The 126,807-nt window shown below is 37.7% G+C and overlaps 1 protein-coding gene across 5 annotated transcripts; it reads left to right on the forward strand.

Annotated features, from left to right (window-relative positions):
* Nucleotides 1-1,859: 1,859 nt before the first annotated feature.
* CEP162 (centrosomal protein 162) lies at nucleotides 1,860-119,556 on the forward strand. 5 transcript variants are annotated; one of them, XM_077750295.1, is made up of 28 exons: nucleotides 1,868-2,045; nucleotides 3,093-3,205; nucleotides 24,706-24,820; nucleotides 27,736-27,882; nucleotides 28,224-28,407; nucleotides 30,612-30,676; nucleotides 37,375-37,493; nucleotides 39,245-39,275; nucleotides 51,749-51,862; nucleotides 56,097-56,291; nucleotides 56,875-56,947; nucleotides 61,435-61,717; nucleotides 62,602-62,863; nucleotides 69,629-69,762; nucleotides 70,021-70,248; nucleotides 70,915-71,055; nucleotides 73,056-73,168; nucleotides 74,797-74,902; nucleotides 81,814-81,940; nucleotides 83,151-83,314; nucleotides 84,419-84,523; nucleotides 88,630-88,842; nucleotides 92,641-93,091; nucleotides 93,176-93,293; nucleotides 96,701-96,842; nucleotides 98,582-98,680; nucleotides 105,193-105,327; nucleotides 118,570-119,556. In XM_077750295.1, exons 2-28 carry the CDS (start codon nucleotides 3,149-3,151, stop codon nucleotides 118,777-118,779), a joined length of 4,131 nt encoding a protein of 1,376 aa, XP_077606421.1. In that variant the 5' UTR covers nucleotides 1,868-2,045; nucleotides 3,093-3,148; the 3' UTR covers nucleotides 118,780-119,556. The 5 variants fall into 5 exon arrangements, with proteins under 5 accessions (XP_077606425.1, XP_077606421.1, XP_077606423.1 ...); XM_077750297.1 differs by having other exon boundaries at nucleotides 92,641-93,040; XM_077750294.1 differs by having other exon boundaries at nucleotides 1,869-2,045; nucleotides 92,641-93,293.
* The last annotated feature ends 7,251 nt before the right edge of the window (nucleotides 119,557-126,807 follow it).

Genomic DNA, 126,807 nt, shown 5'->3' on the forward strand with positions numbered 1-126,807 from the left:
GCTCCCCTATACCTCTACTCTAACTGGAAGACCATTACACATTTCACGTTCCCTGGCACCAGTGTCAGTTCATACTCCTTACCCAATAGTCCTTGAAAAGCTTAAGAATCCTTCTTTCACAATTTGTGTAAAAAGAGGATCCTGCCCTCTATCTATTCCAACCCTCTCCAAATACAGAGACAACTATGAATTAGTTAAGAGATTTCAGTTTGAAACTATATTGACTAGTTTTAATATCTAGAAATTGTTATAAAGTTATGGAATCTAAAATTTGTCTAAGTCAGTAAGAAAAGGGATAGGGATTGAGGTATCAGCACAACACTATTAAAAAAAAAGCGATCAGTAATAATAAAATAACTTCATGTTTATACTCCAAAAAGTTGAGTTGTCTCAGAGAACGGGTTATAGTCAAACCTGTTGGGTGATTTTCTTGAGCTATATTCAATGGTTCCAGAGCAGGTGTTTCAATGGATAGGCATGCTGTAAGGGCTCTGGGGCAAAAAAGTTGAAAGTATTTGCAAAAGGCCTTTGGAAGGATGATAGAATGGAAGCTGTATAAAAAAGGAAGTGAAAACAAATCTTGAATTCTGGTTAGGCATTAATACTTTGAGCGAGTCTTTTAACCTCTCTGCTTCAATTTTCTCATCTATTAAACGAGGACAACAACTTCATAGTGCCCTTGTGCATGTTTTTAAGTGGATTCCTTCACACCGAATACCACCTCTCTTCTTTTCATCAGCCCCTGCTACCTTCTACTTACCCCTTTGGTGTTCTAGGTTTCAATTTAAACTCAATTTCCTCTAGAAAGCCTTCTCTAACCCCCCAGGGGGTGAGGGGACCTTTAATATCTTCCAACCACACCCTACTTCTATCATTGTTGTTGCCATACAGAATTGCATTGATTGATGCATCGCTTGTCTATCAGCTCCATTAGACCAAAGACTCTGTTAAGGCAGGGACTATGACCATTTGTTCATTTAGTACATATTACAAACAAAAATATAAGCTAAATTGAATTGACTTGGAGAGTATAAGGATTAAATGAAATAATGCCTGTTAAACTCCTTTCAACCTACATGTTCAATAAATAGTAGCTTTAAAAAATATTATTATTCAAATCCTTATCTGAGGGCACAGCTTCCAGCATGTATACATTGTATCACAATAAACACCTGCTGAATGAAAAGTTTAGACTGGCGATAATGATATCCTTAACCTATGTCTGCTGGTGGTAATCCTTTCAACTGTTGATTTAACTTTCACCGTCCCAAATGCTGTCCTCTGAAACTCCAACTTGTTTGTGTACGTGTGTGTGTTTTAGAGTAAGCACTAGGGAAAAAAATTAAAAATCCAAGAAAGTAATTGTAAGATGGCACTACAGAGTGGGACTAAGGGAGGGGCAGAGGGACACCACAGAGATGCTCTGAGACCGATAGCGGGTTGGGACGTGTATGTGTATTTTCAATTTCTTGCCCACTAGATGGTGGAACAGAGCCCCTAACCTGATAACACAATGCTTTCTTCCAGACCTGACCTGAGCTTCTCTCACAATGCCCACTCATTAGTTTGCACGCGGAGGAATCCAATAAATTATTATTTTTTTCAAAATTTCCGCTTGGAAAGTAGAGACGAATCCACAAAGACGGGAAGGCTGGGAAGAAAAGAGTCGAGACGCGGAAATGCAAGGACTAGAAAGTTGAACTACACTTCCCAGGAAGCCACGGGCTGAGCCTACAACACCCAGCGTGCCCATGTTCCGGATCACGTGACCCGCTCGTGCAATCCACTTTTCCAAGGAGCGCAGCAAAGCTGTGGAGTCTGTGTTGGTGCGGCAGCGACGGCTCTAACCCTCCGGATTACTTTGAGCCGCAGCAGTTCCTACCTTCGCTTGTAGAGCAAAAAAGACACCACTATCCCTTGGGGCACACAAGCCACGTGACCAGCTCGGGTCATGTGACTCCAGAGCCAGGCGGCTGATGTGTGTTACCCTGGTAACTGTTGGGCCCTGCAGACCTTCCCGGAAAGCGCGGAATTCAGACTCAGAGGTAGGTGAGGCCTAGACACTTGTTTCCCACTCGGTTGACACTGACCGAGACTGTCTTCAGACCCTCCCCCCAGGGCTTTAGTTTCCCGGGTCACTCCCCTCCTCCGCCCACACTCTACTTCAAGTGCGGCTTCGTCTTCTCGCCACTCTGGAACCCGTGCTTCCTGGAGCCAGGGCACCATTGACCTGAGCCCTTTTGGTGGGACCCTCCTCCGACCTAGATCTTGGTTGGGGCTAAGACCTTAACCGCATCCTCAGCTGATCAGAAATGCTAATGAGGCAGGGAGGTGTTATTCCGCAGACTGGGCAAAATATTGTCCAGGGTGTTCACACACAGAGCTCCCCTCCACCGCTTCTGGAAAATGAAGCTGCGGTTTGAGCACCCTCAAGGAGATACAGCCCTGAAACTGGGACAGATCTGAAAGTTGTTTGGGTTCAGTAGAGGGACGGAGAGAGCTTTGCGGTGCAAGTCACTCTTGCATAGTTTTGTTGGCTCTCCCTCGCTCCAAAAAAACAGAATCCGTTCTGATTTGTATACTTCAGTAACTTTATTTTAGTAGATTTAAATCTTAATGAATTGCATTTTGTCTGTAGCTGGATACAGTCTATCTTGCGAAACTATTAACATGGACTGATAATTAGCTGAATGACAAGGCAGCACATACTGCCCTGTGCTTTGCAAAAAAGAAGCTGTATTTTGAATTTGTTCATTTATACTAAATTTTTGAAAGATTCTTTGAGAGGACGTGCTTTGTTTCCGGAATGTTGTATAACACACACACCATAGAGTTAGGAAATATTGTGGCCACCCTTTAACAATTGGATGTTAACAATGAAAATGTTAATTCTGGATCCTGAATATAAAGCACACTGTGAAAGCTGCTTTTCCAAAGCAGATTTATTCATGAATTTGGAATCTCTTGTCCAGGTTATTGGTCAGTAACTGCATATATGCTAAGTTGTAAGAGGAATGTCTGAGGTTTAAGTCTGGTTCTTCTTATGATGTGGTGTGAATTTCCTCAAAGGATCTTTATCTCTTGGTATTTAGTGTTTCCAGTGTAAATACTTGGGAATGTTTACTGAGAGAAGTGAAAATTCTTGATTATGGCTCACTATTCCAGAGCAGAGCTGGATGAAGAGTTTGAGCAGTTCATGAAAGAGGTAAGTTTATTATTTTAAAAGCTGTACTATAAATATGTGTCACAAGAAATCCATCCTTCAATTCTTTCTCCTCTACTATGCAGTAAGTTTGACAGCCTTGAAAATAAAACGGCCAAGTTATTTTACCAGCAAAATGGGTTTATTTTTTAATGGCAGAAAAATTGCATTTTAGACCGTGCAGGCTATGGCATAACTTATAGGCAAGTCCTGTGATGGAAGGAGAGGAATAATTACTTTATGGAGAAAAGGAGGAGAAAGGGTGGGAGGGGCTGCTTTGAATGAAAGTCCATTGGAGGAAAGAGGTGGTCACAGTATTTTCTTATTGGCTGAACTAATTGCTAGGCCTAGAAAAATTCATTCTTCCCTCTGTGGGAAAAAGACAAGGTACCTTTCTTCCTGTTGGGGTCTGAAATTGATGAGTAAATAGGCCATAGGAGCTCCCCCTTCTGGCTTCCTGACTTTTTAAAATGTAGTTTCCTTTATTTAGTTTCATATTTCTCCCATTTGATCCAGATCTTTCCTCAAAAGCATCACTGACCAAGAAATAGGTCATCTCTGGCTCTCTGTGCCAGGAACGACCTTTCCTGAGTGTCATGTCCCGTGTCAGAGAGAAAGTGTATGGCAGTTAGAATCCATTTAAGACCATATTTGAGTAACCAGCTTAGGAAGGAAAATTCTCAGGCATTTCCCATCCAAAGTCTATATCTTGTTGAGGTCATACATGTTGGAGATCATCTTGAATTGTTGATTTAGCATCACCTTATTGGGTACATGGTTTCTACAAAAGTTTGACGAGCAACAGGTGCAGAACTTAAAAATTATTATACAAAGCATAACTAAAAGCAACATGACAATTCCAAATTGTACGATGGTTCTGAATGATGACCCTAGGCCTGAAGGTAGCCAACTGAATGAAAGATCTTTGAAAATCATGTGAAATTTGTTGTAGTTATGTGCTTATTCCCTAATTTTGTGCAGTTGGGTTTCTACTTTTCCAGAGGAGTTTATCCATGTGCCCTAAGTGGTGTCTTTCACACAGAAACATCCTTACTCAGCAGGTAGGTAATGCAGAGCTATGCGATTCTCTAAAACTACTGTAGCCAATGAGTCAAATGATCATTGTTGGGCTGCTTCTGCTTTGGCTATAGAACTGACCAGCTCTCGGGGCACCTGGATGGCTCAGTTGGCTAAGTGTCTGACTTGGGCTCAGGTCATGATCTCATGGTTCTTGGGTTCAAGCCCTGCGTTGGGCTCTGTGCTGACAGCTAGCTCAGAGCCTGGAGCCTGCTTCTGAATTCTGTGTCTCCCTCTGTCTCTGACCCTCCCCTGATCATGCTGCCTCTCTCTCTCTCTCTCTCTCTCTGTTTCTTTCAGAAATAAATAAAACATTTAAAAAAAAGAAAAGAACTGACCAGCTCTCCTAATTTTAGGGAGAGATTTCTAATTGTGTCTGTAAGTACTTAGTCTACTGAAGGGAGAAAGAAAGACTCTCTCTATGGAGGCATACCTGAAGTTGTGTATGCCTCTTGGAAGTTCTCATTTAAGGTAGCCATGAAGGTTTAGTGAGGTGTACCAGTGGGAAGCTGCTAGTTTGTTATGAAGCAAAATCAGAACAGTGAATACAGCAAGAGCACGTTGTCTTTTTATCCTCCAGCTGTCAAGGTGATGAATTGCTCAAGCATTCGGGCCATTACCAAAACCTCCATATATGGAAGAGTAGCCAGGAGCTGCACATGAGGCTCCCTCATAAGAATTAGCATTTGTGGACCCGTTTGTGAGTATGGAGGCATTATCATTATTCAGCCAAGATTCAATGTTATCACAGACTGAAGGTCTTCCTAACTATATGGGTATGACAGCCAGCTTACATATGGTCCAACTTATAGTGGCTATTCCCAAATGTGTTTTCTATATGTATTCAAGAGATTTCGTTTCCCCTACCCAGGGTTGGATTAAATTGAGGCAGGGAACAAGTATGTGCACATTTAACATTCTAACCTATAAAAGGGACCTGGGAAACAGTTGAGGCATGAATGGCAATTAGGATTCCAGTGAAATTACTTGTAAGGTGAACTAAGGTGTCCCTGTTCCTGTGGACAGGTCGAGGTTTCTGGTGATAAATCCAACAACCAGTAGTAGGAAAATATGAATAAGAGCATTATCTGTCCATGGAAGAGGGAAAAGAAGTAACAGTGAGAAAAGGTATGTGAGCCTGCTTCAGTCATCTGGGGAAAGCTGTGTTGATCAGATGTGTGATTTAATTCCTGGAACTTTACTTGCAAGTCACCAGTGGGTATGTAGGTCCAGCCTGGGTTTAGTGTTTTCTTTGGATGTGACATGTGAATCAGGAGTCTATTTCTTGAAATTTGGTGGCACAGGGTTGGTTAACAGTACCTGGTAGGGCCCCTCCAGTGAGGTTGAAGAGAGAACTGTTTTTAAAAACATTTATTTATTTTTGAGAGACAGAGAGAGACAGAGCATGTGCAGGGGAGGGGCAGAGAGAGGAGACACGGAATCCGAAGCAGGCTCCAGGCTCTGAGCTGTCAGCACAGAGCCCAATGCAGGGCCCAAACCCATGGACCGTGAGATCATGACCTGAGCCGAAGTCGGACGCTTAACCACTGAGCCACCCAAGCGCCCCGAAGAGAGAACTTTTTGAGGTGTCTTGGAGTAGACAAAATCTCTGGGTTGCGAGTTGTGCTTAAGGCTTTTTCTTTGGTGAGCATGCCATGAGGATAGTTTTACTAAAGCGTGATTATTCTCAACAGAAGGAATCAGGCCTTTTCAATATAGGAGTGTATCTCCTTTTATCAGCTGTGGATCAGACGAGGCAGGAGCCAAGTGCATCAGGTGCCCTGTGACTGTCTTAAACGGTGAGAGTTAATGAGTTACAAAGGGGATGGATCTCAGATTTAGAAGGACCCAATCACAGTGCTTTTGGCCAAGTTAGTTGAAGGGTCTCTACACATTTTGCCAGTTGAGTCTTAATGGTTCTGTTAGTGCATTGCACTAGCCTGAAGGACTGAAGGTTGTAAGCACAGTGATAGTGCTCTAGAACCGGCCAAACAGCATAGACCTATTGACAGACTTGACCAGTGAAGTAAGGTCCTTGGTCACTTTGAAGCCTGAGAAGGCCTCCTTAGGTAGGAATAATCTTTTCTAATAGGATTTTAGCTATAGAAGAGGCCATACCCTATCTGCAAGGGAAAGCTTCAGTTCAGTGAGAAAACAAACCGTGATCAAAACATTTATATCCACAAGACAGGGGGAGCTGAACTTCTAATGGTCTATTGGGCAATTTAAAATGCCAGTGGGTGGTGTGGATGGGTTTCCCAAAGTTGTGTTTTGGACAGATAGGCCAAGCAAAGTGGGCACTTCTGTGGGCTTGTTAAATATCTGTACCAGAATTGGATTCATAAAGCCTATCATCTTATTGGGAAAGCAATAATTAATGCTTCTACAGTGGTTAGTAATGAGATTTTAGAGTCTCTGGCAGGACTGGGTTGTTATTTGGCTCAAGCTAGAGTTCTCTCTTTATATCAAAACGACAATTATTAGATTTTCAATCTAATTGTTTTTCAAATTGTTTTTCCCTCTCTGGGGCCAACTGTTGGTTATATCTTATCAGTTTTTCTAGATTATCATTTGAGGCAGCATCCCTTAGGACCATGACAGAGGATTGGTTATTGGTTCCTTTAAGAGCAGCGTCTTTAATGGAAACATAAGCAAGGCAGTTTCCTTTGGCCTCTAGGGAGTCAAGTGTGGAATGCACAAGGGCCTTAATAGTAGCCAGGGCAATTGGCAAAGTTTGACATCTAGTAAATTTAGGATGTAAGAGCCATTTTTAATTTTATTCCCATTAGAAGTAAGGAAACTTTGCTGTTTCCATAATATCCGAAAGTCATGGGCTGCCTGAAGGACATACTGTCAATTTAGGTATTTGTAGTTTTACCCTTGGCTAAGGTACAAGTCTGAGTAAGAGCAAATAATTCAGCCTGTGGTGTCAAAGTAGCCAAAGGTAAAGGTGCTTCCTTGATGATTTCAAAAGATGTTAGAATTGCATACCCAGGAAAATACCATCTTTGTTCTTTAAATAAGACCCATCAGTAAACCATGAAAAATCTGCATTGGTTAGAGTTACCTATAAGTTGTCATGGACAGTCAAAAGGTAATCTGTCAGCATCAAGTGGTGGTAAGGGGTTTTATCAGAAGGGTAAAGAGGGTAGAATAGCAGGGTCAAGGTTATTACAGTGAGGAAGAGTTTTTGAGGAGTACTGAGAAGTTCATAGGAGGTGAGGTGAGATGGCTGGCCAAAAGGTGTTGAGTGTGGTGAGAATTCAGAGGGGCTTCTGCATGGGGCACAAGGATGGTTAAAGGGGTTCCCGTGATTATTTCTTCAGTGGTCTTATCCAGAAGGGCAGTGGCAGGAATGACTGAGGCAAGGGGGTCCAGTCATTGGCTATAACATCCTGTGGGTCGATGATAGCTTCCTTATTTTTGGGTGAGTACTTCAAGGGCATTCTCTTCTCAAATGCAAAAAGGAAAAAGAGGAGCTGATAATTAGGATGTCCGAGGGCAGAAGGCTTTATTAAGATTTTCTTTAAGGCCCCAAAGACTATGTCATTCTGATCTTACCAAATAATAAGGTCAGGTTTGTTGTTTTTAAGTAAGACATACAGGGGTTGGGACATAAAAGTTTGGACTCCAGTTGTTGACAGAGTCACCTGGCTGGAGAAAACCACATAATTGGCTCTTAGTTTTAGGTTTTAGGATACCACAAAGCCTGTCTTGATCTAAATGAACCCCTGTTCCGAGATCAGGTGCCTTAAATATCAAAGCCGAGTTTGAGCAGACTGCAGTTTTTCCTTGGAAACTTTATGTCCCTTTAAGGCTAAAAGTTTTAACAGCTACATTCAATCCTCCTGTGAAGAGGCTTGGGAAAGGGAGCAGAGAAGCAACTCATCTACATATTGTAACAAGGTAGGTTCTCCAGCAAACTTTATATCATCTAAGTCAGCTTTTAAGGTTTGCAAGAAGTAAGACTTTCTATAAAACCCTGGGGCATTACTATCCAAATGTATTGTCTTCTTTCCGAAATTAAGGCAGAAAGGTCAACTGGAATACTAAGGAATGCACTGCAGAGATCAATTACAGTGAAAAATTTGCTTTCAATAGGACTAGATGCTAGCATAATGGATTAGGAACATCAGGGTGCTGGGGGATAATATTTATTGCTGGGAGCTCCTGGACAGACCTCCATCCTCAGCCACTGAGGTTTCTTACAGGTAAAATATGGGGTTTACAAGGACTAGTGCAGGTGATAATGAGTCCCTGGGCCTTATAATCTTCTATTTTGGGGTTGATGCCTTGAAGGGCTTCTTTCTTTATAGGGTATTGATTAATTTGAGGGAGATCTTTGGTGGGGTGTATTGGAATCTTAGTAGGAGGGTGCTTTTGTTATGCCCGATTCACGAGTCCCCTGAGACCCCCAAGGAGCCAACACCGATGCAAGTACAAAAGGGTCTTTATTACAAGCTTGAGCAGGAACTCCAACGCACCCTGACGCAGCGGTGATGGTATGGAGCCCCGAACTCGTGATCGCAGGGCTTTTCATAGTGATTACAGTGGACTTTGGGGCGTTCCAGCTTGGCAGCCTCCTGGAAGCCCCCGATAGGTACAGGCTGTCTTGTCAGCACCCGATTGGTTTGGCCCATCTGGCCTGACTGCAAACTGCCAACTGCAACGTCTTGGGATATAGGCACCTGTTTTAAACTGATTGGCTGTTGCCGTTGCTAGGGAAGTAACTAAGGGCAGAACCTGGGACTGGGACTGGGTTTGGGCCGAGTTCACTCTCAAGATGGAGATTTATTCTAAAATGGAATCAGTTAGATTTAGATATTACATTCCTCCCTCTTCTTGAGACTTCTGTGGACCCAATCATAGGTCCTCTAGGAGCTCGAGCTCTACCGAGTTATCTGTGTTTTGGGGATGTTGGTATTGTGACCGGAGGACCATTAATTGGATGGCCCCCAAGCGTTCTTTCATAAATGTAACTATTTATGTGTCTATTAAGAATGCAAGGTCCAAAGGTTAGTAACAGCAGTAAAATCAATAGGGGGCCTAATAAAGTAGAAATCAGGGTAGTTAGCCAAAGGGGAGTTGTTCCATTTCTCGAACCAACTCTGGCTCAGTTCATACTCTTGTTTTCTTCTAGCCAGGCCTTCTCTTACCTTAGCTAGAGATTCTTTGACTATTCCTGAATGATCAGCATAAAAACAGCATTCTTCCCTAAGGGCAGCACATAATCCACCTTGTTGGAGGAATAAAAGGTCTGAGCCCCTCCTGTTCTGCAATACTACTTCCGCTAGTGAGGTCAAGGATTCTTGTAAATGGGCAATAGAGTTTTCTAGGTTCTGGATGTCAGCATCTGTGACCATTCTTAAGTCCTGATAGTTTTTACTTTGGGTTGCGAAGGCTGAAATACCATTCCCTGCTCCTGTCACTCCCAGGCCCAGAAGGACGGTTGGGGTGAGAGCAGTGATAGGCTCTCTCCTGACCCGCATCAGGTAGCTTGATCCAGTCAGGGATGTTATAATTTCTTCATTGGCATGGTAGAGGAGTCGGGGCACTAGCTGGACCAGGACACAGAAGTCTTTGTTGTGGTTTAGGACCGCACTATGTACATAAGGGGTGAGCACCGTAGAGCAGGCCCACCATCCTTGGTCTGGTGGGATTATGTATCCATTGTCCCTAATCTGTTTAGTTTGACTGCAAAGGTGTGAATGTGAAGCCGGGACCTGTCCCATGCATAGGCCCTATCCCGTTATAGACTGCAGGGTTAGCCTACTGGTGTTTGCCTGCTGCCACCGGCACTCAGAGGATGTATGAGAAGTGCGATATTGGTCCAGGATGGCTATTCCTTCATAATAGTGGGTTTGGGATTATAGCATAACCAACAAGACTCGGTTAAATCAGGCCTGGTAGAATTGAGAACTTTAAAAGTGTGGACCATCAGGTCCCATAAGGGCTCTGGCTCCTTGAGGATGGTGGTTACCACGGACTTAGTAGTAATGGGAGTAGTGTTGGGTTGCCTGTGGGTCAGGCGGATTGGAATTAGGGCCTTATCAGGGCCTATGGTATCTCTTGATTCTGATTGAAAGGGGGCAAGGACCCGCTTGACCATAAACAGTACTCCTGTATTATACCCAGATTTATATAGTCTTATTCCCCAGGTTAGACCTTTGTCCCAGTCCTTAGTTTTTTTACCCTTGTCAGTGAATATTAATTGTAAAGGATTACATTTAGAGCCAGGCTTACAGGGGGTGGTTGAGTGTTTGTGTCGGAGGGAAATGAGAGATTGAGAGTCCTGGATTCAACTGCAAGATCCCGTGGTCTCATAGCCCCATCCCCGACAGTAATAATCTTGACTGGTCCCCACATTGAGCCACCTGGTCATTAGAAACTGGGACCGGACATCCATAAAAACAGGTTCTGCATAACTCCTGCAGGGCGGTATGGGCGAAGGAGTTTTGAGTTCAAGTACATCCAGGGACTTCTGGCCATCCTCTCCCTGGTTTAGGTAATGGGGCTTGTTCAAATAAGCTGCAAAGGTCAAATTCAAATGTAGGCCACCATGTATCGGGCGGATGGGGCTCAACCTTAGTTAACTATGGCTTGATTTGAACTAGGCGTAATGACCTGCCATGTTACTTGGAGGGGTTGGTGAGGATTTTGGTTTTGGTTGGCCTGACAAGGTAGAGTACATATGGTTAGTAGTCCTAAGATTAAAGGCCAGTTCATGCTTTCCGCTGTAGTTTGAGCTTTAGTGGATTGTTTGGGTCCTTGACAGCCCTCCAATCTGGATTTGGAGTCAGGTAGTTGTCCTTGTCGGCAAACGGGTCAGCTGGTTTGGCGTGGGTGTAATGAACCCAGGCAGCAATGCCGTCTACTTTTGGTCAGTAGCACAACATAAGGTCTTTCCAGCATGATTCCAAGTTGCCCTGGTGGTGTCTCTTCACGTAGACCCAGTCACCAGGGCAGTATCTGTGTGGCTCCGGAGGTGGACCTGTTTCATAGAGGGCACACAGTTTAGGCCAAACACATTTATGAACCCACTGGAGGCCTCTAAGGTCTTGGAGGAGATGGGCTTCTTCAGACTCCTCAATGGCCTCATGCTGTAGGCAGGGTATGATAGAGGGTGCTTTACCGAACATGATTTCAAACGGAGTCAATCCATTTCATATGGGGGGTTACGCACCCTATATAGGGCAAAAGGGAGGAGGACCACCCAGTCACCTCCAGTCTCAAGGGCCAATTTGGTAAGGGTCTCTTTTAAGGTTTTATTCATCCTTTCTACCTGTCCTGAGCTCTGGGGTCTATAAGCACAGTGTAATTCCCAGTCAATCCCCAGGGTTGTGGCTAGGCTCTGACTTACTTGGACACAAAAGCCGGTCCATGATCTGACCCTATCATCTGAGGAAATCCATACCTTGGTAGGATGTCTTCCAGCAGCTTCTTTGCCACTACCTGTGCAGTCTCGTATTTGGTGGGATATGCCTCAGTCTATCCTGAAAAAGTGTCTACAAAGACCAGTAAGTACCTGTAGCCATACCTGCCAGGTCGTACCTCAGTGAAGTCAGTTTCCCAGTAGGTCCCTGGGCGTCTTCCTCTTAGACGTGTTCCAAGATTATAGGGATTCCAGGTAGCGTTGGTCAGTTGACACGCTCTGCATTTGCTGACAATTTGTTCAGTTTTGGAGTTGGCATCTTTAATTTTAATGTGTGACTGTCTCACCAGGTCTTGTAGTTTTCTCTGTCCCATGTGGGATGCTCAGTGTATTTTTGACAGAGCCCTTATTCCCATTTCCTCGGGCAGAATGATTTTGTTATCTGAGGACCTCCACCAGCTCTTAAGGTATTGGGTCATAGGCAGTCCTTTAATCCATTGTAGGTCCTCGAGTGAATAACAAGGACTTTCTGGTAGGTTGGGGTCTCCCGGATCTATGAGCTTGACTGTCAGGGCTGGGGTGCCTTTGAGGGCTGCTTCTTTAGCAGCCCGGTCGGCCATATTGTTGCCTCTGGCCATCTCAGTTATGTCCTTTTGATGGCCTGGACAATGGGTGATAGCTAGTTTTTTCGGGAGCCATAAAGCTTTGAGGAGAGCTAGGATCTCCTTTTTATTTTTAATAGTCTTTCCCTCGGCCGTGAGGAGCCCCCTTTCTTTATAAATTGCCCCGTGGATTTGAGTGGTGGCGAAGGCATATCGACTATCTGTGTAGACATTTTAGTTTTTTTCCTTGGCCCAGAGTTAAAGCTTTAGTGAGCGCAATTAGCTCAGCTTTCTGTGCTGAGGTCCTGGGTGGCAGGGGCTCCACCCAAATGACCTTTTCAGTGGATACTATTGCGGCCCCGGCATACCTCAGTCCTTGCTGTATGAAGCTACTGCCGTCTGTGTACCAGGTGACTTCTGCATCTGGCAACAGGGCATCCTGCAAGTCAGGATGGGTGGCATGAATATGAGCCAGGATCTCGGCACAGTCATGGAGGGGAGCCTCCAAGTCCGGGTCAGGCAGCAATGTAGCTGGGTTTAGGGCGGTCGGGGCCTGGAAAATAATTCTGGGAGGGTTGAGTAGCAGAGTCTGATAATGAGTCATGCGGGCATTACTGAGCCATCGATCTGGTGGTTGCTTTAGAACTCCCTCTATTGCATGAGGGGTGGTGATGGCCAGCTCTTGCCCCGTAGACAATTTATCTGCATCCTTAACCAGCAGGGTCACAGCCACAATCGTGCGGAGGCATGGTGGCCAACTGGATGCCACTGGGTCCACTTTCTTGGAGAGGTAGGTCACAGGCCGGCCCCAGGGGCACAGAGTTTGGGTGACGATCCCTTTGGCAATACCTTTATGTTCATCAACAAATAAATGGAAGGGCTTGGTGATGTCTGGTAGCCCTAAAGCGGGGGCCGACAGTAAAGCCAATTTTAAGGCATCAAATGCCTGTTGGTGTTCTTCGGCCCATGTCCAAATGGCACCGGGCTTTTCCTTGGTTGCCTCATAGAGTGGACGGGCCCTTTCAGCAAACCCAGGGATCCAAAGCTGACAAAACCCAACCCATCCCAGGAATTCCCTTACCTGACGAGCATTGGTGGGGGTAGGGATCCTCAAGACCGTTTGTTTTCTTGCAGGGGATAGCCAACGCTTGCCTTTTTTTAGGATATATCCTAAATATTGGACTTCTTTTTTTTACAAATTTGGGCCTTCTTGGCTGAAGCCCGATATCCCAGTTCTCCCAGAGTTTGGAGTAAATGTGCAGCGCCAGTCAGGCAGGTATCTCGGTCTTGAGCGGCTATGAAGAGATCATCTACATATTGTAAAAGAGTTAGCTGGGGGTGTTGGGAGTGAAACTCACCCAGGTCTTTGTGTAAGGCCTTATCGAAGATGGGGGGATAGTTTTTGAACCCCTGGGGCAGCCGAATCCAAGTCAGTTGTCATTAGTGCCATGCTCAGGATCGGCCCATTCGAAGGCAAAGTATTCCTGGCTGTTTGGGGCGAAGGGGAAACTAAAAAAAGCATCTTTTAGATCCAGGATGGTGTACCAGATACAAGTCGGTGGAAGGGTACTTAATAGGGTGTATGGATTGGGCACTGTGGGATGAAACAGGGGTGTGTTCCAGGCCGATTGGCAAGGCCGTAATGCCCCTAAATCTAGTAATCACCTGATGTGGGGAGTTATCCCTCTTTTGGCTTCTAGGGTCATGGGGCATTGTCGGACTCTAACTGGTTCGGTTCCTGGTTTGAGTTCTACAAGGATTGGGGCCCGATGCTTGGCCAATCCCATGCCACCTGTTTCAGCCCATGCTGTTGGGAACCTCTGTAGCCAGGACTGCATGTCTGGCTCCGTTGGTCGAGGTTCCTCATGCAGGCGATCGTCTGCCAGCCCTACAGTAAGGACATGTATGGGTTGTCCTGTCTGGTCTAACGCTTTTGTCCCTTCAGAGGAGAAATGGATTTGTGCCCCCAGCTTTGTCAATAAATCACGGCCCAGAAGGGGGTAGGGGCATTCTGGGATGACCATAAATGAGTGGGATACCCGACCCATGCCCAAATCCACAGTTCTTCGGGTAGTCCATGGGTATTGCTTGACTCCTGTCGCTCCTTGGACCCATGACTTTTTGGTTGACAGTGGGCCCCCTGGCTGTAGGAGTACAGAATGTTGGGCTCCTGTATCGACCAGAAAGTCTGTAAATTTCCCCTCCACTTGTAAGGTTACCCTGGGCTTGGGGAGGGGCACCGAACCCCATCCTCTCTAGTCACTATCTTCTCCCATAACTAGGATGGGGGCCTTAGGTTTCTTGTTGGGACAATCCTTGACCAAGTGCCCCTCTTCTCTGCAATAGGCACATTGATTGCGGCCCACGTGGGGTTTTCTCCCCTCTTTTTTTAGTTTCCTCCTTAACATGTTCTAGGGAGGCAGTTGCTTGAGACGGTGTCTTTGGTCGTCTGGATCTGCTGTGGCAGCCAGTAGTATCTTTGCCAGGTCCCGGCTCTGTCTCTTTTCAGCCCTAATTTGTTTATTTTCTGCACTTTCCCTATTATTATATACCCTCTCTGCCACAACTACTAAATCTTGGAGACTTTTTTTCTCCGAGTCTTTCTAACTTTTGAAGCTTGCGGCAGATATCGGGAGCCACTTGGTTAATGAAAGCCATGGCCACTGCCGATTTACTGGATTCAGTTTCCGGATCCATGGGAGTGTACTGGCGAAAGGCTTCCATTATTCTTTCAAGGAAGGCTGCGGGGCTTTCCTCAGAACCCTAATATTATAAACTTTGGCCATATTAGTGGGCTTGCGAGCTGCAGCCCTGAAACCTGCCAGTAGAGTCTGGCGGTATCCTAGGAGGTGCTCCTTACCTTCTGCCGTGTTGTAGTCCCAATCTGGGCGGATGAGGGGAAGGCGCGCGTCAGTACGCACCTGATCCGTTGTGGGGACCCCAGTGGGGCTGGGAACTAATTTCCTGGCCTCATTCTGGATGCATTCTCATTCCTTAGTGGTGAAGAGAACCTGCAACAATTGCTGACAATCGTCCCAGGTGGGCTGATGAGTAAAAAGGACAGTTTCCAACAAATTAATAAGGGATCTAGGATTCTCAGAAAAGGGAGCATTCTGAGATCTCCAATTATATAAAGATCACTAGTGGCAAATGGCCAATAGTGGTGTGGCTGATTGCCTTGGGCATCAGGGGGGCCCATGGCCCTCAGGGGGAGGACAGTGGAGTCAGGTCCTTCCGGGGTCGCGCCACGGCGGCTCCTTGTCCTCTGGGCGGGGCCTCCATTTGGTCCCGTGGCTGGGGCCAAGGGACCAGCTGGTGGCTCCGGTGGTAGCTGTGGCAGGGCTGCTGCTGCTGCTGCTGCTTCATTGACAGGGGGCTCTAAAGGGTATTGATATGGGGGTGGAAAAATCAACTCTTCCTCCGTCTCTCCCTGCAAAACGGGGTAAAGAGAAGCCAAGGGTTTAGACTCAGTTTGTTTGTTAGCCTTTTGGGGCGGCACCCGTTTCTCAGAAGTAACTAAAATAGGAGCCGATGCAGAGGCGGGCAGCACCTGGGGAGGTAAAAAATGTTTAAGCCATGGAGGGGGATCATCCATCAAGTCGGCCCAGATTACAATGTATGGAACCTGGTTAGGGTGGCCCGTGTGGGGCCGAGAGACCTGTTGTTCTACTTGGCGGATGGTATCCCGGTTAAAAGTTCCTTCTGGAGGCCAACCGACGTTTAGGCTTGGCCATTCCGAGGTGCAAAGAGTCTGAAACTTTTCCTTTTTAACTACTACAGAGATTATGTGCTCAAGCTCTAACTTCCTTGAAATGAGCAAGCAACAGGTCTAGGGGTGTGGAGGGTGTCTGTCCCATCTCATCAGTCTCAGTCGCCCAATAATAGAAGTCTAACAGACACAACCAACAGCCACAGACACACACATAGAGATGGACAACAAAGTTCACCGCCCACACAAACACAGAGAGACAGATAACAAAATTTACTGCACACAGTTTGCTGCTCAGAAACACTCACACAGAGAAACAGATAACAAAATTTACTGCGCACAGCTCGCTGCGCAGAAACACTCACATAGAGAAACAGATAACAAAGTTTGCTGCACACGGTTTGCTGCGCAGAAACATTTATACAGAGAAACAGATAACAAAGTTCACTGCGCACACCATGGCAAAGAAACTGAAACTGGAACTGGGATGAAGGCTTTCAGTTGGATCGTGGGCATAACCTGCCTTGTCCCACTGAGCCAATACAGAATACAGGTTAGGGGCAGTCCACTAGACACTTCATCCTCTCCGATACAGGAGGAGCCTGGAACGTCTTCCAGGTCTCCCGCGACCGTGGCCCCCAGCGCATCCGCCTTGACCACCTTTGGTCGCCTAATACAGATTTGTCTCGAGACCAGAGTTACACAGATGAACACAACAGAAAGAGATTCTTACCAGCTGGTTGGCCCTCCGGTTTGGGGGTCCTGGGGGTCTTGGGAAATCCTGGATGAGCCCCCAATGTTATGCCCGATTTGAGAGTCCCCTGAGACCCCCCAAGGAGCCGACACCGACGCAAGTACAAAAGGGTCTTTATTACAAGCTCGAGCAGGGACTCCAACGCACTCCGACATAGCAGTGATGGTATGGAGCCCCGAACTCATGGTTGCAGGGCTTTTTATTGTGGTTACAGTGGAATTTGGGGCGTTCCAGCTTGGCAGCCTCCTGGAAGCCTCCGATAGGTACAGGCTGTCTTGTCAGCACCCGATTGGTTTGGCCCATCTGGCCTGACTGCAAACTGCCAACTGCAACGTCTTGGGATATAGGCACCTGTTTTAAACTGATTGGCTGTTGCCGTTGCTAGGGAAGTAACTAAGGGCAGAACCTGGGACTGGGTTTGGGCCGAGTTCACTCTCAAGATGGAGATTTATTCTAAAATGGAATCAGTTAGATTTAGGTATTACACTTTGAGGATTTTGCCCATAAGAAGGGCGGTAGCTGATCCAATTGGGACAAATGGTTAGTGCTCTTAGAATTAGTTCCAGTGCTAATTCAGAGGTGAAGCAAGTCAAAGATGTTGAAGGGTCACTTAATTCACCTACCTGGCAATCTTGGTTGCTTCTGTCAAGTTCTAGAATTGCTTACCCCTTTTTGGAAAAAGGAATTCCAGCAAGATATTTTTCTAAGAAATCTCAGCCCAGTAAGTGAATTGGGTGAGAGAATTAAGTGAAAAAGGGTGGGTATCTCTTAAAGGACCTACACCAAAGGGAATAGATTTAGAGATAGGAACCTCACTGTTTGAATGGTTTTGCTGCTCTGAGGCAGGGGCTGCTTTATGGTGGTGGGTTGAGCACTGGGAGCGTAGCTCCAGTGGCAGTGAGTACAGATAGAAATTCATTCCCAGTCGGGGAATTGTTTCTCTAAGCCAGCTGAGAGAGAGAGAATTGGGACAAGCCCCTTTCGTTCCTCGGAGCCCAGTGTTTGGGGATTCGGAGAACACTGCAAAGATTGGTTAGAGGGCTGACAGCATCTGAAGCACTTGAGTTGGTAGCAGTCTTTTTTCCAGTGTCCTGGTTTTTTAAAATAATGGCAGACATCAGGAAGGTTTTGGTTTTGTTTAAAGGTCTACATTTGTTGGAGATGAAGGTTAAGGATTTTAGTGATCTTTTAGTTGAATCATCTAGGGTACGGGTGAACTGCTAAATTAACCAAATCTAGGGCAGATGTAGTTTCCCATTCCATTCTATTCATTTTAACTAGGAGGAAAAGATCTGATTTAGTCAGTTAATGAACAGAATTAAAGGCTACCTGAATGGACTCATCATCTAATTTCTTTTTTAATGTTTATTTTTGAGAGAGAGAGAGAGCGAGAGAGAGCGAGCACACAAGAGCCAGTAGAGGAGGGGCAGAGAGAGGGAGACAGAAACCGAAGCAGGCTCCAGGCTCTGAGCTGTCAGCACAGAGCCCGATGCAGGGCTTGAACCCACAAACCGTGAGATCACGACCTGAGCCGAAGTTAATGCTTAACCGACTGAGCCACCCAAGCACCCCATGAGTGAACTCAACATCTAAAGAAAGACCGAAGTTTTCATAAAAATAATCTGAAGTCATTTGCAGTAATCATAACAGATTTATCAAATTTTGCATGTAAGCCTGAATGATGTTCCAATCAACAAGCTTAGGAAAAGCTTTTGTTTTGTGAAGACCTCTAGTGAGTGTTCAGCCTCCTGCCAAAAGTCAGAGATCTGTTTTTCTAAATCTCTTTCAGGATTTTTCTATCAGGCCAGTTTCATCCAATGTGAGGCCTGGCCCTCGCCAACAAGCATGTGAACTAATTGATATAAGTCTGAGAAACTCAGTTGATAAGTTTGAATAACTATGTTAAATTCCTTAGCTAATCTGTGACGATCCTCAGTAACTTTGGGAAAGTCTTTGACTCTAGCTTGTAGCTCAGCTTTAGTCCAGAGAACATAAGAAACTAGGAATTTAGCAGTTGGATTCTTAAGGGACATAACTTTAAAGGAGTAGTTTCTGATAAGTTCAGAGGGAGAGAGCAGGGAGAGCTTCAGAGAAAAAGGGAAATTAAGAGAGAAGAGTAGAATGAGGAAGGAAAGGGTATGGAGGGGCTGGGATGCTGCAGGGAGGTAGGAAGATGGCACCAGAGGAGCAGCCAGGGCACAGATGACTGCTGTGTGTCCGGAGATGAAGAAAACAGGGAGGGGAAAGCACTCAAAAGCTCTTTTGACTTCTTCCAATTGTTTTGTAACCTGTTAATTTAGAAATGGTATTTTGCAAAGAGGTAATTTTAGAGTCAGTATGTATGCAAGCCTTCAGGTACTAATTAAAATAGGCATTCCATTCAATTTGTTTAATTTTAGAGCCATGGTCTTCTAATTTGGTTTTGAGAAAAGTAAGTTTGAGGAGATCAAACTTTCCCCCATAAATTTAGCTAAGTCAATCTGTTTTGTTAGCTGTGTGCCTACAGGGGGATCATAGTTTTTAAACCTAAAGCCAGCCAGAATCCCTGGAGGAGGGCTGTCCTGAGAGAGTCCAGAAGGTCATCATCTCATCAGTCAATACCAGAAAGTTCAGAAAAACATGAGTACTCACCAGATAGGACAAAGCCTTCATAAAAATAGAAAGAATAAAGCTTTTATTTTTATTTTTTTTCTTTTATGCTTTATTGTCAGGTTGGTTTCCATATAACACCCAGTGCTCATCCCAACAAGTGCCCTCCTTCAGGAATAAAGCTTTTAAACAGATCCTGAATAAAGCCAGAGAGCTCAAAACCCAAAGAGAGCAGAGCTTGGAACCAGCAGAGAGACACTCTCAGACTCCAGGGTCGGGGAGAAAGGAATGAGCTCATTTGGCTCAGTGGGTACAGGCACCTGTTTGCCCACCAGCCTCTGAGTTGTTGAGAGATTTCTCTGGATCCCACCTCAGATCACCAAGGAATGTCGACCTCAAGATTAAAACAGCCAGTTATTTTATCATTTATTTGGGAATGGCAAAGGAATTGCAATTTGGGACATGCAAATGATGGCAAAGCCATAAGCAAGACCTAAGATCAAAGGAGAGGAATATTATTTTATAGAGAAAAGGAGGAACTTGGGAGGGGCTGCTTTGAACAAAAGTCCATTGGAGGAAAGCAAGAGTTCAGCATAGTGATGGCTTCTCTTTGGCAGGGCTGTTGCTGGACATGAAGAAAAACCTTCCTTCCTCCCACTGGGGTAGTAGAGTGGGCTTCTTCCTGTTGGGAAATGCAAGATATACTTTGTTGGAGTCTGCAGTTGATGACAAATTGATGGAGTGTGAGAGCTCCCCCTTCTGACCTCCCAATTGTATTCTCAATGAGGTGTCTTGTATTCAGTTTCACAAGTCTGTCACCACCCTCTGTCAATTCTTCCTCCAGAATATATCTGTCTCCTTCCTTGTTCTCTCTCCTTTGAACTGCCATCATCTCAGTCCAGGGTGACATCCTCTCACGTGAGGTACTATGACGGTTCCTTCACCACATTGCAGCCAGCACCATCTTTTACATAAATCAGACTCTTCCTCTTTGTAAAACACTTTATTGGCTTTCCATCACGAATGGAATAAAATCCAAACTCCTTCCTGTGGTTTACAGAGCCCTGGATGATTTAGCTCATGTCTTCCTCACTCACTTTATACCACTCTTCTTCCTTCTTCATTTATGCTACAGTGGACTTTTTCTCTCTCAGGCATTCCAAGCTCATTTCACATTAGGAGCTTTGCACTAGCTCTTTTCCTCTGCCCATAAGTCTGTTCTATTCTTCAACTGGTTGTTAAAGATCTCATCTTAAATATCACTACCAAGAGAGGTTTTTTTCTGTTTATTCACTAAAAAAGTAACCAGCAAGTGACTTGTTTGTCATATATTTCTCTATGTAGAACTTAGCACCATTCATTATTTTACTTGTGCAGTTCTGTTTTCTGCCTTCCACCGTAAGAACATATGATTTGTGATGTGACAGCTACGTGTACACTGCTATACCTGCAGTACCTAATAGATGCTTAATAAGTATTTGCTGAATGCATAAGTTAGAGGATTGCATTATATCCTATGTATTTATATAACTGGGGGAGAGGCCTTACAGAGCATTCAGGAGAGTCACATTTAAAAGGTTTTTTTTTTTAATGTTTACTTATTTTTGAGAGAGGGAGAGAGAGAGACAGTGAGAATGGGGGCGGGGCAGAGAGAGAGGAAGACACAGATTCTAAAGCAGGCTCCAGACTCTGAGCTGTCAGCACAGAGCCTGACATGGGGCTTGAACTCACGAGCTGTGACATGACGAGCTAAAGTCAGATGCTTAACCGACTGAGCCACCCAGGTGCCCTCAGGAGAGTCACATTTTAAATGCTTATACTAAAATTCTTGTTCATAAAGGGAGTTTGATATATGATATAGTAGAAAACCTCAGTTTAATTAACAGGAAAAATAATGTCTACTTTGTAGGATTGTTGTAAGGTTTAAAAGCCACATTTAACAATTATCTGAATGTAGACACTCAGGGTAAGAATCTCACTTCTCATTTGGAAACTGCTTAATTTCAAATATGGGCACATTTTGAGAATTAAGCTTATAGAAAGTGTTTTCATTGTAAGAGATAAAAGCAATGTAGACCGTTTTTTCTTCTGTACCCTATTTCCCATCTCTTCAACACTCTCTCCATCTCTTTCTCTCATATTCATCCTCAACCCATAAAAGCTTTTATCTCATGTTAGATATTTGAGTAAGGCAGTGTTTCCTTTTTTTTTAATAATAAAAACCATAATTTTAGAGTGATGATAACTTCTTTAGTCATTTTGCTAAATTGTTCAAATAGATTGTTCAATGATATGCTTACATATCTTTATAAGGAGATTTGTGGGACCAGCTTTTTTTTTTTTTTAACAGATTTAATGAGTTGTCATATACCATACAATCCACCCATTTAAAGTGTACAATTTAGTGGTTTTTAGCCTATGCAGCTATGCAGCCATCACCACAGTCACTTTAAGAACATTTTCATCATCCTCAAAAGAAACCCTGTACCCATTTTCAGTTACCCCTTCTCCAGCCTTAGGGACCATATTCTGCTTTCTGTCTCTGAATATATGCTTATTATAGACATTTCACAGAAATGGAATCCTATAATATGTGGTCTTTTTTGACTGGCTTCTTCCACTCAGTATAATGTTTTAAAGATTCATTCATGTTGTACATCTTTCAGTACTTCATTCTTTTTTATAGCTTAACGGCATTTCCATTTTATGGGCTTACCACATTTTTGTTTCTCCATATATCAGTTGATGAACATTTGAGTTCTTTCCACTTTTTGGCATTTATAAATAATGCTACTATGAACAATCATGTACAAGTTTTTGTTTGGGTGTGTGTTTTCATTTCTGTTGTGTGTAGACCTAATAGTGGAAATGGTAAGTCATATAGTAACTTTGTGTTAAACCTTTTGAGGAATGGCCAGACTGTTTTCTAAACTAGCTGTGCCACTTTCATTCCCACCTGCTATGTATGAGTATATTAGGGTTCCAATTTCTCCATATGCTCACCGGCAAAGTTACTCTCTGGGGACCAGCTTTTGTTATTGTTTTGTTTTTGATGGCAGTAACCTGGAAAGCAGTGTGGAATATTGTCAAAAATGAGACTACCTAGCATGCATTAGACAGTAGGGTGAGCATTTTCCCTTTTGTTTTCTGCTCTTTGTCACAAGCCTGCAAGGTCAGTGGTATTATGACTGTTTTTCAACACGTGAATAAACTGAAAAGAGAGGATAATTTTTTCTAAGCAACAGCTAGTATATTTTGAAGTTAAAATTTGAACTAGATCTGTCTGGCCCCCAAAACCTGTTCCTTTCACACTCTAGATGGCTATGGGGCTTAAGAAGAATAGACCACGTCTGTTTCAGATTGTCATAATTTGGTAAACAGCGAGATATGGGGAGGAGAGAGAAAAGGAACATTTCTACGTGATGACCAAGTTTAGAGACTGAGTAGAAAGTGATGAAACTAAAATTCAGATAAAGACTACTTTTCCTTCTCTTTTCCCTTCTTCCTGCCTGGTTGTCAGGTTGTGAGGGAAGACAGTGAATTCTTTTAGAACCCTTTCAAATTGACATTATTTTAAGTCATTGAGATAGAATTGTTTGGTTGACAGCTGGAAATTTGTGTAATATCATCTTGGAAGTTTAAAAGGGCACCCTGGTGCCAGTTGGGGAATTACATAGTATAATGGAAAGTTGACACACGTGTTATCAGACCTCAGTTTGAATCACAGGTCTGTAACATTTTGGAGTAAGTTGCTTAATCTCTGTAAGCTTGATTCCCCATCAATAAATCTTGACTGGATTGCTTAAAGATTGAGATAACCTGGGGATAGATCCTGATATAGAGCAGGTATGGAATAAACGTTGGTTTCTTCTCTAGGAAAATTGTGTAGGATGAAGATAAAGGACCAAGAACAGAGTGCTGGGGAAGTCTAGTGTAAAGAAATGGGCAAAAGAGGGGTGCCTGGGTGGCTTAGTCGGTTAAGCGTCCGACTTTCGCTTGGGTCACGATCTCGCGGTTCGTGGGTTCGAGCCCCGCGTCGGGCTCTGTGCTGACTGCCAGCTCAGAGCCTGGAGCCTGTTTCTGAGTCTGTATCTCCCTCTCTCTCTGACCCTCCCCTGCTCATGCTGTCTCTCTCTCTCTCCTAGAAATAAATAAAAATATTAAAAAAAAAAAAAAAGAAATGGGCAAAAGAGCCAAGACCTATTAAATAGACAGATGGGAGGGGTCACAGAGCTGAAGTATAACTTGGAGGTAGTGATGCAGTGAAATGAAAGGTAAAAGAGATTCAGGAAGAGTTGGTCACCAGTATCAGGTTCCATCGTGTGATCAGGGAAGATGACTTTCAGTGGTCCTTTATATGTGACATTTAGGAGGCCTTTGGAACCTGGAGGAGAGCTGTTTTGGAGGGAACCAGATTTTAAAGGGTTGAGCAGTGAACTAAGGAAGCTAGTATGTAAAGAAAGGAAAAGTGATAAAGAGGAGGTAAGAATAAGGATCTTAATCTTGTTTGTTTTGTTGTGCTTTGCTTAAAAAAAAGTGGACTAGACTTGAATGTTCATTCTTTCATTCCACAGTTGTGCTAGATGCTGTGCTAGGCCCTGGTGAGGCAGAGACAGGCAAGTTTATAACCTGAGAGAGGAAGAGGAGGGGATGCAGATACAGAGATAACATGGGATGACCAAAGAAGTAAGGACCTAGAACGGCAGGAAGTGACCTCTATGCAGGTTCTCCTTGGAGTGGAGGGAAGAATTTCTTTTCTGAAAGAGGAAAGCAGTGTCTAACAGATGAGTGTGATGGTGGAGTGAGGGAAAAGAGGGTGGTTTCTGAGTGAAGGTCTTTATTTTCTCAGTGAAGAGAGAGGGCAGATTACTGCTAGGTGGCGGAGGCGGCGGGTTGATTAGGGTTATAGTATGGGATTTAGGATTGTAGTAGAAAAGGACAAATAAAAGTTGATTGAAGTTGATTAATCATTGTGACAAAATGCTGATTTCTCTGGGAAATATCTGAAACTCAATTCTTCTGGTTTTAGAATTCTGTGTTCTTCTAGAGTGATACCAGATAATTTTGCTCAATCATTATTTATTCTTAGGCCCTAGAGAATGTCTAGAAGGGGATAGTATCCTTCTCTCTTTCCTTTCTGATCAAGTTTCTTGATAAGTTTTCTTTTATCTCTTTATTGTTATTGTGGATTTTTTTCTGCCTGGTTAGTTTACTTGTTTAACTCTGGATATGAAGTTGGTGTTCAGTGATGTATGCTTGATTTTTAAGTTATTTTAGCCACATATTTAAAATATGACTGTATACATTGTTGCTAAGAAAATTGTTTATGTACAATGAGGAGAAACATTTTTAGTGATGAATCTGGGATTCTTTAAATTCAAATACTTGTATCTGATTTAGCTTTCAGATGATTCTTTTGAGAATTCAAACAAAACACCTAGACAACCTGAAAGAAAAGTGAAGAAGAAAGATGCATTGCCATGGTGGATAACTGAAGATGATTCTGAAGATGGTGGTAAATATTGCTGGGTTTTTTATTTCAAATTTTTTGACCACAAGGGGTCAGTCAAGACTTTTAATTCTGGGATTTTGTTGTACTATATGTATATAAAGAAAATAATACTAGTATTGTGATGTTGTAAAGTTTGAATTTTCATATTACTTCATATTATATATTTTGCAGTTGAAAATCTATGATGATTCTGCATTGTCAGGTTACACTATTATATTGGGATAATTTATATTCAGTCACACTGAGATGATGAATAACACAGGCATACTTTTATATTGTCACGTTTAATGGTAAATTGATTTAAGGTGCTTTAATAAAATGTTCTGACTGTGTATTAATGTCATTGCATTGGGAAGATTTTAACAAATGTATAGACTTTGGTATCACAGTATGTTAAGAACAGTAGCAAAAACGTAATTTATTGCCTTGATGGTAAAGAACTTATTGTTGATCCTGTCTGATGTACATGTATAGCTTTCCCAGAACTAGTCCTAGTCACATCTTTACACATGGAAAACTACTCTCTGGAGCCTGTGCTTTGGTATACCTGCTGTATAAGACACTGCCACGTCCATAAGGAACGCCAGAACACTTCTATTAACCTATGTTCAAACTAGTTGTGGATCTTTAAGCACCATTTTATAAACTTACAGAATTTCTGTATCTCTGGAGGAAAATTGGCCCTATAGCTTTTGTCTTTTCCCATGAAATTAAGCCCAGATTCCTTAATGTGACAGCTAAGGCTCTGTATCATCTGACTAGGAACCTCCATTCTAGATTTCTGTACTCCAGCGACACTTATTCCCTATCTCCTGGAGACCTCATTGACTATGCCTCTGTGCATTAGCTCATGCTTTCTCACCACAAGACTGCCTTTGCTCTCATCTTTCTTGTCCGGTAAAGCTTGACATTACCTCCTTCCAGTCCTTTCCTAACTCTTCTAGATCCCTTTTCAACATAATTATTTTCTCCTTTGTTTTTATTTCAAAACCCCATCATAGCACTGATAGGGCTACTCCTGAGGTTGGGAGCTTTGTGAGGGCAGGAAATACTTCCTTTTGTTTGTATCCCCTGACCCTCAGCAGTAAATAATAAATCTGTTTAATAAATGAATGTTAGAGTTATTTTGATAATCATTTCTTTGTTCTTAAAACTATAAATAAGGAATACCTTACTGAAAAATACAGTGCATATTTTCACAAGTCCCCCAACCATGTAACAATGCTAAAGTTTCCATGCAAATAATTCTTTTTTAGAGTCTTTCCCCCATTGGTCCTTGGAAAGGATATTATATGATGAAGTACTATTGGAATTGTTTACAAAGATTTGGGACTTAATTAGCATGAAAGTCTCTTTTCTAGAAAGCAATGAATCAGAGATAGAATGTGCATATTCATCCCAAAGGAAAAGAATACATCCTGGACCAACACTGGAATGCAACCTGACAAAGTTATTAATTTTTAAAAAAGAATTTATCAATTGCAAGTGAATGCGATTAGTAAAAAATGCAAAGAAGGATAGTTATGCAAACTTTGACAATATCCATTTAAACAAAGACTAGAGGGTTTCTCTACCCAAGGACATACCTGGTCCTTGGTTCAATCAAAAACATTTATTGAGTTCATAGTATGTTGTGCATACTAGACACTAGTATATAGATGGGATAAGAAGAGTGTAGAAGCCTCACAGCAGGGAGGTAAACACCCTCATGAGGGGAAGAATGGATTCCCATTCTTAGATAGGCATCAATAAACATCAACATTGTGTTACTTCAACCTTACAATTTTCTTCCAACTGCCATAAGGATAAAATGTTCTGCCTAGGGGATGAAACAGTCTAATCCTTATACAGGTTATACTCTGCATTATGAATAACTGAATGGATCTTGGTTTGGGTTATTAGTTTCTTGTAATCTCCGTTAGTGTGGTCACATGCCTGAGTCTAGCTTCAGAGCCAGGGTGAGACTGCACAGGTACCAAAGCAGCACTCCAGCCACGGCATGCGCTCTTCCATTGGAAGTGTCTATAGATATGTGTTTTGATTTTCTGCAACTGTTGAAGTTATTATTTGATGTATAAAACCATTATTCACACAAACCCATGACAAATAGATGCTGACTCCTTTCCAAGAGGACACTAGTTAAGAAACTGAAGGCAAAATTTGTGATTTCTTACTAAGACTTTCTTCTAAGCAAAAGTGGTATTCTTCTAAATATTTATATCACACAACATAATTATTTAACTTTTCCATATTTCACTTTCTTTTTTTTTTTAAATGTATGCTGTTATAATAAAGAAATTTTGATATTGCATAATTTTGTCAGTGTTTTCTAGTGTTTTTGGAATAAAGAACAAAACCCTCTTTTGGGCCATGAGGAGTTCCTGACCCATTGATTCTGCTCCGGGCTTATTTCCACCTGGACTCACGCTCACTCTCTAGATCCAACCTCACTGGCCTTTATGTGTCCTCCAGTGTGGCCTGCCCCTCCTGTTGCTGACCCTTTCTTTGTACCTTCCCTTCTACCTGCTCAGAATGGTCTCCCCTTTCTAGTTCACCTAGTTGTTTCCTACCCTTCCTTCATAGAAGGCAGAACATATTCCTTGCGGTGGCATGGTATACTGTATTAAATAATTGTGCTTCAAAGTAATTTTTAAAATTTTGTCTCATTATGTAAACTTTTGAAGTTATTTCGTAAGATGCATTGCAAATAAATAGTATTATAATTTTTCTTTTGAGACTTTTATGTCTGATGGATTTTTATTAAATGGACCAGATTTATTTTGTAGCTACTACCGTCCACAATATTAATATAACAGAAAAAAAAAAAGTTAGTGTAACAGTACTACTGGGTAATACATTGTGATCAGAATAATTTTCTGGATATAAGTAGCCAACTATATCTTAAATCCCACCCATAGGACTGCTTAGAACAAATGTAAGCTATTTGAAAGCGAAGAAGACTTCTCAGCCTATTATGGAAATAGAAGAGGAGTCTCCTGAAAGGATTCAGTTTCTTCAGAGCAGTGGAACCTCTGTCTTAAGTATTGACAGCTTAGAAACAAATGGTAAGAAATGTGAAGGATATGAATTGACAGGTTAATTACCATGATTATAATTAAAATTTTTACAAAAATTAAGTTGTGTCTTTGAGCCCCCTTTACTGAACCATGTAGACATACATAATACCTTCCTAGAAGGTTTAGAATGATATCTCGAGAGAAGCCTTATAATGTTACATACTGATTATGAATGTAAATCTATATTTGGTGGGTGAGAGATAAAGTATGTTTTAAATTTTTAAAATTGTATTAATGTCAATAACTGCATCATTAAAAGCATTTAAATTAAAATTAATTTTATCAAAATTTTGCATGTTAGTAAAAATATATTCATGCTTTCCATTTAGAGATCATAGTTTCTGAACTCAATCATAGTGTTCTTGGATTGGGATTGGACACATTAGAGGAACAAGAGGAAAAGGAGCAATTTTTTGCCAGGCTCGAGGAAGGCTTAACATCTTCCATTGATTATTCAAGATTAAATAAGGAATTGGATTCCAATGACTCCACACAGTTTAAAACTTTACATAGGTAATGTATACACAATATCAACTATCATTAAATGATTCCTATGTTTTTCTATACTTTTGGAAGGCTAGTGTATGCATGGACTTAAATGGGTAAACATTGTAAGAGGTACATGTTAAATCTTATTTTATCTCTTACTGCTTTTCTCTGTTCATTATTTTGGTCATGATTTCTCATATATGAACGGAATATGTTAATTTGTGTTTGAGAGCCCACTTTGTATCCGGATATCTGAAATGTCATGGCTGAGATGCTATTGCGACTAATTGCACACTGCAAAAAGAAAAAAGGAAAGTAGTTTATTTTTTTTTTTTAAGTTTATTTATTTTGAGAGCAAGAGAGAGAGCACAAGCACAAGCAGGGGAGGAGCAGAGAGAGAGAGAGGGGATCCCAAGCAGGCCCCACAGCATCAGTGTGGAGCCTGATGAGGGACTCAAACCCACTAACTGTGAAATCATGACCTGAGCCAAGATCAAGAGTCAGATGCTTAAACCAACTGAATCACCCAGGTGCCCCACAAAAGTAATTTATTAAGCAATGTTCCACAGATAAGGTAAATAAGAGAGTTCAAGTAGCTGTCATAAACTCATAGAAAATAGGGACAGAAGGAAAGGAGGAATAGGGAATAAAGACAGCTTTTGTCTCTGTCCTGCCTTTGTGTATGATTGACCCTGATAATTATCAGGAAATTTCATTCTTTCTGGAAATCCTGTTAGTTGACTGAGCTGGTCATCTGTAAGTATAGCAGACCTTTGACTTTTTAAAATTATGAATGGAAGTCAGATTACATCTTTAAGATTTTAAGAGCACCAAACTATAATTAAGGCTGAGGAGAATCATGACCTTTGCTTATTTGAGTACCTGGCCTCCTTGCGATGCTTAGTTCTCACAGGCCAGGGGTAAAGCAGTATAGTGACTGTCACGAACTGTGTAGAGTTTGAGATTTTGCCCCTACTTATAAGCTAACAAATCTGTTGGCCAGTTTCATGGATGCTGACAATAGACACAGTTTCCTGGGTCAGAAACAAAGGACTTTTTTTCTCACAACAAAAGTCTACACCTCATGTTAATTTGCCTCAGTTCCCCCATGCTCCATAAGGCCTGCAGAGACAATACGAAGGGTCCATAATGGCTCTCTGCATGGATGGTGGGTTGCTTTACAGAAGACGATCCCCGAGATTGGGGAATCTATTGCTTTTATAGTAAGAGGAAACGAGTCTGCTCCTTTTCTGGGAGGACATGCTGCCTCATCTCTCAAGGTTGCCCATAGCAAACACAAGCCTGGGAAATGACCTAGGAATGAGGGGTCTGTGCCTTGCTTTCTAGGTGTACCCCAGGAGAACATGTAGGGATGCTCAGAGTCCGTGGGGATCGCCTCTCCCAACAGTGACAACACAGATTAAACATACACAGGATTGTTGGCCACAAGTTTTTGTCTCTTTGCAGTATTTCTTACCTTTTTCTTATTTCTTAACAATATTCCTAACTACTGATACTTCTGTTGTAGAATAGTCTAGTTAGTGTGCTAAAATGCATTGAGTACACGGTAGTGTTTGCTATGAATATTATTATTACTATAGTTTTATAGCTTCCTGGATTTGCTGATCTCTCTAATAACAGGGTTGATGGACTGAAAAAAATACAATGGATTTCTTAGCTTGAAATAAAGCAGTATATGAACTAATAATATACCCAATGTATTTAAAACTTGCTCAAGCTCCTTTGTCACCTTGCTGAGTTTTTATATTTAGGCCTCGTATTTAACCTCCATTTCATGATTAAATTGGTTCTTAACATGTAAATGCTGAACCTGGCATTCTCTCCTGGCCTCTAGGTAGACTTCACTGGTTCTCATAACTTGTGGTCAATTTCTGATCTTTAGTGTAAAAGAATTTCTGAGCCCTGAGACATGTAAAGAAAGGTACACATTTATGTATAAAATCGTGTGTCTTTGTGTATAAAGTTAAAAAATATGGCATTTTTTCACTTTGTATTAATTGATAGCTATGGTTAGTCTTAGGCGTGAGGATTCTTTATTTTCAGAACATTTTCTTTATAGCTCCCAAATTTTTAGTTTTTGATGGAATAATAGTACTAGAGAAGAAAATATGATGTTGGAAGTTTTTAAAAAATATACATGAAAGATTGCATGGGAACCTATTATTAACATGTAATACTAAATTATGTACTTTTTATTTTTTTGGTAGTCAAGCTAATGTAGAACTGACTGAAGATAAACATGATGATGAATCAAAACATGAAGAACTGGCAGGTAATTGGTTTTAAAATTTACAACATTTGTAAAGGTAATATAACTTAATAAAGACATTCATAGGAGAAAATAATTAAAAGGAAAATCTAATCTTCAAAACAGCTTTGAATGGGTAGAGTGAACTGCCTAGGTTATAATCTGAGCTACTAAGAAGTTGCTGAAAGTGCACTACTGCCTCATTTGTTGGGAGTGGGCAGTGGACCAGTTAGGAAGACAGAAAAAGGACCATGGGGATCTGTGAAGCCAGGACCAGGATCTTTAAAGCATGGCTCCGAAGGTATTTCTTTTTCTGTCCTTTGACTTTTAATGTCTTTGTCTTTGTTTTTATATTTAAAATGAGTTTCTCATAGATGGTATATAGCTGGGTTTTACTTTTTAAAACAAAATTTTTTTTTAATGTTTATTTGTTTTTGAGAGAGAGAGGGAGACAGAGCATGAGAGGAGGGGAGAGGAAGAGAGAAAGGGAGAATCTCAAGCAGGCTCCAGGCTCTGAGCTGTCAGCACAGAGCCCGACGCGGGGCCCGAACCCACGAACCGCGAGATCATGACCCAAGCGAAAGTCGGACGCTTAACCGACTAAGCCACCCAGGCGCCCCTAAAACAAAATTTTTTTTTAATGTTTATTTCTTTTTGAGAGAGAGAGGGAGACAGAGCATGAGAGGAGGGGAGAGGAAGAGAGAAAGGGAGAATCTCAAGCAGGCTCCAGGCTCTGAGCTGTCAGCACAGAGCCCGATGCGGGGGTCGAACTCATGAGCCGTGAGGTCATGACCTGAGCTGAAGTTGGACACTTAACAGACTGAGCCACCCAGGTGCCCCTGGGTTTTACTTTTTTATCTAATAATCTGACAGTCTCTGACTTCTGAATGAAATTTTTCTACCCTTTATAAAAATGAATTCACTGGTATAGTTGTTTAGTGTTCTGCCATTTGTTTGCTTTTGTCCTGTAGCCTACTGGATTGAGTACTGTTAGCATTCCATTTTATCCCTTCTTTTGGCTTGTTAGTTATACTTCTTTGCTGTATTCTTAGTTTTTCTGTGATTCACAATGTGCAGCTTTATCTTATTAAATAAAGTCTGCATTCAGATAACACTATACCACTTTATATGAGTCTTAAAAACAATAAAGCCTCCCACAACCTTTTTCTATTTTTACCATACATTTTTCTTCTATATATTTTGAAACCCCGTGATGCATTATTATTATTATTATTGCTTTTAAGAGTCTATTTAAAAAATTTTTGAGGAAGATAAAAAATTTATGTACATGTGAAAACATATTTATCCACATATTTATCATCCCAGCTTTTTTTGCTATTCTTTTGCATAGATTTGAGGATTTTTAAAAATTTCTTACTTGAAATGAATTTTTTAAAATTAATTTTAAATTGAAGTATAATTGATATATTATTTTCAGCCATACAACATAATGATTTGATACATTGTGAAATGACCACCATAATAAGTCGTTAATATCTGTCACCAGCAAAAATTTTCTTGAGATAAGAACTTCTAAGATTGCTTGTCTTAGCAACTTTCAAATGTAGTTGACCCTTGCACAACATAGGGGTTAGGGATGCTGACCTCCTGCACAGTCAGAAATCTGTGTGTAACTTTTGGCTTCCTAGAAACTTAACTACTCTTAGCCTCCTGTTAATTGAGATCTTTAGTGATAACAAAAACAGTTGATTAACATATTTTGTATGCTATGTATATTATATACTGTATTTAAAAAAATNCTACATACTGTAAAGTCAGCTGGAGGAAAGAAAATGTTATTAAGAAAGTTATAAGGAAGAGAAAATACAGTTACAGTACTATAGCATATTGGAAAAAAATTCTCCTGTAAGTGGAGCCATTGTAGTTCAAACCTATGTTGATCAAGAGTCAGCTGTGATAAGCTATCTAGTATTTTGAGTTTTTATCTAGTAATTTTCTTCAGCATGAAGAAGAACCTCCTCTGATATTCCTTGTAGTGCATGTCTACTAGGAAAATCTTCTAAAGTTTTGTTTTCTTTGAGCACTTTAGCAATTTCATTTTGTCTTATGGCGTTTTTTCTCCTGAGAAATCAGTGATAATTCCTATTATGATTATTTAATGTATATTGGGTGTGTGTGTGTGTGTGTGTGTGTGTGTATGTGTGTTTTCAAGATTTTCTCTTCAGTCTGGTTTTGTGGCAATTTGATAATGTATCTTGGTGTGCTGTTTTTGTATTTATCCTGTTTGGAGGTAGTTGAGCATCATTGATCTATGGATTTATACTTTCCATCATAATTAAAAAATGTTTTGTCCATGGGGTACCTAGATGGCTCAGTTGGTCAAGCATCTGACTCTTGATTTCAGCTTAAATCATGATCCTAGGGTTGTGGAATCAAGCCTCATGTCCAGCTCTGTGCTGAGCATGGAGCATGTTTGAGAATCTCTCTCTTTGGCTTTCTCTCTGTCTCTCTCTGTCTCTTCCTTCCCTCTTTCTCTCTTAAAGTAAATACAACAAAAAATTTTTAAAAATGTTTTATTCATTAATTCTTCAAATATCATTTCTTTTGCCCCCTGACTTTAATTATAATTATATTAAATGGTTAAATTTCGTCCTGCAGGTCACTAAGACTTTCATTTTTTTAAAGCTTTTTCCTCTCTGTGCTTCAGTTTTTATTTCTATGTCTTCAGATACACTGATTTTTTTTTCTTCTTTCTTTGCTCTTTTGTTAATTCATTGAATCTTTTATTTTTTTCTTTCAATCTAGAAGTTCCTTTTGGGTCTTTATTTTTAAAAAGTCTATTTAGTATCTTTTCTCATGTTCATTTTTTCAAGTTATTAACAGAAAGTGTATGCTGCTCATCCCAGTGTTTGTGCATTTCTCGGTCTCTTTCAATTGATTGCTGCTTTTCCTAGTTAGGGTCACATTTTCCTCCTTGTAAGTCTAATGATTTCTTATTGGGCATTGGATATTGTAGATTTTTACATTGTTGAGTGTCTCTATTTTGTTTTTTTCTTATAAAGAGTATTGAGCTTTGTCCTGGCAGATAACTGATTTTGCTAGCTTGATGCTTTTGAAGCTTTTCTTATGCTTTATTAGAGGAAGTCTCCAGTAGCCTTCTATAGTACACTTTGACCCTAGGAGTAAGGTACAGCCTTTCTGAGGTTTCTACTGAATGACCCTATTAAACAGTGAGGACTTTTTCCAGTTCATCTGGTTAGAGCTCCACAGTCTCACTACCCTTTGGGAGCTCTGTGAATTTTCCAGCCTATAGCTTTTCAGTTGCTCAAACTATACAAATATGGCTTAATATTTATCAAAGACTCAAGGAGACCCCATGCAGGTCTTTCCAGCTCTATTTCTACATAGGTACCTTCCTCTGTTACTGCCCTGCAACTTCCGATTGCCCAGCTTTTCTGCTCTTAACCTCTGTCACCCGATCTTCCCCTCTCTGCTTAACGTTCCTGAATGTATGTACCTGCAAGAAACCATAGGACTCACTTCACTTGTTTTTCTTTTCTTAGGAATCATATTTTTGTGCTGCCACTTGTCCAATGTCTGTAAACAGTTTCATATATTTAGTCCAATGTACTCATTGTTTACAAAGTCCTTGAAATCCAGCGTAGTAGAGGAGACAGTCCTCTAGGTTGCATCATATTGAAATTAAAATTTGCAGGGAAATTTTCCAACAAAGAATGAAAACTGTCTCCAAAATCTATCATTCAGGTCTTTTATGTTGACTATTATTTACTTTATCTGAATTTTAAAAACTTCTTTTATTTATGAAAATATTGTCAAAGTTATAAAGTTAGGGAATATAATGATAGAAATAGCACCTTGAATGTATAACATCTTTGTCTCAAAAAGGTTAAAACACTAGAAATGAATATTCTCATTGTTTTCCAGATAATATGGACGAGCCTGCATTATTACCATCTCTGGGATTTCTCATATAAGAACCACCTCCTCAGTGTGGTTTTATTCTTTCATTTTTATATAAACTTAATTTGCCTTAATGTTTCTGAAATCTCTGATATGCTGTTTTCCTTCCATTTATTTCTCATCTGTTGTAATTTCTGTATCTACCAATGACTTTTCCTTCTTACTTCAAACCTAGTTTATTCATGAAAAATTCCTGGAAAAGATATTGGTTATTTATATGTTATAGTATTTGCCTGTAGACTATTCAGTTACAAAATGTAATTTTGAAAAATGCACATTTGCACTTTTCCCAATCCAAACTAATATTTGGCCTTAATATCTTTTGATTCAGGTTAAATGCAGTACTAGCTATAACAATACTAAGAAAGATAATTATTACTAAATATAATAGCTAACTCTTATAAATATGGCATATTATACACCAGCCACTGTTCTAAACACTTTAACTCTTAATCTTCTCAGCAACCCTTTGAGATAAGTACTATTATCATTCTCACTTTACAGATGGGGAAAATGAGGCAAACAGGGTTTCTTACCTGCCAATGATTTTATACTATAAGTAGCAGAACCAGGAATTAAATCCAAGCTTTCTGGCACCTAGGCATGCTCCTTTTTCTTTTTTTAAAGACTTTATTTTTAAGTTATTTCTACACATAATGTGGGGCTTGAATTTACAACCCTGAGATTAAAATTTGCATGCCCTACTGACTGGAGCCAGCCAGGTGCCCCTCCTGGTTATGCTCTTATGTGCTGTGGTATACTGTCTAAACTATTTCTCAAACTGCCTCTTTGTAGTCAAACACACACTATTTTCCTTCCATTGATTTCAGGTAGTTCTCAAATCCCACATAGTTGTCTAAGTTCATTGTCAAACCCTCCCAATATTTCCTTTCTCCTTGTTCATTATCTGTATTTAAATGAGTCTGATCTCTGAGGCTACTTAAAATTCAGTGATTCTCATGTAGAATATTAGAATTTTAATCATGTTTTATTGGTTCTAGAACCTAGAAGTGTGTCTAATACAAAGTAATTTCTTGATAACTACTTTGTGAATTATGTCTACTAATATTTAGAAAAATAACTTGTGAATTTAACTATGTCTGCTAATATTTAGAAAATCTCAAGCAATGTTCTTTCTTATATAGGAGAGAAACAAAGGGGAGCTTCTCAGTCTCAGAATAAAGATAATTGATGTAGTTAACCAACTAAGCTAGTTTATTTACCTAAGGTACTATACCCACTTTGTATTCTTATGAATTAAAACAGAGGTGTTTCTGAAAGTAGATGTCACTGGAAACATCTCTGTTTAACTTCTAAGCCCTCCCAAATTAATTCCCAGACTTTCAGTATTAATTAAACTCAGGGTTTCTTCTCCATTCTAAGGAAAGACAGCCATTCCAGAAGCAAACTCTCTAGGACCTTATACAGTCTTTCATTCATCAGGCCATCTTGTTTGTGAATGTCATCTAATTTTTGAAATACAGATAAGATCATGTTTATTTCTGGAATGATGGTTTCCACTCTGAGAAGCTCACAGGTATCAGTCATTCCTTAATGGCTATAAACAAATTAAAATTTGGTGAAGAGGGGCACAGGGGTGGCTTAGTTGGTTAAACATCTAGTTTCAGCTCAGGTCATGATTTCACAGTTCGTGGATTCAAGCCCCATGTCGGGCTCTGTGCTAACAGCTCAGAGCCTAGAGCCAGCTTCGGATTCTGTATCTCCCTTTCTCTGTCCCTCCTCCCTCTCAAAAATAAATAAACATTTAAAAAAAGATGTTTTTTAATTGGTGAAGAAATCATGGTCAGATAGTCCCTACTGCACCTTCCCCAGAATTAGTCTTACGGCATCATGTTAACATGGACATACCTTTCCCTTCTGGTGTGATGTAATTGAGATACAATTTGGGATTACAGNTCTCAGGTCATGATTTCACAGTTCGTGGATTCGAGCCCCATGTCGGGCTCTGTGCTAACAGCTCAGAGCCTAGAGCCAGCTTCGGATTCTGTATCTCCCTTTCTCTGTCCCTCCTCCCTCTCAAAAATAAATAAACATTTAAAAAAAGATGTTTTTTAATTGGTGAAGAAATCATGGTCAGATAGTCCCTACTGCACCTTCCCCAGAATTAGTCTTACGGCATCATGTTAACATGGACATACCTTTCCCTTCTGGTGTAATGTAATTGAGATACAATTTGGGATTACAGCTGAGAAGTGTCCAGGATTGGGAAATATTAGGTCATGTAGAGCCAGTATTTACCTGAGGGAAGGGTTAGAGATAGACCTTTCATAAGTACTGTTTCAGGCTTACATTGGAGATACCTACATAGACAAAAAACAAAAAACTTTAAAAAAATAAGCAAATTTAACCATTTTGTTTAAGAACATCAAGATTTCACAAAAGGACTGCCTTTTATAAGTAAGCTATTTGAGATTTCATTTTAAAAAAATAACATTAAAGTTTGTTTTAAAGATAAAAAAATTTTTTGGACATCTCTAGAAATTTTTAGTCTGTTAATAATTTAAAAGATTGAATTATAGAACTCTTAAAACTATTTGAAAGTACAAGATGACAAAGTAAGCCTAAGTCTTACGAATTGAATTCTGATTAAATCTTTGCAAAATTAAAAAAAAAATGTGTTTTCTAAAGATATCTTTATATAGATATTTCAGTAAATTATTCTTATTCAGACTCCTTCATTTGGAAATCAGCAGTCTTTTATTGGCATATGACTTTTTTGACAGTATGATCTTTGTATTCTTTTTAATTATTTACTTCAGAAAATTACAGCGATGATTTTGAAGATGCTGCAGAGGATATTGATGCACCTTTGATGACTAAAGAAGAGACTAATTCCAAAGAAAATGCCAAATCTGAAAAAACACATGTACCCAAACAGGTGATACATCAATTATATATTTGACAGTTTTGGAATTTCTTTCATCACCTTAGCTGACTGTCACTATATGGAGAGCTCGAAATACAGAGTTTTTCATTATCTTGATCATTGTTGTAAAGCTATAGGTTTCTTAACTCTCAGACATTTTCTTAATTCAGGATCTCAATTTTAAATCTTAATAAAATATGGCAATTGATTTTCTAAAGGATCTCTTTTGGCAAGTAATTTCCTTAAACTTTAGAAATTGAAATTTTAATTGAAATCTCAAATCTAATTTTAAAATAGGTATATTAAGCTACACTTTCTTTGGTAAATCTTGTCCTTGTGAAGTACAATAAATATCCCTCCTCAGTATTTATGCTAACAGTGACATTACTGACAAGATATGAAACTTACTTGACAAGATCATGAATTAATTCACTATTCCATTCATATTCAGTGTTGCTGTACTTGAGATCTCTTGTTTCTTAGTTCTTACCAAGACTGGCTAAGATTTACTACATACTGCCTGCCGTATAGAACTCTTTGAAGCTACCTATGTTAACTAGTAGGATAATTACTATTTGGTATGTTAGTCTCGATCTGTATAGTCAGGTGTCTTTGTGGACTGCACATTAGGATTAGATGTTTTAAACATGTATGAAACCATAGACTTATCTAAACAGAAGGAAGAAATACTTCCCAGGTATTAATAGATACTCTCCTTTTAAGTATACCTGGTGCTTTGTCACTGATTGTCTCTGTATCATTCAATTTAGTGGGAAAAATAAGAAGACCTTTAGAAATACATGAAGATTAATGTGAACTGCTAGCTTTCCTTAGAAGCTTACTGGAATTTATATTTGGTAATTTAAATATTTTATGATATAGATCAGTAGAAGACAGTAGTTTGATACATTAAGAAAATATAGGGGCATGTGGGTGGCTCATTCAGGTGAGCATCCAACTCTTGGTTTCAGCTCAGGTCATGATCTCACGGTTGTGTGATCGAGCCCCATGTCAGGCTCCACACTGAGTGTGAAGCAGGCTTGAGATTCCCTCTCTCTCTGTCTGCCACTCTCTTCTGCTCATGCATGCACTCTCTCTCTCCAAAGAAGAAAAGAGAGAAAGAAAGAAAGAAAAGAAAATATAGGCCTGTGTAAAAATGTGTCAGTGTAGAGGGAAGTAAAGCTCTGTTATTATGGAACAATTCTGCATGTTGCCTATCCAAGTGGAGAACATAGGTGACACTAATTATAGAGCTTACTCTAAGGGAACTTATAATTTTGATAAATTCAACTGTCTTGTCATTTGGTGGCTTGCCTCTCTGAAAATTTTGTCTCTCAAAATGTAGCTGAAACAGACTACAAATTATAGTTAATCATTAATTTTGAAAAGAAAAAAATGATGATGTTATAATAGCAAGAATCTTCTATAAACTATCCATGTTATCTTGGAGTTCAAAAAACAGAACTTACAAGCAAGGTGGATGAGCAGATGACTTCAAGATTCTTTAAGCAAGGCTTATGAAGACCTAAATTAATTGATAATTGCTACAGTTCTGAAGAGACTTCTAGAAGTTCTCTCACAGCTATGTTCTCTAGTCTTGTACAATTATTAGTGAATGGGAGTAATGAAAAAAATCTAGAAAGTACATTTCTTGACTTTTTCATAATGGAGTAAAACACTGGTTTTCAGATTTTGCTACTATTTGCATTGTGGTCATTTTATATAATTTTGATTTCAAATCATATGATTTTCTTTTAATTTAGGAAGAAGAGAAAACTGGCATGCTGGCTAATGGTAAATATTACATATTCACATATTTTAGATGACAAAAATTGGTCTGTTCAGAAATGTATCCAAATGATTCTGAACAAATTACTATCTCTCTTTGTTTTTAAATATCTTTCATGAATTAAAGTCCACAGATTTTCTCAGTGGTAAGTCCCTTAAACTTGTTTTGAATCCTTCCTGTTATATGTAAGAATATATTATTTTTCTAAAGACTAGGAGCAGATGACATTATGGGTAAATTCTACCAAATATTCAAAGACAAATTCATACCATTTCTTCTTAGAATTGTCCAAAAAAAAAATAGAAGAGGGAAATCTTCCAAACTCCTTCTATGAGGCCAATATTACCCTGGTACCAAAACCAGACAAAGATTCCTCAAAAAAGAAAACCACAGAAAAGCTATCCCACTTACAATACCATGAAAAAGAATAAAATATTTAGGAATAAATTAATCAAGAGGATGAAAGAGATGTACACATAAAACTATAAAACATTGATGAAAGAAATTAAAGAACACACACATAAGTGAAAAGATAATCTGTGTTCTTGATTAGAAGAATTAATGTTAAAATGTCTGTAGTACCTAAAGTGATTTACAGATCCAATGCAGTCCATATCAAATTCAAATGGCATTTTTCACAGAAATAGGAAAAACAGTCCTAAAATTTACAGGGAACCACAAAAGACCCCAAATAGCCAAAGCAATCTTGAGAAAAAAGAACAAAGCTGGAGGCATCCCACTTCCTGATTTCAAATATACTACAAAGCTACAAAAATCAAAATAGTGGCATAAGGAAAACACATAGATCAAATCAAAATAGTATGGTATTGGCATTTTAGAAAGACTCATAGAGCAACGGAGTGTCCAGAAATAAATCCATTCATATATGGCTAATTAGTTATTGATAGGGGCAGAAAGAATACACAGTGAGAAAAGGAATATTTCTTCAGTAAATAGTTTGGAAGGCTGGATAGCCACATGCAAAAGATGAAGCTGGACCCTGTCTTACTCCATACACAAAATTGAACTCAGACGGATTAAACTCTTGAACATAAGACTTAAAACTATAAAACCCATAGAGGAAAACTTACGGTGTAAGTTCTTTGATACTGGTCTTAGCAAGAATTTTTTAGATTTCATACCAAAAGCAGAACTAAATGAGTGGGATTGTATCAAACTAAAAAATTGCACAACAAGGGAAACCATAAACAATATGAAAAACCATTCTATGGAATGGGAGAAAGTATTTGCAAATTACATATCCAACGCAGGGTTAATATTCAAAATGTACGAGGAACTCGTACAACTTAATAGCCCCAAAATGGTCAACGGGCATGTAAAAAGATGCTTAACTTCACCAGTCATCAGGGAAATGCCATTAAAAACCACAGTGAGGAGCACCTGGAGTGTCTCAGTCAGTTAAGTGTCTGACTCTGGTTCAAGTCATGATCTCAAGGTTCATGAGTTAGAACCCTGCATCAGGCTCTGTGCTGACATCTTAGAGCCTGGAGCCTGCTTGGGATTCTGTCTCCCTCTCTCTCTGTCCTTTCCTGCTCATGCTTTGTCTTTGTCAAAAATAAACAAACATTAAAAAAAATTTTTTTAAAAAACACAGATATTACATCATACCTGTCAGGATGACAGTTACCAACATGATTAGAAATAAATGCTGACTAGGATGTGGAGAAAGGGAACTCTTATTTACTGTTGGTGGGAATGTAAACTGGTATAACCGCTATGGGAAACAGTGTGAAGTATAATTGTGACTGTTACATAATTAAAGTTTGCTAAGAGAGTAGAACTTAAGTGTTCTCACCAAAAAAAAAAAAAAAGAGTGATGCATGCATTTATTAACTCAGTTGTAAGAGTCCCTTCACGATGTATACATAAATCATCACATTTTCCACATTAAATATATTATAGTTTTATTTGTTAATTAAACCTCAGTAAAGCCAAAGGGGGGGAAAGGATGGTTAATTAACAATAGAAAGTGTAATTTACAGACTCTCAACCAGTGGTTATGTTGATATATGTTTAACAGCTATGTTCTGGAAGGAAATAAAAAAGCCTCTTTTGTATAGCTTGCTTATGTTTATGGTGTAAACACATCATAGGTGATTTTAGACATCAATGTGATGAACCAGTCAGATACAACTAGTATATGAGTTGCTAATTCAGCTGATACAGTTAATATGAATTACCTCAAAGTACGTAATAGAAAAATATAGTAATTAATAAGGGAAGAATAACAAACTATATAGGCCAATGTCCCTGATGAAAAATGATGTAAAAATTTTCAGTAAAATACTAGCAAACCGAATTCAGCAGAAGGATCTATCATACACCATGATCAAGTGGGATTTATTCCTGGGACGCAAGAATGATTCAACATGTGCAGATCAGTCAGTATCTTAAAACACATTAACAAAATGAAAGAGAATACCTGATACTCGTTAGCTCTACCCATGTCATTGCAAACGACAAGAGAGTATTATGCTAAGTGAAATAAGTCTGTCAGAGAAAGACAAATACCATATGATTTCACTCCTATGTGGAATTTAAGAAACACATGAGCAAAGAGAGGGAAAAAACGGGGGAGGGAAGCAAACCAAGAAACAAGCCCTTAACTATAGAGAACAAACTGATGGCTATCAGAGGGGATGTGGGTAGGGGGATGGTTAAATAGGTGATAGGGATTAAGGAGTGCACTTGTTATGATGAGTTGTTTGGAAGTGTTGAATCACTATATTGTACACCTGCAACTAATATTATGCTGTATGTTAACTAACTGGAATTTAAATAAAAACTAAAAACAAACAAAAGAATTGCCACAAAATAACCCACTCCTGATCATCTCACACCAAAAAAATTCATTTGACAGAGTTCAGTATCCATTCATGATTAACACTCTTAACAAAATAGAACTTAATGCAATAGAGGCCATATATGAAAACTCCACAGCTAACGTTTTAATTAAAGATGAAAAACTGAAGGCTTTCTCTTTAAGGTTCTATATAGGGCGAAGATGCCTCCTCTTCACATTTCTGTTCAGTGTTGTACTTGGAAGTTCTAGTCTCAACAGACAAGAAAAAGAAATAAGAGGTATCCACATCAGGAAGGAAGAAGTAAAATTGTCTTTATTTGCAGATAGCATGATCACATACATAGGAGATCCTAAAGGCTTCATAAAAAAAAACTGACAGAATTAATCAGTGAATTCAGTCATTTTCAGATTAAAAAATCAACATTAAAAAACTAAATGTTGCTTTTATAAACAAGCAACAAACAGAATAAAAAGCTTTGGAATAAATTTAATGAAAGAAATGAAAGACCTTCACAGTAAAAATTAGAAAACGTGGATGAAGAAGACATAGATAAATGGAAGGACATCCTGTGCTCATGGATTGGAAGAATTAATACTGTTAAAACGTCCACACTACCTAAAGTGATCTGCAAGTCTACAAGGTGATCCCTATCAAAATCCCAGTAGCATTCCCTATAGAAATAGTAAGAAAGCAATTTTAAAATTCATAGGGAACCACAAAAGACTACAAATAGCCCAAGGAAGCTTGAGAAAGAACAATGCTTAGAGGCATCATTCTCCCTAATGACAAAATATAGTACAAAACCATAGAAATCAGAATAGTATGGTATTGGCAGAAAAACAGACATAGAAATAAAATAGCCTAGAAATAAATATACACCTCTACAGTCAACTGATCTTCAAAAAGAGGGCCAAGAGTATATAATGAAGAAAGGATAGATAGTCTCTTTAATACAGGCATACCTCATTTTATTGGTCTTCGCTTTATTGTGCTTCACAAATACTTTGTAGTAATTTTTTACAAATTAAAGTTTGTGGCAACCCTGCAGGAAGCAAATCAATATATTGGTGCCATATTTCCAACATCATTTACTTCATGTTTCTGTGTCAAATTTTTGTAATTCTTGGATTTTTTCACTTTTTCATTATTATAGTAATCTGTAATTAGTAATCTTTGATGTTACTTTTGTAATTGGTTTGGGGCACCATGAACCATGGCAAACTTAATCGGTAAATATTGTGTTCTGATTGCTCCACTGACAGTCAGGCTCTTACATCATCTCTCTACCTCTCCTCAGCCTTCCCTATTACCTGAGACCAACAAAATTGAAATTAGGCCAATTAAGAACCCTATAGTGGTTCCAAGTGCTTAAGTAAAAGGAAGAATCACATGTCTCTCACTTTTTAAAAATTTTTTTAATGTTTTATTGATTTTGAAAGACCCAGAGACAGCATGAGTGGAGGAGGGGCAGAGAGAAAGGGAGAGGCAGAATCCCAAGCAGCCTCTGCACTGTCAACGCAGAGCCTGTTGTGGAGCTCGAACTCACGAAACCATGAGATCATGACTTGAGCCGAAACTGAGAGTCAGACGCTTAATTGACTGAGCCACCCAGGCACCCCACATGTCTCTCACTTTAAATCTGAGGCTAGAAATGATTAAGCTTAGTGAGAAAGGCATGTCGATAATTGAGATAAGCCATAATACACTTGATCATCCAAGAGTTCTGATAGAGATATATGATGAGATTCTTGTTATTCTCTTGCTTATAACACACCATCTGTTCTGCAGCCCATTTATCAAAGAATAATTTTGATGTTCAAGTATTTAGAAAATACATTTCATAAAACTATAGTGCTAGTTAGTGATTCCTTTGATGGATCTGAGCAAAGTAAATTGAAGCCTTCTGGAAAGGATTTGCCATTACTGATGTCATTAACATTCATGATTTAGGGGAAGAATGTTCTCAACATTTAACAGGAGTTTGGAAGAAGTTAATTCCAACCCTCATGGTTGACTTGGAGGGGTTCACAATTTCAGTGGAGGAAGTTAAGTGCAGATGTGGCAGAAACAGAAAGAGAATAAGAATTAGAAGTGGAGCCTGAATGTGTGACTGAATTGCTGCAGTCTTATGGTCAAACTTGAAGGAATGAGGAGCTGCTTCTCATGGATGAACAAAGTAGATTCTTGAGATGGAATCTCATCTTGCTGAAGATGCTGTGAAGTTTGTTGAAATGACAGCAGAGGATCTAGAATATTATATAAGCCTAGTTGATAAAGTGGCAGCACGGTTTGAGAAGATCAACTCCAATTGTGAAAGAAGTTCTATGAGTAAACTGCTGTCAAACAGCATTGTATGCTACAGAGAAGTCATTCATGAAAGGACTGTTGTCTTACTTTAAGGAAGTGCCACAGCCACCCCCACTTTTAGCAACCACTGCTGATCAGTCAGCAGCCATCAAGACTGAAAAACCCTCCACCAACCAAAAAATTACAACTTGCTAAAAGTTCAGGTCATGGCATTTTTTAGTAACAAACCAAAAAGCTTTGGTTTAATTTTTAAAAAGGTATGTATCAAGACTGAAAGACCTTCCACCAACCAAAAGATTACAACTTGCTAAAAGCTCAGGTGATGGCATTTTTTAGCAACAAACTAAAAAGTTTTAATTTAATTTTTAAAAAGGTATGTATACTATTTTAGATGTAATGCTATTGCACACTTAATAGACCTACAGTATACCTTTTATATGCACTGAGAAACCAAAAAAAAAAAAAAATCTGACTGGCTTTATTGCAGTATTTGCTTTATTGCAGTTGTCTGTAATTGAACTTGCAGTATCTCTGAGTTCTACCTGTCTATCATATTAAAAAACTAGATAGTTACATGCAGAAGAATGAAATTAGACCCTTATCTCACCCCACAGACAAAAGTCAACTCAAGATGGGTCAGGCTTAAATATAAAACCTGAAACTTAAATAACTAGAAGACATGGGAAAAAAACCTTTTTGACATTGCACTAGAGAATATTTTTTTTAGATATGACCCCTAAAACATAACCAACAAAAGGAAAAATAGACAAATGGAATTGCATCAAACTAAAATGCTATGTAGCAAAGGAAATAATTGGTGAAAAGGCAACCTATGGAATGGGAGAAGATATTTATAAACCATATTTCTGATAAGGAGTTGATATCCAAAATATATATAAGGAGCTAATGCAACTCAGTAGCAAAAAACCAGATAACCCAGTTAAACGTGAGCAAAGGACCTGAATAGAAATCTTCAAAAGAAGACAAACTAATGGCCAACAAACACGTGAATAGATGCTTAATTTCACTAATCATCAAGGAAGTGCAAATCAAATTAGATATCCCCTCCAGCTGTCAGATTGGCTGTTTATCAGAAAGACAAAAAAATAACATGTTCGTGAGGATTTGGAGAGAAGGAAACTTTTGTATGCTATTGATGGAATGTAAATGGGTATGGCTACTATGGAAAACAGTATGGTGGTTCCAGAAAAAATTTAAGAGGGAACAACCTTATGATTTAGTAATCCCACTTCAGGGTATATATTTTGAAGAGCTATCTGTACTCCCATGTTCATTGTACCATCACTTACAATAGCCAAGATGTGGATACAACCTAAGTGCCATTGACAGGGACTAACAAAATATAGTGTATATGATAATACACTGTGGAGGACATTATGCTAAGTGAAATAAGCTAGGTGCATATATACTGCACTGTTCTGTGAAAGAGAGGTATATGCAAATCAAACTTCAAAGGCCAAAAGAGTCCTAAGACCAAAGGAAAAGGCCCACAAGCCCCACTTGACAAGAAATGGTTTATTAAGGAACTTAGAGGCAGAAGCCTGTTTTGTGCAGAACCAGATGAGTAGACCTCTACAACCCCTTCTCCCTTAGGACCTGCTTTTATAGCCCTAGAGGCTGGGAGGGCATGCTGAGGGATGACTCAAGGAGAGGATGTTTAAGAATAGGTGTGGATCAGCTTTGGTTTTTTATTTCAACATTACTTTGGTACTCAGGGTTTTTTGTGGTTCCATGAAGATTTAAGGATTGTTTGTTCTGGCTTTGTGAAGAATGCTGGTGTTGTTTTGATAGGGATTGTATTGAATATGTAGATTGTGTTAGGTCCTATTGAATTTTAACAATATTCTTGCAGTCCATGAGCATGGAATGTTTTTCATTTCTTTGCATCTTCAGTTTCTTTCACAACCTTTCTATAGTTTTCTGTGTATAGATCTTTCACCTCTTTGGTTAGGTTTATTCCTAGATATTTTATGGGCTTTTTTGTGCAATTGTAAATGGAATCAGTTCCTTGATTTCTCTTTCTGCTGCTTCATTTTTATTGTATAGATAGGCAATCAATTTCTGTACGTTGATTTTATATCCTGTGATTTTGCTGAATTCATAGATCAGTTCTAGCAGTTTTTTGGTGGAGTCTGTTGGATTTTCCACAATTTCAGACTTCAAGTTGTATTACAAAGTATGATAAAGACAGTATGGTACTGGCGCAAGAACAGACACTCAGATCAATAGAACAGAGTAGAGAACCCAGAAATGGACCCACAAACATATGGCCAACTAATCCTTGACAAAGCAGGAAAGAATATCCAGTGGAAAAAAGACCATCTCTTCAGCAAGTGTTATTGGGAATACTAAACAGAGACATGCAGAAAAATGAACCTGGACCACTTTCTTACACCATACACAAAAATAAACTCAAAATGGATGAATGACCTAACTGTAAGACAAGAAGTCATCAAAATCCTAGAGGAGAAAACAGGCAGCAACCTCTGACCTCAGTCTCATCAATTTCTTACTTGACATGTCTCTAGAGGAAAGGGAAACAAAAGCAAAAATGAACTTTTGGGACCTCATCAAGATAAAAAGCTTCTGCACAGTGAAGGAAACAGCAAAACTAAAAGGCAACCGACAGAATAGGAGAAGATATTTGTAAACGACATAGCAGATAAAGGGTTAGTATGCAAAATCTATAAAGAACTTATCAAACTCAACATCCAAAAAGCAGTCCAGTGATGAAGAAATGAGTAAAAGATATGAGTAGACACTTTTCCAAAGAAGACATCTAGAGGGCTAACAGATAAATGAAAAAAATGCTCAACATCACTCATCATGGGGGCAATACAGATCAAAACCACAATGAGATACCACTTCACACCTGTCAGAATAGCTAAAAGTAAGAACTCAGGAAACAAGATGTTGGCAAGGATGTGGAGAAATGGGAACTCTTTTGCACTGTTGGTGCAAATGCAAACTGATGCAGCCACTCTAAAAAACAGTAAGGAGGTTCCTCAAAAAATTAAAATAGAGCTACATTACAGCCCAGGAATTGTACTATTAGGTATTTATCCAAAGGGCACAAAAATGCTGATTTGAAGGGGCACATGCACCCTGATATTTATAGCAGCACTATTTTTTAAATTTGTTCTTACTAATTTTTTAAATTTACATCCAAGGTAGTTAGCATATGGTGCAACAATGATTTCAAGAGTAGATTTCTTAATGCCTCTTACCCATTTAACCCATCCTCCTCCCACAATCCCTACAGTAACCCTCTGTTTCTTCTCCATATTTAAGAGTCTCTTATATTTTTGTCCCCCTCCTTGTTTTTATACTGTTTTTGCTTCCCTTCCCTTATGTTCATCTGTTTTGTATCTTAAAGTCCTCATATGAGTGAACTCATATGATATTTGTCTTTCTCTGACTAATTTTGCTTAGCATGATACCCTCTAGTTCCCTTCATGTAGTTGCAAATAGCAGGATTTCATGCTTTTTGATTGCTGGTAATACCCCAGTGTGTGTGTGTGTGTGTGTGTGTACATATACATATATGTACATATATACACATATATGTGTGTGTATATATATATATATATACACACACACACACACACACACCACGTCTTCTTTATCCATTCATCCATCAGTGGACATTTGGGCTCTTTCCATCTAGTTCCACCCACGTAGTTGCAAATGGCAAGATTTCATTCTTTCTGATTGCTGAGTAATACCCATTGCATATATATATATATACACACACACACACACACACACATACATACCACGTCTTCTTTATCCATTCATCCATTGATGGACATTTGAGCTCTTTCCATACTCTGGCTATTGTTGATAGTCCTGCTGTAAACATTGGGGTGCATGTGTCTCTTTGAAGCAGCACAACTGTATCCCTTGGATAAATACCTAGTAGTGAAATTGCTGGGTCATAGGGTAGTTCTATTTTTAATTTTTTGAGAAATCTCCATACTGTTTTCCAGAGTGATTGTACCAGATGCATTCCCACCAGCTGTGCAAAAGAGATCCTCTTTCTCCGCATCCTCACCAGCATCTGTTGCTGCCTGAGTTGTTAATGTTAGCCATTATGACAAGTGTGAGGTGGTATCCCATTGTGGTTTTGATTTGTATTTCCCTGATGACGAGTGATGCCGAGCATCATTTCATGTGTCTGTTGGCCATCTGGATGTCTTCTTTGGAGAAGTGTCTGTTCATGTCTTTAGACCATTTCTTCCCTGGATTATTTGGTTTTAGGGTGTTGAGTTTGATAAGCTCTTTATAGATTTTGGATACCAACCCTTTATCTGATATGTTGTTTGCAAATATCTTCTCCCATTCTGTCCATTGCCTTTTAGTTTTGCTGATTGTTTCCTCCACTGTGCAGAAGCTTTTCATTTAGATGAGATTCCAGTAGTTCATTTTTGCTTTTGTTTCCCTTGTCTCTGAAGATGTGTTGAGTAAGAAGTTGCTTCAGCCAAGGTCAGAGAGGTTGCTGCCTGTGTTTTCATCTAGGATTTTGATGACTTCCTGTTTTACATTTAGGTCATTCATCCATTTTGAGTTTATTTTTGTGTATGGTGTAAGAAAGTGATCCAGGTTCATTTTTATGCTTGTTGCTGTCCAGTTTTTCCAGCACCACTTGCTGAAGAGACTGTCTTTATCCCGTTGAATATTCTGTCCTGCTTTGTCAAAGATGAGTTGGCCATACGTTTGTGGGTCAATTTCTGGGTTCTCTATTCTGTCCTGTTGATCTGAGTGTCTATTCTTGTGCCAGTACCATACTGTCTTGATGATTACAGCTTTGTAATACAGCTTGAAGTCTGGGATTGTGATGCTTCCTGCTTTGGTTTTCTTTTTCAAGATTGCTTTGGCTTTTNATCAGGCTTCACACAGACAGCACAGAGCCTACTTGGGGTTGTCTTCCTCTCTCTCTGCCTGCTTCCCCTGCTCATGAGTGCTTTCTGTTCCTCATTTTCAAAATAAATTAATAAACATTAAAAAAAAATTGGTGTGGATCTTAGTGGTATCTCCAGGGAAGATCCAAGACACTGTGCCCTGATGGTGTACATAAANTATCAACAATTCGAGGGTCTCTGGGTGGCTCAGTCAGTTAAGCCTTTGACTCTTGATTTTGACTCAGGTGATGATTTCACCATTCGTGAGATCAAGCCCTGCATCAGGCTTCACACAGACAGCACAGAGCCTACTTGGGGTTGTCTTCCTCTCTCTCTGCCTGCTTCCCCTGCTCATGAGTGCTTTCTGTTCCTCATTTNATTAATAGAAATAAATAAAAACTACAAAAGCTCACTCAGAAGAAATAAATGAGGCATCTATAGGAATGGATGAGTACGAATCTCCAAAATCCTCTCCTCTGAAACAGCAATAAGAATATTGGCAAAAATCAACAATTCGAGGGTCTCTGGGTGGCTCAGTTAAGCCTTTGACTCTTGATTTTGACTCAGGTGATGATTTCACCATTCGTGAGATCAAGCCCTGCGTCAGGCTTCACACAGACAGCACAGAGCCTACTTGGGGTTGTCTTCTTCTCTCTCTGCCTGCTTCCCCTGCTCATGAGTGCTTTCTGTTCCTCATTTTCAAAATAAATTANATACACACATATACACAATGGAATATTACTTGGTGATGAATCAAAATGAAATTTTGCTGTTTACAACACTGGATGGAATAGAGTGTATTATGCTAAGTGAAGTAAGTTAGTCAGAGAAAGACAAATATCATATGATTTCCTCATATGCGGAATTTAAGAAACAAAACAATGAACATAAGAAAATGGAAGCAAAAATAAGATAAAAACAGAGAGAGAAACAAAGCTATAAATGAATGAAGAGACTCTAAAATACAGAAAATAAACTGAAGGTTGCTGGCAGGGTGTTGAGTGGGGGAATGGGCTAACTGGGTGATGGGCATTGAGGAGGGCACTTTTTGGGATGAGTACTGGATGTTATATGTAAGTGATGAATCACTAAATTCTATTCCTGAAATCATTAAAAAAATTAATAGAAATAAATAAAAACTACAAAAGCTCACTCAGAAGAAATAAATGAGGCATCTATAGGAATGGATGAGTACGAATCTCCAAAATCCTCTCCTCTGAAACAGCAATAAGAATATTGGCAAATATCAACAATTCGAGGGTCTCTGGGTGGCTCAGTCAGTTAAGCCTTTGACTCTTGATTTTGACTCAGGTGATGATTTCACCATTCGTGAGATCAAGCCCTGCGTCAGGCTTCACACAGACAGCACAGAGCCTACTTGGGGTTGTCTTCTTCTCTCTCTGCCTGCTTCCCCTGCTCATGAGTGCTTTCTGTTCCTCATTTTCAAAATAAATTAATAAACATTAAAAAAAAATTGGTGTGGATCTTAGTGGTATCTCCAGGGAAGATCCAAGACACTGTGCCCTGATGGTGTACATAAAGATGTGGTTAAGGAAAAGGAAACAATGCTGGATGGCAGCTGCTGTGCTCAAGAAGGTTTCAGGTCACAGAACAGTTGTTATGGCATGTGTGTCAGGTAAGTCTGTTCACACAAGCATGATCTCACTTATATGTGGAATCTAAAAATGTCACACTTGTAGCTTTGAGAGTAGAATGATGGTTGCCAGGAGATAGGGGAGGAGGATATGGGGAGATGTTAGTTAAGGAGTATAAAGTTTTAGTTATACCAGATAAATAAATTTTGGAGGTCTAATGTACAGCAGTATGTTATACTTAAAGAATACTTGAAATTTGAAAAGAGGGGAAATCTGAAGTGTTCTCATCATGTGCACACACTAAAGGTAACTATTAAGGTAATGGATATATTAGCTTGATTGTGGTCAGTATTTCACGGTGTATATTATGTCATTAAATATATACACGTACACACATTAAATGTATACAATTTTTTTAAGTTTATTTATTTTGAGAGAGAGTGAGCCTGCACAAGTGAGAGGAAGAGAGAATCCCTGTCACATCGGATCCCACCACAGGGCCTGGAAGTCAGGCCATGAGATCATAACCTAAGCTGAAGTCCCAGCTGCTTAACCAACTGAAGCCACCCAGGTGCCCCAAATATATGCAATTTTTAATTGTCAACTATACCTCAATAAAATTGGGGGGAAGGAAGAATACCTTTTTAAAATTTTTTGCAGGCCTTTTGCATTCCATAGAAAAGGTACATTAGATTTGTATGTAAGTATAGTTATGTGTGTTAATGTGATACTCTTTACATGTAAATATCTTTGTACTTATACAGCTTGCATATGATTAATAAATTGAAGGAACTGTACAATTCCTCTTTTTTTTTTTATATCATTCTAGTGGTACTGCTTGATTCCTTAGACTCTGTTGCAGAGGTCAGCCTTGATGAACAGGATAGAGCAACTAAGCCAAAGTCCCTGCCGGAAATGACTGATAATGAAATGACAGGAACAGGTAAAAAGCAAAAAACTGACTGTTCTCTAAATATGTAGGAGTGTATGATGAATTGACTTTATTTCTAGAGAAGTAAATATATAACAATATATGTAATAACTATATCAACAATAAAATTTTAAATCCCACATTTTTTACCATAATTAATAACTTAAATTATCTGAATTTGATAATGGTGACATGCTATTAGGCCAAGTAAAGTCTGTTTTTAATGAAAACTTTTTAATAAATGAATGAATGCTGTTGATACAAAGTGTAGCACTATAGCTAATATGAAATAATTTTCTGTGCCCTTCCAGAGTATTCTGTTAAATTTGGAACATGTAGGAGAAATTAGATTTTGGTCTTACTTTGCTTTTCCATTTTTTCCTCTGTGCAGGAAAAAGTTAAATCACATTCCAAAATTCTAAAGTACCCTGAACCATGCCTTTTCAAACTGTAAACTGGTGGAATCCTTACTTCCAAATGAAATCTCATGTAGTTGTCTCGTGTAGATAAAAATGGTATTTTATCAGTATAAATATAAATGTTTACATTTATAATATTTACATATAAAATTACTGAGAACAATAATGGTCTTTTGAATTTTTTAAATCAGAAGTTTCAGATATTTGTTAGATTCTTTTTTATAAGTTAATTTATTTTGAGAGAGAGAGAGAGAAAGAGACTGTGAGTGGGGAAGGGGGAGAGAGAGAATCACAAACAGACACAGAGCCTAATGCTGAGCTTAAACTTATGAACAGTGAGATCATGACCTGAGCCTAAATCAAGAGTCAGACATTCAGCTAAGCTGCCCAGGCACCCCAGATATTTGTAATATTTTTTGTTATTGTTATTCTTGTATCATCATCAGGCTTCTGATATGTTTGTATATTTTATTTTTGTTGTATAATATAAAAAAAAAACATTCTTGGTTTACTGCATAAATGTTGCAAATGAGAACTTTTTAATCATCTTGCTTTTGCAAGTCTCAGTTGACCAGTATGCTCAATTAAACCAATCCAGATACTTGGAACAAAAGAGCAATAGAAATGATAAATCACTAACCAACTCAAAACATCTGCTTGCATTTTATTTTTATTTTATATTTTATTTCTTCTTACTTTTTTATTAAGTCTATTATTAAGTATAATATACCCATAGAATAGTTCATGTATCATAATAGTGCCACCTGATGAATTTTCATAGCCTGAACACACCCATATAACTAGCAACCAGATCAAAAAACAAAGCACAAAGTCCCTCAGGGTCTTATTTCTAGTCCCTGTCATTCCAAAAGTCACCACTATCTTGTTTCATCCACTTCTATTTAAAAATATAAATATGAGAGTAAAAAAATTACAAAATAATCATGTTACTCATTTGCTGTTATTACCCAGTTGAATATTCACCACAATGAAAGCATGTACTAAGCACATGTTGTTCAGTCTTACTGCTGTTTAAGTAGATGTCATTTATGTGTTATGATGGTCAACCTTATATGCACAGTTTTCAATAAGTCGATATGAATTCTTTTATTTTTTAAATTTTTAAAAAATAGTTATTTTTGAGAGAGACGGGGAAGGGGAGGACCGAGGATCTGAAGCAGGCTTTGTGCTGACAGCAAGAGAGCCCTGTGAAGGGCTCGAATTCATGAACCCTGAAATCATGACCTCAGGCAAAGTCAGACACTTAACCGTCTGAGCCACCCAGGTGCCCCTGGGATGAATTCTTTTAAAAAGACCAATATAGAGTTACAGCTTTACTTATCAGTGATACATTATAGGAAATTCATATATATACAGAAAAATCAGAGAAGCTGCATTCTAAGATGTACATTAAAACAAAGCAGGAGGCCAAAGTTATCAGGTGGTTTTTAAATATTATGGTTACATAAATGGCACATTTGAATGTGCAGATTAATTTCTATTTTTATGTTTTAAGGAATAATTTAAAATGAAATTTCAATTAAACATCTGTAGAACCCATCATTTTCTCTGAGAAACTATGATTTTGTAAAACTTGGTATGAAAACCACTGCTGTAGATTATAAAGAAATTTTTAAAGGTATTGTTGAATGTAAAAATTCTTTTAAGACAATTCAAGCAGTTATATAAATCTGTAGTTTTCTGGTCTTATTTCTTAAATGTTCTTGACTTAGAAATAATTTGACTGTTATTACTGGAGGATATATGATCTTACTGTCATATAGCCTTGGACTTCTATTTCTAGCCTCGCCTGTTATCAGCTGTGTGGCATTGGACAATTAATGCCTCTAAGCCTGTTTCCTCTTCTTTAAAATGAGACCTTGTGTTAGTCAACTGAGTTAATGTGTAGTTGCTAGCTATAGTAGCAACTATATGGTTCTCATCACTGTTATTTATATCAACTTTCTATTAATGATAGAAATTATAATAAAAAACCTTAAGGCATACAATATAAATACTTATAAGTTGTGGGGTATTGAGTTTACCTACTATTTCAAAAATACACTTGAAAGTCTTCAAATCAGTATCTGACCTTGGGTTAAGACCTGAAAAATGAGAGGGTTGTTTTGGTTTTTTTACCATGTTTCTTCTAGTATTAAGCAGCCTCAGTTTAGGTGATACATTGTCAAGATCATCTTTTTAAAAAGGTATTACTTTTGAAATTCTTTGTGCTTTATTGTATTAGAAAGGTTGGTAACTGTGAAAATGAGGGCCAGATCCAGCCTTTTGCTTATTTTCATTTGTCTCATGGGCAAGTACCACTCTGTGCTATGGCTGCATGATGGAAGCTGTCCCAGGATGACAGTACTGCTTCATGACTAGATCCTTGCCTCTGTACCAGAGGATTTGACACTTGTCCACTCCCTAAAGTAGAAAAACTTGGGAGCTTTTGACTTGTAATAATATATAAAATAACTACATAGAGTCCTTTCTTTGTAAAGCATAAGGTAGAAAAGTCAGCCCTTCACCGATGAGGCTACATCTATTTTATTTTTAAGCACTATTTAATTAACCACAAGTATCAACAGAAGAGGAGACTACTCACACCTTTTCCTTCCCCCACTCTTCTGTGACTCTTTTATCCTTTTATCTAATTTTGAAAATTACAGGGTTGGTAGTAAAAGGTAGAAAATGAGTAAGAAAAATACTTATAAAATTTTAGATCATTATTGTCATATTGTCTTCAAATTCTTTTTTCCAGAGTTTATTTATCAATTGGGGGGAGGAGGAGGAGGAAGTTAATAGGGAAGGAAGAGTGAACAACGACATTAGGTTTTCTATGTTGGACGACTGGGTGAATATTGATATCATTAGCCAAAATACTGATTGTAGAACAAGTTTTGCTGGGGAATACAATTAATTCAGTTGGGAATATGTTAGATTTGATTTACTTGTAGAACAGTGTAATATGTTAGAAGTCTAACAGTCTGTTAGAAGGCTTAATATTCAGAAAAGAGGTAAGGACAAAAGACAAATTTGGGTGTCACAAGCGTATGGGTAGTAGTTAAGGGTCTTGATAAAATTAGCCAGCTCAAAAAAATAAATGAGAGGTTTAAAAAAGAGGGCTAAAGATGGAAGCCTGAGATGAACCATTTACCATAAAGAATGGAGAGGTAGCCATCAGAGTGCTGGGAAGCACGAGAAGAAGAGCCTATAGAGAGCAGCTGTTCCCAGGGAAGGTCAGTGTCAGATGTCACACAGCATTGGAGAAATTGAAGATGGCGAGATGTGACATTACAAAATTACTTTTGAGTTTAGCAGCTTTAGCAGGATATTGGAACACATACTGTATTGCATAGTTAGAGGAGTGAATGTCAGTTAAGAAATGCAGACTACAGGATACTTGGTGGCACTGGGAAGCAGAGAGAGAATGCAAAAGAGAGAGAGAATGATAGTGGCAAGGGAGAGACAGAATCCTTGAAAGGTGTTGTCAGCTTGGGAAATTTAGGGATAGTTTTATCCAGTGTAATGGGGTTGATCAAAGATAGTAGGGAGAGAAGGCAGTAACCAGTGGAGTCAGATTTTACGTGGAGTCAGTGGAGTCAGGTTATCGTGTCAGCACACATCTCACCTTGCTCAAGAGTTGTTGAGCATTATGTTTTCGTACTGGTAGGCTATAGCTATGTATTACCAATGTTTGTCTTTGTGATGTTGCTGTTGTCCTACAACCTTGTTCACCATTCCTAACACATTAATGGATTCTATTAGTGGTTTATATTTCTCATGTATTTATGTGATTATACTGTAGATTATATTTATTTCCACAGGTGTTTCTTATGGACAGAGCAATAGTGACATTGAAGCTCTACATCAGGCTTATTGTCATGTAGCCCATTCTTTGGGAGATACAGATGAACAAAGAATTGAGAGTAATGCACTGGAAAATATCAAGAGCTCAGTGAAAGATTATCCTCAAGAAAATGAAGAAGAGTCCTCTAAAAACATCTCTACTACAGAATCTGGTAAAAGTTAATTTGAGACCCTCTCTGAAGAGTTTCTCTTGTGGTGGTAATTTAAATAGTTTGCTATAGTGGTTGTTTCTCAATCTCTGAATTTAAAGGGTTTGCTCAAATGAAATTTGGGAGTCAATAGTTTTATAAAGTTAGAACTGAACATCAGATAAAATTTTAATTCCTCTTTCTAATGCTTTGAACAAATCAGAAAATCATCAAAGTGTTTACACATTTTATATGCTTTTCTTTATGCATATACTAAAGTAATTTTTAAAATAGAGAACAGTATTTGGGGATCAACGAAATAATATACTTAACAAATGTGTGTGCATGTATCGACATACCCATACACATATATTTGATATTGATGTAGATGGATATGTCAAATATATAGACATATATTTCAAATATAAATTAAAGGAGATTTTCTTGGTACCAGTAAGTTTATAGTGGGCAAACTGGGTTTACTGTATATATCATTTTTTAGCTCTTGTGGTCAGAAAAAAATGTAATCATAGTGGGATTAGACATTAAATTAAGCCATTCACCTAATTTTGGGGGTTGCTATTTTAACTTTTTGTTCCCCTCTTAGATCTGCCCACAGTAGAGGAGTTGATGAAACCTATCAGAATAGGTGTCAGTGGTTTTGATTTACAGCCTGTCAGGTATGATGTCTTTTGGAATGGATTATGCAGTTGTTTATTTGCTTATTGTTTTGTTACTGGAAACTTATATTAGAATCATTTGTTCTACATACTCATTCCTAGCAAATGATTAACAAGTAGCTTATATGAGTCTACCTTTGAGTCACTGCTCTCCTTATTAGTAGTTCTTACTCAGTTTATCAAAAGTCTTCTAGTGCTAAAATTAAAAAATATTTTTTAAGTAAAAAAACATTGCTGCCATCAAGTATTCTGAAGGCTTTTTTACTGAAAACTAAAATCCTTTAGCTTTAAATAGCTCAGGGCAATTGATTTGAACAGTGAGAGTGAACATCAATTTTATTCTGTATGAGTCATAGATTTGCTTTTTTATAAACCAGTTAGCTTTGCACTTAGTCACAGACCAGCCATCATTTTACAGGGTAAGATTTTTGGTCACAAGAGCAGTGGGCTTCATGAAAATGCACCGGCTCCAGTACGTTTTAATGGAAATTTGTGGGACCTCACTGTCATTCTCCAGCACGGAGTAGCACATTACAGTAACCTGGCATTTGTGTCACATCTATTAGAGTGTCACATCCATCATTTCAGGCGATCCTCATAATAGGTCAGGTGTCTTTATCTGCATCATTTAGGTGATGAAACTGAGGTAAATCAGTTTAGTAGTGGAGATCTTGCAAGAACCCAGTCATGAAGATAGTGGTGGTGATGATAATAATGATAACAGCTGACATTTTTTTCACACGCTTACTGTGGGCCAAGTACTGTGCAAAGTTCTTTACATCTTAGATTTCATGTAATCTTAACAACTCTATGAGTTATATTTTATTATTATTCCCATTTCATAGATATGAAAACTGAGGCTTAAAGAAGTTAAATAAATTGCCCAGGATCATATGGTTTTATAGGGGTGGGGTGCCTGGGTGGCTTTGTTGGTTAAGTATCCGACTCTGAATTTCAGCTCAGGTCATGATCTCATGGTTCTCGAGATGGAGCCCCAAGTTGGGCTCTGCGTTGAGAGTGTGAAGCCTGTTTGGGATTCTCTCTCTCTGTCTCTCTCTCTCTCTCTCTCTCTTTCTCTCTGTCTCTCTCTCTCTCTCTCTCTCTGCCCCTCACTCATGCAAAGGCACGCATATTCTCTCTGTCTGTCTCTCAAAAGAAATAAACTTTAAAGAAGAAAAAAGATCATGTGGTTAGAACCAAGGAACACAAGAAATCTTTTGTGTGTTTTAACTACTTACATTGTCAGATCTTTGATCTCCATGAAATATTTCTGTGAAAAGCCTGTCACCCATTCCTGTATTTATTTGTTCATTTGTGCCCCTCCTTGTACTATATCCTCATGTAAATCCACTTGCAGTGATTTCTCATCCTGCTAGTTGAGAGAAAATGACACAATGAAGCTTAGGCTAAAACACTTCTGCTCGAATGCTTAGTATTCTTCCACTGATCTTCAGCACTAGTTGGTATTTTTTAAAGGGCAGACTATTCTCTTTACTTCTGTTTGGGGCTGTGTTGGTGTTAATGAAGAGATTTTTTTTTTTTACACATCTTGCATGTTTGCTGGCAGAGGTGGAATCATTTTACTAATGTGAATTTTAAATATAATTGTTTCTCATTTTTGTTTAAAAGCTAAAAACAAGTATACTTACATTAAAGCCATAACAATAATTACCAAAATGTCAGTGGTATAAACTAGTACACATAACTGAAACCTCTTTAGTAAACTGTAAACAATCTCAGCTTCTATAGCAAATAGTCCTTAAAATTTTAGTAGCTAAACATCATCAAAAATTTAATTTTTGCTTATGTCATAATCCCATGTGTGTTAGTGGGTTCTGCTCTACATAGGAGTAGGATTCTACTCCACATTAGTCGTTTAGGGACCCAGGCTACTTTGTCATCAACACATGGTTTTAAGGTCGTCATGGCCTCATCCAACCAGTTGATAAAGAAAGAAAAACGATAACTTAGCACAATTCTTTTTAACTGCCTCAACACAGAAGTATTACATCCCTTCATATTCTACTGGTAAGAACCAGCACATCCAGCTAATAGGGTCCTGGAGGGCTGGGAAATATGATTTGCTTGTGTGCTCAGAAAGAAAAGCAATTGAGTTTAATAGGCATCTAGTCTCCACCAGAATCTACCCTTTTAATAGCCAAATATCCATTTTACTCCTCTTCACACAAAGACCAATATCCCCTTCCCAAAGCAAAGAGCCCAAAGTCTCATCCAGGACCCTGTCCATCTGAAAGGCCAGGATTTTCAGGTGGAACATAGTCTTCTTCTCCATCAGGTTTGAATGCAGCTCTTCGGTGTCTACTAATCTGTGAATTAAAAACACAGGTTCTATACTTGATCCAATATATGATCGTGAAATAAATACTCCCATTCAGAAGGAAAATATATGAGGAAAATACAGCAATCAGTAATGCAACCTTGAAATCCACTGGAAAGGCCTTGTAAGGATATTTACGCCCTTGGCCACAACTGAAGTGGGTTCTGCAGGGAGGCTGTGCCCATCCTGAAGGATGCATTCCTTTTTTAGTCCACTTCCTGCCACCAGGTGGTTTTAGGTCTCCCATACAAGTCTTTGGCTTTTTTTTTTTTTTTTTTCTCCTCTCTATTCATTTGCAGCTGTTTGGATATTATTGGGAACAATAACCTTAAGTCTTGAAGATGAAATATGATCTTCATCAAAGGACTGAGTAACTCTTTTCAACTGAGAAGTCTTATGAAATCCGGCATTTTTCAATGCTGAATCTTCCTCTTTTGACTCTATGCACTTTACAAACTCAATCTATGAGGCCCTCAGTTTCTCTTCTCTGTTCCCTTTTTTCTTATAAACTGGCCCTTTTTAAATCTTGAGCTCATGTCTTTCTTATAATATCTAGTCAAAAGTAGCCAACAGTAACTAGCATTTAGAAATTCTCCTGCCAGTTTTCTTAGTATCCCAGACTCCGTAGCTGTGTGATCTGCCTTATAAACTATTGTAGGTGAGTTTGGCAAATGTTTTGTCAATGTAAAATATGGGTTGCCACTTCTCCAACGTTTAGCATCAGTTTCCTTGCCACCCAAAACCCAGCCACTAAGCCAATGACACATATCTTAGAGGTTCTTGTCACCAGCGCACTCACATTCTAAAGGCAAGAACTAGTAAGGAGCCCCAACTAGATGCAGGATGGTGAGGAATTGTAATTTATTTAGTATTCAGGAAGAACAGGAGACTGTTTTGATAACTTCTAGCCATAATCTGCTACCATGAAGAAGGAAATAATTTGTATTTTCTGATGATTACAACTACTTTATTAAGTTCTAACCAATCTATCTCATATAAAAAATAGTAGCCTCTTAAAGTATATTTTATAAATGACGTTATCTTATAAGTTATAAAATTAAATGACCTAATAGACAATGATTATGTAGTTTAAAAATAACAATATCCCTATTTTTGGAGCTCCTATAATATACTGATATTTAACCACATTTAGAAAATGTCCTTAATGATATTCTCTCTGTTTTAAAAATTGAATGGTCTAAAATGTTACATTGTGTTTAATTATTTTAAACAACAGAAATGATTTTTTTCAAAATACTAATGATTTTCCTGTTTTACTTTGAAATTTTTCCTATGCCGAAATGAAATTTATGCTTTTTAATATTTATATTCTATTTCTCATTGACACAAATTTTGATTAGTTCTTTAGTTTCTTATAGAAATGTGTAAAATCTTTTTCCTGCCTCGAATGCATGTTGACTTTATAAGGTATTATGGATAAAAGATGTTCTACACAAAGGTCATTTAGAGATTCAATTTTTATTTTTTCTTACACAAAAACCATCTCTGTCTTGCTTGGTTTGGCTTTCCTTTGAAGTAGGTCTCAGAATCATTCATTTAATTCTTTATATTATACTGCATTAAAATTACATTATCTGAAATTTAAGTTAGGGGTGCCTGAGTGGCTCAGTCAGTTAAGCGTCTGACTTTGGCCCAGGTCATGATCTCGCGGTTCGTGGGTTCAAGCCCCGCGTCAGGCTCTGTGCTGACAGCTCAGAGCCTGGAGCCTGCTTCAGATTCTGTGTCTCCCTCTTTCTCTGCCCCTCCCCCCACTCGTGCTATGTCTCTCTCTGTCTCAAAAATAAATAAACTATAAAAAAATTTTTAAAATAAGTTATATGACACTATGTGAGTATACTCTGTTAATCAGAATTACAAATAGTGTATTTAACGTTAATGACCTAATTTGAATAGGTACAAATATTAAATGTATTTAATATTATGTATAAATATTTTACATATTAAAATATAAATCTTATATTTTGTGTGTCTGTATATGTGATATATATGGTGTGTGTGTATTTATGTGTATATATATATATGTGTGTGTGTGTATGTATGTGTGTGTGTATATAAATATGTGTAAATATATAAAACTGGTATTTGAGGAGTCACCTAAGGTTCATGCTCTGTCTGTCTTATTTTCTAGCTATAAGAAACTGGCGGATAGTGGAGAAACTGAATTTGTTAGCCCTTTATCCCTTAAGAGGAACCCAAATATTATATCTCAAGAACCACAAAATGTAAACCAACTTTTTGACAAAAATGAAGAGAATGTGGTTTTACAAAAGACAACAAATAAAGATAGAGAAAATAGCTTCCCAGGAGTAAATACTACAGAAGAACATATAGATAAAATGTACCTTGATATTTTGAGGAAAAAAATATCTATTGGTCCTCCATTACTGCCTCAGGATGGCAAAATAAATAAAGTAAGTATTTATAATCGAAGATGCTTTGATTTGACATATTTATAAATGAAGTTATATAAATACTACTGATAACTAGATTCTTCTTAAGCTAGTGGGATTCATTACATACTAACCTCCATGTAGATCCTGGATATTTGAAGCAGTATTTATTACAACATTGTGTAATCCCCAGATTTTAAAATACCACTATATAGCATTTCCTGTCTTTTGGAAGCCATTATTTACAGTCTTCCTTTGTTTTTAGTAAGCATAGTCCAGAATTTGAGTAGCATGAGAAAATAGTTTATTCATTATTCTAATGCTTTTTATTTAATCTTTCCAGTAGTGTGTGTTTTGCAAAAGTAAGTAGGTTGTCATTTATAAAAATGCTATTAGCAGCTGTTGAGAAAGTTATGTTTTACTGTTCCTTTTTCTTCTGTTCTTGATCTATTCTGATTTATAAAGTTTCTTTGATCTCAGTATTATAGTTTTATGGTTTGGGGTTATATGTTTACCATAAATTATTTGAAGTTTTTTGTGGAATAAAGCAGGGTATTAATACATTTTTATCTTGAGAATTCTGGGGGTAAAAAAGATAAAATTTTATGTCATTTCAAAATATATTCCTTTCTGCTCTCCTCCATCTTAATTCTAGTAATCATACATCTTGCTTTCTGGCAAGCTTATTTTGTTTTATTATTTTGCTGTGTTTTACTCCTGACTTTGAAGATGTGCTTCAAAATACTAAAATTCTGAAGAGTTAGACTTTGAGAATTCTAATGTGTAGTGGTTTGCCTTCTACAAACAATTATCTAGTAATCACTATGGTTTTGCCATCTGTTAAATCTCCTTTTATAGCTGTAGTTGAAGTTAATTTACCTCCTGAAAAGTTTCTACCTGTGCAGACTTTTAGATCTCAACTCAGTTCTGGAGAAGAAGAGGCTGTAACTGGTAAACATGAACCATATAAGAAGGCCAGAAGTGCACCTCCTTTACTTAAAAGAAAACCCCAAAGTGGATTATATGCATCAGTTAGGAGCTCAGGCTATGGCAAACCCAGTTCACCATTCAAGACTTTATCTGCTCTTGAAAAGAAAACTTCAAAGGACATTATGAAAAGTAAAACCTTGAGATCCATTCCTACTTCAAATCAAGCTAGGAAAAAAGGTAATCATATGCAGTTTTCATATTACAGTTCTGTGCACATAATGTATTATGTTCCTTATTCTCTACTTTTCCTATTTCTTTCTCTTCTTCTGTGAACTTTTCTTTTTGTAGAAAAAATTTAATCTTAAGATAGTATATTCCATACTGAAAGAGTCAATTTACAGAGGGGGTTTGGTCATTAGCTTTTGGCTTTCTGCAATGACACTTGTGAAGTATGGGAAATGAATAGAAGATAGAATAGAAGATAGGAGAGTCAAACTCATCCTCACCTGGTTGACTTTGGAATATCCACTGTTTACCAGAGAAGACCTACAAATTCAGAACGTAAATGGCAACCTACAAACGAAAGTTGATATAGAGATTATTTGGGTATTAGTTCCATATAGACTGAGATAGGCAGGATGTTTTGTGTATTACATAATGCATATTTGTATACATTGCAGTGCCTCTGTTATTTCCTAATGCAGTCATTGGTAGTAGGAAAGGGTAATTTTCTATTTAGAAACCTATGCAGCTATTAAAAGAAACAGAAATGTTCATATCAAACCAACATTTCTGCTGCCTTTACACTCCAGTGAGGAAGGGAGAGCAATGGAGCCAGAAGCATTTTGTCCTTTCCTTTATGATTAATAGGTGACCAGTTTCATCATTGTTATTTGGTGATAGTTGTCATGAGAACTATCTTCATTGGAAAATTCATTTCTAGTTTAAAGTGTCTTTCCTTGCTTTTCCCTAAGACTGTAAATTCCAGGACCACTTTGACTGTATTTTAAATTCTTTAGGCATTAAATAGACTGTCTCCTGCCTTTGTGTGTGTGTGTACTTGCTGCAGCAACCTGTGCATCTCAGAAAAGAAGGCCCAGGCTGATTTACGTGAGAGTAAAGGAGGTGGTTATTCTGGAGAGACAGGAATACGATTCTACAGGATTAATACAAGCATCCTTTCCTCCTGTTCTTAACCTGTGGACCCCCAGTTCCTTTCTCTACAAAGTCTTTTGTAGTCTCTTGTTTTCCTCTTATTTTTCTATGGAACATCAACTTGTGATGTTGTCATCTACTTGTCATTAATAATTAACCACTCATTGGATCTAGTGCTTAATATAAAACAAACACTTGGAACATTTTTCAAGTTTTAGTATGATCAAGAGAAGAATGAAAATTTTTCATTCATGTTTAGGAGTATTCATGTTATACTTTTGGGAGCAAGAAAATGCACTTTTGCTTTTAATATTATTTATTCTATTAGATAAATTAGTTCCCAACATTTTTGAAGTTTATTTTATCCAGATTCACTCATTTAATAAACGTTTTTGGAGCACCTACTTTGGCCCAGGCACTATTAGGCCCTTGGACTACCTCAGTAAACAAAATTGGTAGAGGTCCTTCCCCTCCCCCGTCTTTGTGGAACTTTCATCTGATAAGGAGAGACATTTAACAGTAAGCGTAATAAATAAGTAAATAATGCTACTTGCGAAGGAAAGGTAAGAAGTAGAACAAGAGTGTCAGTGGTGGAGTACATCAGGTTACAATTTTAAAAGGATAGGGTAGGCCTTGTTGAGAAAGAGCCACTTATAGGAGACTTATAGTTGATAAGAGTATTGGCCATGTGGATATCTGGGGAACATATTCCAGAAAGGTGAATAAAGTCTTAAAGACTTGGAGAAGTCTTAAAGTAGGAACAAATATCTGGCATGTTCAAGGAATAGCATAGAAGCTCATATCACGAGGGCAGAGTGAGTAAAGAGGATAGTAGGAGATGAGATCAGAGAGTCAAAAGTGCAGGCATGTATTTGTTTTTCTAGGGTATTTTAAAGACTTAGACTTACTCTGAGTAAACAGGTGAGCAGCTGAAAAGCTTTGACATGAGAGTAACTTCATCTGACCTCTTTAGACAGATTTCTCTGGCTGCTGTGTTACAGATCATATACATATACATACATTCATATAGCATACGGGGCATGGGAAGAAGCACAGAAACCAGTGAGAAGCTGACTTTAGGAATCTAGGCTAGAATTGATGGGGCTCAAACCAGAGTGGTGGCATTGGAGGTAAAGAGAAGTGGTTGAATAAGGATATATTTAGAATAGAACCAAAAATCTAAAAGACTGGTTTGGCGTTGTGAAAGAGGAGTTCTGAATGATGCCAAAATTTTTGGCTTGACTAACTGGAAAAATAGTCACTGTCTATTGACTACTGATGGAGAAGGCTTTGGTAGAGTAGATTTGGGGGTGGAAGGAAGATCTAGAGTATGGTTGATGAGGTGATAATTTTGAAATGACCGTTCTACATTCAAGTGGAGACAACAAGGAGCCAATAGGATAGAAAAGTCTAGGCTACAAGAGGGAGGTGTGGATAGCAGATATGACTTGAGAGTTATAATTAAAACTAATATAGATAGTTTTTAAAACATGAGACTGACAAAGATTATGAAGAGAGTGAGCATTGCTATAGAAAAAAAGCAAACCAAGGCCTGAGCCCTAAGCATGCTAACCTTAAGATGTCAGAGAGAAGAGTAGTAACCTGCAAAGAGAATAGAATGAGATTGGAGGAAACCTGAATATATGGGATCCTGAAAGCTAACTGAAGAAAGGAGAATTTATTTCTCTATCAGTTGCTGCTGAGAAATAAAGGAAAGTAGAAACTGGGCACTGACCTTTGGGTTTAGCAAGGAAGAGGTCATGAGTAAACTGGACAGTTTCCATGGATATGTGGCTATAAAAGGTAAGTTGCATGAGAATAGGAGAGACTAGGAGAAATGGAATTGGATACTTGATTTACAGACCACCCTGGAGCAAAGAGTGTAAAAGGCAGAAAAACATGGGGTAGTAGCTGGCATGGGAGGTGGAGTCAAGTAAAGCTTTTTGTTTTGCTCTTTTTTTTTTTTTAAATGGTAGGAAATAATATGTCTAATAGTATGTTTATGCTTTTCAGAAAGATTCAGTAGAATTATGACTGAGAGAGGGGAAGAGTTGCTACAGCCATGTCCTTGAGTAGAGGAGCTGTTATGGAATCTAGCATTCAGTGGAAGGGTTGGCCGTGGATAGAGGCATGGACAGTTCATCTGTGGAAACAGATGGGAAGAGAGAAGATAGAGATACAGATGCTGGTGGGTAGGTAGAAATGGTGAAGGAATGTGGATGATTTCTTCTGATTGCTTCCATTTTCTCTAAGAAATAAAACATTATATCATTAGCTGGCTTTGAGGATGGGGTAGGAGTGTTGGAGGAGAGAAGATGTGAAATAGCCACCCTGGAGGACTAGACTGCCAGCAGCAAAGTTCTCTTGTAGTTAGTAATTATGGCATTAAGTAGAGTCAGGCAGCACGTTTGTGTTATGTATGCGCATGTCCACATTTTGCTGCATGACTACAGGTGTTGGGTAGTCGTATAGTTGGATTTACCAAGAAGAGTGGTTTCTGCCTAATGAGTGCAGTGGACGGAGAGAGGAGCAAGAAGAGGCTAATAGTGTATATGGAATTCAAGTTGAGGAAGGAAGGAAGGAAATCAAGAGGTATAGTACAGTATGAAACAGGATCAACTGACTGTGAGTCTTGAGTAGAAGAGTAACGGAATCTAGGAATTGGTCAAGGAATTGTTGGAATCCAGGTACCAGAGGGCATGAAGTGGAAGATACAGTTGATGGAGAGCAAATGCCTAAGACTGAGATCAGGAGTGAGATTATATCAAAGGAAATATGTAGCTGAGGTAGAGAGGTGAAGTATAAGGACCCAAAGTCAGGGTTGGCAGGATCGCCTATGAGTATATTGAAATTACTAAGAATGAAAACAGAAGTAATGTCACAGTTGGTGGAAAAGAAACTAGGGGCATGATTTAGAGGTTGATAGATGAAAATAACAGTATTTTTATGAATATTTTTTCCTATTTCAAAATCTTAGAGTATTTGTGACTACCAAAATAAAACACTAAAATTTATATTAGAGTACAATGATAAACCATGACTGTTTTTATACTGTTGCTTGTTTTCATTAGACCCAATAAGGGTGATAGCCTTTTTATCTCCTTTTCTTATAAAATTCCCTCAGAGCAATTTTACCTTTATTCAGACAAATTTTAATTCCTCTGTATGGTCGTTACTTGTCACAGGTTGTGCTCTCCAATAAGCAGACTCTACTGTACAGAAAGTCTAGAAAATGCTCTTAGAATCAACGTTGGTTAAGATGAAAAATAAGCCAGCTGCTGGGGCTTACTCAGTTTTTCTTCATGTACAATGAACCCAGGGATAAGCAGTTCAGAGCTAGTGCCACTGTACAAGGAACCAGATCCCTTTTTCTTTCCTGCTGCAAAATCCTTTATATGTGACTTTTGTCTTCATTGTCGTAACATGGGTACTCGGCCTCCAGGCTGTGTCAGGAGGAAAGGTGAAAGGTAAAAGGTCCATGCCAGTTACATCATCAACTTCTTAACCAAGAAAGTAGTGACTTTTCTGCAAGCCCCATGTAAGGAACTTTTGCTTTCATCTTATTAGCCTGAATTTTGATCTTATGGTCACCTCCAGTAACTTGGAGTCCAGGGAGATGAGTATTTTCAACTGGCTACTTTGCTGCCCAGAGCAAAGTTAATAGGGAATTTTCTATTAATAGGGAGGAAGAGGAGATTGACAATTAGCAGTACCTGCTGTGTGGTTGTTTTCCTTTTTATTCTTCATTAATTTTCTTTGGCTGTTAATCTATGTTTTTATTTTTAGACTAATAAGCTTCTCATTATAAAAGGAATAGTTGCTCATTACTTAAATTCAAAACTAGAAAAGTAAAAAAGCAATCACTTAGCAAGAAACAACTAGTGTCACACTGGGTTAGCATCATTTCATACTTCTCATGTGTATGTCCTTATACAGATAGAAGGAAGCGTAAATGGGTGGATGGAAGGAGAGAGGCAGACCTATAGCTAAATGGACAAAACATTTTATAAGAACAGGATTATTCTTTATAAGTTCTTTTTAAGTAAAATATTAAATTTAGTTTTTCTTAAACTTGCAAGAAGAAAATGAAACTTCATCCTAGGAAATGTATCCCAAAAGATCCCTTTAAGAAAATAGATTTTGAAAATTGCTCACATGTTGCCAAAATCATGCTGTTTTTAACTGCATTTTCAATTTTATGCATTATCAGTTTTCCCTTCTATAAAATAAAAGGTACTAAAACTCTTTTATCTCCCACTCACATGCCTTGTACTCATTGTTGATTTCATTTTTACTTGTCCAAGATATATTTATTCTCCCCTGCAACACCCTCAGCTTTTGAATTTAGATCTTGGTTCTGGTTATGAAAGAGATGGAATGCTTTTCACAGGTCCCTTAGCCATAATTTCTTCATTCTGGAATTCTGATGGTTGATTTCCTTTTTGACTAAATTTTCTTAATTCATTGTTTTTTCAAGAAGGGTTCATGAGGTCCAAATTCTGCAGTGTTTTCATGTTTGAATTTTATATCCAGGAAAATTTTCTGTCATATTAAGAAAAAAGATACTGTCTTTGTACCATTACTGAAAATAATTACTTAAAGAAATCATATTTAAGAACTCAGGAAGAGAGAATTCTGGTATAAAAGCCCCGGCTGACTACAATTNTGGGGAGAATGACAGTCCTAGCAGATCATACTCCATTCATTGGTCACATTAATGGACCTCCAGTGACCTGGAAGGATGAATGCCAGCTTTTACAATGACTCAGTTTCTTTGAGAACACGTTAGGAAATTTCTCCAAAAAACCCTACAGCATCAGATAGTCCAGTTGAATATGACTACTACTCTGTAAGGAAAACCTCTGCGTGCCTGGAATAAAGATTAGAAAGAAACCTTTGGGTGAGGTACTACTGGTGACTTGTTTCTTCTTTTGACTTTTCTGTATTTTTCAAATCTTCAATAACCATGTGTTTCACTTTTAACGAAAAAGTAAACTTTACACTTAAAAAGGTAACATCTTGAATTAATTATATTTAAAAATACAAATTTCAAATTCTTTGTTTACCTCTAAGGCAAATAAATAAATGTTTACTGACTATTCAGCTCAGAATCTGTAGAGGCCTCAAGATCTCTTCCAGGTATTTCTCGTAAATGTTTTATTAATTGAATAATTTGTTGGCCTTAGAATTATTCCTACTGTTTGGGGATTTACGAAGTACCTTAAAATAGCTGAAAATTTCACCAAAATATACAGTAATCACTTTTTTTCTAATTTAATATATATTATCAGGGGTTTTTTTAGCAGTATTATAATAATATACTTTTATTTTTAAATCAAATTTTGACTAGCTGTTATAAAGTTTCCATGTAATTTATATTATGCCATTGATAGTATATCTTGATATACATTATTTATGAAAAGTATGCTTTGAGAATACACTTAATCTGAACTAAAATGCTTCAGGAAGTTATCAGTTGCTCTTTGATTCATCATTTAGATACTATTTGTTATTGCTGTGACTAAAAGAATAGTTTATTTAAAGTGAGCAAGGCCTGAAATTATCCCTGTGCATATTCTCCTCACATTTTTTAGCTCCATTTATCATTTGACATGAATCTTGGGTCAGTTCGCCTTCTCTGTCAAACTGCGTGAGATGTTGATTATGGGCAGTGGTTCTTAGTGCAGTGAAACAGCTGTGTTGTAATGTTATACCTCAGCCTATCTTGAGATCCTCATTTATCTCAGCGTTCCCATTGTATTAGTACTTATTGTTACAGAATTACTGAATAAACTTTCAACTTTGTTTGCTTTTGTGGTGCTTTTGTCTATTGTTTACAATATTCAGAAATCTTATCTGGAACAAAAGTCATCAAGCCTGCAGCTCTGGGTAAACCAGCTCCCAAAACTGAAAGTTGCCTGGTCACTCCTAAGAAGGCTGAAGATTCTACAGAAACTGATTACTCTGTTCAGTTTCAGAATGTAGGTATTTAATTTCAGAATCACATTCTTAATTTTTTTCTGTTCTATAATTTAAAACTCAATTATAAATAATGAAATATGTGAAATTTCTTCATCAAGAGTGATGTTCTAATCTTACTGAACATTTATTGATTTCCTTATATAGTAGGACAGTGTTAACCATGCTTTTTTATTCATTGTGCTTTTTTTTCCCTAACCACCTATGTTCCGATCTACTATGTAAATATACTGTAATGAAGTAATGCTTCTCCTTGAAAGGATTCTTCAGGATACTGTGGTGGGAACAAGGAGACAGAGTTAATTATGTGTAAAAGAGTTCAAGAAGCAGAGGAAAAATGGAGGGGTGCACAAGCCCTAATTGAGCAAATTAAAGTTACATTCTCAGAAAAAGAGAGAGAGCTGGAAAATAAGATGGAAGAACTAAGAAGACAACAGGAAAAAGAACTCTTCAGACTAAATCAAGACAATTATATTCTTCAATCCAAGGTACTAGACACATTGTCCTATTTCTCCTTTCATTGATTAAAAAAGAACTTTTATTCCCTGCGCAATGCATTCTCATCCTTTGTTCCTGCGGCTGTTTGACTTGATGTATTTGCTGTATAAAATGTGAACAGGGTTCCGAAGACTGCCTCCTCACAGCAGAGCCTAAATCGAACCCACTGGGAAAAAAAAAAATCAAATTTAAATTGGCCCATTTTGATAATTTTCTTCTGTTAGCAGTCCTTTCTGAGAATAAATCCCTTAGTTCATTCTGACCTTCAAAGAAGACGGTTTCAGAAAGAACTGCTATGGAAGGGCCTAGATTCCGAGAATGGCACTGTAGCATTTCTGAGTTACTTTCACCAGAACCATCAGCATAAAATATCACAGTAATGATCTAACTGTAGTTAGTATTAATTCCATTGTATTTACGGGACAGTTTTATTTTTTATTTCTTAAATTGTTTATCAACTTTTTAAATCAATTAATTTATAGGTATTTTTTAATTATAGTTTATTGTCAAGTTGGTTTCCATATAACACCCAGTGCTCATCCCAACAAGTGATGGGACAGTTTTATATATACACACCTTGAGTTTTGTTTTCTTCTTCTTCATTTCCCACTTGATCATTTCTTTGCCCAAATAAAATAATGTCTATTTTCTCAAAGTTGAGTAGCTTTGAAGAAACAAACAAAAAGCAAAGATGGTTACATTTTGGAGAAACAGCTGATCCTGTCACTGATGAAAAGTTGAAGCAAATTCAAAAAGAAATACAAGAACAAGAGACACTTCTTCAAGGATATCAACAGGTATGGTGGTTCTTCAGCACTTTGTGAATTTGTTCTTGAGATCCTTTAATTGTAAAAGTAAGGCATATTAAAATATTTCTGTGCTCATAAAGCAGGTAATAGGCATTCTGGCAAATATGAGGATGTAATAATTTTACTAGTCTCAACATTTTTAATGGGTATAATTAAAGTGGTTAAGAGCATGAGTTCTGGATTCACAGAATCCAGTGTTAGCCTTTGCCCTGTCACCTGCTGTGCAGCCTTGGGCAGATCACTTCACCTCTCTAAGCCAGTTTCCTCATCCTTGAAATGGGATGGTAATAATAGTAGCTGCCTCATATGATGATGGCTGTGAAATTAAAATAAAGTACAAACCAACCTGTTAGTCCCTGGCACATACTAACTAGTTAGTGAATGTCACCTGTTACTATTTTTAATAGCCATATTCCTTAGAAACTGCCCTATTTTTCTTCAGTTTTCTGTAATGCTTTTCAGTAGATTGTATTGACTAGTTTTGATATTATATTCAGAAATGCAAATCTGAAATTACTTGCCAGTGTGCTGAGAGTGAAAAAATTTGAATTAAATGAGAGAAAATCTGTGTGTCCTACAGAAGGCAGACACTTGCCTTGTGTGATGGAATCTTGGTGATGTTGACCAACCAGTCAGCCAAGACAGGTTTAGTGATCTCCAGCATAAAACCTCATCTTAGTGTCCTCCCCTTTTTTTCCCTTACTTCCCTCCCCTTCTGTTTCTCTCTCATTACCTTTTTCTCTTCTGACCTTTAAGCATCAAGCTTGTCACTAACAAGCATTGTCATCTGAGAACGTCCAGAGAAAATACTGTCACATCCGTGATCACATTTCCTATAAATGAAATAGTACTGGTTTCGGAGGACACATTGCCCTGGAGTTAGAGAGAACCTTCTAAATCCTTCCCTTGCCATTCTGATCTTGCTGTGCAGGGCACACATTTTTAAGGGGGATTTCAGAGTCCCAGAAAGATGCCAACTACCTTCTCCCACAAAGATAACACAAAACTTACATATCTGTGTACATTAAATTTCAGGTGTTTAGACACGGACCATCTACCAGGCCCTAGGCCAGACGTGGTGAGAGAGTACATGGTTTTTATTAGATCCTCAAAGGTCCTTGGTTTTCATCAGATTCTTAATTTTAAAAAAGTTAATAAGCCACAGCACGTAAGCACAGATTAGTACTTTCTCCCTCTGATCTCACTGTTTGAGTCACTCTTTAGTCCAAGGCTGGTGGAGAACTGGGCCTGGTCTCTGCTCAGCCTTGTCACTACACTTTTGGAAACACCTGGTCTCAAACTCCCTGCTCACAGAAAGTTCCAGAAACAAGCATGGAAGCCCATCATAGCTATCTATATCCAGTTACCTCACTGCAGGGAGCCAGGTTAGAAACAGAAAAAAGAGAATGCAAACAGTCCCTGTGGGCCTTTCTGCCCCTGGTCCTCACAGTTGGCATGTGGTTATTCCTGCAGCCATCACCCACTTCTGTGAAATTCAGTGCCTTATACTGACTTTAGGATCTTTGGCTTTAAGAGTTTTTGTACTTTTTTTTCATGTAAGCATTTTGGAAAGAATTGTTTTCAGATAACAAGTTTTCTTCTGAGATAACATAAAGAATTAAAAAAAAGATTTTGCTTACTAAAAAACTGAAAAAATTTAAAAGACTTTAAAAATGCTTAAAGTGGAGCACCTGGGTGGCTCAGTCAGTTAAGCATCCAACTTTGGCTCAGGTCATGATCTGATGGTTCATGGGTTCGAGCCCCACACTGGGCTCTGTACTGACAGCTCGGAGCCTGCTTCAGATTCTGTGTCTTCCTTTCTCTCTGTCCCTTCCCAACTTGTCCTCTCTCTCTTGCTTGCTCTCAAAAATAAACATTAAGAAAAAAAATTTTTAATGCTTAAAGGATGTACCTATTATGAGCATATATATTTGCTATGTAAGTACTAATAACTTTTAACTAAAATATAATTTTCTGTTTATGAAAAGGAAAATGAAAGATTGTATAATCAAGTGAAAGATCTGCAAGAACAAAACAAGAAAAATGAGGAACGAATGTTCAAGGAAAACCAGAGTTTATTCAGCGAGTTAGCTTCCTTAAAGTGAGTCCTTTCTGAATTCTTAATATCAAATATACTTTGACTATTTCTAAGGATTTTATTATATTACTAATACATTTTGTTTTTACTTAGAACTGAAAAAATTTTACATTGATTTATAGTTCATAACTTTTATAGTTTTAATATTCATTGTATTTTTCCAAAGTACATACGTTAGTATTTTCAGCATACTCATATCTGAGTTTTATATCAATTTTGGGAAATTGAGTATATAGTATTCATCTTGATCAATCATTAAGACTGAGATGCCTAATCATCTCCTGAGGAACCATGTGATTAATAATACTAAAAATATGATACAGTATCACTTAATGGCTTTAGGTCAGGTTCTGTAGAAGTGGAGCCTGAGGTAGGGATCCTTATGGAGGTGATTTCCTGGAGGATAACTCTCAGGAAAAGGGGAACAAGAGACGCAAGATGAGGGGATGAGAGGAGGGAAGGTAAGTAAGACTGGTCTTAGCCAGAGACTGGCTTCATTCTCTTCTCCCCAGAAAGCTTAGAAGAACAGATTGTACCAGAGTAGGTCCCACTTGAGGCAAGAGGAGCAGGCTTTCATACCCCCAAACTGGTCGTCACTGGCTGAGGGATGCTCCTGGAAGGGAGTTGGGGATATCCTCCAGGCCAGCCAGCAGGGGCTGCTATTGAGAAGGAGACTTAGTGACTTGTTATTAACCAACATGCAGCATGGCAGGCTGATGAAGCAGCAGCACCTACTTGGGAATCATATTTCAGACGATGAGATCTTTTGGATATTACTACCTCCAGCTTTAACATATTAAGTGAAAAAGCTGAACTCACAAACATGGGCAAATTAGGGTACTGTCTTCTTTTAGGAAATGACTAATGGTTTTGTGTCACTTCATATAAACACCTAATTACCCAGATAGGACTGCTATTAGAAGAAACCTCTTAAGGCATGAATATATGACCCAAGCCAATTGTGATAATCTGCACAGTCCTGATACGTGAAAGCATTAGATCTGATTTCTTTCCAAATGCCTCAATAAAAGTATTTTAAAATACCACATCTTCTACTGCCTGGCTTTTAAGAGATCTATTCCCGCATCCCAAATTGAAACTTTAAATGAACTTTCACAATGAAATAGATGGTTTCTTTACTGCATTAGGATTACATGATCTTACATAGATTTCCTAAACTCCTTGTATAATGTTTCTGGAAAAACAGAAAAATTGATTCTAACTTTAGATGATAGACTGTTTGGTTTTGTCAGTCTCCATGTGTATGATTGGCAATTTGTGTTTCTTAGAAAGGAGTCTAGAATGATGTGGCAAGGAGGACACACTCCCAGAGGAAAAGTGCAGCACATCTTTCTGGGACATAGGGTTTTTCCCTCTGAGAATTAGGAGAAAATATTTTTTTATTTTATAAATAAGCAAGGTGTTGGGGTTTCAATTCTTTTATTTAAACAAGTCAAAGTATACTTTTATCATTTTAATACTTTAAACGTTAGAATAAACAAACTTTTTCTCTTCAGTAGCTCAGATAGTTCCAATGTCCATCAGTTTTCTTTTTTATTGAGAATTGTATATTTTGCATTGAAAGGAGTACTTTGTTAAAAAAATTTCTTTTTGTTTTCAAAATAAATCAGAGAACAGATGCACAAAAGTCGTTTCCGATCTGAAATAGTTGAAGATTCAGAGCCCACCAAAACCCAGAATTTTACGGATCTGTTAACAGAGCTACGGATGGCAGAGGTAAACTTCATAAGGATTTTACTTACTAGATTATTATAAAAACTTCCATATGTGTTAAAAAATCCATTTTTGTGATTTGTGAAGAGATGAAATTTGTAAGTTTTCATGCTGTTAAAAAAGGTATATCTAAAATTAGCATTTAATATGCGTGTGACTTTCATACAGAGAAAATGACACAGTGCTTATTTTAGACGGCATCCTCTTTATAACCACCTTCTCATCTAGCATTCATCACATGGAGCCATATTGGAGGCATAACCTTACTTTTGGCATGCACACTTTATTTCAAACAAATTTCTTATTGGAAATGTACAGCTAAAATAGGAAAATAATTTAAAGATGATTATTCACCTTAAAATGTTAGTTGGCTTTTTACCTGTCTTCAGTGGCCTGTGCGTTTCTAGAAGGCCGAAACTGTATCTACAAATATTTGCATCTCGTGTACCTAACACAGCTGTAAAATGCAATAGCTGCTCTGTAACTTTTTTCTTTCATTTTTATTGAATTGTATTATAAAGGATTTGACTTACAATTTTCTTAAGGTTTAATTTTATTTTTTATATATAATTTATTGTCAAGTTAGCTAACATACAGTATATGTGTTGTGCTCTTGGCTTCAGGATTAGATTTATCACTTAAATCACTTAAAACACCCAGTGCTCATCCCAGCTAGTGTCCTCTTCAGTGCCATCACCCATTTCCCCACATCTCCCACCCCCAACTCCCTTCCACACTCAGTTTGTTCTGTGTATTTAAAGGTCTCTTATGGTTTGCCTCCCTCTCTGTTTGTAACTATATATATTTTTTCTTTCCCTTCCTCCATAGTCTTCTGTTAAGTTTCTCAACTTCTACTTATGAGTAAAAACTTATGATATCTGTCTTTCTCTGATTGACTTATTTGACTTAGCATATTTATTTACACTTAGTGTATTACACTAATACATAGCGTGAATCCAGTTCCATACACGTTGTGGCAGATAGGAAGATTTCATTCTTTTTCATTGCCAAGTAGTATTCCATTGTGTGTATATACCATCTTCTTTATCCGTTCATTTGGGCTTTTTCCATAATTTGGCTAATGTTGATAGCACTGCTATAAACATTGGGTATGTGTGCTCTTATGAATCAGCACTCCTCTGTCCTTTGGATAAATTCCTAGTAGTGCTATTGCTGGGTTGTAGGGTAATTCTATTTTTAATTTTTTGAGGAACCTCCACACTGTTTTCCAGAGTGGCTGTCCCAGTTGGCATTCCCACCAGCAGTACAAAAGGGTTCCCCTGTCTTTGCATCCTCATTAACATCTAGTGTTTCCTGAGTTGTTAATTTTAGTCACTCTGACTAATGTGAGGTATCAGTGTAGTTTTGATTTGTATTTCCCTGATGATGAGTGATGGTGAACATCTTTTCATGTGTCTGTTAGCCATTTGGTGGCTTACAATTTTCTAAAGCAGTATTTATTAATGGGAGAATTTTGGGAATTTTGGTCATGTTAATTCTGTTCTAAGCAGAATATTTCCCTGTATTACATAATTTTTACCATCCATGTCCCCAGAAAATACATGCTCATAGGATTCACCAGTGTATAAGAATCAAAAGCACTGCCACATTTCCAAACTTGTCCCCTATGGAAGGGCAGTTAATTCTCCCCACTCCTATTGAGAACTGTAGCATGAAACTAAACCTATATGAATGATTATGTGAATTACAAAAATTCCAATTATGTCCTACTTTTTAACAAGAAATTATATAAAGTTTTGCTTTGTAGAAATCTACACATACCCTAGTTTAATAACTGATGGTTAACAGGCTTTTGGAGTATATAAAATGCAGCTTCAAATATGAATCCATTAGGGAACTTTCTTCAGGCACATGTATGCATGTATAGCATGAGTAGATAGGCAGGTTAGAAGAAGGAATGAATGGTTGGACTCCTCCTAACTCCCTTATTAGTAGGCCTCAAAAATTAGCAAGGTAAAAGAAGGCTTGGAAAGGCTTGGAAAAACATGGTAAGGTTTCAAGCATAACATTAGCTTTATTTAAATTCTGTTATTAGCAACCTTTTAAAAGTGCTGTTTTGAAAATATATTTCTGAAGATAGGAAACTAAAAGTGCCACTAAAAACATCAGGAAATGCTGGATAAAATATAATCAACATGTTTTAAGTGCATAATGTAAAAGTTCTCAAGAAAGTAAGAATTCTCTAGGGGTCAGAAATGAGAAGGGATAAAAGCCGACCAGTAAGCATCTGCTGCTAGACCAGCAGTTCAGTGGCCATGGGCTTGAGCTTTAACAGCAGAGTGGGGACAGAACACCCAAAGAGACATATCCTCAGTGTAACAGTGGACTAGGAAAAAATCCACCCACCTTCACAAGGGGCTGAAATGTCAAGAAGCTTTTCTTATAAGAAGTTTCTGTCTTAACTTGATCTCCAGATGGGGAGAGGGAAAAAGTCTTCTCAGTGCTCATGCTGTTTACAGATTGTTCAATATAATGTCATCTGTTCTGCCTTCATTTGTGTGACAGTATTTGAATTGATGCTACCTACAAGGGTTATTCATGCTCTGACTGAAAAAATATAACATATGCTGTAGTCCAGAGTCAGTGAGAACCTCTAGTATGTCTCCGAAAAACAAATGCAAAACAGCTCTTAGAAGTATACACTCTTAACCCAGCTTACACAGTATTTCTACAGATAAAAACCTGCTGATGACATGCTCACAATGCAAAATTACAAAAAAAAGACAGAGAAACTATCCATAATGAGCAGGCATGGGATGATTTAATAAACAGCCGTTTTTGAACCTCAATAGAATTATGGATAGACATATAATATAAAGACTAAAAATAGAGAATATCAGATATATGAAATGCTAAAATATATTTAAATATTTTTAAAACGTTATGGCTAAGAATTTCCCAGAATTAATAAAGGAGATGAATTCTCAGATTTAGGAAACCCAGTGATTCCCTCCTCAGCATAAAGTATAAATCACCATCTAGGCCTCTAATGGTGAAACTACTAAAGGCAAAAAAAAAAAAAAAGAAAAGAAACTAAGAAAAAAATGTTAGTTTGAGATAATAGTAAAAACTGGGAATTTGTTTTATTTCTGCAAATACTGTAAGATGGAATGTAAATATATCTTTTATTTTCATTTGCTGTGGTATTCTGGGTTTAGATGGTTTTAGAGCAAAATTTCATACTGGGATAAATCTATAATATATTCATATTGAATATACTTGTGTACAGTCTAATTCATACGTTAAAAATTAATAGCGATTAGTATAGTATTAAAATGTGAGTAGGTTCTCTATAAAGCATACATAGAAGCATAGTAAAAGCAAAGATTCTGAGCTCTTTCTTTTTAATATCCCAAGGAGGGAAGAAGAATGAAGCTGACCACAACTTATTCATTCAGTCATCTTTTATTAAGCACCTGCCACGTGCCAGGCACTTGTTCTGGCATTGGAAATATAGTAGGTAAACAAGACAGGCACAGACCTTGCTAGGAACACATATTCTAGTAGGGAAGACAGTAAAGTAATAAAGGAAACAATATACATAGAAATGTGTGCTTTGAAGAATATAAAAATAGAGAATAAGGGGATGTGGGGCAGAGAGTAAGGCACTAGTCAACAGTGGTCTAGGAGACTCTCTGAAAAAATTTTGTCAGAGTTGAGAGCTAAAGGGAAGCAGCAGCCATTAGGCAAAGATGTAGCCAGGAGAAAAGCATAAACCTTGCGTCAGGAAGGGACTTGTTACTTTCCAGAGTCAGAGACCCTGAGGCAGAAGTGGGTGAGTAAGGACAAGGCCAGAGGCGCAGGCAAAGACCCTCTCTGAATGTCTACATTGTAACTTACAAGGGAGTGAAAGTACTTGCCAGCCCCAAACCCTGTGCCCACAGGATTGACCTGGGACATTACTGACCTTCAAAGTGGGAAACCTCAGTCCCTGGAAGGATGCAAGCATGGAGTGTCATCTGTTTAAGTGTCAAATGTTTGACTGAACTTTGACTTAAAAAACTCTAAGTCCATGAAGTAGACTCTACCAGAGAGCACTGCTACATGATTGAACTAATTAAACAAAAGGTACCTGCAGAAAGATGCCTGAGCATTCAAATACTTGAAACTCAGTGCTCTCCTGAAAAGACATCTACAGAAGATCACAAAGAAGATTGAACAATGAAATTATGCCATTAAACCTGTGATGCAGTTAGAAACCATGATTATATAGTGCTTCAATGAATGGGTTTATTTTCTTCGCAAGACTGGATTTGGTATTATAAGATAGGGAGATACAGAATTTGTTTTATTTTGAAACTTAATTGTACTAAGTCTACTGCTATGAGTCCAAGAGGTTTTTTGTTTTGTTTTGTTTTTTTTTAGCAGTTATAACAGCAGTCCAATAAACATTTATTGAGTACCAGCTGTGTGCTTAGTGCCATAAAGTAAACAGGTACAAGTAATAAATCAGTCTTAGTTCCCATAGAGTTCTCAGCGTAATAATGAGAAGAGGTATGTACCCAAATCAATATCATAGGACACAGAAAGTAATAAGTACTATACTAGAGGCACTACAGAAGTTTATGGGAACATTGAGGAAGAGATTATCTGGAATAGCCTCATTTGAACTATGCTTTGAAGGATAAGTATGATTGTGTGAATGGGGGCTATTGAGGGTAGTGATGAATGTAGGGCATTTTGAGTGTTCATTCAACCTTTTTTATGTGCCAAGCATTTTTCATGCATTGTTTCATATAAAGATGAGTAAAATTAAGCTCTGCTTTCAACTAAATATATGTCAAGTGATGATGAGTTCTATGACAAGAAAATAAAGCAACATACCTGGGGGTTAGGATGAAGTTTCTATTTTAGAAAGAATGATTAGGAAGATCTTCCTGGGGTTTCATTTGGGCAGAAATCCTGATGAAATAAAAGAGTAAGCCACCTGGCTATCTGGGGGCAGAGCATTGAAGGCAGAGGAAACAGTGAGTGTAAACACCTTGGGGTGAGAGTGTGCTGGTTATGTTCAAATAACAGAAGTCTCTGATGCTGGAATGGAGTGGGAAGAGGAAGATTTTTTTTAATGTTTTATTTATTTTTGAGAGAGAGAGAGAGACAGCGTGAGCAGGGGAGGGCCAGAGAGAGAGGGAGACACCGAATCCAGAGCAGGTTCCAGGCTCTGAGCTGTCAGCACAGAGCCCGATGTGGGGCTCGAACCCACAAACCATGAGATCATGACCTGAGCCGAAGCCAGATGCTCAACCGACTGAGCCACCCAGGCACCCCAAGAGGAAGATTTATAGTAGATCTGCCCAGAAACATGGGTAGGGTTGACCTGAACTTCATGGTAAGGACTTTGGATTTCTCCTGAGAGGGATGGGAGCCACCAGAGAATTTCAGACAGAGGAGCAAAACTCACCATCTGTTTAAAACAATTCCTCTCTTGAATAGAGAACTCATGAAAATACCCACACATATGTGGTCAGTCAATCCAAGACAAAGGAGGCAAGAATATATAATGAGGAAAGGATAGTCTGTTCAATAAATAGTGTTCAGAAAACTGGACAGATACATAGCAAAGAATGAAACTGGACTACTATCTTTTACTATATATAAAAATAACTTCAAAATGGAGTAAAGATTTGAACGTAAGACCCAAGACCATAAAAGTCCCAAAAGAAACCATAGGCAGTAAGCTCTTGGACATTGAACTTAGCATTTTTTTCGAACCGGTTTCAGGCAAAGCCAACGAAATCTAAAATAAATGTGATTATACCAAACTAAAAAGCTTTTGCACAGTGAAGGAATCCATCAGAATGAAAAGGCAGATTACCAAATGGAAGAAGATACTTGTATGTGATATATTGGATAAGAGGTTAATATCCAAAATATAAAAAGAATTTATACAAATTAATATCAAAAACACATAAAACATGACTAATAACAACCAGAGGACTTGAGTAGACATTTTTCCAAAGAAGATGTACAAATAGTCAGCGGACACATTAAAGTATGTTGAACATCTCTAATCAGGAAATACAAGTCAAAACCACAGTGAGATATCACCTCACACCTGTCAAAAAGACAGATCGCTATTGTCAAAAAGATAAAAAATAACAAATGTTGGCAAGGTTGTGGAGGAAAGAGAACCCTCATACACTTTTGGTGGGAATGTAAATTGATGCAGCCAATATGGAAAACAGAATGAAGGATTCTCAAAAAATCAATAACAGAACTACTCTATGATCCAACAATTCCACTTCTGGGTATTAATCCAAAAAAGACGGAAACATCAGTTTGAAGAGATATTCATCCCTATGTTCCTTGCAGCATAAAATACCCAAGATATGGAAGCAACTTAAGCACCCAATGATAGATAAACATACCAGATATTACTCAGCCATAAAACAGGATGGGATCTTGCCATTTGTGACAGCATGGATGGATCTAGAGGGTATTACACTAAGTGAAATAAGAAAACAAATACCATGTAATTTCACTTGTATGTGAAATGAGACTCATATGTACAGGAAACAAACTGTTGGTTACCAGAAGCAGCAGTGGCGAGATTGGAAGACAGGTGAAATAGGTAAAGGGGATTAAGAGGTATAAACTACTAGTAACAAAATAAGATACATGCATATATTGTACAGCATAGGGAATATAGCCAATAATATTGTAGTAACTTTGATGACAAATCTTAACTTATGACAGGTCATAGACTTACTGTGGGGATTATTTCATAATGTATAAAAATAATGAATCACTGATGCACACCTGAAACTAATATTTATTGTATGTATTTATAAAAAATACATATGCAGTATTTACTATAGATGGGGTGAAAGAGCCTACACCACAACTTTTTGTGTCCATAAATAATTTACTTTTGTAATTCTATGAATATCAAGAAAGAAAAAAATAGTTTTTTGGAAGACATCAAAAGACTGAAGCAAGACAAACAAGCTCTTGAAGTAGACTTGGAAAAAATGAAGAAAGAGAGAGACCAAGCTAAAGATCAGATTGCTTATGCCACAGGTAAAACACTGAGCTGAAACAGTTTACCTTTATACTTGTAACTGTTCTAATCTTGAATTTAAGGTATAGCAGTTGCTATTACTACTCAAGGAATCAAAATACTATTCCTTGAAGTATATTGTAATTTTAGAAACTTTTTAAAAAATTAGTTATTAATAGGCAGGTTAGTTGGTTTTGGCAGGACTAATTGCAGGATCAGAAAATTCAAGGGTTATTTTGAATTTGTGGCATTTTATGTCTATTCATTTTCATGTCTGTCACCCTAGCTAGACTGTGACTTTCCTGAGGGTTTGGTCTGCCTTTTTATCCCTGGGTCTGAAACAAAGACTCTCAAGTATTTGCCAAATGAACAAATAACACTGCACTATATTTATAGAAAACACAAGGATAAATGTTGCATTCTCCACCAGGGAAAAAAAGGAAACTAAGAATGCAGAAAAGTTTAACATTAAAAAAATTACAAATAAACATGAGACATGGTGCTAAGTAGGGGTTTCAGGGAAGAGTAGCATTTGAGCTGGGTCCTGATGAATTGAAAGACTCAGAAGTTAAGGAATGAGGGAGGTTGCTGGAGTGTGCTTCATGAGCATGTTATTGAGTGCACCTAGGGATCGGAGCTGAGCAGAACATAGGACTAGAAAAGTAGATCAGAGGAGTCCTTGTAAGGTCTCTCCACTGTGATATCATGATCTTCAGTGTGAGATATATACAATAAAAAACCTTACCTATTTGTAAGAAAATTATATTTAGTCTCCTCATGTGTAAAATAGAATAATAGTAATAATATGCATCATGTTTGTTGTGTTAAATGAAATCCTACATGGTAACCACCCTCTAATGTCTCCCATTGCAATTTATTAATACAATTATAGGAATTCTTCATGTTAATTATCTCTTGGATCCAACACTTATTGTCCCATGGAAATGACTTTGCTTTTATAATGAAAGCCAGTGGGAAAACAATTGATTTATCAAAAAAATTATACACAGCAAACTTTGCTATGAATTTGAGGAGTTGGACTATGAACACAATCTTTATCTTTCTTAATAAACTGGATACTGCCTTGCAAAGACCTTTTTTTTTCCTATTGTTTTTTCATAATGCTTTCATTAGATTGGCATTGGTTTTCATGTAATTTAGTTTATTACCATATTTTGGAAAGTTATGATCAAATTCAGGAGTTCATCATATAGGAGTTTCATCCTATAGGTGAAAAATTATATGAAATAAAAATCTTAGAAGAAACACATAAACAAGAAATCAGTCGCCTGCAAAAAAGATTACAATGGTATGCTGAAAATCAGGAACTTCTGGATAAAGATGCAGTTCGGCTTAAAGAAGCAAATGAAGAAATTGAGAAGCTCAAACAGGAGGTAATTAGTTCTTCTTAGCCTTGTAAGTGTGATTAAATCAATGCTATAAACTCTACTATAATTAAAATAGCTGGTTTGGGTTTTGGCTTGCTCATAGACGTGTAGTCTGTTTTAGAATAGACTGAGAATAAATCCAAGCACGTTATCACAACCTGTCAGGTCCCTGTGTGGTCTGAACCCTGCCTGCCTCTCCAGCTTCATCCGTGTCACACTCCGCAAGTCACTGTCCTGTAGCCACATCAAACCTCCCTCTGATTCTTTTTTTCAAATTTTTTAAAATATTTATTCATTTTTGAGACAGAGCATGAACAGGGGAGGGGCAGAGAGAGAGGGAGACACAGAATCTGAAACAGGCTCCAGGCTCTGAGCTGACAGCACAGAGCCCTACGTGGGACTTGAACTCACAGACCACGAGACTATGACCTGAGCCAAAGTCGGATGCTTAACCTACTGAGCCACTCAGGTGCCCCTCCCTGTGATTCTTGTACATGCCAAGCTCATTCCGCGGGTTGCCTTCATCTAGATTACTCTGGCCTAAGTTCTTCCAAGTCTCACCCCTAATTCAAGTCTCAGCTCCAGTTTCTACTCCTTAGAAAGAGCTTTTCTGATCTTATAATCTAATGGAGCTACCAATCCTGCCCCATTCTGACCCTTTCTTTCACTCTGTTTTCTTTTTTTTATATTTATTTTGAGAGAGAGAGAAAGAACACGCACGTGCAGGCATGTGTGCAAATGGGAAGAGCAGAGAAGGAGAGAGAGAATCCCAAGCAGGCTCCACAAGGCCAACACAGAGCCCATTGAAGGGCTCAGTCTCATGAACTATGAGATTAAGACCTGAGCTGAAATCAAGAGTTGGATGCTTAGTAACTCTCTGAAGTTATTTTATTTGTGGATTTACTTTATTAGCTTATCATGTGTCTCCTCCATTGGAGTACAGGCCCTGTGAAAGAGGGGACCTTATCTTGTTTGCCCTCCATGTCTCCAGTGCAGCACCCTATCTGGGAATTAATAAATGAATGAATGACCTACTATTATGCTTTTCTCCTGGTGTTTCTCTGATGTCTTTTAAATATGCTTCTTAACATGGTCTTTACTTATTGATAGGTTGAGAAACTGAAAGCTGAATCTGGAAACCCATCTATTCAGCAGAAGATACGTTTAAAAGAGAAAGCAGCTGATGCCAAAAAAATTCAGGATCTAGAGCGACAAGTATGTGTTCAGGGTAAATTTTCATAAGGTATTTTTTATACAGAGCATTTTCAGTTTTTGCTATTTCAGTAGTTCTTGCAACATTCTTATTTTATTCATGTATTTTAATATAGTACTGCCCTTTAAATATACTTGATATATAATATTTAAAGTGATAGTCATAAAAGTAGTAAACGACATCATTTTGTACAGTCTGTGGCTTTATGCATAAAGAATTTTTAGGTTCTCATGCCTCATTTGATGGTAGACCTATGGATGAAAGGTTATTTTGCATTCCAGCTCTATTAGACATCTAGAAGGAAGGAAGCAGAATTTTAAAACTCTGAGTATAGAAGTAGGATTCCTTCTCCTGATAAAAATTTGGTGAGACAGGAGTACAGGAAAGGAGATCCTCAAATTGGGAACATGTTAGAAGTGCTTGAGAAGTGTTGCAAAACACTCTGGAAATAGATAGAACATCTAGCTTCCCCAAAAACTGGCCTTCATTTTGAGTTCTTGCTCACCGTTAGGCTTAGAAATATTCATTTTATGGTCAGTGTAGCTGGGAGACCCTTTCAAAATTTACGTAGTGACACTTATTAGGATAAAGATTTTATTCATTAAAGTAGTCGTTTGTGAGGTGGAATATTAACTCTTTACTTCTGTTTTTAAAACTGTAGTTTAGCATTTTAACTTTTTGCTTCTGTTTTTAAAACTCTGTAATTTAGCATGTGTATTCATAACTCAAAGCAAAATAAGGATTTTTAGCCCTGTGCATAAGGGAGCATGATTCTATAGTCAAGGCATGAAACTTAAACGTAAGACTATTATTCCATCACAAACCCAAAACTGTGAGGTCATCACTGGGCTCAATACTATCCCAGTTTTCTGAGAGAAAGAAAACTAAACAAAAATTAGCTTTGTTACTTTCACAGGACCTGTTCTTATAGTAAAAGGTATGGTTGGTAATTTGGCTTAGCAGCCAGGAGAGGAATAGGACAGAGGTATTTTAAAGAGCTAGAAATATTCTGAAATAACTGTAGTACAGGATTGCTTGCCTGTTTTTCAGTGCTTATGATTTAGATTAGCTAATGTAGATGAAGCCTTCCAGAATTGTGAAAGAGAAAAGACCAAATACTTCTCTATTTGATGACTTTATGAGAAATATTTTAGAAAGTTATTTACTTGTTGATTTACTTTATTAGTTTACCTCCTCCTTGGAGTACAAGTGCTGTTAAAGTGGGCATCTGGCTTATCTTGTTTGGCTTCCATATCTCCAGTGCAGCACCCTATGTGGGAATTAGTATGAATGCAGAACTAAATGTATCAGAGTGAAAAAAAAATGAAGCACGCCTAAAAACAAAATTAAGACTTGAAATGGTGAATCATATTGGCTAGAAATATAGCGCTTTATGCAAATTATCTTTCTTTTTTATTAATGCTTTTGTTAAGGGGTGCCTGAGTGTGTCAGTCAGTTAAGTACCGACTTCTGCTCAGGTCATGATCTTGCGGTTCATGAGTTCGAGCCCCGTGTAGGGTTCTATGCTGACAGCTCAGAGCCTGGAGCCTGCTTCAGATCCTGTGTCTCCCTCTCTTTCTGCTCATCCTCTGCTTGTTCTCTCTCTCTCTCTCAAAAATAAATAAATAAATAAATAAATAAATAAAAAATGCTTTCTTTAAAAAATGTTTTGGCTTACCATTTTAGACTATATCTTTCTAAAATGTTATTTATTAATAGTATTTTGTTTAGTTTCCTGTGTGTACATTTCAGATCTTACTCTGTTCCCATGAACATTCCCATCCTAATGATTTTAAACCTTATTATATATTTTTTCTAATGTTTATTTTTGATAGAAGGAGAGAGAGACAGAATGGAGGAGGGGCAAGAAAGAGGAAGAGAGAGAGATCCCAAGCAGGCTCCATGCTGTCAGCACAGAGCCTGATATGGGGTTCAGACTCACAGACTGTGAGATCATGACCTGAGCAAAAGTCAGAGCCTCCTAAGTGCCCCTAAACCTTAATATATATTTTAAAGTAAAGGTATATCACAGTATATTCAGAATCATTTAAAGGTATATCACAGTATATTCAGAATCATTTTGGAGCTATATTCTGAAATAGATTATTTATAGAATAAAATATCTCATTTTCTAATCGTACATAATTAAAAATGGGGCTAATTAATTAAATTCATGCTATCATGAAATTTTCAAATTATGTGCATTTTTAAATTCATACTTTATTTAATGGATAGTCTATAGTTTAATTCCCAATGAGAATTTTTTAAAAAGCATTTCCTTTTTTGTATGACAGCCACACTGGTATCAGTGATCAGCATTTACTCGTATCAATGACCAAAAAAAAATACTAAAAAGCAAAATTAGAGAAAATACAAAATAAAACCTAATTCCCCCCAAAAATGTAATAAACACTGCAAGATATCAAAATTAGATTGAAGTATTTCTTAAAATCTTACGTGAATGCATTAATTATAAATATATTAAAACATTCTTTTTTTTCCTTTTTTTATTTTATATCCAGGTTAGTTAGCATATAGTGCAATGATTTCATAGTAGAATCTAGTGATTCATCCCCTACACATAACACCAAGTGCTTATCCCACAGCAAGGGACTTTATTACTGCCTTTTGCCCGTTTAGCCCATCTCCCCACTCACAACCTTTCAGCAACCCTCAGTTTGTTCTCTATATTTAAGAGTCTCTTAAAGCATTTTTTAAAAATCTATCTCTTCTCTTTTCAGTATACATGGTGTGTATGTGTATGTATGTACCTTTATATGCTTAAATATACTTCAGATAGCTAGATTTTTAATACCAGAGAAAGCAAAACTTTGAAAATGTTGCAGTTGAAGTTATCAGTATTTATATCTGGATATATTTCAATTTATGGTGCATATATGAAAGCGCAAGCAGTTCATGAATGGAAATATTTATTATAAATTTAACAATGTTCAATCTATAAACAGGATTTTAAGTACCAGCAATGCATCTTGCCTTAGGAAGGGTAGTTTTTGAGACCAGATCATAATAAAAGCCAACATTATCAAGCCATCACTGTATACTGGGCATTCTGCTAAGCACTTTACCAAGATAAATGTCATTTGGCCCTCACTTAAGTGTGTCAATGCCATGAAATTGGTATTTTCATTCCCATTTTACCAGTGAGGAAAAGGAGATGTAGACTGAGGAGTTGACACAGGTCATAAAGCAGTGGCACAATCTGAACTCCAGACATGCTCTAACCATTGCACTAGACTGCCTCTCAGCTATTTTATTTTATTGTATGTATGCTCAGAGGTAGAAAACTGTTCAGTAAAGAATTTAGTATTTTAATATATGTTTCTCAAATACATCTAAACTGTAATTTAACAAAAACAGGTATAAACACACATACATATATAATATCAAGCTCTAATTCCTGTGGACCCTGGTACAGTTCTTTCTTACAAAAAGATCATAAAATATGTTACTGCTTAATCGACTAAATGAAAAGTAGCCTTTTGTGAAGACTTCATTATATATCATCTAACCCTCCTTGCTTTCTAATTGAAAGAAGTAACTGTAATTTTAAAAATAGATTAAACTTCATTTGGAGGGGGGTGTTTGTAGGAGGGTTGGGGTGGGGTGGAGATTGTTGCAGATGGGGGCAGGTGCTTAGGAAGCTGTGTGTTTATTGTACAAATTCTGTACATTCATATGCATATGTCATTTTTCAGTCAATAGATAGTATAAATACAATAAGAGGGTCTGTGGGAAAAAGTTTTGTTTTTAGGAAGATTGGTTATTACTAATGCAATAGAAAGTCTCAAGATCTATTCAGATAAATGTAAGAGGATTTCTGTAAATTAACCAGTAACCAGTACTAAATTAGACATTATACCCTATATTAAATTAGACATTATACCCCTATAGGGTTTTAAAATCAGATAATCTAAGGATGTAAAATTTGGAATTAATCTGTGTTTCTGTGCATATGATTCAGTCTTGAGATATAACCATCTCTTTGAAATCTAGACATGACTGATAGAGCATAATCTAAACTGGTACATCAAACTGCTTAATTTTAATATATTTGTGACCTTACATATATGCAAAAATATTTTAATAGGTTAAGGAGATGGAAGGAATTCTAAAGAGAAGATATCCCAATTCTTTACCTGCTTTAATACTGGCTGCATCAGCATCTGGTGATACAGTGGATAGAAATACAGTGGACTTTATGGAAAAAAGGATAAAAAAACTAGAGGCTGATTTGGAAGGCAAAGATGAAGAAGCAAAGAAAAGCCTTCGTACCATGGAACAACAGTTTCAAAAAATGAAGGTAGGTGCCATCTAGCCATGGACATGGAGCTCAGACCTCAAAGTCTCAATATTGTGGAGGGCTGGGGGCTTCTTAGGTCTCATTTTAACAAATAATTTTAAACATCCTTCCCTGTAAAACCTTTAACATGAGTGTCAGTAGATGTAAAAGAAACCTAGACCCATCATATCTTTTTTGTTCACCTTCATCTACTTTTCTTTTTATGTCAAGCATGGAAAATCAAGCACTGCGTTCCTCTCAGTGATACTAGAATGAGTGGTAATTAAGTCATGAAAAGGCAAAGTAAAACATCTCTGATGTATATTCAGTATAAACTTGTTTTTTAATTATCATGTTTGAAAATACTTTTTTGAGGGGTACCTGGGTGGGTCAGTCGCTTAAGCAGCCCTCTCTTAATTTCAGCTCAAGTCATGATCTCAAGGTTCATGAGATTAGCCCCATGTCAGGTTCCCGCTTGGGATTCTCTCTCTCCCTCTCTCTCTGCCCCTCTTGCCCCCACTTGTGCATGTGCGCTCTCTCTCTCTCTCTCGCTCTCTCTCAAAATAAATAAACATTATTTAAAAAAAGAAAAGAAACTACTTTTTTGAAATTCCTTGATGAGGGAGAGGAAATGAGACAGAAGAATATCTTTGAAGTAGAGCATGGGGCAGGGCAATGTCTATTGAAAATGTCTTACTTTCTGAGTTTTCTGATCCTTCATGAGGAATGCATCTGAAAATACAAGTGCTAGGATGACCAAGTATGAAAGAAGACTTGACACTTAATTTACTTTTAAAAATTTGTGTAGCACACAATTTCTGCATTAATTCTTGCTAGATGCTTTCACAGCCATTTTAGTTTATCTTGCATTGTCCTTCCAGTTACCAGTGAGAAATAGATACTGCTACCCTACTTCACAGACCAAGTAACAGATGTTCACTATTTAACTTCTTGCCCAAGGTGCTACTGCTGGTGAGTGACAGAGCAAGGCCTCAAAACCTAGGCCACATGTCTTCTAGGAAGCAGGTCTGTTCCCCACAGATTTCTATCTTGAGAGAAACAACAGATGATAGAATATTAGATTCCAGAAACAGTAAAAGGTTGAAAACCTGGAAGTATATGGGCCTGCTAGTTGACTTAAAGTCATGTCAAGGAAGTTGGATTTACTTTATTTCACTCTTTTTTTTTTTTCTTTTTCAAATTTCTCAGCCCCCTACCTTGTTCTCTTTCTTTTCACTGTCCTAAGTTCCAAGGTGTACTTCCCTTTTAACTACCCTGTTTTCAGCCATGCTTACCTCCCTTGCCTTTTGCTCCAGCCCACCCATCTCTTTCTCTGCTCTTCCTCTCACACAGATCTGTGTTTCTACAGAGATGGCATAGTCGTGAGAGTAGAGCTGTCACAGGTGCGTAGGTGTCTGGTCCCAGAAATTTCCTCAGTGCTACTTGGCAAGGCTATTGCTGTGGCTAATCAGTTTCTTCCATTCCCCTACATTCACCACAGACCTCCTTCCATCAGTTTCATGTGACCCCCACACCACCTTTAGCAGACTATCTCCTATCCATAGCAGACTGTGGCGTGATGGAAGACACACAGGCTTTATAGGGTCAGACCAACCTCCAGACTGGGCCCAGTTTTACCATGATAGCTTCATGACTTTGCTCTAGGTACTTCATCCTCTGAGCCTCTGTTTCCTCTCATATGTAGAAGAGATAATAACGGAGTTATTGCAAGTATGTCACTTTTTCTCCTAAATTTCTTTCAATTCCTCTGTTCCTTTTCATCACCATGCCACACTACTGCCATCATTAATAAACAATGGCCTGGATAACTCTTGTAATCTCCTGACTAGTCTACACAAACCCATATCACTCCATTCTCTCATCAGCTGTTGACGCTAAAGCCAAAATTATATTTTCATATCTCTCTCTTATATACACATCTTTATTTATATCCCTCAGTAACTTCCTGTTCCTCTTAGGTTAAATAAATGGCCTATACATCCATGTATGGCCACACCCCTCTTGCTGTCCAGGATGTTCTCATACCATGCTTTCTCATCCAATCATATATGTTTCTCCTACTTGCCATGTTTCCTGCGGCCACAGAAGTTTGTACGCTCTTGCCTCTGACTGGTATGCTTAGCCCCCCTCTTTCATAGTTGAGATGTTCCTGCCCTTTAGCTCTTAAGCCAAGCATTGCTACCCCAGTGAAACCTTTGTGGACTCCCTGGTGGACAAATTATCTTATAGATAGGCACTTTAGTCCATGCACTTCTCCATTCCATCTACCATGTTTATAGCTGTTTTGATTGGATCATGAGTGATGTCTTTCTCTGTTTAGCTTCTGGACTTCATGATGGCTGGGACTCTTCTGCTTTTACTCACCATTGTGTTCCATCATTCAGCAAGACACAGAGTGGATGCTAAAATATTTTAATTAATCCTTAATTCATGGGGTATTGGGAAGATTGAGTGGCAAAATATATGTGAAGCCCTACTGCCTTGTATGGAGTATAGTAAACATTCAATAAATGATTTTAATAATCACAACTACTATTAACATTCCAGTGACCAAATAGAGGCATGAATTCCAACCCTCTCCCCCATTTTTATATATCTAAATCTATTCATGCTGACTTTTCTCTTTTTGTGCTTCCTTAGCCCATCTCACTCTGTTTCTGCTCACTCTCTCTCACTTCTTCCTTTCATTCTGGTTCCCTGTGCATACCAAGCATTAGATTGCCTTTGAACATGTTCTTCCTACTTCCGTAATGTCTCTGATTCCACTTGTCCCCAAATTTGCATTCCTCCCTCAAACCCAAACCTAAATATGCTCCCTCTCTGCACTCTTTCCTCTTCTCTCAGGCCTCCAGACACACTGGGGAGCCTCATCCTCATTGCACCATATCCGTAGGCTCACTATCACAGTTATCGCAGGACATTGAAACTTGCCATTGCTCTCCTGACCAGACTGTAAACTGTTTGAAGGCACGAGCTGGACTTCTTTATCTCTGGAATCTGGCACAGCACTTGGCATGCAGTGGTAGCTCAAAAAAATATTCATTGAATGAATGAACTCTGTTGTGCCCCCTCTGCAGAGTAACCTGCTTAGGGTATTTTGTTTATAATAATAAAGCTCCAGGGTAACAAATCCAAGCTGACTTACTCCCTATGAGACTCCTAAATTGATACTAGAAAGTTGAAAACGTACTATCTCTTAAAGATTTCAGTGCCCCCAATTACTTTCCTTATTTATCCTCAGAGTACACTTTATCAATTTGCATAGAGAAAGGTACACAATAATGGGTTTGATACTGTACTTTGGGGGTATACAGAAATGTGTTATATCATGTTTATGAAGCAGCATATTAATTATGAAATTATACAACATATTGAGAACATATCACATTATACCCTTTAAAGATTAGGCCCTCAGTCCATTTTTTTTTTTAATGTTTTATTTATTTCTAGGAGAGAGAGAGACAGCGCGAGCAGGGAAGGGTCAGAGAGAGAGGGAGTCACAGACTGAAACAGGCTCCAGGCTCCGAGCTGGCAGTCAGCACAGAGCCCGACGCGGGGCTCGAACCCACGAACCGCGAGATCATGACCCAAGCGAAAGTCGGACGCTTAACCGACTAAGCCATCCAGGTGCCCCAGGCCCTCAGTCCATTTGACTGACTCGGGGAACAGAGTTAGAAGCATCAGAACAGAGCTGAATGCCTGAATGAAGGAGTAGGTAGGACCCAGTAGAATGCTGGGCTTTGGGAACGAATGACATGGTTAACAGTGGTTTGACATGACGTGGATTCTTTTCTTCAGATCCAGTATGAACAGAGACTAGAGGAGCAGGAGCAACTGCTGGCCTGCAGATTGAAGGAAGCACCCCAGAGCCACCCTGACAGCTCCTCCAGGGTCGAAGCACTAGAGAAGGAGCTCGACGACATCAAGGAAGCCCACCAAATCACTGTGAGAAAACTTGAAGCTCAAATAGACATTCTTAAATACCAAAATGCTGAATTGCAACTCAAGAACAGTGATAAAGATGATAATGATTTCCAGTCTATAGAATTCCAGGTAGAACAGGCTCATGCTAAAGCTAAACTGGTGAGACTCAATGAGGAGCTGGCTGCGAAGGGAAGAGAAATACAAGACCTTTCGAAAACTGTGGAGAGGCTTCAGAAGGAGAGAAGGGTGATGCTGTCTAATCAGAACTCTAAAGGTAGAGAGGAGGTGACTGCAAAAAGGGGGAAGAAAGATGCTTTGCACTCAGGTAAAGGAAGTGCTCACTCATTCCCTGGAACCCTAGATGGCAAGCTTTACCAACCACATACTTTTACTGATTCCCGTGTTTCAGACGTTTTACAAGAAAACTGCACATTGAAAAACGAACTAGAGAGATTAATTGCAGAGAGGAATGAGCTAAAGATGAAATCTGAAGCAGCGGTGGCCCAATTTGAAAATTCCATGAAAAGGTAAAATGTAAATATGTAAATATATGGGGATATAAAAATATAAAAGCATCAAAATTATAAGATGTATTTCCTCTAGATGATCAATTTTACCCTGAACTGAATTCATCACCAAATTTTAAGAAGTTGCGTTACATTGCTGAGCAAAGATCTCTTTCAGAGTAGGATCCTCTACCTGTTGGAAGCCAGATCCTGATAAGCCTGAATCTCTGTGAGCCCACATCATGTGCTTGGGCTGACTGATGTTGTCTTTCCACATTTTTCCAGATGGGGTTAATAAGCTGACCCACTGGGCCTTCTTATAAATGAAGGTCATCATTTATGACCACCATAGGCAGAGTGCAGCAAACTGCTATTGTTAAAAGTAGTTGACATTCTAATAGGAAAGGTCTGCTTTTCCAAAATAACTCTTCAGATTAACCTCTTCATGCCTTGAAGAACCTTTGTGCTTATCCCTTTCCTTCTTAGAGTCACCAGGTACTGTCTACTCTCTTTCCTCTGAGCCTTCTAACATGCACACATACTTTTCTTCGTCATCAAACCAAATGTCTATTCCTCTTTCTGTCTATTGGGACCAGTTTTCCGCAAGTAGAGTCTTTTTTTTTATTTAATGTTTTATTAATGTGAGAGAGAGAGAGAGCGAGCACAAGTGGGGGAGGAACTGAGAGAGAGGAAGACACAGAATCTGAAGCAGGCTCCAGGCTCTGAGCTGTCAGCACAGAGCCCCATGTGAGGCTCGAACTCACAAACAGTGAGATCATGACCTGAGCTGAAGTCAGACGCTTAACCGACTGATCCACCTAGATACCCACAAATAGAGTCTTTATATGCACCTCACTTCCTCTTCACTGGGATGCTTATCCTTACTGCTCTTTTAAATCTGATCTCTCAGTAGGTCCTTTGCTAGTCCAGTGGTGTTTTCTCCATTTTCATTTTCCTTGACTTTGTTCTTTCTTGAAATGGTTTCCTCCCATAACCTCCATGACTCACACTAGGGAGTGTGACTAGTCTCCTCTTCCATTCCTTTAACTGACTCCTGACTCCTCTTCATTCTCCTTCCACGAAAACAAGACTTCTACCAGGGTTTATTTTCAGATTTCTGTTTATTCTCTGTTCCTTCTTCACTTGCTAAATTCATCTATAATTATGGCTTCTATGAACCATGACTCTGACTTACTTTTCAAGGCTGTTTTCTTCCCTGAACTCAGATGTTAAATCTACTATTTTTTGGATTGTTCCTCTCAAATTTTATTCCTTTTTTTAATCTATAAACTGGTCCCCCTCACAGCTTCCTCTTCTCCATCTAGCACCATATTTTTTCAATTCTCAAGTCCAGCTTTTACCACCTTTATTTTTTGGGCTCACAGTTTATGGGGTGGTTCCTTATAAACAGGTCTCCTTTCACTTTCTACCTTACTGTAGGGCAGCCTTACCTGCTTTACTACATCTTCCCACCCTGATATCCCTGATTTTAGTTTTCGTCTCCCCTGTTTTGCTTAAAAACCATTAATATTCTCAATATCCCTGTATTTGAGCTACTCTGCCCTCCACTGACTCCCAGATTCCTGAAGTATCACGACTTATTCCATGTGGCTTTTCAAGTGCCATCACCATTACAAGACTTCTCTGTGGACCTGACCTGCTAAAGGTCTTTACTGTCTTTGACTCATTCATGTTTCAAGTGCTATGTCTTCCACAAAATATCTCCTAGAGCCTCCCAGGAAATGTTCTGCTCTCATTTCCAACTCCTCCTTAACTTATGTACCAAGAGCCAGTATTAAGTATCAACAGAACACTAATCATACAGTGCCTTGTAACTCCCTGAGAACTGTTGTAAGGTTATACTTCCTTTGCAGCCTGGTATAGGAGAAGAGTGAGCATAGCAAGCACCAGACACATGCCTATTGAATGATCGATCACAGCCATATCTGAATGAATCATCATGGCAACCATAATGCTTCAGAATGGAAACCTTGTCTCTTTAGTCCTCAGTGTGATAATAGAATTGAAGCTATTTGGAAAGAATTGCATTCTTTCCTAGAAATTATTTAAAATTGAAATTTATCCTATAAATTTTCCTATATATAATTTGTAGTTTTTTAGTATTGCTAATCTGTTTTTCACACAGCTCTGGGCCTGAGAAGTAAAGAATAACCTTTCCTAATCCCAGATTTAGGCCATTGGGTTGTTTTGGGGGTTTTTGTTGTTGTTGTTGTTACTTTAGTTCTTTCATTCTTTTACTTAGTTTTACTTCAGTTACTTTATGCTATGTCATAAGTGCTTTAGATTTTTATGCTTTTTCATACTATTGAGAAATGAAGAAATATTCATATAGTCAACTAAGCAATTGATAAACGTGTTTATAGCAACAGTGATTCAGTAAATATCTGCTCTGAATAAAATCCTATCATTTTTTAAGAACTTCCAATAAGAGAGAAAATATTTATCTGTAAGAAGTGTATCATCTTTATCAGAACTTTACCATTTATTAAACATACCATTAATTGTACCATTTAGTAACAAAACTATCTTTAATGTATAAATATTGTCACAGAGACAAATCAGTAGTCTCTCACATTTAATGATCCAAATTTTCAGGGTCCTAAAGAATTACTGTAAAGATTATTTTATTTATGTGACATGGCAGCTAGCCCTGGAGTTATTATGCATGGACCAAATGCTGGTGAAAGTTGCCTAGAGACAAAGAAATTGGAAATTCTAAAAGGAATTGTGACTACCCGAATAGGAATCTGGGCAAAAAAATCTGAGTTTATCTTAAAAGATAAAATGTTTTCAGTGCCTGGTGGCTCAGTCAGTTAAGCAGCCGACTTCAGCTCAGGTCATGATCTCCTAGTTTGTGGGCTCGAGCCCCGCATACAGAAGCCTGGAGCCTGCTTTGGATTCTGTGTCTCCCACTCTCTCTGCCCCTTTCCTGCTCGCACTCAGTGTTTCTCTCAAAAGTAAATAAATGAACAAAAAAAGATAAAATGTTGGGCCCTTGCTTTAAATCCAGACAGAACATTTAGAACCTTCAATTCTGCCAGAAAGTACAGCCCCAGGCTACGGGTCCAGTGGAGGGCCCACATACTGAGGCCCAACTTTCTGCTGGGCTTGAACCCCAGCTCTGCAACTTTCTAATCTGAATTCTAGAGACGTCACTCTTTCCAAAATTCAAATTTGTCCTTATAAATAAATAATAAATAAAGTTATTATTCAGTAAATAATAGTGAGCTCATGGTGTGGTTGTAAGAACTCACAAGAAATACAGTATAAAGCACTTGACAAAGTGCAGTAAGTAATGGTGCACTCTCCCTATGCCTCTTTAATTTCTAAGCTTCCTATACTATTTTTATGCTAACTCTGAGTTGAAGAGCTCTTTTTATGTATGATGTTGTTTCATTGCTCTGCAGGGTCAAGGAAGATACTGCAACACACATTGCATCTCTCAAAGCATCTCATCAGAGAGAAGTAGAGAAACTCCTTTGCCAAAATGCAGTAGAAAATTCTTCTTCCAAAGTAGCTGAACTAAATCGTAAAATAGCAACCCAAGAGGTAGACAACTTTAATGAACTCTCCTTGGCTTAAAATTTATTTTTTTCAGGACTGTTAACAGAACATTATTTAATTTAGAAATATTTAACTTTACTTTTTAGAAATAAGAAATTATTGATTTTTTAATAGAAGATGCCATTATCATTTAACTATTCTACTTTAAAATTATTCTAAATAAGTGGTTTCACAGTTTTGTCCCTATATTTCTAAATAGTTCTTCTCCTAAGTCATTTGTAACAAATGGTAGAAGTATGATCAGTCACATTTTTTGATTGAGACCTGAGTACTTGAATGTTGAATCGTCTCCCTCTACCCAAATCCCAGCTGACAAGTAATTAGCCTAGTCATTCTCTTGCCCATTTATCTTTCATTCATTAAACCAATAATGACTCAGGGTCTACAGGCAGTCAGGTACTAGGGATAAAATAATGAACAGAGAGCTGCACACAGCTGTAGCTGTTATGAAACAGTCTTCTTAGAAGTATGACAGAGTATGCTGAAAGCTCATCCACATTTTTTAAAAAGTGTATCGTCCTTTTTGGTTAGTATGTATATCTGCAAGGAATATCTATGATTATCTACTGTGGTGTTAGCAAGTTGAACAAACAGCACTGAAACAGAATTTGTACCTGCAACTTACTTTCAAATGGTGTATCCCAGAAAAAGAAAGAAAATGTTTTAATATTTCAATGAGAAAGATTTGAAGTATTTTAAAAAATTTTTTTTAACGTTTATTTTTGAGAGAGAGAGAGAGTGTGTGAGCAGGGGAAGGGTAGAGAGAGGAAGAGACAGAATCGGAAGCAGGCTCCAGGCTCTGAGCTGTCAGCACAGAGCCCAACACGAGGCTTGAACCCATGAACAGTGACATCATGACCTGAGCCGAGGTCAGATGCTTAACCGACTGAGCCACCCAGGTGCCCCCTAAAGTGCTTTTCAAAAGTAATCATTGTACAGCAGTTGCAGATAACTTCTCTGGCTTTTTTCCTCCCATAAGAGTAGGGTGTCAGTGGGCAGTATAAACATTATATCAAGTTATTATGTATTATGTAGTTGCTAGAGGTGGGAAAAGTGGTGTCATTATGCCACAGTGCCTACTTTAGTGTTACTTTCCCAGGGTTCTAAATGTAATATTGTAAGTTATGAGTTAAATGGAATTTGGCATAGTCTGATGGTAGAAACAGTAAAAGTAAAGCATTGGAGATAATAGATGCATATTTTTCCTAAGTTTTCAGATCCTTGATGAAAGTATTTCAGTTTGCCAAAAAATAAAAGCATGACATTTATTTCATGCTTATTAATAGGCTTGTGCTGTCTTTATTTTGTCAGTAGCTCTTTAATAAAAACCATTATTCTACTTAATTACAAAGTAATAAGGACAGTATTGGCTACTAGCTTCAAAATGCTTAGACTTACAGAGGTTTATTTTAAAAGGTATTTTTCAGGCCTTCAGAAGAAAAGTATTAGAGATAAAGAAGCCAAGTAGTTACATAGCCATTATTTGTCATATGTGTGATGCTTTATATTAAACATTGAAAGAAACAAAATAATGAATGTATTCAGTAAGCTTAATTTATTCAATGAACTTAATTCCTATGGCACTTTATTTTTATGTTAGATTTGGTAATTTAAAAATACTGAGTTTTTTAGTAAAAAAAGTCATTAGTTGGTTTTCTAATATTTTCCAAATAATGTTTGAGGAAGAGTTCTATTAACTCAGTACTTCTAACATAATTTCCTAGGTACTTATAAAACATTTCCAAAATCAAGTTAATGAACTGCAGAGTAAACAGGAGTCTCTTGTAGTTTCTCAAGTTCGAGAAGAAGTCTTGCAGAAAGAGGTAAGAAATAACAAAAATGTTGGACTAAGAAAAGCTTTTCTTAGCCATTTCAATCATATTCTTATTTTTTGTATTAAATTTTTAACTTAAATGTACAAATGGAAATAACCTGAAAGTATCACATCAAAAAGATATTAATAACTTGTTTATGGTAAGTCTGCTTTCCCTAGATGAAACTCTTCAAATAGTAAGTAAGTTTCTTATATATTTGTATTTGATGTTGAGATTTTCCTGGGCAGTGAGGAAATAGGAAGAGAGAGTATTTGGTTCTTTTGATTGTTTGAGGAGGTAAAATTGGATGGTTAAGCCATCTCTGCATTTCTGCCATCTGGTCCTGGACTATTCTCTTTTGGGAGATTTTTTATTATGTATACAATCTCCTTAGTAGTAATTGACCTGTTCAGATTTTGGGGTTTTTTTCCCTAATTTAGTCTTGTTATGTTGTATTTGTCGAAGAATTTTTCCATTTCTTCTTTGTTGTCCAGTTTGTTGGCATATAGTTCATAGTAGCCTTTTGTGATCTTCTGTATTTCCATTTATCTCTTGTAAAAAGTCTCCGTTATCATTTATAATTTCATTGATTTGAGTCCTCATTTTCCTTGGTTAATCTAGCCAAAGATTTGCCAATTTTGTCTATACTTTCAAAGAACCAATCTTAGTTTTGTTCATCTTTTCTATTGTTTCCCCGTTCTTGGTTTTGTTCATTTCTGCTCTAATTTTTATTATTCCCTTCTCTCTTCTACCTGTGGGCTCAGTTTATTATTCTTTTTCTGGTTCCGTAAGGTGTAAACTTAGATTGTTTATTTTAGATCTTCTTGTTTCTTAATGTATGTGTTAATTGCTGTGAACTTCCCTCTTAGAGTTGCTTTTGCTACATCCCATACATTTTGGTTTGTTGTGTTTCCATTTTTGTTTGTCTCAAGATACATTATTTCCCCTTTGATTTCTTCTTTGACCCATTAGTTGTTAAAAGTCATTTTTAATTTACATGTATTCATGAGTTTTCCAGTTTTCCTTATCACTACTGATTTTTAATTCCATGCCATTGTGGTCAGAGAATATACTTGGTATGATTTTAGTCTTCTTGAATTTGCTAAGATTTATTTAGTGGCCTAACATATCATCTGTCCTTGAAAATATTCCATGTGCACTTAAGAAGAATGTTTATTCTGCTGTTACCAGATTCAGTGTTGTGTATGTGTCTGTTATAGCCATTTGATCTATGGTGTTGTTCAAATTTGCTATTATTCACTGCCTAGATGTTTTATGTGTTGTTGAGAGTGGGGTATGAAGTCCCCAACTGTTATTGTCTTGCTGTTTATTTCATCTTCTGGCTATGCTACTTAGCTCTCTAAAGTTGAATGCATAAATATGCAATTGCTATGTCATCTTTCTTCTTGGATTGATGTTGACCTCTATCATTATTTGTGTTAGATATATGACCACATATCATTATGTAATGACCTTTCTTTTGTCTCTTTTTACCATTTTAAAATCTATTTTGTTTGATATAAATATAGCTACCCCTGCTTTCTTTTGAATACCGTTTGTTTGGAATTTTTTTCATCTTTTTACTGTCATCTCTGTGTGCCTTTAAGAAGACTAAGGTGAGTCTCTTGTAGGTAATATATCATTAGGTCTTATTCATCCATTCAGCCACTGTTTGTTGATTGCAGAATTTAATGCATTTACATTTAAAGTAGTTATTGATAGGTAATGACTTATTATCATTTTGTTGATTATTTTCTGGTTGTTCTGTAGGTCCATTTTTCCTTGTTTCATATCCTGGTGTCTTTTTTGTGTTTTGATGTCTTTTGCTGTCAATATGCTTTAACTTCTCATTTTTTGCAAATACTATAGATTTTTCTCTGATGGTTACCATGAGGCTTACATAAAATATCTTCAAATTATAATACCCTATTTTAAATTGATAACTTGAATAAAATTCCTAAACTTAAAATTTTCTCCTTTCCCTCACATTTTAGGTCATTCATGTTACAGTTTACATGTATTCTATATTGTATTATTTATAGCAGATTATTATAGTTACAGTTATTTGTCTTTTAACTTTTAAACTACAGTTGTATGTGGATTACACACCACTGTTATGGTTATACAATCTAACTTTGGTTATATATTTACCACTACCTTCTTATGTTTGTTTTTACAATGTTAATTACTGTTCTTTTATTTATACTTAAAGAACTCCTATTAGCATTTTTTTGAGGCAGGTCTAGGAGTGAAGAACTCTCTCAGCTTTTATTTGTTCAAGAAAGTCAGTTTCAGCCATTATTGCTTTAAAAATACTCTGTCCTTTTCTCTTGTTGTGGAATTACCATAATACAGATACTACTTGTTTTGGTTATGTCCCATAAGTCTCATAGGCTTTTTCATTCTTTTTGCTCTTTTGACTGTGTAATTTTAAATGACTTGTCTTCTAGATCACTGGCTTTCTTCTGTATAATTAAGTCTCTTTGAACTCATCTATACAGGCACTGTATTTTTCATCTCTGGGATTTCTGTTTTGGGGTATTTTTTTCATGGTTTTTATTTCTTTGTTGAACTTCTTGTTTTGTTCATGCCTTGTTTTCCTTCTTTAGTTGTATGTTCTTGTAGTTCTCTAAACTTTTTAAAGAGGATTATTCTGAATTTTTTGATCATGGAGTTCATAGATCTCTTTCTTTAGGGTCAGTTTGTTGGAGCTTTCTTGGGTTTGTTTTTGGTGGCATCAGATTGTCAGATCCTTGATTCCTTTGGTTGGTGTCTGTGTATTTGAATAAGTAGTCTCCTCTTCCAGACTTTACGGGTTCACTTTGGTAGAAACAGTTTTCAGCAGTCAGTGCAGTTTGGGTTTCTGGATGCGTCTGGTGGTGATGTCCTTGGGCAGGTGGGGCTTACTGTCAGGGTCAGTTTTTGGCCAAGGCTACTGCCTAAGCTCTGAGGTCGGGAGTGGGGAGGTGTCACTGGTTGAATATAATTGTATAGAAATTTTGGCTTGGTTTCCTGCCTAAGCAAGTCTGTAGGATAGACTCTGTGTTTGCCCTCATTCTCTGATAAGGTCTTTATTAGACTCTTGGGACTCAGCAGCACATGGGGCCATGAATTAGCTTCTCTGTCCTGGTGGAATAACAGGATAGGCCCCAGGGCCTGCTGAGTTCATTGTCTGGGCACACAAATCAGGCAGGATTGTATACTGAATTCTCTGGCTGTCCAGGCCACTGATTTTGCTCTGTAGATGAGGAGAGCCATGGCTATGCTTTCTGTCCAAGTACCACTGTATGCAAGGCTCTTGGGGGGTATTCTGCAGCTTCCCATGTTCTGTGGTTAGGTTCCTTGATTGAACAGCTGGAAAGTTGTATTCACCAGTGGACAGAGCTTCAAATTAGTTTCCTGGCCCAGGAGCAATGGAAGAAACTGCTCCAGTCCCAGTAAAGCCAGTAAGGCTTTTTGACTGTCGTCTTGACTCAAGCCAACCAGTGCCCCAGGTTCCCTGGCTGAATAGGCCATTGGCTTTGCAGACTGTCAGCTCTGACTGCTGGCCTCTGCTCTGGATTGCTGGGCTACCCAGCTTTTCTGGTGTCCTGGTCATGCAACACTGCGATCTTCACTCAGCAGTGAGCCAAAGTGTGGCTTAGCTTCTCTGCCTGAGTGGGTGCAGTCCCTGCTTGAGGACTGGCAGATCTTTCTGTCTGAGGACCTGAGTCAGGCAGACCTGCACCCCACCAAGTTCCATGGTCAGACTATACCACCAACTTGGATCTATAGATGAGCAAAGCTGCTGGTTGGGATTACTACTTGGGCACTGCAAGTATGAACTCAGTCTGCCAAGATCTACTCGCCAGTTGTTACAAGCCCTTCCCCACATCTCCATCACAATCAGATTCCTAGTGATTAGTCCCCATGGGATAAGGCCGTTGTGGGGGCTCCCAAGAAGTGACCCATAACATTGGGGGAGCTGGATGTCCAACGTAGGCTCTCTCTTCCCATGAAGGAATGGTAGTCTCAGGGGAGACCTCTTCATGTTGTGCTGCCTGGGCCCAAGGGAGGAGCAATGCAGCCAGCAGACAGCCATTCCACTCACCCTTAATGTAGTCTGTCTTGGTCTCTATGATTCAGAGGGGTGCTTCAGCCTCACCCTCGTCTTCTATCATTCTCTCAGTTGCATCTAGTCCATGAATAATTATGTTCTTATGAGGGGGAACAGCATCAGGAACTTCCTATGTTACCACCTTGATGACATCACTCTTTCTGTCAGTATATATCTTTATTAATACTTCTTTTATATTACTTTATGATAGTCAAAATAATAGTGATAGTTCTCATTTATTAAGTAGTATGTACCAATCACTATGATAAGTCCTCTGTGTAGTTTTCACCATAACCCACAAGGGTAGGTACTATTATTTCTATTTTATAGATGAAGATTGATGCTAAGAAAAATAAAATAAGTTGCCTCAGGTTACTAAGCAACATGTGTCAGCACCAGAACCCAAGACCTCTTATTCCAGGTCACGGGCTCTTACTTACGATTTTACTAATGCCATATTTCTGGACATCAGGTATTTACCAGTTTTTTTTCCATAGTATTCAAGAAGCAGGAGTAACTTTTGATCATTAATCTTATGTATCCAGGTACTCCCATAGGATAAATTCACTAAAATACAAGGATTTAAAAATATACACATTCATTTTAATTATACTCTTAAAGGTGCTTTTAAGTAGGCACTGATTAAGGGAAATTTTTCCTACTTTCTGTCTGGATACAAATTTCTAAATTTATAAAATTTATAAAGTAATGTTTAATCATTGGTGAATTCGTTAATTCATGAATAACTATTAAACACCTATGCTATGGCATGCTTTATGTGCTAGGAATACTGAGAACAAAATAGAAAAATCTCTGGTCTTATGGAGCTTACATTTTATAAAACTTGATAAAATTAACTAAGGCAATATCTGTAAAGAACTTAGCATAGCACCTAGCACATGATAGTGTCATGACTCTACTAATTATCCTTTAAGACTTTATTCAGACTCAGCTGCCTCTGGTTAAGAGTTCTGCAACCTAGCTATGCTTCCGGTTAGATAGTCCCCACTCCTCACCTTACTGCCACTTGGTCATCTCTCCATACAACACACCATATTAGAATTCTCATTCACTTGACTGCTGCTTTCACTAGACCAGAACATCCCAGCTGGTGTAGCAGGAATAGGTTCCCTGTGAATCATAAGACTGGAAATGTCTCATTATAAACTGAAAATCACTTTTCAGTAATTAAGTTTACAGAAGTTAAAGTGATATTTGACCATTGTGTATATGACACTGCCTCTTACAGTTTTCTTAGTTCAGCAATCACTGGTTTTGTTTTATAATTTTTAGTAATCATTGTTTTAACATATAAGATTTTATGCCCAGCACTCATCACTACAGCATGTTCTATAGTCTCTCTCCCTAACCTTTCTGCAATTCATCCCAGATGAAGTCTGCAAATCTCTGTGGTCACTGGTGATATCCCATCAATATTCACACATTTAAATATTTAGATTTATTTAGGTTTGTTTTTTCACATTTGAAACTACTTTAGGAAGAACATAGGGGTTTGGGGAGGGGTTGGGTCTTTTTGTAGTGTTACTGATGTTGTTATTATCAGGTGCTGGGTGTTTCCATGGGAAACTTGGTTGAATTTGTTAATTTTAGCCAGTTTTACTTGTTTTACTTGTTAATTGCCTTTTGATACTAACAGGAAATTATCATAAGTATATGGTATAAAGCAAATGCAGTTGTCTCACCAAGCCCAATATAAAACTATCTCAGAGCCCCTCTATTTTACTGACTGGCACCATGAAAATATCACCATTTTCTCTGTGGACCATGGTATGAAAAAGGAGGTACCACTCTAGACTGTAACCTCCATGACTGGGTCATCTCTGTATCCTCAAGACCTTAGATAACCGCTAGCACAGAAAGAGTTCAGTATATTCTCTTTTATAAACATAAATGTATTTGTGGAATGAATTATTGTAAATTATAAAGTGATAAGAGCCATAAGAGGATTACAAATAGAATTATAGGTAGTTGACAAAAGGATTCATATTTACTGAACACCCTGTGTGTTGGATGCTATACTGAGTAGGGTGCTTTAAATGTATGATTAATCATAAAAGTAATCAGCCTTGTTGAATACTTTGTAGCAAAGCTGAATGTACCACAGACAGTACCCACCTTCATTTTGAATGCTGTAATCAGCCTGGCATACATGGGAGGCAATGATCCAATCATCTGGGTTGTGAGGTCACTTCAGAGCTAAAATGAGCCTTTTCTTCCTAGACATAGGGAATTTAAGCCATTAATTGTTCTAACAACTCAAGATACCTTTCTTATTAACAAGAAGCCTCTTCCCTAGAGACATTTTATACAAAGAAAATGTGGTGAATGTTCTTAAGACATTCTGGTAAAAATAAATGATTTTTCTTGTTACCAGTTTTTCATTTACTTCATACCTCAATTTTAGATTACAAAACTCCTAGAAGAATTAAGAGAAGCCAGAGAAAACCATACCCCAGAGATGAAACATTTCATGGGATTAGAAAAGAAAATTAAACAGTTGGAAATGAGGCATGAGCAAAGAGAGCAGGAACTTCAGCAGGTAAAGTAGTAAATCATATTTACATGTTTGTATAGCTCTTCAGTTTTAAGTACCTCTAGTTTGCTGGAGTTTTGCCATCAGTAGCAAAAAAGTGTTTCATTGCATATTGATCTTATTAAGAATAAATACAGCATTTAAGAGCACATAGGACTTTAAATTTCAAATACCTGAAGTTTGGTTTTCCTTATCTCTGGAATAATAGAGAACCAACTTATATCATATTGTTAATTATTGATGGCTGCCTAAAGTGTTAGGCATTTTACCCAGGGAATGAGTCTTTGGAAGCCATATTCTGTATTCCAGCCATTTCATATTTGTAAGAAATGTTTGTGAGAAATAGTAATATTAAAATGTAATCATTTAAAATATTATATGCCTAGTACTAGTAATATCACAATTACTACAGCTAATGATGGATAAATAGAAATTAAAAATGGCAGAAGTAAGGGCACAGTGTTTTTAGGCATTAGCCTTTCTGCTGCTGTTTAGCTTTTCTTGAACAGTATATTGGTCTGCTTGAACTGCTGCAACAAAATACCGTAAATTGGGTTGCTTAAAAAATAAATTGATTTTCTCACAGTTCTGGAGGCCAGAAGTCTAAGATTAAATGTCCATCTGATTCATTATGGTGAGCACGCTTTACCTGGCTTGCAGAGGGCCTTTCCTCAATTTTAGACCAGATATACTTAACAGCTATTGGATGTAATGGGCTGTATATAGCAGTAGCACATACACTCTTTTCAAGTGCATATGGACTAATCTTTAGGATAGATCACATTAGACCACAAAATAAGCTTTGGAATATTAAGAACTTTGAAATCAAAGTAAGCATCTTCTTCAACCATGATGGTCTGAAACTACAAATCAATTGCAAAAATAAAAGAAATAGAACATAAATACATGGAGACTAATCAAGATGCTACTAAATAACCAATAGGTCAATGAAGAAATCATAGCAGAAATTTAAAAATACCTTGAGACAAATGAAAATGGAAACACAGTATTCCAAAATCTTTTAGACACAGCAAAAGCAGTTCTATGAGGGGAATTTTTTTTTTTTTTTACAGCTATACAGGTCTACCTCAACAAAGAAGAAAAATCTCAAACAATCTAACATTACACATAAAGGAACTAAAACCAACAAAGCTCAAAGGTAGAAAAGGAAGGACATAACAAAGATCAGGACAGAAATAATGTAATAGAAAAAAATAGGGAAGATCAGTGAACCTAAGAGCTGGTTCTTTGAAAGATAAAACTGATAAGCCTATAGCCAGAATCCTCAAGGAAATGAGAAGACTTCAATAAATAAAGAAATGAAAAAGGGAGAGTTATAACCACCACAGAAATACAAAGGATTATAAAAGACTACAGTGAAAGATTATATGCCAACAAATTGAACAACCTAGAAGAAAAGGATTTTTGTAAATATATAATCTTCCATGATTGAATCAGGAAGAAATAGAAAATCTAAACAAACAAACTAATTACTAGTAACAATTGAACTGGTGGGGCAGAGGTGGCTCAATCAGTTTTATGTCTGACTCTTGGTTTCTGCTCGGGTCATGATCCCAGGATCATGGGAGCAAGCCCCATATGGAGCTCCATGCTGAGCGTGGAACCTGATTAATGTGGTCTCTCTCTTTCCCTCAGCCTCTCTCCCCAAGTTGTTCTCTAAAAATAAAATAAAAAAAAAAAAAAAAACAATACAACAACAAAATTGGTAATCAAAAACTCCCAGCAAAGAAAAATCTAGGACCAGATGGCTTTAAATGTTTGGAAGAATTCACATGTAAAGAAGAATTAACACCAATCCTCCTCAAAATAACCCCCATCACCCCCCCCCCAAAAAAAAAAAAAACACTGAAGAGGAGGGAATGTTTTCAGATTTCTTCTGTAAGGCCAATGTTACCCTACCAACAACAGAGACACTGCAAAAAAAGAAAATTACAGAAAGAAGAAAATTCCCTGATGAACATAGATGTAAAAATCCTTAACAAAATATTAGCAAACTGAATTCAAAAATACATTAAAAGGATCATTCACCATAGTGTGGTGGGATTTATTCCAAGGATACAAGGATGGTTGAGTGTCTTCAAAACAATACCACATTAACAACATGAAAGATAAAAATCATATGATGATTTCAGTAGATGCAAAAAAGCCTTTGACAAATTTCAGCATACATTCATAATAAAAATGCTCAGAATACTGGGTATAGATGGAACATAAGAACGGCCACATAGGACAAACCCACAGTGGATATTAAACTCCTCGGTGAAAAACTAAAAAGTTAGCTTTTTCATTATTGTCAGGAACAAGGATGTCCACCCTCACCACTTTTACTCCAAGCTAGTACCACAGGTCATAGCCACAACAACCAGGCAAGAAATAAAAAGCATGCAAATTGATAAGGATGAATTATCATTGTCACTATTTACAGATAACACTGATAATGTATATAGAAAACCATAAAAATTCCACCAAAAATCTATTAGAATAAATTAATTCAGTAAAGTTGCAGGATACAAAATTAATATACAGACATCTGTTGCATTTCTGTACACTAACAACCAGCAAAAAGAAATTAAGACCATCACTTTATAACTGCATCATAAATAAGAACATACATAAGAATAAGTTTAAGAGTTAAGAGCCCTGTCCTCTGAAAACTGTAATACATAGAGAAAAGAATTTGAAGATAACACAATGAATGGAAAGATACACATGGATTGGAGGAATACTATTCAAATGTTCATACTACCCAAAGAAATCTGCAGATGGCGTGCAGTCCCTCTCAAAATAGCAATAGTAGCATTTTTCATAGAACTAGAATATTCATAAAGTTGATATGTAATCACAAAAGACTCCAAATAGTCAAAGCAGTCTTGAGAAAGAACAAAGCTGTAGGCATCACACTGCCAGTTTTCCAACAGTATTACAAAACTATAACAATGAAAACACTATGGTACTGGCGTGAAAATAGACACACAGATCAATGGAACAGAATAGAAAACTCAGAAATGAACCCACGCTTATATGTCTATGACAAAGGAGACAAGAATATGCAGTGAGGGTAAGATCATCTCTTTAATAAGTGGTGCTGGGAAAACTAGACAGCTGCATCCAAAAGAATATAAGATGACCACTATCTTACGCCATATATTAAAAAAACAAACAAACCTCAAAATGTATTAAAGACCTGAGTGTGAGACCTGAAACCATAAAACTATTTTAAAAAACAGTAAACTCTTGGAAATTGGTCTTGGCAATGTTTTGGGGGGATAGGTCTCCTCAGACAAGGAGAACAAAAGCAAAAATAAACCATTGGACTTCATCAAACTGCACATGGGGCACCTGAGTGGTTCAGCTGGTTAAGCATCCAACTTTCATTTAGGTCACGATCTCATGGCTTCTGAGTTCGAGCCCCGCATCAGGCTTTCTGTCACCGCAGAGCCCACTTTGGATCCTCTGTCTCCCTCTCTCTTTGCCCCTCCCCCAACGTGTGCTCTGTCAAGAATAGGTATTTTAAAAAGTAATTTAAAAAAAATTAAAAGTGGGGCACTGGGTGGCTCAGTCAGTTAAGCGTACGACTTCGGCTCAGGTCATGATCTCACGGTTTATGAGTTCAAGCCCCGTGTCGGCCTCTGTGCTGACAGCTAGCTCAGAGCCTGGAGCCTGCTTCAGAGTCTGTATCTCCCTCTGTCTCTCTGATCCTCCCCTGCTCACGCTGTCTCTGTCTCTCTCAGAAATAAACAAACATTAAAAAACTTTTTAATAAAATTAAAAGCTTTTGCACAGGAAGGAAAACAAAATGAAAAGAAAGCCTATTGAATGCAAGAAGGTATTTGCAAATGATATATCCAGTAAAGGGTTGATATCCACAACAAATAAAGCACTCCTAACTCAACACCAAAAAAATCTAATTTAAAAATGAGCAGTAGACCTGAATATTTTTATAAAGACATATAGATGACCAACAAACACATGAAAATATGCTCAACCTCACTAATCAGGAAAATGCAAATGAAAAGTACAATGAGATATCACCTACTGTCAGGATGGATACTGTAAAAAATACAAGGGATAATAGGTGTTGCTGAAGATGTGAAGAAAAAGCAACCCTCATGCACTATTGGTGGGAATATATGTTGTTCCCTTCATGATGTAAAACAATATGAAAGTTCCTCAAAAAATTAAAAATAGAAGTACCATACTATTCAGCAATTCACTTCTGGTATTTACCTAAAGGAAATGAAACCACATTCAAAAAATATATATATACACCTCTGTGTTTGTTGCACCATTATTTACAATAGCCATGATATGGAAACAACCTAAGGTCCATCAATAGATGAGTAGGAAAAAGTGTGCTATGTATGCACATGTGTTTGTGTGGAATATACATATAGTGGGATATTACTCATCAGTAAAGAAGAATGGAACTTTGCCATTTGCTGCAACATGGATGGGATTAGAGGGTATTATTCTAAGTGAAATAAGTCTGAGAAAGACAAATACTGTATGATTTCACTCACATGTGGGATATAAAAACAAAACAGACTCATAAATACAGAGAACAAATTGCTAGTTGCCAGAGGTGAGATTGATGGGGGAATAGGAGAAATAGGTGAAGGAGACTAAGAGACACAAACTTCCAGTTACAAAATAAATAAGTCACAAATATTTAAAGTATAGTGAAGGGGAATATAGGTAATAATACTGTAGTATTATTATATAGTGGCAGATAGTAACTATAATTGTAATGAGCATTTTGTAATGTAAATATTAAATACTATGTTGTATATCTGAAACTATATTGTACGTCAACTACAAAGCAAAAAATAAAGTCAGTTAGTCTAAATATACTACTAAGACATCACATTACAAAGAAAGAGCACATAAAGAAAGGAATAGAAGAACTACAGAATACCCAGAAAATAACAGAATGTAAATATACACTCATCAATAATTCCTTTAAATGAAAATAGACTAAATTCTCCCATGAAAAGGTATAGGTAACTAAATAGATTTAAAAAAGAAAGCAGTGCGGGGGGCATCTGTATGCTGTCTACTAAAGATGCACTTCATGTAAGAAAACAGACTCAAAGTGAAGGAAGGGTAAAAGGTATTTCATACAAATGGGAACCAATAGGAAGCTTTGCTAACTATATCAGATAAAACTGACTATAAAACAAACTGTAATAAACAAAAGTCATTTCATAGTGATAAAGGAGTGATCAAATATAACACTAGCAAATATTATGAATGCACCATAGAAGCACTTAAATACATAAATGAAATTCTAACAAACCTAAAGGGAGAAAGAGCAATACAAAAATAGTAGAGAACTTTTGTGGGTTTTTTTTGTTTTTGTTGTTGTTGTTTTAGTTTTAATTAAATTCTATTTAGTTAACGTACAGTGTAATACTAGTTTTAAGTGTACAATTTAGTGATTCAACACTTACATATAGCACCTGGTGCTCATCACAACAAGTAGGGAACTTTAATACCCCACTTACATCAACAGGTGGATCATCCAGACAGAAAACTCTTTAAGGAAACATTGGCCTAAAACAATACATTATGGGTACAATGGAATTAACATATACAGAACATTTCATCCAAAAGTAAAGATATATATTTTTAAGCATATATGGAACATTTTCATTATATATTAGGATAGATCATATATTAGTCCATGAAACAAGGCTAAATAAATTTAAGATTGAAGTATCTAGCCAGTTTCCCCCAAACACAGTGGTATGAAACTAGAAATCACAAGAAAAAAAAGAATTCACAAATGTGTGTAATTAAATCACATGCTCTAAAACAATCAATATATTGGTCAAAGAACAAATCAAAAGAGAAATTTGAAAATATTTTCAGACAGTTGAAGATGGAAACACAATATACCAAAACTTAGAGGATGCAGAAAATAATTCTGAGAGAAGTTCATAGCAATAAATTCATGTATAAAGAAACAAAAAAGATTTCACATAGACAACTTTAAACCTCAAGGAACTAGAAAGAGAAGAATAAATGAAGCCCAAAGTTGGCAGAAGGAAATAACAAGAAGCAGAAATAAATGAAATAAAACTAAAAAGATCAAAGAAACTAAGAGTTGGTTCTTTTGTAAAATTAACAAGCCTTTAGATAGAATAACCAAGAAAAGAGAGAAAACTAAAATAAATGAAATCAAAATGAAAGAAGAGACATTACAACTGATAACCACAGAAATACAAAGGATAAGAGACTGGTATGAATAATTATACACCAGCAAATTGGACAATACACTCCTGGGAACATAAAACTTAACAAGAAGGCATCAGGAAGAAATAGAAAATCTGAAAAGACTGATTATCAATTCAGTTTCCTTAATAATAGTAAAAAAACCTCTCAACAAACAACATCCGGGACCAGAGGGCTTCCCTGGTGATTTCTAAAAACATTTAAAGAAGAATCAGTACCAGTCCTTTTCAAACATTTGCAAACCAACAAACAAAAAAAGAGGAGGGAATTCTTTCAAACTTATTTTGCAGGGCCAACATCACTCTGGTACCAAAACCTTGCAAGGATGCCACAAGAAAACACTGGCCAGTATCCCTCATGAACATAGATGCAGAAATCATCAACAAAATATTATCAAGTCAAATTCAGCAATACATTATAAGAGAATCATACACCATCAAGTTGGATTTATTCCAGAGATACAAAGATGGTTCCCCATCCACAAATCAGTGTGATACACCTCATTAACAAAATGAAGAGTAAAAAGCATAAGATTATCTCAATGGATACAGAAAAGGCATTTGACAAAGTTCGACATCTTTTCCTGATAGAAACTCAACAAGTGATATAGAGGGATGGTACCGCAACATAATAAAATGCACATATTAAAAAATCATAGCTATCCCCATAATCCATGGTGATAAGCTGAAAGCTTTACCTTTAAGATCACAAACAAGGTAAGGACAGCTCACTCACACCACATTTATTCAAAATAGTTTTGGAAATCTTAAGCAGAGCAATTAGTCAAGAAATAAAATGCCCCCAAATTAGAAAGGAAGAACTGGAACTACCACTTTTTGCAGATGATATGACATAATACTTAAGAAACCTTAAAGACTTTACCAAAAAACTATTAGAACTAATAAACGAATTCATTAAGGTTGCTGAATACAAAACTAATATACAGGAATCTGCTGCATTCCTATACACTAATAACAAACCAGCAGAAATTTTTTTACGTTAATTTAAAAACATTTAAATGCCATGCTCATAGATATAGACAGTAGATAGGTGCTTTCCAGAGGTAGGACTTGGGATGTAGGCAAAATGGGTATAAGGAGACAAAGGTACAAACTTCCAGCTAAAATAAATAAGTTATAGGGATGTAATATACAGTTTGGTGACTGTAGTTAATAAACTATATATTTTAAAGCTGTTAAAGAGTAGATCTCAAAAGTTCTCCTTACTAGAAAAACAAATTTTTAACTATGTATGATAATAGGTATTAGACTAATATTATGTGGTGATCTTTCTGCAGTATATGCAGATATCAATCATTGTCATACACGTGAACCTGATATAATGGTATATATTTGTACCAATACAATAAACAGAAGAAGCTAATTAAGTTCATCATCACTAGACCTACCTTAAAATAAATACTAAATGGAATTTGACAGGTGGATATAAAATGAAGCTAATTAACGTATTTAAAATGTATGAATGTTAGGTATAAAACTCACTGGAAATGGTAAATAGTCAAAATCAGATTCACTAATACTGTAGTGGTGGTTCATAATTCATTTATATCTCTAGTTTAAAAGTTAAAAACTGGGGTGCCTGGGTGGTTCAGTCAGTTAAGCGTCCAACTTCGGTTCAGGTCATGATCTCATGGTTCGTGGGTTCGAGCCCCACGTCGGGCTCTGTGCTGACAGCTAGTTTAGAGCCTGGAGCCTGTTTCAGATTCTGTATCTCCCTCTCTCTCTGACCCTCCCCTGCTCATGCTTTCTCTCTCTCTCTCTCTCTTTCTCTCTCTCTCAGAAATAAATAAAACATTAAAAAAATTTTAATAAAAAATAAAAATAAATAAAAGTTAAAAAACAAACATTAAAAAGAACCATAACTATACTAATTTGTTATTGGTTGCAAAATATAAAAAATGTTCATTTTAACATCAATCACCTAAATGGGGGAGGGGTGGAGTAAAAGTATAAAATTATCCACTTAGATTGTATATTATATTTTATGTAAGCTTCATGGTAACCAAAAAGAAAAACCTGTACCAATTACAGAAAACATTACGATAAAGGAGTCCAAGCATACCACCACAAAAAGTCATCACATCACAAAAGATGACTGCAGGAGGGAAGAAGCAGGCAACATAGGATTTACAAAGCAGCAAAAAGCAACAAAATGGCAATAGTAAATCATTATCTATCAGTAATTCCTTTAAATGTTTGTGGATTAAATACTCCATTCAAACCACACAGTTCCCAAGTGGATGAAATAGAGATCCAAACAATATGCCACCTCCAAGAGACTTTAGTTTTAAGACAGACATCATAGGCTGAATGAAGGGACAGAGAAAGGTATTTCAATCAAATGGTAACTAATAGAAATCAGGAGTAACTATAATGATGCCAGACAAAATAGATTTTAAGCTAAAAATCTCCAAAAGAGACAAAGGTAATTTTATAATGATAAAAGGGTCAATCTATCAATTAGATATATCCGTTGTAATTATTTATGCATCCAACATCAGAGCACCTATGCATAGAAAAATAAATAGCAATACAATGACATAGAAAGGATATCAATGGATATCAATGGATAGATCCATCCAATCAGTAAAGAAACAGTGGGATTTAAACAATACTACAGACAGAATGGACCTAACAGACATACACAGTACATTCCTTCCAACAGCAGCAAAATATACATTCTTCTCAAGCACTCAAGGAAAATTTTCCAGCATAGATAATATGGTAGGCCACAAAAGCCTTAGCAATTTTAAGATTGAAATCACAGCAAGTGCATTTTCTGAACACAATATTAGGAAACTAGAAGTCAACAGGAAGAAGAAAACTGGAAAATTCACAAATACATAGAAATTCAGCAACACACTCCTAAATAACCAATGGATCAAGGAAGAAATGAAAAGTAAAATAATTATTTGAGGCAAAAGAAAATGGAAGCACAACATACCAAAACTTCTGGGTAGTAGCAAAAGCAGTTCTAAGAGGAAAGGTTGTAGTGATAAATGCATATACATCAAGAAAAAATTCTCAAACAACTTAACTTACCAGCTCAAGAGACTAGAAGAACAAAATAATCCCAAAGTTAGCAGAAGGATAGAAATAAAGATTAGAGCAAAAGTAAATGAAATGGAGTATAGAAAGGTAATAGAAAAAGATCAACAAAACTCTAGGAGTTGGTTCTTTGAAAAGAGAAAGTTGACAAACCATCAGCTAGACCAATGAAGAAATAAGAGAGGACTTAAAATCATAAAAAGAAGAGGCAACATTACAACTGATACCAGAGAAATGCAGAGGATAATAGGAGATTACCATATACAACTATATGCCAACAAACAGGACAAACTATAAGAAGTCAATAAATTGCTAGAAACATACAACCTACCAAGTCTGAATCATTAAGAAACAGAAAATCTGAACAGATCAATTACTAATAAGAAGACAGAATCAGCAATCAAAAATCTCCAACAAAGAGAAACTCAGGACCAGATGACTTCACAGGTGTAGTCTACCACACTTTTTTTTTTTTTTTAAATTTAAATTCAAGTTAGTTAACATTCAGTGTAGTATTGGTTTCAGGAATAGAACCCAGTGATTCATCACTTCCATATAACACCCAGTGCTCATCTCAACAAGTGCCCTCCTTAATGCCCATCACTCATTTAGTCCATCTCCCCCCCACTTTCCCTCCATCATTTCTCAGTTTATTCTGTATCCTCTGTATATCCATATTTTTATCTTATTTTTCCTTCCCTTCCTGTGTGTTCATCTGGTTTGTTTCTTAAATTCCATATATGAGTAAAATCATATGCTTATATTTGTCTTTCTCTGACCGACTTATTTTGCTTGGCATGATACATTCTAGTTCCATCCACGTTGTTGTAAATGGCAAGATTTCATTCTTTTTGATTGCTAAGTAATGTTTCATTGTATATATGTATATCCACATCTTTATCCATTCATCAGTCAATAGACCTTTGGGCTCTTTCCATAATTTAGCTATTGTTGATAGCACTGCTATAAACGTTGCGGTGAATATGCCCCTTCAAATCAGCATTTTTGTATCCTTTGGATAAATACCTAGTAGTGCAATTGCTGGGTCATAGGGTAGTTCTATTTTTAATTTTTTGAGGAACCTCCATACTGTTTGGATTCCAGAGCGGCTGCACCAGTTTGCATTCCCACCAGCTGTGCAAAAGAGATCCTCTTTCTCCACATCCTCGGCAACATCTGTTGTCTCCTCCGTTGTTCATTGTAGCCCCCCAGACAGGTGTGAGGTGGTATCTCATTGTGGTTTTATTTGTATTTCTCTAATGATGAGGGATGGTGAATGAACATCTTTTCATGTGTCTGTTAGTCCTCTGAATGTCTTTGGAAAAGTGTCTATTCATGTCTTCTGCCAATTTCCTCACTGTATTATTTGTTTTTAGGATGTTAAGTTTGATAAGTTCCTTATAGATTGATACTAATTATCAGATAGGTCATTTGCAAATATCTTCTCCCATTCTGTAGGCTGCCTTTTTAGTTTTGTTGATTGTTTCCTTCACTGTACTAAAGACTTTTATTTTGATGAGGTCCCAGTAGTTCCTTTTTTCTTTTGTTTCCCTTGCCTCCTGAGGCATATCTAGTAACAAGTTGTTGTGGCTGAGGTCAAAGAGGCTGTTGTCTGTGTTTTCCTGTAAGATTTTGATGGTTTCCTGTTTCACATTTAGTTCTTTCATCCATTTTGAGTTTACTTTTGTGCATAGTGTAAGAAAGTTGTATTCTACCAATTCTTCTCAAACTCTTCCAAAAAGTAAAAAAGAAGGGAACACTCCCAAGTTCATATTTACAAAGCCATATTACCCTGGTAAGAAAGTCAGATAAGGGGGCGCCTGGGTGGCTCAGTGGTTAAGCGTCTGACTTCAGCTCAGGTCATGATCTCATAGTTTGTGGATTTGAGCCCCATGTCAGGCTCTGGGCTCATAGCTAGCCTGCTTCAGATTCTGTATCTCCCTCTCTCTCTCTCTCTCTGACCCTCCCCTGCTCACACTGTCTCTCTCTCTCTCAGAAATAAATAAAAAGATTTTTTAAAAAGTCAGATAAGGACACTATAAGCAAAGAAAAACTATAGGCCAACATCCCAGATAAATACAGATGCAAAAATTTTCAAAAAATGTTAGCAAATCAAATTAAACAGCACATTAGAAGGACCATGCACTGTGATCAAGTGGGATTCATCCCTAGGATGTGAGGATGGTTCAGTATATGCAAGTCAGTAAAATGTGATGTATCGCATTAACTGAATGACAGTTACAAATCCTATGATCATCTGAATAGATACGGAAAGAGCAGAGCATTTGACAAAATGCAGGATCTATTCATGATACAAAACAAAAAACAAAACAAAAAAACCCTCAACAAATTAGATATAGAAGGAATACCAAAACATAATAAAGGCATGGGTTTACTTCTGGGCTCTAAATTGTCTATCTGTATTGTGTATTTGAAAGTTGCTAAGAAAGTAAATCTTAAGTTTTCATCACAAGGAAAAAATTTTAAACTATGAAGTGATGGATGTTAACTTACTTGATTGTTGTAATCATTTTCATAATATGTATATCAAACGTTTTGCACCTTAAACTTAGTGTTATATGTCAGTTATATCAATATAAATGGAAAAAAGTGGTTAAATGCCAAATTTCAGTAGACCTCCAAAATTTTCAAAGTATGTTTAAAGCTTAGAATTGAAAATTCATACAGCATTTTGTGATTTGTGATTTAGATTAACTCAAGTACCTATTTATATAATATTTCCCCAGTGCTTTTATTTTAGGATTGTGAAGTTATTCGATAACCAGACAGAATTCTAGATAAAAAGTATGTTGGAAAGGGGCACTTGGGTAGCTCAGTTAAGCACCCGACTCTTGGTTTCGGCTCAGGTCATGATCTCACAGTTTCATGAGTTTGAGCCCCACGTAGGGCTCTGTGATGGCAGCACAGAGCCTGCCTTGGGATTCTCTCTCTTCCTCTCTCCCTGCCCCTCCCCCATTCATGCTGTCTTTGTCTCAAATAAATAAAGCTTTAAAAAAATTATGTTGGAGAGATCCAACATATTTAATACTTAGAAACATTACTGATTGTTGCCCTAGTTATTTGTTTTTATATGTCCAGCTTTTAGTGGTTTATAATAATAATTCTCTTATGGTAAAGTATTTTGAAGTTGTAAGAACTAGATTATAAGTCACTGGACAGGGTACCCTCATTTCACAGATGAAAATATTCACCCACATGAGCAAGACAGTCTAGTGTGGTAGTTAAGGGACACTGAGGCCAGACTGCTTGCAAACCCTGACTCTGCCTCTAACCAGTTGTATATGAATCTTGAGCAAATTATTTTTTACTTATCTGTGCCTCTATTTCCCTACATGGTAAATGTGGGGAAGGGGGGTGGGATAAATACATAGAATTCACCTCCTAGTGTTTCTCAGGGTTAAAGGAGTTAATATATGTAAAATGCTTAAAACAAAGCCTGATACGTGATAGATGCTACATGTGTGTACTTTTATCATCACTTTTACTGCTCTAATGTGTATTAATGACATGTGCTACGTATCAGAACTGTTTTGTGTCTAAAGTTCTAATCTTCAGAGGAACTACTGGTGGGAGGTGTTTGGATTCATACCAAGATACTAGAAATTTCTGATGCTTTGAATGCTACTTTTTTTTAAAGCTTTGAGTTAAAAAAACAAAAAACAAAAAAAACTAAAACTCCTCCCTATCAGAATGAGAATTCCCAGTTCTTACTCTCTTCATCCACAAGCTTGTTGATGGACACAGTGGAGCCCATTAAGTACGACTCCCTCTCCTTCACCCTCCCCTCTGCTACAGTCAGCATTGTTGCACTTGAGCTCTCTGAGGTTGTTAAATCTTCACCCCCACTATGAACTGCAACAGTAATATGGATTTTTGTCTTGTTTGTTTTTTATTTTGTTTGCAGATAATACAGCAAACTCATCAAGTAGTAGAAACTGAGCAAAGCAAAGAAATTGAGAAATGGAAAAGACTTGCACAGTTGAAGAATCGTGAGTTGGACAAGTTCCGCACAGAATTAGACTCAATATTAGATGTTCTTCGAGAACTGCACCGGAAGGGGGTGGTGGTGCCGGTTGCTTTTGCAGATGAAGTGAATGCACCAGAGTATTACTAGCAATTGGGATTTCCTGTGACCTCAGAAAAGGCCAGATGATGGATGATGAATGGGATTCTGCTGTCAGAAGAAGCCTTTTGAAAACGAATGTTCCAGTATGTTGCCAGAAAGCAAACAGTACAAGAGCAACATTACAAAATAAATTTCCCTAAACCAGTAAAAGCAAACAAAACACATGATGCTGTATTTTACTGAAATTCATTAACCAGTCACATTTTAAGTAATTTGTGGACAAGTCCCCTTATGTCAGAGGATTAGAACTAGTGAGATTAGTTGTACAAGATCTAACTTAAATTCTAGATATGAAAAGAAGAAAACTGCTCATCCTCTGCGATTTTTGACTAAGTGTGTATTCTTAATCCATAGTACCAGAAGAACAGCTCCTCTTGCCCATGGAAACTAGAAGAGCGGGAGCACAGTGGTTTAAACAGTCACCAGAGTAGCAGAACTTCCACAGCAGTTTTGGCAAGAATAACTAACTTTGTACAAGCAGTGGGCTCCCTTGTGTTCTCCCAGATTTCCGCTTCTACCTCTGGGTGCCTCATTTTTGCACCTGATATAAAGGTGCAAAACTTATTTCACATGTAAAAGGGGAATTTGATTTATTCATTGTTTTAACCTTTTATGCTCCCTGTCTTAAATACTAGTCCTTTTTTGCAAGTTTATGACTATAAACAGTGTAACATCTTTACTTCCTCTATTTAAAACATAATATATGTTCATTAGAAAAAAGTAGAAGCATGCGAAGTAGTTGGATTGTTATTTTTTTTTTTACAATGCCCATTTCCAGAAGCAGATAATATGTAAAATGCTGGTGAGTTAAAGCCATAGCCACCTTATTTTCAAGTGTTTGGACCTTGTGCTGTCCGATAGAAGTATAATAGGAGTCACATGTAATTTTCAACGTTCTTATAGCAGCATTTAAAAAGATAAAAAGAAACAAATGAAATTAATTTTGGTAATTTATATAATTGATCTAAGTATCAGTATAAAAATGGAGTTTTTACATTTTTTTCCATACTTTGTCTCCAAAATCTGGTATATTTTACATGTCAGCACAACTGCATTTCGACTAGCCACATTCCAGGTGCTCAGTTACTATATGGCAGTAAGTGCAATTCAGAAGGAATAATTAAAGGGTGAGACACTTTATAGAAGACAGGTAAAATAGGTCTTGGTGAAATTATGGGTAGCAAATGTGAAATGTGGAAATATAAGGAATACAATTAAATTCTTAATGTTCAGCATTTCTGTCCTTAAGATGGTAGAAAAAGCATTAATTCAGGTAGCTGTATTTATGTGAAAGGATTTTAAGTTATAATATAAACTATTTTGGTTATTAATTGAGTGTATTTTTGTGTTTTTTAAATCTGCAAACCTATTAGTTTATAGCTACACCCATCTCTCCCTTTGTCCTTTTGACTATCCATTAGCCATTCATGCCAAGCACAAACACGGTTCATTCTGAAACACAAAGAAGTGCAAACATCAAATAGATTATTACTTACAGAAAAAAAGTACATCCTATTTTGATAAGGATTCTTTCTTCTTTTGGAATAAGCTGTGCACATGGCAGGTATTCGATTCTGTTTACAGACTAAAGATCCCTAAGTACTATCAGAATTACTAGTTGCAACTAAAAACCTCAGGAACCATACTCCATTCCTTAGTCATTGCCTTAAGGGTCTAGCAGGAGAACACAGAAGATATAATACTTAGGCTATCTTGAATAGGGAGACTTTTATGGAGAATTAAGCTCCAGAAAGTATCAGTCCCCTGCTACTAATTATATCCCCCTCACAAGGTCCTCAGGTACCAGCATCCACGGGGCAGGAACCTCACCAGGATATGGCTTGCTGCCGACTCCACTGCTTTTGTGCAGAGGGATTTCTGATTCAATCTGTTACTTAGAGCCCACAGCATTCTAGAACTAGTATCAACCCATCACCCTTGGGAAATCTAGGCTTTAGTATTAGGGTCCCATTCCCTATTACAAAAATCCTAGATTGGTGACAAAATGCTAAGAAGGTGAAAATAAGTATTTCTCCTTCCCACTCATACTACTAAGAGCTCTAATTAGGGCAGATCCACAGGCACATTGTGTTCCGTAGTGTTTCACGCTATCGTGCTTTGAAGGGCTCGTTAGCAATAGGTAGTGAGAGGAGTGAAGTTTGAAAGTTTTCCAAACCTCCCTAGTTACTATGATTCTATTTGGGTTTTTGAACCCATGAATTAGAGCATTCACTTGCAGTTTCTGTAGAAAAGTCCAAAATGGAAAGCACATGTATTCTTTCTCAGCACCTGTCCAGCCCTAAGTGGCCTATTTACTATTCCCCTCTAGTCTAAACCATAGCAAGGCCATTTGTCTCCAGGTTTGCTGAAAGCTTAAGTCACAACCACCTAAACAGACAAATAGGCGAGAACATTCCTTCCCACCCACACTCGCTTTGTAGGATTGTTCTAAGAAATAAGTTTGAAGGGCAGGATCTACTCTATAGATAGGGGAAATCTATAGAAGGAAGGGAAGCACAGAGTTTGATCAGAACAAAATTAATTAGTAAATTCAGGAACAAGCAAAATGGATTAGACTTTATGAAGAAGGGAAAAAAGGGGGGGAGAGAGTGGTAATCGTACCAGGTAAGCACCTGTAGAGCACAAACGCTAAGAAGCAAGAACACAGCAGGTATCTGACCCAGTGGAGCTACTCTAAGCCTTCCTTGCACTTGAATCCTTAATGGTCCCCTGCCAATAGTCCCCCACCTCGGGGTACAGATATTACAGTGAGAAAATCCTGTTACGGGGGACAGATGGTGGTAGATTGCACATGATCTGTGTTTAAGTTCTTGGAGAAAGGTCTGGAAGGGATTTTGGAGAAGAATTTGTAAGGTAGGCAAAAGTCATGAGGGAAAGAATATTCATAGAAGAGTTAAACTGAACCTGCTTATTGGAAACGACTGAGTAGAATGAAGCATGGGAGGATGGGGTTTCCTCACGCCAGCCCTGGGCAGTAAGTGTAAATCAGATTTCCATGCCCATGTCTTCCCGGTTAAGCTCATTATCATGGCCACATGTAAGGAGCCCTAATAACTAGCAGGAGCTCATTCCCCTGGCTTGGGATCAGAGCCTTCACAGCAGCTCAGTCCCTCATACATAATAGGGGCTTAGTAAACTAATTGCCTTTTGTCCCTTGACCTTCATCTACAACGATAACCCTCACCTCCCTCCATCCCCAGAGACTGTGTCTGCACTCTATAAGAGGATAACGTTGGGTCTGCAGCTCTCCCTTTCTTCTCTGAGTGCCGGCCCCCATTCCCAGTTCCTCCCAGAATTACCCACTGTTCTCAAAAAAGTCAACATGTTTGAAACCAGCTCCTCATGTTTCTTCCTGAAACCAGATGCCCACTCCCCTGGGTTTCAGCATTCTCCAGACAGTTCTAAACCTTGAGGCATTCTCAACTCTCAGTCAATTCGGGATGCTAGAGCAAATTACCATAGACTGGGTGGCTTCAACAACAAACATTCATTTCTTATAGTTCTGGAGGCGGGGGAATGAATCCAAGATCAAGGTGAAGAGGTCTCTCTGCTTGTTGTATGCTCACAGGGTGGGAAGCAGAGAAGCAAGCTCTCCAGGGGCTNTGGGGAATGAATCCAAGATCAAGGTGAAGAGGTCTCTCTGCTTGTATGCTCACAGGGTGGGAAGCAGAGAAGCAAGCTCTCCAGGGGCTTTTATAAGAGCACTACTCATTCATGATGGCTCTGCCCTTACAACTTCATCTAATCCTAATTAACCTCCCAAAGGCCCCACCATCACATTGGGTTTCAACATATAAATCTTGAGGGGACACAGTCCACATCAACTAACTCAGACACGTGGTCATCAAACCTGTAGCCAATTTCTTCAAAATAATGCTTATATCTACCTGTCCCTTTCCACTCCCATATCCACCAGCACGGGAACCCCGTCAGCATTTCCTTCCTTTTAGTGTAGAGATGTAACTGATTACCGCTATGCTCTCCGCACCCCAAATACCCTGCAAAACAACACTGCGATGTAGTTCTTCCTAAAACTCTGCTTGATGCATACCAGCTTCCCACTTGACCCAGGTGATTTTTAGGTGTAAATGTTAGAATCCTTACCCTAAGCCTTCAAGGCACCACTCAGCGTGACCTTGCCTTCCTCTCCACACTCCATTCCAGACCTCTAATCTCTTACACAAATATTCCCTATACCAGTTTTCTATTACTGCTGTAACAAATTACCACAAACCTAATGGCTTAAGACAGCACAGATTTGCCGTCTTACGGTTCCATAGATCAGAGGTCCAACACAGTTCTCATCGGGGTAAAATCAAAGTATCAGCAGAGCTGCATTCTTTCCGAAGACCCTGGGAGAAAACGTTTCCTAGTTCTGTCCTGCTTTTCCTTCCCCTTTTCCACCTACTGGCGTTGCCCCCTCCCTCCATCCTCACAGCAGCCGTGCATCTCTCTGAGCATCCTTCCGTACCTCGGACCCAAGGCTCAGCTGGGAGAGGTTCTCCTCTTTTAAGGACCCAAGTGAGTGGATTGGCTCTACCTGGGCAATCCAGGATGCTCCTCCCATCTCTTCACTTCAGGATCCTTAACAACACCTGCAAAGTCCCTTTTGCCATGTGAGTGCCTTTTCACAGGTGGCTACCTTGGGGGAGGTTAGCAGAGAGCATTATTCTGCCTACCACACTCCTCTCATTCAAACCAATCTTATAGCCATGCTGTCTATCCTAACACCTTTATGTCCTCCTCCTTTCCATTTGACCATCTCACCCCTACCTCATCCTTTGTTCACACTAGGTTTTCATGATCACATTCTTCTCTAAATGGAATATATATTCTACATCTACTGCCTGGTTATAGCTCTCATTGTATACATACACATACACTCACTCACATACACGCATCCCTGTTCATCTCTTTATTTTCCTAGGATCTTCTAGACAAATCAGTTCCATGATGATAATGGCAGCAATGGCACAAGCCTCTCAAGGACTCTAGTAAAAAAGGAAATCATTGCAAAGCTGCCACAGAAACAGGCTTAGAAGTAATTAACTGCTATAGTGTTTATGGAATCTAATGGTTAATCATTTTTTAACTTTTATACCACTGTAGTTAAGATTTTAATGCAAATTTTCTTCAACCACTAACAGAGATTCTGTTTTAGGGGAAAAAAGCTTAAGGGTTGTTGTTTGTTTGTTTTAACAAATTGCCTTTGAAATGCATGATTCTTTAAGGAACACTAGCGTGGTTACAAATGAACGGGATTTATATACTCTCACCAGATGGAAAGACTAAGGGATAAAACCAAAAACCATTCATAAGTGTGAATTTGAACCTCAAATTGATCACAGGAGAAACTATTATTCAAGGTGAGTATCATATCGACATGATGCCTGAATATGATGAGAAAGCTGATTTCCCTACTCATATAATTATGCTGCTAATGTGTTAGAAGCTGAAAAATTTCCTCATTGTATTTGTTCCTAATAAGTATGGAACCGTTTAGACTCTACAAAATCAGACTAAATATATCCCCATACTGCCAGATCACTGAGCTAAATCTCTCCCATAAGAAAGACACAATTATACTCCTAGAAAAATTCTTCCTGAGAATAATAGGCTTTTAGATGGTGGGAGCATTACTGCAGGTTCCCCCCGGTAGAGTTGGAGGGGACCAGGGGAAATTTAGCAGGTCTGAGTCGAGGTTTTGCTGCCCTAGTAGCCAAAGAGAGCATTGCTATTTTTAAAGATATGACACTCTCCCAAAAGTTCAATGAGGAGGGACTCTGTGAACAATAGAGTACGACACAGCTGCATAATTGTCAACACAAGTCAATTAGAATATGTTTTGGTATTGGGACAATGATTATCCTATTATTCTTTGAAAGTGCAGTTAACAGCAACAAATGATCAGGTCTGAGGGAATCTGGGGAGATAACAAACAATAAACCATTCTAAATCTGTTGGACTCCTCGACACTATGCAGGAGATGAGATGGACATCTTTGCAGATCTCTCTTAATGCAGGGCTTACACCTGCAAAGACTAAAGCTCGTTTTGCAGCAGAGAGAGGGAACAAATCAAGATTTCTGATCTGGTGAGGTTTACTAGACGGCAAGGAGATCAGAAAAGTACACAGAGCCAAGTATGAATAAATGCAGTAAGTGACCTATGGAGTGTGAAAGGAGCATGGAAGAAAAAGAAGAAATCCCTTTCACCTGGGACCTGGAAAGCTTTCTTTGGAAACGTGGCTTTGAGGATGGATCTTAAGAACTAGGTGGGATTTTGGCAGAACAGGATACAAGAATGGAAATTCCGAAAACTGATTCCAAAATTCATACAGAAACACAAATGACCCCAAATGGCTAAAACAACTTCAAACAAGAACAAAGTCAGGGGGACTTACACTATCTGATTTCAACACTAACTACAAAGCTACAGCAAGAAGTATGATTTGGCATAATATAGGCAAATAGGACAATGCAATGGAATAGAATATTCACAAATAAGCCAACGCATGTACATGCATGCTGGAAAAGCGATTTTCAGTAAAGGTGCAAAGGCAGCTCAGAAAGGCTCTTTTCAACAAATTGTGCTGAAACAGATATCCTAATGCAAAAAATAAAAATAAACTTTGCACATCACAAGATACATAAAGATGAACTCAAATGGATCCTAGACCTTAATATAAAACTTAAAACTATATTTTAGGGGGAAAAAAAGATAAGCATTTATGACCTTGAGTATGGTGAAGATTTCTTTGACATTACACCAAAATATGACCTATTTTTAAAAAGAATTGATAAATTGGACTTCACCATAAGAAAAATCTGCTCTTCAAAGACATTGTTAAGGAGACTAAAAGACAAGCTATAGGCTGACAGAAACTATTTGCAGATCACATATCTGATAAAAGACTTCTACCCAGAATAAAGAACCCTCAAAAGTCAATAATAAAACAAACATCCCCAATAAGACAAGGAGCCAAAGACACTTTACCAAATATATCCAGGTGCAAAATAAGCTTATGAAATGATGCTGAATAGCATTGGTTATTAGTGAAATGCAGTTGAAAACCATAATGAGTTAGGACTAAACACATATAGTAGAATGGCTAAATGTTTAAAAGATTGATCTAGTAAAAAAAATAAAATAAAATAAAATAAAAGAGATTGATCTTACAAAGGGTTGGTAAGAAAGCAAAACAACCAGAATTCATACACTGTGAAGAATTTAGACTATATAATCATTTTAGAAAATGTCCAGCAGTTTTTTAAAAAGAAACATTTATCTGCCATATGACCCAGATGTTCCTCTTCTAGGTGCTTAAGAAAAGTACAGGAGGAGGAGGGGGTAAGATGGCGGAGAAGTAAGGAGCTCCGTACTTGCACTCGCGCCCATACATCACACAGAAAAGATCTGAAGCCATTGGAAACCTTACAAAACCTGAGAGATTGGGAGAAAAAGGACGCAGAATCCACTGAGAGAGCCTTCTACCGTGAGTGCGAACTGGGGAAGATACAATCGGGCGGGGATCTGAGACTCCAGGGTGGGAGGCGATCCCCCTCTACCCTCTACGGGGAGTGAGAGGGGGAAAAAGAGTCCGAAACAGAAAAACCTCCGCTCGGGGGGAAAAAACCTCCACTCGGGGCATAGAAAGACCATACTTGCCAAATACCTTCAAACCAGGTCCCCTCGCGCCAACTGGTCCCGGCGGGGCTGAGCACACAAACTGCTTCTTTGTGCTGCTTCCTGGCGGCTGGACTTCAGAGCGGTGGCGCGCCTGCCGCCATTGTAGCTCCCGGGTGGCTGGGGACCCTGAAAGAGCCGCGCGGACACCAGGCGTCCACGCTCCTGGCTGGCTGGGACTCGAGAGGGAAGGCAGAGAACTAAAAACTGGATTATTAGCCTGTGAGTTCGTGTTTCGGGTGACGAGCCATAGAGGGACCCGGTTTTCCTCACTCCAGCGGAATCAGGCTCAGCGCACCCGGCAGGCAAG

This window comes from Crocuta crocuta, unplaced genomic scaffold (genome assembly GCF_008692635.1).
Source record: "Crocuta crocuta isolate KB4526 unplaced genomic scaffold, BGI_CrCroc_1.0 scaffold9, whole genome shotgun sequence".
Lineage (NCBI taxonomy): Eukaryota > Metazoa > Chordata > Mammalia > Carnivora > Hyaenidae > Crocuta > Crocuta crocuta.

Coding starts and splice junctions, on each gene's coding strand:
- CEP162 (XM_077750294.1), top strand. CDS start 3,149: ATGGCTCACTATTCCAGAGCAGAGCTGGATGAAGAGTTTGAGCAGTTC. Junction 27,883..28,223: donor TGACAGCTTAGAAACAAATG/GTAAGAAATGTG, acceptor CTTTCCATTTAG/AGATCATAGTTTCTGAACTC. Junction 71,056..73,055: donor TTCTTCAAGGATATCAACAG/GTATGGTGGTTC, acceptor GTTTATGAAAAG/GAAAATGAAAGATTGTATAA.